Here is a 144,179-nt window from a genome sequence, read left to right as displayed (position 1 = left end):
CCCTGAGTCTGAGTCATTTCAATACTGCACTTTGGAACATACTGAAAACTTTCATTGTGTAAGGACAAGCAGCCACCAGCTTCATCTCAGTAAGTTGCACCTCAGGACTCTCTACTTGCTCTCTTTGTTCACTCACCTTGTGAATGATCACAGCACGTCTGCCTCGCCTTCCTGTTTTATATGCTGGCATGTCATTCAGGACTTACAGACTCATAGTACTTTTGTTCTGCCTTGCCTTTTAGTGGAAAGAAAAAGTCAGGCAGCTTGATATATTTATCAGCAGTGATCATTCAAGGGTTTGACATATTGCTAAATGTATGAGAATCAAAAGCAGATTGCAGAACACAGGTTACTGTGAACGGAGAGGCAGTTGATGGTCATCACCCACCTTGGCTTGTGATGTGATGGGAAGTGCATCATGATGATTGCATGATTAAGCCATAATTCACAAAGACAATTCAAGGTCTCAGAGACTGCAAATGGTCATGGAACAGATTTCCTCTATCTACAGTGTTGCCTTTCGTAGATGTTATATGGATGTGGGACAATGTTACAGTAATTCTACTGAATTTACAATTTCTTATGGTAGATGTGCCAGATGAGTTGCACAGTATTAATTCAAATAAAGTTCACTATGTCTAAGGTCCCCATAGAGGCATTCCATGGCCTTTCATGTTAGAGTCCTCCCTGCCCCACTGAATTGAGGAGTATGCTAACCTGTCATTTATGAGTGATGTGATTGCTGACTACTCACATTACTAAGGACTTGTTCTGTTTCTGAAACTCCCCGCACAGATTTATCAGAACCGTGACCAATTGATCCAGCTACAACAAAGGTTATCATTGCATTGTCCACTTCGCAACAAGGTAGCAGAGAAACTGAAGAGGAACAAATGTGCCAGCAAGCCCATGATCAGCAGTAACTTCCAGCAGCAGCTGAACAGCCTCCATATGAAATCCCCTCAGAATGTAGATAAGGGATAGGAGGCCCACCGGCTTTCGTCCTCAATGCCATTTCCTTGAAGTGAGCAGGGTACATTGCCACTCCACGCTGAAGATGTTCCGAGACACTGTCAGAACAATGCCAACTTCTGGAGCAGGACCTGCAACCATCCCAGGGGCCATCAAGGTGGCAGCTGTGCTATATTTTTTATGCAATTGGCTTCTTCCAATCCTCACCCCACAAATATATCAAGGCATTTACTTTTGAAAATTGTGCAAGATCACCCAGTTTCATTTTGTATCCCCATGATGAGGTCAGTGCTGCAAATTAGATAGCAGACGTTGCCAATATTGCTGGCTTCCCTCAGTGCAGGCACTATAAATTGTACATACATTGCATTGAGAGCACCATACCATTACGCGGTTTAATTCATCAAGTAGAAAGGGGTGCTATTCAGTGAAGGTGTAAGTCATCTGTAATCATCAGCACCACATTCTAGAAGCCTGTGCTATGTACCCCATAAACTGCCATGATGTCTATATTCTTGTTCCTGCTTAGTTTCAAAGAGGAGGTGCCTTACAAGGATGGTTGTAGGCAAGGGCTACCCTCCTCTATAACCATGGATGATGATGCTGTTACACAACCTCCTCTGTCCAAGCACACATACAAGGCAGACCATTCTTCCACCGGCACAGATGGTCGGCCTTCTGAAGGTGAAGTTCCAAAGCCTGGATTGGTATGGGAGAGGCGTTGCAGTACAATTCAGACAGAGTGTGCTGCACAATCATTGTGTGCAGTCCGCTGTGGCATTGGAGTGGACAAAAGGAGGTGTGATGGATGTGTTAGAGCCAGGAAAATAGCTGCTATTTCCTGAGGATGAAGATGAGGACATTAAGCAGGAGAAACAGCACCTTCACCAACATAAAGAGGTGCAGCATTGGTTGCAACAATCCAGACGGGACTTAATTGACACTTGGTTCCAATGGAATTGGGTGAAGTGATCATTCATTGGTTGTGAATTTGCTGTTGTTTAAACGTCAAGCAGTCACTGTTCATTCCAGAAACCAATGTAGCTTTGTTTGTTTGCCTAGTTTCTTCACTTCTGCTGTTATTCATTAAAAGTTAATGTTTTCTACTGTTCTAATGTGTGATTGTCCTACATTGAACAGTGACATGTCATGTTATGTTGGGGGTTAGCAGAAGTGTAGCCTTAAAGAGGTTTCTAACAAAGCATGGTGCTAAGGATGGGTGGCCTCTGTGGTTTAATTGTTGTAAATACAATTGCAATAGCAGTCAATCAGACGGTGATGATCTAAAATCGTAAATATATTTGCAAATGTGAGCTTAATTTGCAAAGCACTTTCACCCGTGCAACCCATGCAATCTCAGAAATCTTTTTTCCTTTGTTTCCCCCTCACTATGTGTATTGTGACTGGCTTTTTGTGACTGACAGTGTTTGACTTGGTATATAGTTGGGCTTTAAATAATACATCAGCAATGGTGAGTACTTCCACCATTAATGAGAGCAGGATAGTGAAAGAATGGAACCAAAAATACTTAATAAGGTGAGTGGCAGAGAATGTCATGAGATAACTTGCTCGAGCTCACAGAGGGAAACCATCCATGATGCTCCTTGAAATTGACACTTAGCTGATCTTTGGTAAAATTCTGCCTGGAGTCAATGTTTCCAATCAATGACCTTGCATTAAAACTGAAAAACTGAAAATTGCCATGATTTTCTGTTCTGTTTGTTTCAACAATTTCCATGCTCTTCTCTGTCATCTTTGAGTATCTTATTCTAAAAATGAGAGTAGAGGTAGCTTATAGTTGTATTTGTCCTGACATGGCAGAGATCTGTTTGTAAATTATGAATTAAAATATCAATCAGATATCGACTCCGAAAATTGGCTCTGCAGCTCAGCTGGAAGTTGAAGGCCTCCAAATGAGGCACAGCAGTGCTTCTGATGATGTGAGGTATACTTGTAGAGACATGATTTGTGCATGTTGGAAGCTTCCCATGTATCCAGATCATGATATCAAACTATTGTTCTGGTCAACTCGACAGACAAATTTTAAAATTGACTTGTATACCTTTATTACTCACCAAATAACATCAATTCGATTGCAAGAGGGATCTCCCTCAGGAGCAATTTAAAGAGACAACGAAACAACTTATCAGTAATGATTTGGAGGAGCCGGTGTTGGACTGAAGTGTACAAAGTTAAAAATCACACAACACCAGGCTGTAGTGCTTATTTGGAAACACTAGCTTTCGGAGTACCGCTCCTCCATTGGCTGATTTGTGAAATTTCCCAATGCTTCTTGAAAGTGACAAATGTTATCTGACAGAACAACCAATGCATTGAACATTTCAGGGTAGATTCTCCTTGGTGTTCTACTGTACGGTTCCTGAGCAGAGTCCTCATTATGTGCATTTTCTCTCTCTTTTCCTCCTAGGTATTATGTGGGTGAGTGGGTAACTGTTCAGAGAATTCTTTAAGCAAACATGTAGAAAGATTTCTCAACTTCTGGTTGAGAAATCTGGGATATGTTGGAAAGCAAGAGGTCATGAGCAGAGCCTCATCAACTTGCATTTCATGCCAGGTTTCAGGATGAAGATGATTCTGCAGTTGAAAAGTGTATTAAACAGAAATGTAGCTCCATAATTTTGCCATGTAGCTGCCACAGGCTCTGTTACAACTAGCCTCATGTTGCAGATGAGAGCCCCTGTAGGGTTTAGGTGATATAAATCCCTTTTGCCCATAAGGTTTGCACTTTTCCCAGAACTTATGGGCCATCATGCCCTGCAGGAGAGAGGGAAGAATGCCATTCATCATTTGCATTAAGTAAATACTGCAATTTAATTTAATTTGTTGTTCTTGGGGAAAGGACTGTGAGAGGGTCTGCTGCACTTTTGAAGACAAATTATTGGAACTCATTGTGAGTTGCGATTACATTATTACTTTTGCAAGTAGTGGTGGAGGTGAGATAAGACTGGGGGAGTGATTCCCAAGTGAGATTCAGCCAGCAATTGACTGCTGATTGGTTTATGCATGGTGACCATTTGTGAATGGCAGAGGTCATCAGCATGATAACAGCTCTCTGATTGGCTCCTGGGCAGGTAAACAAAAGTTTGTCTACAATAGAGGGTGAGAAGCCTCTAACTGCTAGACGAGCAGGCTCTGTGTCTCCATCTCTCTGCAGTAAAAGTACCTAAAGCCTGAAGAAAATAACACATCACCCTATTCCCTGGCCAACATCTCTGCCTCAGGCTTGCTGCAGTGCTCTGGTGCAGCTCAGCACAAGCTGGAAGAACAGCACCTCATTTTCCTCTTGGGAACTCTACAGCCTTCTAGGATCAATATTAAGTTCAACAATTTTAGGGCTTGAAGCACCTTTTCCCATGTCCTTACCCCAACCTTGATACACCAGGCCTTGTTATCACATGGTCTATTATTACACACTACCATTGTTAGCTACTAATTGTGCCCATTATTAGCTACTCATTCTCCTCGACTGATTGCTATCCACACCTCAGTCTGTCCAACTGTTCTTCTCACTCTTTGAGCTTATCTTCACCAATATTTGGGCTCTTCCACCCTCCCTCACCCTATCTTTTCCACAAAAACAACTCTTTCTGAGATACTATCAGTTTTGAGGAAGGGTCACTGGACTCAAAACGTTAACTCTGAATTCTGTCCACAGATGCTGCCAGATGTGCTGAGCTTTTCCAGTAATTTCACGCTTTTGTTCCTGAAGAAAGCTTGTTGGTTTTTCTCTCCCAGCAATTGTGGTAAGCTGGTGCTATGGATTGGTTCTATTGAATTGTTCTACCCAGTTTTTTTTCCCCTCCATCCATAAAACCATTTATTTTGATTTGTTTGCATTTGTGTATAGAGCTTAAAAGGGGGTTAGAATTTCAAGTAGAAGTTGCATTTTGGTAATTCTGAGTTTTGTTCATTTTGAACTTATTTAATTGTAAAAAAAATGTAGTTCAAGTTAAACATGGGAAGTGGTCAGTGTTTTCCATTAACCTGATTTCATCAAACAAATTAACTGGGGACTTTGTGTACTTTAATTAAATCATTAACTGCAGTGGTGACAGCAGGAGTAGTGGGGCTCAAGAATCAACATACTTTACTGATGGTTTATAACAATTACATCTTGATGATGCCCCTTCCACAACTGAATAGTTGGTGGCACATGGAAAAAGTAGGAGCTGTGTATAAGGCTGTCAATAATGGAATGGTTGTGGGTGAGAGATTCATCCAGCTGGATGTTAGGTCTGAGTTCTCAATGGTATTGACTGTTAATGGATGAGTGATGAGGGAGTCACATATTGAGAAATGTGGAATATGTTAGCTCAGTTGGTGGGAGAGGTCTTTCAATGATGCAGTCTCTGAATTTAATCGTGCATGTGAGTTCGTTGAATTTCTTGCAGTACTGTTTCATAGACTTAGACTTCAACAATTGACCTATCTGCTTATCCCCTCTGAGAGTCATCCTTGAAAGACTTCTGCATCCACACCCACTTATGGAATCACAGTTTCACTCCTCCGGTAATCCTCCATTACTGAAAGCATCAGTTCTGCATCAGCGAATTTGAGTTCTAAGTCATTGCCGGTGTTGTATTTGTCCGACCCAGACACGCGACCAAAGTCAGTATGGGCAGCCAGCAGCAGCTCTCTTCCTCTGAGTATAACTTCCTTTCTCATACAGATGAGATGTCCCAGTTCCACAGAAGGGAAGGAGAGAAAGGAGAAGAATGTTAGTCATTGGGGACTCAATAGTTAGAGGGTCAGATAGAAGGTTTGCTGGGAATGAATGAGGCTCACGGTCGGTGTGTTGCCTCCCAGGTGTCAGAGTCAGTGATGTCTTGGTTTATGCCTTTGCAGTCCTGAAGGGAGAGGGTGACCAGCCCCAAGTTGTGGTCCACGTAGGTACCAACAACATAGGTAGAAAGAGGCATAGGGATGTTAGGAGCATTTCAGGGAGCTAGGGTGGAAGCTGAGAGCTAAAACAAACTGAGTTGTTATCTCTGGATTGTTACCCATGCCATGTAATGGTGAGGCAAAGAGCAGGGAGAGATATCAGCTGAACACGTGGCTGCAAGGATGGAGCAGGAAGGAGAGTTTCAGGTACTTGGATAATTGAGGCTCATTCTGGGGAAGATAGGACCTCTACAAACAGGACGGTCTTCACTTGAACCAGAGAGGTACTAATATCCTGGATAGGAAATTTGCTGGTGCTATTTGGATGGGTTTAAACTAGCTCAGCAGGGAGATGGGAACCTGAGGTGTAGTTTCAATGCACAGGAGGATGAGAGTAGGAAGGGCATGGACAGGATTTCACGGTCACAGGAATGTGCTGGCAGACAGCAAGCTGGTTTGAAGTGTGTCTACTTCAATGCCAGAAGTATCTGAAATAAGGTAGGTGAGCTTGCAGCATGGAAAGGTACCTGGGACTTCGATGTTGTAGCCATTTTGGAGATATGGATAGAGCAGGGTCAGGAATGGATGTTGCAGGTTCCAGAGTTTAGATTTTTCATTAAGAACAGGCAAGGCAGTAAAAGAAGGGGAGATGTGGTCTTGTTAGTCAAGTATAGTATAACAGTAGCTGAAAGGACTTTTGATGAGGACTTGTCTATTGAGGTAGTTTGGGCTGAGAATAGAAACAGGAGAGGGCAGGTCATGTCTCACAAACCTCAGTAGGTTTTTTGAGAAGGTGACCAAGCATGTGAATGAGGGTAGGGCAGTTGACGTGGGACTTCAGTCTACATGGACTTCAGTAAAGCTTTTATTAAAGTTCCACATGGTAGGCTGTTGGAAAAAACGCAGAGGCATGGGATTGAGGGTGATTTAGCATTTTGGATTAGAAAATGGCTTTCTGTAAGAAGGCAGCGAGTAGTGGTTGATGGAAAATATTCAACATGGAGTCCGATTACTAGTGGTGTGCCACAAGGATCTGTTTTGGGACCACTGCTGTTTGTCATTTTTATAAATGACTTAAACACAGGCATAGATGGATGGATTTGTAAATTTGCAGATGACATTAAAGTCGATGGAGTAGTGGACATTGGGGAAGAATGTTGCAGGTTGCAGGGGGATTTGGATAAACTGCAAAATTGGGCTGAGAGGTGGCAAATGGAGTTCAATGCAGCTAAATGTGAAGTGATTCACAATTGGAAGGATACCGAGAAGTCACAATGCTGGGTCAATGGAAAGATTTGTGGAAGTGTGGATGTGTAGAGGGATCTTGGAATCCATGTATATAGATCTCTGAAAGTTGCCGCCGAGGTTGATTAGTGCTGCTCAGAAGTCTTTTTCTTAGGATGATGATGTCAACTTGTACGAGGGGGCATAACTACAAATTGAGGGATGATAGATTTAAGACAGATGTCAGAGGCAGGTTCTTTAATTAGAGAGTGGTTAGGGTGTGGAATGCCCTACCTGCCAATGTAATTAACTCAGTCACATGAGGGAGATTTAAACAATCCTTGGATAAGCACATGGATGATGATGGGATAGTGTAGGTGGATGAGCTTAGATTAGTTCACAGGTCGGCGCAACATCGAGGGCTGAAGGGCCTGTCCAGTGGTGTATTGCTCTATGTTCTATGTGTGCATACTGCTTGTCCTTGTTGAGCACTAAGCAGCTAGCAATAGGCATCTGCTCAGACCAACTCTCCAACAAGCTGGATACCTTAATGGCAATGGGTTTTTTTGATAGATCACAAATTTTAAATCCTGTAACCAAAAACTAGCCTTAATAAGTCTTTAGCTTATTAATTTTGATTTACACTTCATGTAAGGGGCTATCACTAAGTGAATATTGATACATAGTTAAAAAGAAGATTGACATTTACAAACAGCCCTGCTACATTTTTTGAGTTATAGTGAATAGCTCACTTGGAAAGATTAATATAAGCAGGCAATAGTTTATTGTGAATTAATAATTCCTGCTTTGTTTATATCTATTACACTTGAGGATACAAAGGTGTTGGTTCTGTGTGTACTTTGTGAAAATTAGGAACAAGTGTTTTTTGGGTCTATTTATGCAGTGTGTGATTTAGGCAATGTTTCATGTTGATAGGATGGATAGTTGTTGCATTACCATCTGTCTGGTTTGGGATACAGAAACAGCCAATCAGCCCATCTAATCCATGTCTGTATGTATGCTCCATTTGAACTTTCTCCTACATTTTCTCATCTAACTTCAATAAGTAAAGTTACCATAGCTCTACCGGACCATAGGGCTGCCCTCTCATTAGGGTGAGATGACTGGTGGGGGCTTAATCTGAGGGTCACCATGCCTCACCATGAAGGTGAGACCTTCATGTTAATCTCAGCTGGTATGGGAATCATATTTCATTCTTTCAAGGGACATAGCCTTCATTGGCTGGGCCAGCATTTATTACCCATTCCCTAGTTGATCTTGAGCTGCATTACTGAGCCATAGAGATCTACAACACAGAAAAATACCCTTCAGCTCATTGCATCCATGCCAGTCAAAAATGACCGACTAACCATTCCACTCCCATTTTCCAGCAGTTGTCCATAGTCTTGTATGCCTTGGCTTCACAAATGCGAACTTAAATACTTCTTAAAGGTTGTGCAGGTTTCACCTTCTACCATCTTTATAGACAATGAGTTCCAGATTCCCAGCACCCTCTGGGTGAAAAGGATTTGCCTCACATCCTCTCTAAACCTCCTGCTCTTAGCTCAATTTTATGTCCCCTTGCCACTTATCTCTCCGTCAAAGGAAATGTTTCTTCCTGTGCTATCTGTGCCCTTCATTCTTTTATACATCTCCAAAAAGTTCTCTCTCAATTTCCTTTGCTCTAAGGAAGACAACCACATTTTGGCCAATCTCCCTTTAAGTGAAATTGTCCAGCCAACATCCAGGTAAATCTGCTATGCACCCTCTCCAGTGCTAGCACATCCCTCTTATATGGCGGATTCTGGAGCTGCACACAATATTCTCACTGTGGCCGAATCAACATTTTATATAGTTCCAGCATAACCTCCCTGATTTTCAACTCTATGCCTTCACTAATAAAGGCAATATTCATTATGCCTTTTTAATTATTTTATCTACTTGACCCCTATCTTAAAGGACAGGTCCCTCAGATCCTTGGTTGTCTCAGGGTCCTACTGTTCACAGCATATTCCTTTGTTTTGTTTAAGCTGCCAAGTGCATCACCTCACATTTATCAGGATTGAATTCCATTTGCTAGTCTATATCCTTTTTGTATATATAAGGATATCACTCTCTTTACTTACTATCCATTAATTTGCGTATCCTCTGCAATCTCACTGATCAACTCTCCTACATTCATTGACATAACTAATTGACAGACATCAAAGGTCCCAACACTGACCCCTGTGGGACCCCACTGAATACAGAATTTCAGTTGGAAAACACCACTAAACCATTACCCTCTTCTTCCTACTACTCAGCCAGTTGTGGATCCAAATTGCCAAATTTCCTTGGATTCTATAGGCTCTTACCTTTGCTACCAGTCTCCCATATGGGAACTTATCAGAAACCTTGCTAAAGACCAACTAGACTACAAAAGCATTGCCCTCATCTACACATCTCGTCAAAAAAATTCAATCAAGTTAGTCAGATATGACCTTCACTTTCACAAAACCCTGCTGACTGTTCTTGATTATTTCTCTCATCTCCAAATGTCAATTAATCCTGTCCCTCAGAATTGCTTCCAATTGTTTCTGCACTACCAGGATTGGACTTATCGGTCTGTAGTTTCCTAGGTTATCACTTGCTCCCTTCTTTAATAATGGTACCACATTGGCTGTCCTCTAATCCTCTGGCACCTCTCCTTCTGTGGCCAGCAGGAATTGAACATTTTTGTAAGTGCATGTGCTATTTCCTCTTCTCTCACACTCAACTACCTCGGATACATTTCATCTGGCCCTGAAGTTTCTCGAACTGCTGCAGTCCATGTGCTGGAGGTAAATCTAAATCTGGACTGAAATCTACCATCATGACCATGACCAGTCTCCCCCATCTGCCTGTCTCGTTTCCCCTTAAAGGCACCTACAGAGTTTTCTTAACCACTGGCTATAATAGCTTCATTCTTAGCAGTCTTTGGGTATAGAAGTAATCTTGTGAATGATCTGTTGGGTTTTCTTTGGCGGTTATCTTAAAATGATTGTCTTTCGTTTAAGCTCTTCCCCAGAAGCTCTTCGCTCCATCATTTAAAGTCCTCTGATGGGTCATATCCCTTTGGCCTCAGACCCAGCCTATCAGTCCTTTCCTGATATCTTTGCCACTGAGTGAATTTTCGCCTCCGGTTATAGCCCACGCTTGTTTTGGTTCAAGTTTACCAGAGACCTAAAAGCGGATAAGTGTGAAGAAGCGACACTGAGCTCCGCCTTGTGTTGAAGGTGAGGAGAGAGCAGCTCCAGGGTGACACAGGGTAACATTGTTAATTCAGTCTGTGTCTTTGGCGATGGCAGGAGGAGTTTGTCAGTATTACACCCGCCCACTTTTCAATGGGAGGCGCCCTACTAGCGACTGCTGCGATTTGATTGGCAGGAAAAGGAGTTTGTTACTCAGTGATTGGCGGGGATTCCCGGCATGTGGGCAGACCCTATCAAAGCTCCAATTCATGGGGGGGAAAAAAAGCCCTAAAAGTTCTAGGGCAAAGTTTGACGGGTCGAGAGAGACGCAGGGACAGGGTAAAGGACAGGCTGCGAAAGAACTGCAGTTACTCTGGCACATTCCAACTCGATCCAGGAAAGTCAACAGCGAAACTTGTAGATCTCCAACAGGTCCCAGGAAAGAGGAGAAAGAGAACGCTGCAGCGTCTGCACCCGCCTCCGTGGCTGAACCTGACCCTCTGAAACTGAACAGAAGAAATCAACGTCTTGCACACGGGAGGGAGTTACACACCCGAAAGGCCCTTGAACAACCCTCGGAAAGAAGATCTTAAGAAATTGTCACTAGCACTGGACACCGGGGACTCGCAGAAAGTCAGAGCAGAATTATTGGTCGTTTTTTTTTCACACAGAAAGTTCTTGAAGACGTTAGGAAAATTCTCCTAGCTGGAACTGGACAGGTGTTTTCGAAGAGCACTCAAACTTCCAGAAGGTACCCAGGCTTGTCAGAGGCCCGACTCCAACCTGCTCCAGTGAGAGAGTCCGTCATTCAGCAACATCAAAACGTCCGCAGTTTAAACAGCACCGGGATGTTGAGGAATATCTGGAGAGCCCGGAAGCTGTTGCTGGTCATCTTGATCCCTCTTCTGTTATTACCCCTGCCTGTCCTCTACCCTGACAATGTAAGTGCTCTATTTCATTCAATGTTACCATCTAGTTTTGTTACAAATCCATCTGTTGCTCGGGTTTCAGGTTAATGCCTTTAACTGCAGGCATCATGAGCAACTTTGCATTGGTTAATCAAAACTCTTGAAAGGGGAGGGGTATTGCTTGTACAGTTTAAGCAATGAATGAGTTAAATTATGGGGTTACAGTTAATCTATTCATAACTTCAGATAGCATAGGACCAGTGATGCTCGGTAGTAGAGCCAGTTGTTCTTTCAGATCAATAGTTTGCGCAGATTCCGGAGTGAAAAACACTTGTCTTTCTAAAATATCTTTAACGTAGAAAGATGCATAGTGTGTCCCACAATGCATGAGGAGACCGCTCAATTAGAGGTCAAAGAGATGGGTTTTAAACATCACTTCTGTCTACAGAATGGTGATTTCATTTAAGGAAATGTAGTATAATCCTTTTCGTCCAAGTTGATTTTATTAATGTGAGTCCGGAGCTTTTCTTTTACAGTGGGTTATTAAATTTGAGGTATGACAATTGAATTCAAGTTTCTCCTCAATATTACACCTGCTTCCAATAACAGCTATCAAGTACTGAGATTGAGAGGCCCCAAGCTTTTATTACTCCTTAACGCAGGGTTCCTGGGATGAACTGAAGTATCCTGGTTAAGATGACAGGATGAAATAAAGAATTGACACTATTTAGTCCCTTAGAGATGTCCCACAGTGCTTCATACAAAATCAATTACCTTGAGATGCGACTGCAATGTGAACACCAATGACGTATCAGTTAAATCTAGTTCTGGTGGTGATCGGGAGCAGCATTTTCACCGATTTTCTTTAAAACGTACCTGAGGATTTATAACTCTCGGCCTAATCAGAAACAGACAGACAGACAAGGTCTCAGTTTAACCTTTCATCTGAAGGATGACACCTCTGACAATGTGTTGCAATGTAGGTGGCAGCCTGAACTTTGTGTCAGGCTTGTACCCTTCCCTGAATCATGGACACGAATGATATCACCTTTTAAAACTTGGACCATCGGAGTCTTTGTGCTCACAATTGTATCAACTAATCATTTAATTACATTCAACTATAGGAGAAGCCCGGATCATGGGAGTTTAATCGATCGTTGACTTTCATTTCCATTCCACAGCACGTTAAAAATATTCAGAATAAGGCTCTGTTATGCTTTTGAATAAAGTTGGGTTACTCTCATCTGTAAGCGTGATAATATCAGTAAGAAATTTGTCATTTAAAGGTTTCAAAACTGTATGCACCCTTTCAGAGAACTTCGGAAAACAAGTTCTTTGGGGCTTATGGTGCATAACATTTCGGTGAATCCTTGTTTTGCAGGATTCCTTAGAAATTAAACAATTATAAGAGGAATTACGGTGGACTTTGGTCTCAGGAAGATGCAAATCCACAGTCAGACGTACTTAAAAACGTGCTGATGGAGGAATTAATCACAAGGGCAGTGGGTATTTGATCTAATTACACAATCATGTCTCAGTGCACTTTACATACTGTCATCTATATCAGTTTTTCAGGATTACATTCAAAAACAAAGATAACAGGAGATAAGTTTCTACAACTCACACACTCCGTCTCGAATAAAGAAGTAAATAAGTAAACGGGATGAGGCAAAGAATTCGTATGCCGCCACAATTACTGCATCCAGCACATCCCATACCTACTGGCATTCTTATATTGCTCATGAATGAGGAGACAATATTGGCATCCAGTTAATGATTGTTGTCATTTTAGAAGTTGGGATGTGCGTACCATAAAAGTCTGTACTGCAGACACCTTCAGGATTTAGCAGACCAAACATTTTACATGTATTGCTGGAATAGGACTGTCCGTGAACACCACTCTTATTCAAAGGAATTTATTGCAATCTGATTACTATTTAGCGAAACCATGGGACAAATTAATGTTTGTTTCCACTGTTTTTTGTGTATTTGTATACTTAAGTAACAAGAAAACTACATTATGCATTTTGAAGTAAACTTCCACACACGATCTAAATACTTAATTTTAAATTTTCATGACTTCAGCTCCTCCCAAGTTTTGTAAGGCAAAGCGGAAATAGTTGGCTTTGAGATGGCCACTGGTGTTAGTGGTGCTGCATTTTCTGCTTGGGACCACGTGTTTGACATTTTTTGTTGTTTCTTGATCTACCTGACCGGGAATATGGTCAAATTGCAGTACTCTGATTTTACCACAATCCCTGATTTATTAGATCTAGCTGATGTCATTTTTTTACATAAACAGATACGTTACGTTAAATAAAATCAGAACATTAAAGTGAAGTAAAAAGTGTATGTTTTCAACGACGCACTTCTAACACACTCCTATCAATTAACTACAAATGTGACAATTAAATGGCATATTAAATATCGATCAGGTATCTGACTGTATGAAGCAACAGTCAGAATCTGTTTTGGAGGAATAAAAAAATACGTCACCTCTAGTGGGGTAAACAGTAAAAAGTAAAATTAAAGCAATAAAAAAATGTTTAACGTGGGGCAGGGCAGCGCAACTAAGCACAATGCGACTCCATGGTAAGTGGGGAGTGGTGGACACTGCACGCGATCTAGCTAAACCCATGTGCAGTAAGTGTCTTTGGTAGCACAAGCTTTAGCTCCAAGGTTTGAAGCTCCATTAGTGGCTGGAGATGTAAGACAGAGATCTACATGGATAGAATGTTCAGGAGGTGATCACACAACAAATTAGGGGCAAACAGGCAGATAGAGGGGGGATGGTTACCATGCAGTCCAAAGGGAAACATGCTTTAGTGCAGCCTTCTCCAGACATCTCACTCACTAACCAGTTTTCCATTCTAGATACTGATGAGAATGATTGATCCTTGAAGGATGCAGCAAGAACTAAGCCCATGGCATCACAGATGTTTGAACTTTTCAGGAGGAGAGAAAGAAGAGTGGAAGGGCAATACTGATAGGAATTCTTTAGTTATGGGAACAGACAAGGAACTCTGTGGCCACCTGCATGACTCCAGGATGGTTTGTTGCCTCTTTGATACATAGGTCATGAATGTTACAGAATAGTTGCATGTCATTCTTCTGGAGGAGGGGCAACAGCCAGAGTGTGTGGTTCACACTGGTACTGATGAAATATATGGGGAGGGGGATGCAATCCTGAGAATAGAATTTAGGAACCTATGTAGGAAATTAGCAAGCAGGACCTTAAAAGTCATAATCTCTACATTACTCCTAGTGCCACATATGATAAATGGGAAGATAAACCAGACACTTATGAGGCTGGAAAAGTGGTACAGGAGGGAGATTTTTAGATTCCTGGGAGACTGCGACTGGTTATGGGGGAGATTGCATCTGTACAAACTGAAAGGGTTGTACCTGACAGAGCTGGAACAGAATTCCTTGTAGTTTATTTTGTCCATGGTTTTTGGGAAGGATTTAAGCTGAATTAACAAGCATATAGGAAACTGAAGAAAATATTGAAAGTCATAACAAGGAGCACAAGGAGAGGCAGATAGCACTAGCATAGGCAATAGGAATTGGTGGAATTGGAGTAAGGAGAAGTCTAAATTAGACTTAAATTAGAGTTCACTACTGCATGTAGTGAATGCACAATGTAATATTAGTAGGATTAGTGAGTTACAGGAGCAGGTTGCCTTGTGGAAATAATGATCTAGGTCTTGGTGTGCAGGACACAGTATTAAAGTTTGTGTGTGAGAGCATTTTATCCAGTATGTAAAAAGCTCAACAACGAAAGGGATAGTTCTGGACCTAATATTTGGAAATGAGCCCATGCAGGTGGAAGATGTCTCAATATGGAAGCATTTTTCGAGATAGTGACCATAACTCAGTTGGATTTATGATATTTATGGAAAAGGCAAAGGATAATCTGGGAATAAAATTTATGAACTGGAGATGGCTAATTTCACTAAGATTGGGTGCAATTTGGCCCACGTGGATTGGGAGCAGCTGCTTCCTAAAAAGAAAAGTCTGCAGTGGGAGGCATTAAAGAAGGAAATAGTGAAAGTATATGGCAAACGTTACCGTAAAGAAAAAGAGTGGAACTAAGACCAGAGAACTATGGATGTTAAGTGATATAATAGGATTAAGACAAAAAGGAGCTTATGGCAAATACCAATGACTAAGTAAGGTAGTATCACGAGATGAGGTATAAGAATCTGATGAAGGAGTAGTGCTCCAAAAGGTAGTGCTTCCAAATAAACTTGTTGGACAATAACCTGGTGTTGTGTGATTTTTAACTTGGTGCACCCCAATCCAACACTGGCAGCTCCACATCAGGTAGAAGTGCAGGAGAGATTTGCCTCAAAATCAAGGTCAGGTGTGGAGCTATTTAAATCCGTCAATCCCATCATTTGAGGAAAGGGATATAGAGATATTTTTCATTTTGTCTGAAAATGAAGCCAAAAGATTGAAGTGGCCCATAGATAACTGGACACTGCTCATGCAGATCAGGCTGGCTGGCAAAGGTTAGGAAGTTTATGCCGTACTTTCTGAGGAGGCCACAGAATGAGGAATCCAGCCATGCACCCAGTCAAAAGCTGGCAGTCCACAGCTGCCCTGGGCAGTTCCTGTCAGTTGCATCCAACATATTGGACAAAGGGTAATTGGCATGCTGCTTTGCCATTGAGAGAAATGTACACGATCGGCAGTCTGACATTCCTCAAAAGTAAGTGGATTCCTGATGTTAAGAGCAAGAAGTCTCATCTCCACCTAAGTGTTGAGCAGTGAGATAAGATTCTCATCAGTGATCGGTGAAAGGCTTAGTTCCATGTATTAACATGATTCACATCTGTGTTATTTCATTATTTCACCTCATCGATACACAGTTTCCCATTCTCCCACTCTCCAGATAGAAATTAGGTGATGAAATTCCTGAGATGAAAGTTGAAGCAGTCATCTGGCTGTCAGCTCTCCATTTGCTCCTCTGATTCCTCATTGGTCACCACCATCTTAGGGCATACTCCATGGGCAGCTACTGTGTGTACCCCCTGTCCACCAGGACTTCCAGGTCCCCAGTGGCAAAGTGAGATGTCAATTTCCCTTTGTTCAAAATGGAATCTGTGAAATTACAGGGCGGAAATGGTGGCACATACACTGACTGAGTGGAAAATGACACTCAGCTTCTTCCTACATTGCATTCCTCAAGATGGCAGGGACTACTTTAACCCAGATGGCATCCTTGGAGCAGGCTGGCATGGTCTGGTGTCATGGCTTCCTCTACTAGTCCTGGGGAAGAGGAAGTCCTGTCTGTGTACTATCCTGGAGGAGCTCCAGGTTAGCGACGCAAAGCAGAGTGCTGATATCTCCCTGTCTGTCCTATTTCAGATTTTCCTTAAGCACATTAGAGCATTATTCATAATGATAGCATGTTTTTTTTAATAATAAGTATTTCTTTCCTCTTCCTTTTCTAGTTTCACAATGAAGAACAGATAAGTTTTCTACCTTTGCCATCAGGGGCTTAACTTACAGATGGATCCCAACATTGTTCACTCCTCTGCCAGTTTTCAATTCCAATCTAAAACAGAAGTTGCTGGAAAGGTCAGCAGGTCTAGCAGCATCTATTAAGAGAAATCAAAGTTTATGTCTTGGGTCCAGAGACTCTTCCTCAGATCTGATAGTAGTTAGGAAAATATTGGTTTATGTGCAGAAGATCAGATGAGGAGAGGGGGTAAGGAGTAAACAATATGTCGGGATAAAGTCAAAAGAGAGAGAAGAACAGTTGTACAGAAAAAGGACTGGATAATGATCTGGCTGGGAGGATGAATAGCTTTTAATGGACTCTGTTAGCAGCTAACAATGGGTACTGTGTAATGGCAGACGATGTGATACCAATGCCTGGTGTGTGTGGTAGGGCCTAGGACATGGGGCAGCTCAGACCCTAAAATTATTGAACTCAGTATTAAGTCTGGAAAGCCGTAGGGTCCCCAAGTGGAAAATGAGGTGTTATTCCACCAGCTTGTGCTGAGCTACACTGGAGCACTGCAGCAAGCCAGGGAACAGATAGGTGTGTGAAAGTGGCAGGGAACAGGAAACTCAGGATCTTCTTTGTGGGCAGATTGCAGATGTTCTGTGAAACGGTCACCCAGTCTGTGTTTTGTTTCCTCAATGTAGAGGAGACCACATTGTGAGCAGTGAATGCGGATTGTGTGAGGTGCAGGTAAAGTGCTGCTTCACCTGAAAGGTGTGTTTGGGTCCTTGGATACTGAGGAGGGAGGAGGTATATGGGTAGGTGTTACACCTTTGACAGTTGCAGGGGAAGATGCCGTGGGGCAGTGATGGGGGGGGGTGGGGGGATGGTGGTTGCAGTGGGGGATGTTGGGAGTGAGGGAAGAGTGGACCAGGGTGTCCCAGAGGGAACGATCCCTGCGGAAGGCGGAGAAGGGAGGGGAGGGGAATATGTGTCTGGCGGTGGCATCCCGTTGGAGGTGGCAGAAATGGTGGCTGATTATCTGCTGGATGTAGATGCTGGTGGCATGGTAGGTCAGGACAAAGGAAATGCTATTGCTGTTGTGGGAGGGAAGAGAAGTGGTGAGGCTGCAAGTGTGGGAGGTGAGTTAGACCTGGTTGAGGGCTCTGTTGACAACAGTGCTGGGGAATCCTTGGTTGACGAAGAAGGTGGACATTTTAGAGGCTCCCTTGTCAAAGTTGGCATCATCGGAAAATATGTGATGGAGATGGAGGAGCTGGAAAGGAATAGAGTCTTTACAAGATACAGGGTTTGAGGATGTATAGTCCAGGTAGCTATGGGAGTCTGAGTTTGTAGTGAATATTAGCGGCCAGACTATCCCCACAAATGGAAACAGATATGTCAAGGAAGGGAAGGTAGGAGCTAGAGATAGACCAGGTGAAAGTGAGGAAGGGGTGGAAAGTTGAAGTGAAATTGATGAACTTTTCCAATTCTGGATGAGAGAGGGAAGCAGCACCGATGACACCATCGATATGTTAGAGAAAGAGTTATGGGTGTGAGCCGGAATAGGACTGGAACTAGGAATATTCCACACACTCCACGAAGGGACAGGCATAACTGGGGCCCAGCTGAGTACCCATGGTCACCCCTTTGACCTGAAGGAAATGAGAGTAGTTAGATGAGAAGTTGTTGAAGGTGAGGACGAGCTCGGCCAAGTGGAGGAGGGTGCCAGTGGGCAGAGACGGTTCAGGTCTTTGCTCCAGGAAGAAGCGGAGAGCTCTGTCACCATCCTGGTGGGGGGTGGACATGTAAAGGGATTGCACGTCCATGGTGAAGAGGAGGGGGCTGGAGTCTGCAAACTGGAATTTCCGAAACTAGCATAAAATGTCAGAAGAGAAACTGAAAATGTGTTGCTGGAAAAGCGCAGCAGGTCAGGCAGCATCCAAGGAGCAGGAGACTCGACGTTTCGGGCATGAGCCCTTCTTCAGGAATGAGGAAAGTGTTTCCAGCAGGCTAAGGTAAAAGGTAGGGAGGAGGGACTTGGGGGAGGGGCATTGGAAATGCGATAGGTGGAAGGAGGTCAAGGTAAGGGTGATAGGCCGGAGTGGGGGTGGAGGCAGAGAGGTCAGGAAGAAGATTGCAGGTTAGGAAGGCGGTGCTGAGTTTGAGGGATTTTCTTGCGGTTGCAGGGGAAGGTGCCGGGAGTGGAGGTTGGGTTGGTGGGGGATGCGGACCTGACGAGGGAGTGGTCTTTTTGGAATGCTGATAGGGGAGGGGAGGGAAATATATCCCTGGTGGTGGGGTCTGTTTGGAGGTGGCGGAAATGACGACAGATGATACGATGTATATGGAGGTTGATGGGGTGGTAGGTGAGGACCAGTGGGGTTCTGTCCTGGTGGCAATTGGAGGGGCGGAGCTCAAGGGCGGAGGAGTGGGAAGTGGAGGAGATGTGGTGGAGGACATCGTCGATCACGTCTGGAGGGAAATTGCGGTCTTTGAAGAAGGAGGCCATTTGGGTTGTACGGTATTGGAACTGGTCCTCCTGGGAGCAGATGCGGCGGAGATAAAGGAATTGGGAATATGGGATGCCGTTTTTATAGGGGCAAGGTGGGAGGAGGTGTAGCCTAGGTAGCTGTGGGAGTCGGTCGGTTTATAGTAAACGTCCGTGTTGATTCGGTCGCCCGAGATAGAAATGGAGAGGTCTAGAAAGGGGAGGGAGGAGTCTGAGATGGTCCAGGTAAATTTGAGGTTGGGGTGGAAGGTGTTGGTAAAGTGGATGAACTGATCAACCTCCTCGTGGGAGCACGAGGCAATGCCGATACAGTCATCAATGTAGCAGAGGAAAAGGTGGGGGGTGGTGCCTGTGTAGCTGTGGAAGATGGACTGTTCCATATATCCCCAAGGGATCCTTCCATATTCACCAAAATTCACCTGCACCTCCACACACATCATATACTGCATCCGTTGCACCCGATGTGGCCTCCTCTATATTGGGGAGACAGGCCGCCTACTTGCGGAACATTTTAGAGAACACCTCTGGGACAGCTGGACCAACCAACCCAACCACCCCGTGGCTCAATACTTCAACTCCCCCTCCCACTCCACCAAGGACATGCAGGGCTCCTCCATCGCCAGACCATAGCAACACGACGGCTGGAGGAAGAGCACCTCATCTTCCGCCTAGGAACCCTCCAACCACAAGGGATGAATTCAGATTTCTCCAGTTTCCTCATTTCCCCTCCCCCCACCTTGTCTCAGTCTAATCCCTCGAACTCAGCACCGCCTTCTTAACCTGCAATCTTCTTCCTGACCTCTCCGCCCCCACCCCCACTCTGGCCTATCACCCTCACCTTGACCTCCTTCCATCTATCGCATTTCCAACACCCCTCACCCAAGTCCCTCCTCCCTACCTTTTATCTTAACCTGCTGGATGCACTTTCCTCATTCTTGAAGAAGGGCTCATGCCCGAAACGTCGAGTCTCCTGCTCCTTGGATGCTGCCTGACCTGCTGCGCTTTTCCAGCAACACATTTTCAGCTCTGATCTCCAGCATCTGCAGTCCTCACTTTCTCCTAAAATGTCAGAGGAATCAGGGATGTATATTGATGAGGGTACTGGACTGGGGAGAAAAGACTGAGTCAAGGTATGAAGATAGGTGTTCTGTGGGGCAGGGGCAGGCTGAAACAATGGGTCTGCCCGGGCAGTCCTGTTTGTGGATTTTTGGAAGGAGGTGGAAGTGAGTTGTGCGGAACTGGGGGTCTATCCGCTTGGAGGCAGTGGGGGGAGATCAGTAGGTGAGTGCAGTTGATACAATGGCCTGATGTGCCATGGTGGGGTCATGGTCCAGGGGAAGATGGGGGAAGTATCTGAGAGCTGGTGCTCAGTCTCAGCAATGCAGAGGCCAGTACACCACCCTTATCAGCAGCCTTAATAACAAAGTCAGGGTTGGATCGTAGCACATAGAGTGCTGTTAGTTCAGAGGGAGATGGGTTTGATTAGGTGAGGGGGGCAGAGAAATTTAGTTGACAATGTCACGTCAGCAGTTCTCAATGAACTGATCGAGTGCAGGTAAAAGGGGGAAGAGTCCAGGGGGATGGAGAATGTTGGAGTTGGGTAAAGGGGTCTGTAGGATGGGGAGAGGGGTTGCAAGGACCTTTCCCTCCAGGATACCCTGGTCCACTCTTCCTCCACTCCGAACACCAACCCCCACGGCACTTTCCCTACAACTGCTGAAGGTGTAACACCTGCCCATTTATCTCCTTCATCCTCAGTACCCAAGGGCCCAAACATATTTTCCAGGTGAAGCCACACTCTACCTGCACTTTACACAATCTAGTCAACTGCATTCGCTGCTCACAATGTGGTCTCCGCTAAGTTGGGGAAACAACCTGTAGACTGGGTGACCACTTCACAGAACATCTACGTTCTGCCGGCAAAGAGACCCTGAGTTTTCCGTATCCTGCCACTTTAACACACCACTCTGTTCCCTAGCCAGCATCTCTGTCTCAAGCTTGCTGCAGTGCTCCAGTGAGGATCAGCACAAGCTGGAAGAACAACATGCCATTTTCTGCTTGGGGACCCTACAACCTTTCAGACTCAATATCAAGTTCAATTTTAAGGCCCAAACTCCCCCCATGTTCCAGCCCCGACCACACACACCAGGCTTTGTTATCACATAGTCTGCCATTGCACACTGCCTATTGTTAAGCCACTAACAATCTCCATTAACAGCTGTTCATCCTCCTAACCGGATCATTATCTACTCCTTTGTCTGTCCAACTGTTCTTCTCTCTCATTGGGTTCTATCCCCATCTATCGTTTACTCTCTCCCCTCACCCTAACTTCTGCATGTAAACCAACATTTTCCTGGCGACCACTAGTTCTGAGGAAGGGTCACTGGACCTGAAACGTTGACTTTGATTTCTCTTCATAGATGCTGCTAGACCTGCTGAGCTTTTCCAGCAACTTCTGTTTTTGTTTCTGATTCACAGCATCCGCAGTTCTTTCAGTTTTTATTACAATTCAGATCTACTCCCTTACTTCCCAAATATGACTATCTGTAACCCAAACTGACTTTACCTACAATGTTTCTCCCTGCTTCTGGTTGCCTTTTTGCCATGGAGTGCACATACTAGCTGATTTAGCTTCCACAAGCCTTTACAGACGGAGGTCCACTGGAACACTTTTCAGCAGTTGACCGACTGGCTGCTCCTTTCTTAAAGGTCTATGCACTTCAGGTAATAACACACATTTTTGTAGAATATTTTCCATTAATTTCTCTTTAGATTCCTCCCACTGTTGATCTCTTCATGATGCCGGCAAATCCGCACCACCATTACCATATCAGACTAGGCATAGTTTCAGCTTAGCTCTTAGATTAGACCTTCCATATCAGTGCCGAATAATATCGGTGCAGGCCTTGTACCATTGGGAGATACCAAAGGTAGTCCATGAAATTCTGGACCTCCTCTGGATCTCAAAGAAACGCAAAAAAACTAATAGAGTTCACCCCACAATGCAAAGCAAATGCTGGTATCATGAGCAACAACTATTCCATATTCCGTTATGGTCTTCTGCACCTCACCTTCAACCAATGCTTGAGGCAGCTGAGACCTGTCATCCATAAGGAGACCTTCATCCAGCTCAATGTCCTCAGCCTCCTCTCCGCATGACTGCGCCCCATTGCCCTGGCTCCTCAGCATCTATTACGTCACCTTGTCTGCTCCCATTGTGCAAAGCACAATATGCCACTAATTTCTACATCATTTAAATGATAATGTTAGGTTTCCAAGTACAAATTGCAGGGTGCAGAATGACTTCATTTAACATTTGAGTCCTCAGCACATTCACTCTGTGTGCATTGCGTATGGACAAAGAAATTTTTGCAAGCTAATTCACACTGGGGCTTGCAAATACATGCTTTTTTTTCTGTCCCTTCAACATCCTATTGTCGTGCAGACATAGATGCTGTGCTTTTACCCATCAAACTGACCAGACACATTGTTTGATTCATTTCTCAGTTGCAATTTGCACCTAGAAAATGGCAAGTAATGGCAGGTAGTGTAACTCATGGTTAACTTAGTCAGCACTGGGCTCTGTCTGACCAACAGGTATCCCCTCAGATCTTCCATGGATCCTTTACTTCGCTATAACCTAACACTTTCACCATCCTCCCCTGCCAATTGGAGACACAGTAATTTCAATTTTGCCTTCAACTGCCTGCCTGCCTGTTGAACCTTGACATTATAGCTTCATGAATCTCATCCTCCTCTTCAATACTCCCCAGTGGAGACCATGATAATAGTCATTGCTAATAACCTCCGCTTCTGATGCGGATCCAAATGCCCTTCATATTCCTTGAATGTCTCCCTATCACTGTCTTACTCCTTGTCCCTGTCTCTACAAATATCTCTGCTTTCATCGCCCTCCCATCTCACCCCAAACTTGACGAATACAAACAAGGAACAGGAGTAGACCACTCCACAGACTCACAACACTCTGAGCGAGAGAATGTTTTCTCATCTCTGTCTTAAATGGGCAACCCCTTACTTTTAAACTATGATCCGTAGTTCGAGGTTTTCCAACAACAGGAAACATCCTTTTCTTATCCACCAGGTCAAGTGATCTCTGTGTTTCAATTAAGTTACCATTAACTCCAAAAGGTACAGACCCATCCTATCTGACATTTTCATCTGGCAATGCACTAACTCCAGGTATTAGTCTAGTACAGACAGTCCCCAGGTTGCAACTGGATTCTGTTTTGGAGTCCATTTGCAAATTAATTTGTCTGCAATTTGGAACACAATTCAGGACAATATAAAGGAGCCATTTGAGGGTACAGGAAATGTTCATATATCTGGACTTTAAAACTACACCCTGTATAAGATCATGTTCATAAGTATAAACATTCTTAAGTTGGATGTTATTAAATCAGCCCCCTCTCCCAGTAAGCCTTTTCTGAACTGCTTGCAATGCATTAACAACCTTTAATAAGTACACTACTGTACCCTGTACTCTAGATGCGATCTCTCCATGTCCATATATCTTCATGCATTACACACCTCTGGAGCAGATGGGATTGAACCTGTGCCTCCCAGTCTGGGGATGGGACAGTACTACTGCTCCACAAGAACCCCCTATACTGTACACTTTAGAATATTCCTCTAATATTTGCCACTCCATCTCTATTGACTATCCCTTAAGATCAATTGCCAGTTTACTTTCACTAACTCTGCTTTCAAGCCCTCATAATTGCCTTTGTTTAAGTTGAAAATAGTGATCTTGGACAAACACTTTTTTTTCCCTCTTAAATTGTATGTAAAATTCAATCATATTATGGTCTCTGCAAGCCAGGGGTGCTTTCACCATGACGTCAGCAATTGATTCTATCTTGTTGGTCAAAACCACATCTAGTATAGCATTTTCTCTGGTTGGTGTCATAACATGTTAGTCTAAGAAATTGTCTCAAAGGCATTCAATAAATTCATCATCTTGATTACTTTTACCCATCTAGACATAGGTCAAAATCCCTTTGATAATTGCTGTACCCTCTTGACAAGCTTCCATGTTTTCTTCCTTGATATACTTTCCTAGAATGTGGTTACTGTAAAAAGGCATGTATGCCATTCCCATACGTGCCTTTGTGCCTTATCATTCCTTATCGTTACCCAGACTACTTCTATATCCTGGTTTCCTAAATTTAGGTCAGCCCTTTCTACTTTGCTCATATCATCTTTAATTAACAGAGCTCCTCCTAAAACCATACCTAGCTTCCAGTCCTTCCTAAATGTCACATACCCTTCTCTTATGTACCCCTTTAGGCAATGATCAACCTGCTTTGCTAAAGGCCCCCACCCTTGAATGCTTCCTAATGGTTGATGGAGAGACCCCCTAGGATTGTGATGGCCCTACATCTCTAACTGCCAGTCTGATAGTATATAATTCGCATAACTGCTGCTGTTGGCCTGACAGGACTGATTGTTAATGGGGTACTTGGTGAGGTAGGAGGATATGAGTTTGAAGCTTTGTGTAATGGGAGGGTTGGAGTATGGGACTTGGGAGGAGAGGAGGGTTGGAGTGTGGGGCTTGGTGGGACAAGAGGGTTGGAGTATGGGGCTTGGTGGGACAGGAGGGTTTGCAGTATGGGGCTTGGTGGGACAGGAGGGTTGGAATATGGGGCTTGGTGGGACAGAAAGATTGGAGTGTGGGGCTTGGTGGGTCAGGAGGGTTGCAGTGTGGGGCTTGGTGGGTCAGGAGGGTTGCAGTGTGGGGCTTGGTGGGACAGGAGGGTTGGAGTATGGGGCGTGGGAGGAGAGGAGGGTTGGAGTATGGGGCTTGGTGGGGCAGGAGGGTTGGAGTGCGGGAGGTGGTGGGACAGGAGGGTTGGAGTGCGGGGCTTGGTGGGACAGGAAGGTTGGAGTGCGGGGCTTGTGGGAAAGGAAGGTTGGAGTGCGGGGCTTGGTGGGGCAGGAGGGTTGGAGTGCGGGGCTTGGTGGGACAGGAGGGTTGGAGTATGGGGCTTGGTGGGGCAGGAGGGTTGGAGTATGGGGCTTGGTGGGGCAGGAGGGTTGGAGTGCGGGACTTGGTGGGACAGGAGGGTTGGAGTGCGGGGCTTGGTGAGAGAGGAGGGTTGGAGTATGGGGATTGTTGGGACAGGAGGGTTGGAGTATGGGGCTTGGGAGAAGAGGAAGGTTGGAGTGTGGGGCTTGGTGGGACAGGAGGGTTGGAGTATGGGATTTGGGGGAACCGGAGGGTTGGAGTATGGGGCTTGGTGGGGCAGGAGGGTTGGAGTGTGGGGCGTGGTGGACAGGAGGGTTGGAGTGCGGGACTTGGTGGGACAGGAGGGTTGGAATGTGGGGCTTGGTGGGACAGGAGGGTTGGAATGTGGGGCTTGGTGGGACAGAAGGGTTGGAGTGCAGGGTTTGGTGGGACATGAGGGTTGGAGTGTGGGGCTTGGTGGGACAGGAGGGTTTGCAGTATGGGGCTTGGTGGGACAGGAGGGTTGGAATATGGGGCTTGGTGGGACAGAAAGATTGGAGTGTGGGGCTTGGTGGGTCAGGCGGGTTGCAGTGCGGGGCTTGTTGGGACAGGAGGGTTGGAGTATGGGGCTTGTTGGGACAGGAGGGTTGGAGTATGGGGCTGGGGGGAACCGGAGGGTTGGAGTGTGGGGCTTGGTGGGGCAGGAGGGTTGGAATGCGGGACTTGGTGGGACAGGAGGGTTGGAGTGCGGGGCTTGGTGAGAGAGAAGGGTTGGAGTATGGGGATTGTTGGGACAGGAGGGTTAGAGTATGGGGCTTGGGAGGAGAGGAAGGTTGGAGTGTGGGGCTTGGTGGGACAGGAGGGTTGGAGTGCGGGGCTTGGTGGGACAGGAGGGTTGGAGTGCGGGGCTTGGTGGGACAGGAGGGTTGGAGTGCGGGGCTTGGTGGGACAGGAGGGTTGGAATGTGGGGCTTGGTGGGACAGGAAGGTTGGAGTGCGGGGCTTGGTGGGAGGGGGGTTTGGAGTATGGGACTTGGGAGGACAGAAGGGTTAGAGTGTGGGGCTTGGTGGGACAGGAGGGTTAGACTATGGGGCTTGGGAGGAGAGGAGGGTTGGAGTATGCGACTTGGTAAGACAGCTGGAGTGCAATGTTTGATGGTAAAGTTTGAGTGTGGGACTTGTTGGGTGAACAGTAACCAGGAAACTCTGTAGTTTCTTTGTACAGATTCTCCACCTAGAAGCCAAAAGAATTGAACCAATCAGATTGCTAAACTTCTGGGAAAGGAAGAAGTGTAGATGTTGGAGATTAGAGTCAAGATTAGAGTGGTGGTGGAATCATGATGACGGGCTTTTGCCCTAAACATTGACTTTCCTGCTCTTCGGATGCTGCCTGACCTGCTGTGATTTTCCAGCACCATTGTAATCTTGACAAAATTCTGGGAAAGGCAAGCTTGAGAACAAGTCAGAGCCCAGCAGCAGATATTCCTGCAACTCTGGGTGTGGATTACCATGTGGGTTCAGTGCAGTTAGGAAGATGGCATGGAGAGATGTCAGAGTGGTGACCTTCTATGATGAGTTGGGAAAGGGTCAAATAAGAGGGTGGAAAAGATTGTCTCACCCAAAGAATAAGGAAGCAGGTTTAATTATCATGGCCCCCGAATAATGTTGGAAACACAATTATCTCTATCACATGGGTTTGTCTCCCTTTAGTTTCTGGATTTCCTGCTTCAGAGTTAAAATTGGAAAGGAGAAAAAATATCTAATAAGTGATCCAGTTCCTGGGAGCAGATGATTGTCTTCCTTCATCCCATTAAAACTGAAATGTGTGACTTTCATTTGCGATATTTTGCATTTTAAAATTCCACTTGACCTAACACTAACTGATTTGCATGTTAAAATGACACCCTCTGTTTCTCTCACTGCACCATTATCAGCTCACACTTTCAATCACATACCTACAGTGTCTTCAAAAATCTGAATATTCAAAGTTAATTCCAATAACAGTAAATATAATTAAACGACTTGCCACAGTAAATTAAAACACATAATCTGAAGAAAGAGGGCAAAAACAGTTGTCTCTTATTCAGTTATGACACCATAACTGAAGCTAATCTTGAAAATGGTGGAATGGATAACAAACACTGTCCTTTTTTAGCAATGTTCATATCCCATGAAAAAAAATATATAAAAAAGTCCTGGTGACATGTTAATATTCACAATGCAGGATAACTGAAGATGGAAGTCACAAGACTGTGAATCACCCATTGAATTGCTGGAAAATTATGTTTGTGTGAGTTGGGGATGAAAATATTACAAGTTTTCTAGATGAGAAGATTTTCTATGAAGATGTTTAGCTGAGGCCCCAGTCAGCCTCTCAGGTAGACTGAAACAAAATCCCAATTTAGTATTTGATCTTGAATAGGAGAACGTGAATTCTCCTTGGTGTCCAGGGCCAACATTAATCCCTTAAACAACAGCGGCAAAAAAGACAACTTGGTAATTTATCCTATTGCTGCCTGTGGATCTTATTTTGAGCAAATAGTATCTGCAGGCAGTTCAACACTGAGGGAATACTTTCTAGCTGAGCTCAGGTCCTTCTTTGGTGGCTGTCTAAAGATGAACACTTTCAGATAATAATCATCATCAGTGTAATGATTGATTATTTTATCTTTCTTGGATCAGGGTAACTGAGATCACTTACAGGGATTCCAACTGCTGCAATAGATGAGATGACAACATTGACCAGTAGCCAAGTCTGGGATATTCCTGAGCTGGATACTTCAGTGCTATATCATGTGGTCGAGATACCCATTTAGCCAGCACAGAATCCATGACCTCTTAATAAAAATTGTCAGAAATAACATTGAATAAAACGTAAATCAAGAATTGAAGCAGAAATCATTGACAGAAGTGTGGACAGCCCCATACACTTCAGATTTGTTAGTGCTATTCTAACTACATTTTGGTTGTTTGATATATCATACAAAAACACAAAGTTGTTTGTCATTGAGTATCCTCTATGAATTTAACAAGGCAAGGAGCTGTGACTTGCATTTGAGTAAACATAGTGTCCTAGAACAGACTTGTTTATATGTTTTGGTACTCAGAAAATACCATTCTTCTATCACTGGAAACAAGGTCAGAGAGTTCAAGTAAACTGATTTAACTTTTATCCCAGACTAAGAAAGCCACATTCCCCTCTTAAAGAACTATTCAAGGTGTCATATTTTCTTCAAGTATAACCAATCACGTAATATCATAAAAGGAAAGAACTGAAAATGGTGGAGAGAAAGGAGACAATTTGGTAGCATTCTGAGTAGGTGAAGTTCAACTTTGCAAAACAGTAGTTAGCAAGTTAATATTGCCCAGCTATTCTGTTGTTGTGTCTACAGATTTATGTTCTAACGTACCTGATTTTCTTATATTCAAGTCAAAGTAAGTTAACAATTTCATTGTATAAGGAAACATCTTGCTACTATTGACCATAATATCATTGAATTTGATATTCAATTCGAGATAGAGAGTCAAAAGCAAGATTTTAAATTTAATCAGCAAAACTTCAAAAGAATGGGAAACAAATCACCCAAAGTAAGTTGGGTGGAGCTGTTAATGCATAAACCTAGAGATGAAGAATGAGAAATATTGGAACATTTAGCGGCATGGTGGCTCAGTGGTTAGCACTGCTACCTCTCAGCGCTAGGGACCCGGGTTCGATTCCAGCCTTGGGGCAGTGTCTGTGTGGAGCTTGCACATTCTCCCCATATCTGTGTGTGTTTGCTCCGGTTTCCTCCCACCTTCCAAAGATCTGCAGATTAGATGAATTGGTCATGGTAAATTACCTGTAGAGTTAGGGGGAATGGGTTTGGTTGGGTTGCTCTTCGGAGGGTTGGTATGGACTAGTTGGGCTGAAGAGCCTATTTCCACACTGCAGGGAATCTTGATCTTGAATAGGAGAACATGAATTCTCCCTGGTGTCCAGGGCCACCATTAATCCCTTAAACAACAACGACAAAATGGACAATTTGGTAATTGTCTGTAGGGAATCTAGTCTAAATATTAAACCAATACTTCTGCCAAAGGAGCAAAGAACTACTTTTAGGTGAATTTCAATGTGGGGAAGTGAGAGATCATTCACTTTGTTCCAAGAAAAAATGAATTAATTAGAGTCATAGAGATGTACAGCATGGAAACAGACCCTTTGGTCCAACCTGTCCATGCTGACCAGATATCCCAACTCAATCTAGTCCCACCTCCCAGCACCTGGCCCATATCCCTCCAAACCCTTCCTATTCATATACCCATCCAAATGCCTCTTAAATGTTGCAATTGTACTAGCCTCCACCCCATCCTCTGGCAGCTCATTTCATATACATACCATCCTCTGCGTGAAAAAGTTGCCCCGTAGGTCTCTTTTATATCTTTTCGCTTTCACCCTAAACCTTTGCCCTCTAGTTCTGGACTCCCTGACCCCAGGGAAAAGACATTGTCTATTTACCCTATCCATGCCCCTCATAATTTTGTAAACCTCTATAAGGTCATCCCTCAGCCTCTGACACTCCAGGGAAAACAGCCCCAGCCTGTTCAGCCTCTCCCAATAGCTCAAATCCTCCAACCCTTACAACATCCTTGTAAATCTTTTCTGAACCCTTTTGAGTTTCACAACATCTTTCCAATAGGAAGGAGACCAGAATTGCACGATATATTGCAACAGTGGTCTAACCAATGTCCTGTACAGCTGCAATATGACCTCCCAACTCCTGTACTCAATACTCTGACCAATAGACTTCTTCACTATCCTATCTACCTGCGACTCCACTATGAACCTACACTCCAAGGTCTCTTTGTTCAGCAACTCTCCCTAGGACATTACCATTAAGTGTATAAGTCCTGCTAAGATTTGCTTTCCCAAAATGCAGCATCTCGCATTTATCTGAATAAAACTCCATCTGCCACTTCTCAGCCCATTGGCCCATTTGGTGCAGATCCTATTGAAATCTGAGGTTCGCTGTCCACTACACCTCCAATTTTGGTGTCATCTGCAAACTTACTAACTGTACCTCTTATGCTTGCATCCAAATCATTTATGTAAATGACAAAAAGTAGAGGATCCTTGTGGCACTTCACTGGTCACAGGCCTCCAGTCTGAAAAGCAACCCTCCACCACCAACCTCTGTCTTCTACCTTTGAGCCAGTTCTGTATCCAAATGGCTAGTTCTCCCTGTATTCCATGAGATCTAACCTTGCTAATCAGTCTCCCATGGGGAACCTGGTCGAACGCCTTGCTGAAATCCATACAGACAATAGACAATAGGTGCAGGATTAGGCCATTCTGCCCTTTGAGCCTGCACCACCATTCAATATGATCATGGCTGATCATCCTTAATCATTATCCTGTTCCTGCCTTATCTCCATAACCCTTGATTCCACTATCCTTGAGAGCTGTATCCAACTCTTTCTTAAATGAATCCAGAGACTGGGCTTCCACTGCCCTCTGAGGCAGAGCATTCCACACAGCTACCACTCTCTGGGTGAAGAAGTTTCTCCTCATCTCTGTCCTAAATGGTCTACCCGGTATTTTTAAGCTGTGTCCTTTCGTTCGGCACTCACCCATCAGCGGAAGCATGTTTCCTGCCTCCAGAGTGTCTAATCCATTAATAGTCTTAGATGTCTCAATCAGATCCCCTGTCAGTCTTCTAAACTCAAGGGTATACAAGCCCGCTCGCTCCAGTCTTTCAGCGTAAGGTAGTCCTGCCATTCCAGGAATTGACCTTGTGAACCTACGCTGCACTCCCTCAATAGCCAGAATGTCTTTCCTCAAATTTGGAGACCAGAACTGCACACAATACTCCAGGTGTGGTCTCACCAGGGCCCTGTACAGCTGCAGAAGAACCTCTTTGCTTCTATACTCAATCCCTCTTGTTATGAAGGCCAGCATGCTATTAGCCTTCTTCACTACCTGCTGTACCTGCATGCTTACCTTCATTGACTGGTGTACAAGAACACCCAGATCTCTCTGTACTGCCCCTTTACCTAAATTGATTCCATTTAGGTAGTAATCTGCCTTCCTGTTCTTGCCACCAAAGTGGATAACCATATATTTATCCACATTAAACTGCACCTGCCAAGCATCTGACCACTCATCTAACCCGTCCAGGTCACCCCGTAATCTCCTAACATCCTCCTCAAATTTCACCCTGCCACCCAGCTTAGTATCATCAGCAAATTTGCTAATGTTATTACTAATACCATCTTCTATATCATTAATATATATTGTAAAAAGCTGCGGTCCCAGCACTGATCCCTGTGGTACCCCACTGGTCACTGCCTGCCATTCTGAAATAGATCTGTTTATCACTACTTTTTGTTTCCTGTCAGCCAACCAACTTTCAATCCAAGTTAGTACTTTGCCCCCAATACCATGCGCCATAATTTTGCTCACTAACCTCCTATGTGGGACTTTATCAAAAGCTTTCTGGAAGTCCGGGTACACTACATCTACTGGATCTCCCTCGTTCATCTTCAGAGTTACATACTCAAAAAATTCCAGAAGATTAGTCAAGCATGATTTCCCCTTCATAACTCCATGCTGACTCTGACCTATCCTATTGCTACTATCCAGATGTGTCATAATTTCATCCTTTTATAATAGACTCCAGCATCTTTCCCACCACTGAGGTCAGACTAACTGGTCTATAATTTCCTGCTTTCTCTCTCCCATCTTTCTTAAAAGGTGGTACAACATTAGCCACCCTCCAATCCGCAGGAACTGATCCCGAATCTATAGAACATTGGAAAATAATTACCAACGCATCCACGATTTCTCGAGTCATCTCCTTCAGTACCCTGGGGTGTAGACCATCAGGCCCTGAGGACTTATCAACCTTCAGACCTAACAATCTCTCCAACACCAATTCCTGGCAAATATAAATTCCCTTAAGTCCAATCTTCTTTGTTACTTCTTCAAACAACTCAATCAAGTTTGCGAGACATAATTTCCCATGCACAAAGCCATGTTGACTATCCCGAATCAGTCCTTGCCTTTCCAATTACATGTACATCCTGTCCCTCAGGATTCCCTCCAACAACTTGCCCACCACTGAGGTCAGGCTCACCGGTCTATAGTTCCCTGGCTTGTCTTTACCTTCCTTCTTAAACAGTGGCACCACGTTTGCCAACCTCCAGTCTTCCGGCACCTCACCTGTGACTATTGATGATACAAATATCTCAGCAAGAGGCCCAGGAATCACTTCTCTAGCTTCCCACAGAATACTAGGGTACACCTGATCAGGTCCTGGGGATTTATCCACCTTTAACCATTTCAAGACATCCAGCACTTCCTCCACTGTAATCTGGACATTTTGCAAGTTGTCACCATCTATTTCCCTACAGTCTATATCTTCCATATCTTTTTCCACAGTAAATACTGATGCAAAATATTAATTTAGTATCTCCCCATTTTCTGTGGCTCCACACAAAGGCCGCCCTGCTGATCTTTGAGGGGCCCTAATCTCTCCCTTGATACCCTTTTGTCCTTAATATATTTGTAAAAACACTGTGGATTCTCCTTAATTCTATTTGCCAAAGCTATTTCATGTCCTCTTTTTGCCTTCCTGATTTCCCTCTTAAGTATACTCCTACTTCCTTTATACTCTTCTAAGGATTCACTTGATCTATCCTGTCTATACCTGACATATGCTTCCTTCTTTTTCTTAACCAAACTCTCTATTTCTTTAGTCATCCAGCATTCCCTATATCTACCAGCCTTCCCTTTCACTCTGACAGGAATATTCTTTCTCTGATTCTCGTTATCTCATTCCTGAAGGCTTCCCATTTTCCAGCCAACCCTTTGCCTGTGAACATTTGTACCCAATCAGCTTTCTAAAGTTTTTGCCTAATACCGTCAAAATTGGCCTTTCTCCAATTTAGAACTTCAACTTTTAGATCTGGTCTATCCTTTTCCATCACTATTTTAAAACGAATAGAATTATGGTTGCTAGCCCCAAAGTGTCTCCCACTGACACCTTAGTCACCTGTCCTGCCTTATTTCCCAAGAGAAGGTCAAGTTTTGCAACTTCTCTAGTAGGTACATCCACATACTGAATCAGAAAATTGTCTTGTACACACTAAACAAATTCCTCTCCATCTAAACCTTTAACACTATCGCAGTCCCAGTCTATGTTTGGAAAGTTAAAATCCCCGACCATAACTACCCTATTATTCTTACAGATAGCTGAGATCTCCTTACCCAAGTTTGTTTCTCAATTTCCCTCTGACTATTGGGGGGTCTATAATACAATCCCAATAAGATTATCATTCCTTTCTTATTTCTCAGTTCCACCCAAATAACTTCCCTGGATGTATTTCCGGGAATATCCTCCCTCAGCACAGCTGTAATGCTATTCCTTATCAAAAATGTCACACCACACCCACACCCCCTCTCCCCCTTCCCCTCTTTCTATCCTTCCTGTAGCATTTGTATCCTGGAACATTAAGCTGCCAGTCCTTCCCATCCCTGAGCCATGTTTCTGTAATTGCTATGATATCGCAGCCCCATATTCCTAACCATGCCCTGAGTTCATTTGCCTTCCCTGTTAGGCCCCTTGCATTGAAATAAATGCAGTTTAATTTATTAGTCCTACCTTGTCCCTGCCTGCCCTCACTGTTTGACTCACTTCTGTTCACAGCCGTACCAGTCTCAGATTGATCTCTTTCCCCACTATCTCCCTGGGTCCCACCATCGTCTCCCCCCCCCACCTTACTAGTTTAAGTCCTCCCAAGCAGTTTTAGCAAATTTCCCTGCCAGTATGTTAATCCCCTTCCAATTAGGTGCCATCCGTCCTTCTTGTACAGGTCACTTCTACCCCAAAAGAGATTCCAATGATCCAAAAATGTGATTCCTTCTCCATTACACCAGCTCCACAGCCATGCATCCATCTGCTCTATCCTCCTATTCCTGCCCTCACTAAATCATAGCACTAGGAGTAATTCAGATATGACTACCCTTGAAGACCTCCTTTTTAAATTTTTTCCTAACTCTCTGTAAACTCCCTTCAGAATTGTTTTTTTTAATGGTGAGGGTCTGGGAACTGTGGAGGATGAAAGATATTTAGGTGTCCAGATAAAAGAAAAATTAGTGTGCAGGAACAAATAGTAATTAAACAAGTTAAAGAGGTTATACCAATGATTTTGAATAAGTTGGAGTGGGAACAAAGTTATGTCTCAGTTGGGTAAAGTAATAGCCAGCACACATTTGGAGCACCATACCCAGTCTGAGGCACACACCTAATGAAGGACGTGTTGGCTTTAGAATGAACATTGCATACATTCAACTGAATGATATTGAGGTTTACAGGGTTAACTTATGAGGACAAGTTTTATGCATTTGTGAAATGGTCAAGTGAGTGAAGAAACATGAAGAGTGATCTAAATAAGATGCTTAAAATCACAAAATGATTTGGTTTTGATATGCTCTCAAACTATCTTCCTGTTGAGTTGAGCACTGTCTCTCCAACCAGCCATGTCATTTCATCAGCAACTTGAGCATTCTCGTGAACAGCTTTGTGACACATATGAGTCTGGTATGTCCAAGTCAGCCATTTGTTGGTCTGAAATCTCACCTTCTGTTTTCTGTTGAGAACTGGCTTTCCAAGAATTTGAATATTAGTTCTTCAGAATTAAATTTGTATTTCGGGGATCACACTGTTTTAACAGATTTACTAATATGTTCCAGAAGTTTATGCAGTAGATGCTAGGCGTGTAGTACAAATGCTGTGATGGGTTTGGTTTCCTGATCACATGGAGTAGTTAGTTTGGCTATAAATTTGATTGTTCAGATATAGGGAGGCACAGGCATATTGTTCATGTTCTGCACTAGAGACAAGATTAATGCAGTATCCAAGGGCCCAAACACACCTTCAAGGTGAAGCAGTGCTTTACCTGCATTTCACACAATCTAGTCTACTAGATTGAATCACCTGATGAAGGAGCAGTGCTCCGAAAGCTAGTGCTTCCAATCAAACCTGTTGGACTATAGCCTGGTATTGTATTTTTCACTTAGTCTACTGCATTTACTGCTCATAATGTGCTCTCTTCTACATTGGGGAAAGGAAGCATAGACTGCATGACTACTTCGCAGAACACTTATGTTCTGTCTGCAAAAAGGACCCTGAACTTCCAGTTGTCTGTCACTTCAACACACCACCCTATTCCCTGGCCAATATCTCTGTCTCAGCAGTGCTCCAGCAAAGCTCTGCACAAGCTGGAAGAACAGCACTCATTTTCCACTTGGGTACCCTGCAGCCCTCCAGACTTAACATTGAGTTCAGTAATTTTAGGGCCTGAGCTCCCCCATGTCCTAGGCCCTACTACACACACCAGGCCTGTCTAACTGCTCTTCTCTCTCTTTGGGCCCCCTCCTCATTTATCATTTACTCCTTACCCCCTCCCCTACCCTATTTTCTGCCCATAAATCAACATTTTCCTGACCACCCAGTGCTGAGGAAGGGTAATTTGACCTGAAACGTTTCTCTGTACAATGCTGCCAGACCTTCTGAGTTTTACCAGCAATTTCCATTTTTGAGATTAGACTGGATTCCTCACAGTATGGAAACAAGTCCTTTAGCCCTACAAGTCCACACTGACCCTCCGAAGAGTAGCCTACCCAGACCTGTTCCTCTACCCTGTATTTATCCCTGACGAATGCACCTAACTCTATAAGCAATTTACCATGGCCAATTCACCTAACCTGCACATCTTTGGACTGTGGGAAGAAACCGGAGCACCCGGAGAAAACCCACAAGGACACCGGGAGAATGTGCAAACTACATACAGACAGTCGCCCGAGGCTGGAATCGAATCTGGGTCCCTGGTGCTGTGAGGCAACAGTGCTTACCACTGAGCCACCATGTCACCCCTGTAAATCTTTCTGATTTACAGCACCTGCAGTTCTTTTGGTTTTTATTGACCCAGATTAATGCTCTGGGGGCATGGGTTCAACTTTTGTTATGTTCGCTAGTAGAATTTAAACTTGGATTAATAAACCTGGAACATGCAGCCAGTTTCAATAACAGTAATCATGAAGTTATCAATGATTGATGTAAAACCCATTTGAAAATCTGCCAATTTTACCTGGTCTGACCTATATGTGACTCCAAGCCAAAGCAATGTAATTTTAACTGCTATCTGAAATGGCGGAGAAAACCACCCAATTCAAGGGTGATGAAGCAGGGGCAGCCATTACTAATCTTGCCAGCATTGATCACAACTCAAGAAAGTTTAAAAAGTATACTATTTAAATGCTTTGAGCATAAGTTAGATTTTCTGGACACACGCTTTCCAGATATTTTTCTTTTACAGATTTTGATCTAGAGTCTGTTTTGATTTTGGAAAGCAAGTGTTGGCATATTTTTAATGGAAACCCCTTATGAGGAGAGATTGAGTAGGCTGGACTGAGGAGAAAGTGAGGTCTGCAGATGCTGGAGATCAGAGCTGAAAATGTGTTGCTGGAAAAGCGCAGCAGGTCAGGCAGCATTATGTTGCTGGAAAAGTGCAGCAGGTCAGGCAGCATGAAGAAGGGCTTATGCCCGAAACGTCGAATCTCCTGTTCCTAGGCTGGGCTGATACTAATTGAAATTTAGAAAAATGAGAGGTGACCTTATTGAAATATACAATTCTTACAGGAGTTGACAGAGCAGATGCAGAAAGGTTGTTTCTCCTTATGGGAGAGTCTAGGGACCAGAGGAAATAATATCAGTATAATGGCTCACACATATAAAAACCATAAGACCATAAGAAATAGGAGTGGAAGTAAGGCCATTCAGCCCATCGAGTCCACTCCACCACTCAATCATGGCTGATGGGCATTTCAACGCCACTTACCTGCACTCTCCTCCTATCCCTTAATTTCTTGCAAGATTAAGAATTAAGACAAAACTGAGTGAGGAAGAATTTCATTTCTCAGAGGGTGGTGAATCTGTGGAATTTTTTACAGAATAAGTTTTTGCAAGGCTGTGTTGTCAAGTACAGTCAAACTGAAGAGAGAAAGATTTTTAATCAATAAGAGAATCAAGGGTTACGGGAAAAGGCAGGAAGGTGGAGTTGAGGATTATCAGATCAGCCATGATTTCATTGAATGGTGGGGCAGAGCAGATTGGCTGAATTGCCTACTCCTGCTCCCAAGTCTTCAGGTAATTGTTCTGCTGTTTCTATTTATAGTTCCTCGAAAGCCATCACTTTTTTTTGTGGATTACTGTCTCCTTTGACTTTGCACCATGATCTGATTTGTCAATTAAGTTATCCCACCTTCCACCCTTATCACTGGCCCCTTCTCCTTCCCTTACCTTTTCTCTGCCCCTAAATTCTGACACAAAGACATTAAGTTGAAATGTTAACTCTTCCGCTCTCATTTCTGGCATCAGCAATATTTTGATTTAGGAGATAGTGAGGTCTCCAGATGCTGGAGATCAGAGTCGAGAGTGTGTTGCTGGAAAAGCACAGCAGGTCAGGCAGCGTCCGAGGAGCAGGAAAAATCAATATTTCGGGCTGGAGTCCTTCATCAAGAATATTTTGATTTAGTCTTCTGATTGCTGCGCAGGCACACTGTGTCTTGATGTAATATCTCATTTCTCAATGTATTACTCCTGTCAATGTGCCAGGAAATATAAAACTTTTTATCTAATGAGTACATTTTCTGTTTCTGTCTTTCAGCCAGAAGCTCAATGTGCCTATGTCCTGATAGTGACTGCAGTATATTGGGTCTCGGAGGCCGTCCCACTTGGTGCAGCAGCGATGGTACCTGCCTTTCTCTTCCCGTTGTTTGGAGTCTTAAAGGCCAGTGAAGTAAGAAAATAATCAATCTATTTATTATCCGATAGATGTGTGTGCTTTCTTCCATTTTTGCAATTAATGTAAATAAAAACGGCCATGTGCAGTAATGAACCTCCCATTGATTACCCCAAACTAACACGTTAATTACAAAAAAACTATTGTTAAAAAAAACATAATCACTACAGTTATCTTACTGGGCTAAGTGTGGAGACAGATGAGCTGTGATTTCATTGAATGGCAGTGCTGACATGATGGCCTTAATATTTTACTTCTGCTGCTACGTATTATGCTCTTTATATATATTCTCAGTGTCCATCACCATGGAAGCTCACTGCATTGTGAGATGATCAACTTACTAAGACTTGACCAACGAGCTTCTTGGTCTACTGCAGGTCTTGACAGTGAACCCCTCTTCGCCAGAAACTACTGACCAATCAGAGACCAGCAGCTTCTTGATTCTAAAGTGCAGTACTGGAGAACAAGTCTTCAGGGATCCAAACATTTTTTAAGAATCATGGTTTCTGTTAGCTTCTCATGGGAATGAGGGTCACAGGGATGAGAGGGAGGTGAGGAGACATCAGATACAAGGGCAGGGATTGTTTAAAAGCTCTGTTTTTCTTTATCCATGTCTTTGATTGCCCTCAGAATGGGTGAAATAGAGTTAGGAAACTTGCCTCTCTTCTTCCTGGTCAGAAAGGCAGGGAAACGAAGCTGGATTGAATTGAGGGTCTTAAGTGGCCACTTTGACTATAGAATCATAGAGTCATAGAGATGTACAGCATGGAAACAGACCCTTCGGTCCAACCCGTCCTGCTACTTAGTGCCTTTTTTACTGATGAGTCTGAAAAGTGTCCTAAGTGCCTTCCTGCCCAGCATTTAATTGGTGAGGTTGCCAGAAGACTATGAGCCAGGGCCAACGCACCCAATTATTTGCCTTGCCCGCCACTCCAACAGATGTTGCCCATAGTGCTAGCTGAGTGAAAGCAAAACTAATTTGGTGTTGTTCAGCTTCTCAATCAGTGATAGAGCTGTTCATACCAGGGTGAAGAAGAGAATCCATGTCAGTACAATACACTGAACGTAGTTACGTAGAACATAGAACATAGAAAAATACAGCGCAGTGCAGGCCCTTCGGCCCTCGATGTTACGCCGACCGAAGCCTACCTAACCTACACTAGCCCAATAACCTCCAGATGCTTATCCAATGCCCGCTTAAATAACCATAAAGAGGGAGAGTCCACCACTGCTACTGGCAGGGCATTCCATGAACTCACAGCTCACTGAGTAAAGAATCTACCCCTAACATCTGTCCTTTACCAACCTCCCCTTAATTTAAAGCTGTGTCCCCGAGTAACAGCTGATTCCATTAGCGGAAAAAGGTTCTCACTGTCAAACCTATCTAAACCCCTAATCATCTTGAACACCTCTATCAAATCTCCCCTAAACCTTCTTTTCTCCAATGAGAACAGCCCCAAGTGCCTCAGCCTTTCCTCATACGATCTTCCTACCATGCCAGGCAACATCCTGGTAAACCTCCTCTGCACCCATTCCAATGCCTCCACATCCTTCCTATAGTATGACGACCAAAACTGCACACAATACTCCAGATGAGGCTGCACCAGAGTCTTATACAACTGCAACATGACCTCAGGATTCCGGAACTCAATTCCTCTACCAATAAAGCCCAGTACGCCATATGCCTTCTTCACAGCACTATTTACCTGGGTGGCAACTTTCAGAAATCTGTGTACATGGACACCAAGATCCCTCTGCTCATCCACACTACCAAGTAGCCTACCATTAGCCCAGTAATCCATCTTCTTGTTACTCCTACCAAAGTGAATGACTTCACACTTAGCTACATTGAACTCCATTTGCCACCTTTCTGCCCAGCTCTGCAACTTATCTATATCCCGCTGTAACCTGCCACATCCTTCTTCGCTGTCCACAACTCCACCGACTTTCGTATCATCCGCAAACTTGCTCACCCAGCCTTCAAGCCCCTCCTCCAGGTCATTTATAAAAATGACAAACAGCAATGGTTCCAAAACAGATCCTTGTGGAACACCGCTAGTAACTGCACTCCAAGATGAACCTATACCATCAACTACTACCCTCTGTCTCCTTCCAGCCAGCCAATTCCTAATCCAAACCTCTAATGAACCCTCAATGCCATACCTCCGTAATTTTTGCAGTAGCCTACCATGGGGTACCTTATCGAACGCCTTGCTAAAATCCATATACACCACATCTACTGCTTTACCCTTGTCCACTTCCTTGGTCACTTTCTCAAAGAACTCGATAAGGTTTGTGAGGCACGACCTGCCCTTCACAAAACCATACTGACTATCCTTGATCACTTTATTCCTATCCAGATGTTCATAAATCCTATCCCTTACAATTCTCTCTAAGACTTTGCCCACAACAGAAGTGAGACTCACTGGCCTATAGTTACTCGGGCTATCCCTACTCCCCTTCTTGAACAAGGGGACCACATTCGCTATCCTCCAGTCTTCTGGCACTATTCCTGTAGATAATGACGACATAAAAATCAAGGCTCCGCTATCTCCTCCCTAGCTTCCCAGAGGATCCTAGGATAAATGCCATCAGGCCCAGGGGACTTATCTATTTTCATCCTTTCCAGTATTCCCCAGACCTCTTCCCTACATACCTCAAGGTCATCCATTCTAATGACTTGTGACTCAATATTCACATCAGCAACAGTGTCCTGTTCCTGAGTGAATACTGACGAAAAGTATTGACTTAGTGTCTCTCCAATCTCCCCCGCCTCCACGCACAACTTCCCACTACTATCCTTGACTGGACCGATACCTACCCTAGTCATCCTTTTATTCCTGACATACCTATAGAAAACCTTTGGGTTTTCCCTAATCCTACCAACTAAGGACTTTTCATGTCCCCTTCTCGCTGCTCTTAGCTCTCTCTTTAGATCCTTCCTGGCTACCTCATAACTCTCAATCGCCCCAACTGAACCTTCACGCCTCATCTTTACATAGGCCGCCCTCTTCCCTTTCACAAGGGATTCCAATTCCTTATTAAACCACGGCTCCCTCACAAGACCCTTTCCTCCCTGCCTGACTGGTACATACTTATCAAGGGCATCCAGTAGCTGCTCCTTGAACAAGCTCCACATATCATTTGTGTCCTTCCCTTGAAGCCTATTTTTCCAATCCACGCATCCGAAGTCATGCCTCACCGCATCATAATTTCCCTGCCCCCAGCTATAACTCCTGCCCTGCAGTGCACACTTATCCCTCTCCATCACTAGAGTAAAAGTCACTGAGTTGTGGTCACTGTCCCCGAAGTGCTCACCTACCTCCAATTCTAACACCTGGCCTGCTTCATTACCTAGAACCAAATCCAGTATAGCCTCAGCTCTTGTTGGCCTGTCTACATATTGTGTCAGGAAACCCTCCTGCACACATTGGACAAACACCGACCCATCTAATGAACTCGAGCTATAGCTTTCCCAGTCAATATCTGGGAAGTTAAAGTCCCCCATAACAACCACCCTACTACTTTCACTAGTTGTGACAGAAATAATGCTGGCTGAGGGTTAAATGAGTGAGCTTCACACAGAAATTTGTAAGGTAGCCTCTGCTCTTAGGAGACCTGACCAGTGAGAGAGTTAATGTCTTTTTTTAATTTGCCAGAATTCTCAACATTCAGAGAATGTGCCATTTGATTTGAAAGTAAAAAACAGAATTCATTCATTTAGAAGGGGTGGGACACATAAAGCAAGAAACAACAGGAACATCTGACTTAAGGAAAATGTTAGAGGCTAATATTAAATTTTATTAGCAGGAACCTCTAAAAAATCAGGGTCATCATGCAGAGGTTTTGTGAAAGCAAAATCGTTTTAACCAATTTACTACAATTCTTTGAACAAATAACATATGCTGTGGATAAATAGGAACATGGGATTCACTGTACTTAGATTTCCAGAAGGTTTCGTAATAAAGTACCATATCAAAGATTATTGCAGCAAGAAAAACATATGGTGTTTGGGGATAACATTTTGGTATGAATAGGAAAGTGGCTATCTAATATATAACAGTGAGTAGATGTAAATGGGTCTTTTCTGGTCAGCAAGATGTAACATGTGGTTTGCCACAGGGATCAATGTTGGAGCTTCAACTTATATAAATAACCTGAATGAATGGTTTGAAAATATGGTTGCTAAATTAGGTGATGAAACAAAATAAGTAAAACAGTAAGTTGTAAAAAGAGCAGAAGGAGACTGCAAATGTTATAGATATGTATTCGACATAGTTGCACAACAGACTTGTGAGAAAAATTATAATTTGTGGAATAAAAGGGACAGTGATAACATGGAAATAAAATTGGCTGAGTAATAGGAAACAGCGTAGCAAGTTAATGGATTTTTTTGGGCTGGAGGAAGGTTTATCATGGAATTTCCCAAGGGTCAGCATTGGAACCCTTGCTTTTCCTGATAAATATTAGTGGTTTGGATCTTAAGACCATAAGACCATAAGTCATAGGAGTGGAAGTAAGGCCATTTGGCCCATCCAGTCCACTCCGCCATTCAATCATGGCTGATGGGCATTTCAACTCCATTTACCCGCATTCTCCCCGTAGCCATTAATTCCTTGTGACATCAAGAACTTATCAATCTCTGCCTTGAAGACATTTAGCGTCCCGGCCTTCACTGCACTCCGCGGCAATGAATTCCACAGGCCCACCACTCACTGGCTGAAGAAATGTCTCCATATTTCTGTTCTGAATTTACCCCCTCTAATTCTAAGGCTGTGTCCATGGGTCCTAGTCTCCTCACCTAATGGAAACAATTTCCTAGCGTCCACTCTTTCCAAGCCATGTATTATCTTGTAAGTTTGTATTAGATCTCCCCTTAATCTTCTAAACTCCAATGAATACAATCCCAGGATCCTCAGCCGTTCCTCGTATGTTAGACCTACCATTCCAGGGATCATCCGTGTGAATCTCCGCTTGACACACTCCAGTGCCAGTATGTCCTTCCTGAGGTGTAGGGACCAAAACTGGACACAGTACTCCAAATGGGGCCTAACCAGAGCTTTATAAAGTCTCAGCAGCACAATGGTGCTTTTATATTCCAACCCTCTTGAGATAAATGACAACACTGCATTCGCTTTCTTAATCACGGACTCAACCTGCATATTTACTTCAGAGAATCCTCGACTAGCACTCCCAGATCCCTTTGTACTTTGGCTTTATGAATTTTCTCGCCGTTTAGAAAGTAGTCCATGCTTGTATTCTTTTTCCCAAAATGCAAGACCTCGCATTTGCTCACATTGAATTCCATCATTTCCTGGACCACTCTCCCAAACTGTCTAGATCCTTCTGCAGCCTCTCCACTTCCTCAGTACTACCTGCCTGTCCACCTTACTTCATATCATTGGCAAACTTCACTAGAATGCCCCCAGTCCCTTCATCCAGATCATTAATATATAACGTGAACAGCTGCGGCCCCAACACTGAACCCTTGTCACCGCTTGTCACCGCTTGTCACCGGCTGCCATTCCGAAAAAGAACCTTTTATCCCAACTCTCTGCCTTCTGTCAGACAGCCAATCCTCAATCTATCTCAGTAGCTCACCTTGAACACCATGGGCCCTCACCTTGCTCAGCAGCCTCCCCTGTGGCACCTTATCAAAGTCCTTTTGGAAGTCTAGATAGACCACATCCACTGGGTTTTCCTGGTCTAACCTACTTGTCACCTCTTCAAAGAATTCCAACAGGTTTGTCAGGCACGACCTCGCCTTACTAAATCCATGTTGACTTGTTCTAATCTGACTCTGCTCTTCCAAGAATTTAGAAACCTCATCCTTAACGATGGATTCTAGAATTTTACTAACAACCGAAGTTAGGCTAATTGGCCTATAATTTTCCATCTTTTGTCTTGATCCTTTCTTGAACAAGGGGGTTACAACAGCCATCTTCCAATCATCCGGGACTTTCCCTGACTCCAGTGACTTTTGAAAGATCTCAGCTATTTCCTCAGCCACCTTCCTCAGAACTCTAGGATGTATCCCATCAGGGCCAGGAGATTTATCAATTTTAAGACCTTTTAGCTTTTCTAGCGCTTTCTTCTTTGTAACGGCAACCATACTCAACTCAGCCCCCTGACTCCCTTTAATTGTTGGGATATTACTCATGTCTTCCACTGCAAAGACTGACGCAAAGTACTTGTTAAGTTCTCCTGCTATTTCCTTATCTCCCATCACTAGGCTTCCAGCATCAGTTTGAAGTGGCCCAATGTCTACTTTTGCCTGTCGTTTGTTTCTCATGTATTGAAAGAAACTTTTACTATCATTTCTATTATTACTGGCTAGCCTACCTTCATATTTGATCCTCTCCTTCCTTATTTCTCTCCTTGTTATCCTCTGTTTGTTTTTGTAGCCTTCCCAATCTTCTGTTTTCCCAGTGCTCTTGGCCACTTTATAGGATCTCTCTTTTTCTTTAATACATTTCCTGACTTCCTTTGTCAGCCATGGCTGTCTAATCCCTCCCTGGATAATCTTTCTTTTCTTGGGGATGAACCTCTGTACAGTGTCCTCAATTATACCCACAAACTCCTGCCATTTTTGCTCTACTGTCTTCCCCCCTAGCCTCTGTTTCCAGTCTATTTTCATCAGTTCCTCTCTCATGCCCTCATAATTACCTTTATTTAACTGTAACACCATTACATCCGATTTTGCCTTCTCTCTTTCAAACTGCAGACTGAACTTTACCATATTATGATCACAGCTTCCTAAGTGTTCCCTTACTTTAAGATCTTTTATAAAGTCTGGTTCATTACATAGCATTAGGTCCAGAATAGCTTGCTCCCTTGTGGGCTCCATGACAAGCTGTTCCAAAAAGCCATCCTGTAAGCATTCCATGAATTCCCTTTCTTTGGATCCACTGGCAACATTATTTACCCAGTCCACCTGCATATTGAAGTCTCCCATGATCACCGTGACCTTGCCTTTCTGACATGCCTTCTCTATTTCCCGGTACATGTTGCGCCCCTGGTCCTGACCACTGTTAGGAGGGCTGTACATAACTCCCATTATGGTTTTTTTGTTTTTGTGGTTCCTCAATTCCACCCACACAGACTCCACATCATCTGAAGCTTTGTTATTCAGTGCCATAGATTTAATTTTGTTCTTAACTAACAAGGCAACCCCATCCCCCTCTGCCCACCTCCATGTCTTTTCGATAAGTCGTAAATCCTTGGATGTTTAACTGCCAGTCCTGACCCCCCTGTAACCATGTCTCTGTGATGCCTACCACATCATAATCATTCACGATGATCTATGCCATTAGTTCATCTGCTTTATTACGAATTCTACGAGCATTCAGGTAAAGTACCTTAATGCTAACTTTCTTTTCATTAGAGATATTAGAAGTCATAAGATGTCCTAAGTTATCCTTCCTTGTTGCTGCATTCCCAGTCTGCCTCGAGTTTAAATCCGCCTCACATTTGCTATTCTGTTGCTTGTCTTTCCATTTAACTCCATACTCCCTGTCGCTTTCTCTTTCCCTTCCCCCCCCCCCCCCAACTCAGAAGTTTAAAGTCCTACTTACCACCCTATTTATCCTCTTCGCTAGAACATTGGTACCTGATCGGTTCAGGTGGAGACTGTTCCAACGGTACAGATCCCCCCGTTTCCAAAACTGATGCTAATGCCCTATGAAGTGGAATCCCCCTTTCCCACACCAATCCCTTAGCCAAGTGTTTACTTCTCTAATTTTCTTACCCCTCTGCGAATTGGCACGTGGCTCGGGCAGTAATCCGGAGATTATGACCCTTGAGGACCTGTACTTCAATTTCCTTCCTAGTGCTTGATAATCCCCAAACAGGTCCTCCACCCTAGCTTTGCCTATGTTGTTAGTCCCAACGTGGACCACAACAACTGGATCCTCCCCCTCCCGCTCCAATATCCTATCAAGCCAGTCAGAGATGTCCCGCACCATGGCACTGGGCAGGCAACATACCATGCGAGACTCCCGATCCGGCTTGCAAAGGATACTATCTGTCCCCATAATTATAGAATCCCCTATAACAACTGCTTGTCTTTTTGCTCCCCCCTCTTGAATGGCCTTCTGCACCAGGGAGAAGGCCATGGTCAGCTGGCTCATCCTGTCCAGAGCCCTTTTCCTCATCTGTACAGGGAGCAAGAATCTCATGCCTGTTGGACAAGGTCAAGGGCTGAGGTTCCTGCACTCCTGAACTCAGGTTCCTCCTACCTGCCTCACTTACAGTTACACTCTGATGTCCCTGATCACTAACTGAATGTGAATTACTCAATCTCCCAGATGTGACTACCTCCTGAAACAAAGCGTCCAGGTAACTCTCCCCCTCCTGGATGTGCCGCAGTGTTTGAAACTCAGATTCCAGATCATCAACTCTGATCCGGAGTTCTTCCAGCAACCAACACCTGCAGATGTGGTCATTGCCATTCACAATGGGATCAGCCAGCTCCCACATCATATAGCTACAGCACATCACCTGCCCAGCCATCTCTACTTAGTTAATTACTTTGTTACTTTGTACAGGTTTGAGTTAAAATACTTTCTGATACCTCTCTGCTATAGTCTTTTTCTAAAAAAGAATTAATAGATAAACAAAAAAAGTACATTTTTAACCAGTCACTGGTAAAGAAATAGAAAATCCTTACCTTAAAATACCAGAGTACTTAAAGGTGGTAAGAGGAGGATCTTGGTGTGCAGGAGACCATTTCGACATTGTTGGAAGATATGAAACATGGAAGCATTGTAAACTGTAAGAATGATAAGTTAGAGCATCAAAATGAGATAAGACCAGTTAATGAAGTGGGCAGATAGGTAGCAGTTGAGGTTCAATGCAGAAAAGAAGAGGTGATGCATTTTGATAGGAAGAATATGGACAGGCAATATCACATAAGGGGTACAACTCTAAAGGGGATTTAGGAATAGAGGGGTCTGGGATTATATTTACACAGCCCATTGAAGGCAGCAGGACAGGTGGAGACAGCAATAAATAAAGGATCCTAATTTTTATTAATAAGGTCATGGAGTACAAGAGCAAGGAGGTGATGCTGTACTTGTCTAAGATGCTAGTTAGACCTCAGCTGAACTACTGTGGTTTGGCACCAGATTACAGGGAAGGTGTGAATGCATTAGAGAGAGTACAGAGCAGATTTACAAGAATCGATCCAGGGATGAGAAACCACTTTAATAAGGATAGATTGGAGAGGTTAGAACTGTACTCCTTGGAGAGAAGAAGGCTGAAAAGAGCTGAGAGAAGTTTTTGAAAGTGTGAAATGGCTGGGTAGAGCAGATAGAGATAAGCTGAACTAAGAACAGAAGAACTAGGATCAGGAGTAGGTTAAATGGCCCATCAAGCATTCAGTAAGATTATGGCTGATCCTTTCATGGACTCAGCTCCACTTACCTGCCTGCTTACCATAACCATTATTTGGTTTAGTGTTCAAAAATCTATCTTTCTTTGCCTTAAAAATATTCAATGAGGTAGCCTCAACTGCTTCACTGGGCAGGGGATTCCATAGATTCACAACCATTTAGGAGCAGACGTTCCACCTAAACTCAGTCCTAAATCTGCTCCCCCTTATTTTGAGGCTATGCCTCTTCATTCTCACTTCACCGGCCAGTGGAAACGGTTCCCACTGGGAAGAGGATTAAGGGAACAGTTTTTAAATGATTTGTAAAAGAAGCAAATGCGAGGTGAGAAAACCCTCTTTCACACAGCAAGTGGTTTATGAATGGAATGCACTATCTGGACTCGTGGTAGTTGGTTCAATAGAGGCATTTAAATAGAAACAATCTACAAAGTATGGGGAAAAGGTAGGAGAAGGTTGCTAAGTCATGATACTCATTTGGGGAGCCAGTGTGAACATAATGGGCTGAATCAAATCTTTCCATGCCATTAAAAAATTGTGATTCAGTGAGATAGATTAACACAAATACAGGTCATTCTGCTATAAAGCGCATTTTGTTAATGTGAATTTGCTACAACACAATTGATGAATTGGGGACACTGTTTCTAAAACGTGAACTTTTCAAGCATGTAGTGATTATAGTGTGATTCCAGTCCCCTTAGTTTAAATGGAGCTGCTATTGTACAATTTTCTTATAACCCAAGATTGCATGAGAATGAAACTATTGCATTATAGCAAAACTGACTGTATCTGGAAAATGTGGCAAAATATGAAATTGTCCATTTTGGTAGAAAGAATTAAAAAAGTACATTCTCTATAAGCTTAGAGATTGCAGGGTTCTCATCCAGGCAACAGGAGAGTATTACACCACACTCCTGATTTGTGTCAAATAGATGATGACAAAGTTTGGGGATTCAAATGTGAGTCACAAACTACAGAATTCCCAATCTCTGACTAGTTCTTCTATCCACAGTATTTATACGGCTGGTTCAATTTAGTTTCTAGTCGATGGTAGCCACAGGATATTGATAGTTGGAAATTCAGCCATTGTAATGCAATTGAATGTCAAGGCATTTAAATTATAATTGCATACTGACTTTCATAAAAGCAGGCTCTTTTTCCTCTAGGTATTAGCACCACCTACTTCTACCTACAATTACTCTCTGCATCAGCTGTAGTGTTAGGTCATTTATTCCTGACTGTTCTGCAAGATTGTGAGAAAGTAGAGAGGCATAGTAATACATGAATGACATGAAATTCTTCTTTAGTTCACCTTTTGATGCTATTGAGCTGAGCTTGGGTTGTTAGTAATTATTGCCTCTCTGCCTTTGATCTCTGTGGAAATATTCTCAAAAGCGACCAGGAGGTATTGCCTAGGGATCTCTTGGTTTGTGACATTTTTCCCTTCCGCTATGTATGATTCGTTTCCTGTAAATGTAGCCCAAAAGACAATAATTTGATATCCTCAAGCAAATCAATAATGATATTCATGTCTGTGTGTCTTCCATGGAGGGTGTGAGAACAGAAAGAGGCATAATATATGAACCGTAAGTAAAAGAAAGTATCTGAAGAATATCATGTAAAAATAATAGAAAAGGAGCACTCAGAGACTGAGGGAGCTGATGCAAAGACCACCTGCAGCATAGTGGTTGTCCATGGGAACCATCCAAAACGTTATAAGGCTTTACAACTGCAAAGTTAATAGACATAGCATTTACATCATTTTGACAAAGTCTTCCATCTTGGTGCAACTAATGATTTCATTAAACAACTGTAGGAATGTGCACACTATTGTTGAATAGTGTTACTTGCAATGCATTGTAAGACACCTTTTGTGAAGCTCCTCTTAACACTAGTTGAACATTTGAAAATGTACCAGCAAATAAGTATCTGGAAGATCTGGAGAGTGATGTTGAAGAGTCAAAGATGGTGCATAGAACAACAGGATCTCCGTCCATTTCCTGCCACAAATAGTTATCTCTTTCAGTTTCTGCAGTTCTGTGTTTCTACATGAAAACGTATAAAAGTGTCATTTTATGGCTTCACATCCTGTAATAGATGAGCTCTCATGATACTTAAATGAGGCTGACACCAGAAACAGGCATTGTACTGAACACTAATTGATGGATTCTCATGCTAATTGATTTATTCCTCAACAGAGAATCCAGAAGAAAACTGAGACTTACTGTGCATCTGGCAATAACTTTCTCCATTGAGCATTGTATCTCTATCAGGAATTAATTACTAACTTCCCACCCTGAACTGATCAAACAGGCTCACTCAGCATTACTGTTTTTTACATGTCTTCATTAAAGTGGGTTTGCCTTCTGGCAGCTGCTAACCCAATTGCTGTTGAAAAGCATCTTCTTGAACCACTTCAGTTGATATGCAGAAGCTATTTACTGTTAGCTGGAGAGTTCCAGGATATTGAGCCAGAGATGAGGAAGGAACAGTGAAATTCTGCCAAATCTAGACTTGGAGGAAAATGTACAGGTGGTAGTATCCCATGCACCTGTTGTTTTTGTTCTTATAGCAGAAGCCGCAGGTTTGAATGATGTTGCATTGTGAATTTGGTGAGTTTCTGTAGTGCATCTTGTAGATGACGAGCAATGATCCATTGTGCTCTGATGGTAGAAGTGAGTGCTTCAAATGGTGAATGGGATACTGATCAAGCAGGTTGCTGTATTCTGGATCATGTCAAGCTTCCTGAATGTTGTTGGATCTGACTTATCAAGAGAAGTGGAGAGTATTTCATCATTCTCCTGTCATATGCCTTGCAGACGGTAGCAAGACTTTAGAAACGTGTAATGTGTGTATTTGTGTATTACAAGGACAAAGAAACAATAACTTCTTTGTTGTTAAGCAGCTTATGAATATAGACTGTTAGAATCTTGTAGCAATAATATGGTGAATTTTTTTTGAGTAGGAGTGACTTACAGACTGTGACATACTTCTGGTACCGTGTACAGAGACCAAAACTTGATTACTTGAGGTCCTTGCAATTCTCCTGTAACTTCCACCATAAATTCATACCAAATATCCTCCAAATACATGATCATTCAACAAGCTGTTTGCTGTGCATAATTTTCTGCTTCAATAAGGTATGCATTATGTTTTAAGTAACTTTTATTCAAATCTAATTAAAGTAAGCCTAATAATAAATGAGAATTAGGTTTTAATGCCAAACAGTTGGGTCAACTTTCCACTTTCAAATAGGAACATAAGATCCTAACTGATTTGGTTGTGGTTTGATCTCCACTTTCTGGTTTGCAATGTGATACTATGACCTGTTATGTGCCTGGTTCCAAGGTGCAAGAAATACATTAAAGATCAATTGTTGTTTACCCAATATCATTCTGATTTTATAGTTATGTTTAAATAACTTAGGGCTAAATCAATAGCGGCGGCACAGTGGCACAGTGGTTAGCACTGCTGCCTCACAGTGCCAGAGAGCCGGGTTCATTTCCCGACTCAGGCGACTGACTGTGTGGAGTTTGCACGTTCTCCCCGTGTCTGCGTGGGTTTCCTCCGGGTGCTCCAGTTTCCTCCCACAGTCCAAAGATGTGTGGGTCAGGTGAATTGGCCATGCTAAATTGCCCGTAGTGTTAGGTAAGTGGTAAATGTAGGGGTACGGGTGGGTTGCGCTTCGGCGGGTCGGTGTGGACTTGTTGGGCCGAAGGGCCTGTTTCCACACTGTAAGTAATCTAATCTAATCTAATAATTTGTTAATAAACAAAATCAATAAATTAAGATGTACACAATAATTTAAATACACTCTTTCCAAATCATAACATGGCTACTGAGCTATTTTTAAGCTTAAATCTATCAAACATATTTTTTTCAAAATACCTGGATATGTGATCAAAGGTTCTAATGTACATGGGCTACAGAATTAACAGTCTTTCATTATAAAATAGGAAAGAGTTGGAGAATGTAGTTATATTAATCTGCATTGTAAAATGGATTTGAGACAGGGCAGAATCTTATCAGGGTCTGAGTGATATGGGCTACATGACAGAGACGTCTACCTCATCTCATCGCAACATTGGGAACAACTTGCTCCATCTTTGTGCTTTTAGAGTCATAGAGTCATAAAGATGTACAGCATGGAAACAGACCCTTCGGTTCAACTTGTCCATGCTGAACAGATATCCCCACCCAATCTAGTCCCACCTACCAGCACCCGGCTCATATCCCTCCAAACCCTTCCTATTCATATACCCATCCAAATGCCTCTTAACTGTTGCAAGTGTACCAGCACCACCACTTCCTCTGGCAGCACATTCCATACATGTACCACCCTCTGTGTGAAAAAGATGCCCCATAGGTCCGTTTCAAATCTTTCCCCCTCACCCGAAACCTATGACATCTAGAACATAGAACATAGAACATAGAACAATACAGCACAGAACAGGCCCTTCGGCCCACGATGTTGTGCCGAACATCTATCCTAGATTAAGCACCCATCCATGTACCTATCCAATTGCCGCTTAAAGGTCGCCAATGATTCTGACTCTACCACTCCCACGGGCAGCGTATTCCATGCCCCCACCACTCTCTGGGTAAAGAACCCACCCCTGACATCTCCCCTATACCTTCCACCCTTCACCTTAAATTTATGTCCCCTTGTAACACTCTGTTGTACCCGGGGAAAAAGTTTCTGACTGTCTACTCTATTCCTCTGATCATCTTATAAACCTCTATCAAGTCACCCCTCATCCTTCGCCGTTCCAACGAGAAAAGGCCGAGAACCCTCAACCTATCCTCATACGACCTATTCTTCATTCCAGGCAACATCCTGGTAAATCTTCTCTGCACCCTCTCCAAAGCTTCCACATCTTTCCTAAAGTGAGGCGACCAGAACTGCACACAGTACTCCAAATGTGGCCTAACCAAAGTCCTGTACAGCTGCAACATCACTTCACGACTCTTGAATTCAATCCCTCTGCTGATGAACGCTAATACACCATAGGCCTTCTTACAAGCTCTATCCACCTGAGTGGCAACTTTCAAAGATCTATGTACATAGACCCCAAGATCCCTCTGTTCCTCCACCTTACTAAGAACCCTACCGTTAACCCTGTATTTCGCATTCTTATTTGTTCTTCCAAAATGGACAACCTCACACTTGGCAGGGTTGAACTCCATCTGCCACTCCTCAGCCCAGCTCTGCATCATATCTAAGTCCCTTTGCAGCCGACAACAGCCCTCCTCACTGTCCACAACTCCACCAATCTTCGTATCATCTGCAAATTTACTGACCCACCCTTTGACTCCCTCATCCAAGTCATTAATAAAAATTATAAACAGCAGAGGACCCAGAACTGATCCCTACGGAACTCCACTTGTAACTGGGCTCCAGGCTGAATATTTACCATCTACCACCACTCTCTGACTTCGACCGGTTAGCCAGTTTTCTATCCAATTGGCCAAATTTCCCTCTATCCCGTGCCTCCTGACTTTCCGCATAAGCCATCTAGTTCTGGACTCACCCACCCCAGGGAAAAGATTTTGTCTATTACCTTTTCCATGCCTCTCATGATTTTATCAACCTCTATAAAGTCACCCCCTCAGCCTCTGACATTCCAGGTAAAACAGCCCCAGCCTGCTCAGCCTCTCCCTATAGCTCAAATCCTCCAACCCTGGCAACATCCTTGTAAATCTTTTCTGAACCCTTTCAAGTTTCACAACATCTTTCCAATAGGAAGGAGACCAGAATTGCATGCAGTATTCCAACAGTGGCCTAACCAATGTCCTGTACAACCGCGACATGACCTCCCAACGCCTGTACTCAGTACCCTGACCAATAAAAGAAAGCATACCAAACACCTTCTTCACCATCCTATCTACCTGTGACTCCACTTTCAGGGAGTTATGAACCTGCACTTCAAGGTCTCTTTGTTCAGCAACACTCTCTAGGGCCTTACCATTAAGCGTGTAAATCCTGCTAAATTTGCTTTCCCAAAATGCAGCACCTTGCATTTATCTGAATTAAACTCCATCTGTCACTTCTCAGCCCATTGGCCGATCTGGTCAAGATCCTGTTGTAATCTGAGGTAACCTTCTTTGCTGTCCACTACACCTCCAACCTTGGTGTCATTTGCAAACTTACTAACTATACCTCTTATGCTCACATCCAAATCATTTATGTAAATGACCAAAAGTAGAGGACCCATCACCGATCCTTGTGGCACTCCACTGGTCACAGACCTCCAGTCTGAAAAACAACCCTTCTACCTTTGAGTCAGTTCTGTATCCAAATGGCTAGTTCTCCCTGTATCCCGTGAGATCTAACCTTGCTAACCAGTCTCCCATGGGGAGGCTTGTCGAACGCTTTACTGAAGTCCATATACATCACATCTACCACTCTGCCCTCTCAATGTACTTTGTTACTTCTTCAAATAACTCAATCAAATTCGTGAGACATGATTTCCCACACACAAAGCCATGTTGACTATCCCTAATCAATCCTTGCCTTTCCAAATACATGTACATCCTTTCCCTCTGGATTCCCTCCAACAACTTGCCCACCACCGATGTCAGGCTCATTGGTTTATAGTTCTCTGGCTTGTCCTTACCACCCTTCTTAAAGAGTGGCACCACATTAGCCAACCTTCAGTCTTTCGGCACCTCACCTGTGACTATTGATGACACAAATATCTCAGCAAGAGGCCCAGCAATCACTTCTCTAGCTTACCACAGAGTTCTAGGGTACACTTGGTCAGGTCCTGGGAATTTATTCACCTTTACGTGTTTCGAGACATCCAGCACTTCCTCCTCTGTAATATGGACATTTGCAAGGTGTCACCATCTATTTCCCTACATCTTCCATGTCCTTCTCCACAGTAAATACTGATGCAAAATGCTCGTTTAGTATCCCCCCTCATTTTCTGCAGCTCCACGTAAAGACCACCTTGCTGATCTTTGAGGGGCCCTATACTCTCCTTAATTACTCTTTTGTCCTTAATGTATTTGTAAAATCCCTTTGGATTCTCCTTTATTCTATTTGCTAAAGCTATCTCATGTTCTCTTTTTGTCCTCCTGATTTCCCCCTTAAATATAATCCTACTGCCTTTATATTATTCTAAGGATTCACTCGATCTATCCTGTCTATACCTTATATATGCTTCCTTCTTTTTCTTAACCAAACCCTCAAATTCTTTAGTCATCCAGCATTCCCTAAACCTACCAGCCTTCCCTTCATCCTAACAGGGATATACTTTCTCTGATTCTCGTTATCTCATTCCTGAAGGCTTCCCATTTTTTAGCCGTCCCTTTACCTGCGAACATCTGCCCCCATATCTTTTCAGCTTTTGAAAGATCTTGCCTAATACTGTCAAAATTGGCCTTTCTCCAATGTACAACTTCGGCGTTTGGATCTGGTCTATCCTTTTCCATCACTATTTTAAATCTAATGGAATTACAGTCGCTGGCCCCAAAGTGCTCCCCCAATGACACATCAGACACCTGCCCTGCCTTATTTCCCAAGAGTAGGTCAAATTTTGCACCTTCTCTAGTAGGTACATCCACATACTGAATCAGAAAATTTTCTTGTACATGCTTAACAAATTCCTCTCCATCTAAACCCTTAAACACTATGGCAGTCCCAGTCTATGTTTGGAAAATTAAAATTTCCTACCATAACCACCCTATTATTCTTACAGGCAGTTGAGATCTCCTTACAAGTTTGTTTCTCAATTTCCCTCAGACTATTAGGGGGTCTATATTACAATCCCAATCAGGTGATCATGCTTTTCTTATTTCTCAGTTCCACCCAAATAACTTCCCCAGATGTATTTCCAGGAATATCCTCGATCAGCCCAGTTGTAATGCTATCCCTTATCAAAAACGCCACTCCTTCACAAGTGGTAAGGTGAGACTTTTGGAAAGTAACAGTAAATTGCCATTTAAGGGTGATTATTGCTTGTCAACTGGCACAACTTGCCTCATTAGTATCCATCTTTCTATCATATCAACCTCACTAAGCAAGTTCAATATTAGAAAAGTTTGACCTGGAAACCAGAGTATGTACCTGGTGAGTGCACCTTGCCATTGCTCCAAACAATATCCATGTTGCATACAATCAAACAGCAGCTCACAGTACAACCAACAAGCACCAATGCATGTACCCCTTCTCTATGGGCATTGACATCTAACATTTGTTAACTCTTCATGATCATCCTGACACTTCCCCAATAAATTGGCAATGCATCCTGGAAGCACAGACTTGCACTAAGGGTTCAATAACATTGAAAGGTAGTGGCAGGGATACTTTAAGCACAATAACTTAACCCAGCTCAAAATTGGAACCAGGCTGCAGGTCAGGAGTCAGCATTTATTCACTTAGCACCTACCTCAATACTCACTGCATCCATGCCTTTGCCTGTTAGCACAGTAACACAACCAGGCAGCTTGCCTTGCTGGCCAACAGTACCCAGCCAAGGGACCACATCTTGAAACAGATTGCATGTGCAATAAGGAAGTAGCCACGTCCCAAGGTTTATGGAACTAACCCTCACAGATTTCCATGGAGAGACTCTTCAGTGAGGGGTGTCAGCAAGGGCTACTTCTGGCCAGGCGTTCTCTCAGGGTGACTTCAGTCAGGAAGCCCATACTTCTGCAATACAGGACCTGTGAGATGGCCTGTGCAGTGATTCCATAGTGGCCAATCCAGTAGATACGGCTACCACGGTTAGGAAATGTACAGCTAACAGTCAGGGCTGTGGGCACTTCTTGTCCAGTGCTGTCCAGTTGGCCTACTCAAGGGGATGGTCACTAGTTAACCCATTGGGTCCATCCACAAAAATCGAAAAGGTGGAGGGGTGGCGTGGGGTTGGGAACGTTGATTTAATGTTGTTTTGAAGTAGACTTGATTAGTTAGTTCTTGGAATTAAGGGATGTTGCTTTGGGAGCGGGTGGATCACAATTATAAAGGGGAAACAGTGTCTACAAGGGACATATGGAAACATTTGGCTAGGAAGGGGGTCATGTGGGAGAGGGGTTGTCATCCATTGTCCATTGTGGAGTTTATGTGATGCGTATCAGGAGGGGAATGTGGTGTTCAGAGGCTCACTGAGACACTGAGGCTGGAAGCCATTCGCCAAAGAGCACTCACTGTGCTGGGAATTGAAAATGTGCAGTGGGGAAATGGTTGTAAGCACACTTGGACTGGGCAGGATAAGTGACTTGACTTGTGGAATGCCTACAGTGCAGGAAGAGGCCACTTGGCCAATTGAGTCTGCACTGACCATCTGTAAAGCATCCCATCCAGACCCAGTTCCCTACCCTACCCCTGTATCCCTGCATGTACCATGTGTAATCCACCTAACCTGTACATTCCTGGACACTAAGGGACAATTTTTAAGCATGGTCAGACTGTGAGAGGAAGTTGCAGCATCCAACGGAAGCCCATACAGACACATGGAGAATGTGCAAACTCCACATAGACATAGACAGTCCCCCTAGGCTGGAATTGAACCAAAGTTCCTAGCACTGTGAGGCAGCAGTGCCAACTGCTGAGCCACTGTGCCACCCTCCTGCACCAAGCAATGACAGGTCTTTTGAAGGTAAAGAACATTCTACATAGACCCACATGCTACACATGACACAGATGTGCCGACTTCCTATTCATAAAGAACTCCCCCCACCCTTGTACATGTGTTGCACATCTGTGCCACAGACATTGCTGGACATCTCATTAACAACTAGACTTTTGGGCAAAGAATGCAAAAAAAAAGGGAATTTGCATGTGGAGGACCAAAAGTGTCAGCTTGACCCGATGACCTGTACACACATTGTTTGTCTTACCTCCACCCTATATAAAGAGACTAGCAGCCAGCTATATGGTTAAAGGACATACAGTTATATATAAATTCATAAACTTTGACACGTCATTGTCACCCGTGCCACTGAATTGCCCTCAGTAAATTTTCTTTTACCTTTCCCTCCAACTAGTTTAACCGCTGGTCTCAGTTTTGGGGTGGAGGAAACCTGCTCAGCAAATCAGCCTTTAGTCTTGGAGGTTTGGTTGGGTGGCCTGTCATGCATTTCTGTCTGGACGGCTATATCAAGTGTCTTCTTTCCAGGATATCTGATGAGGGGCTTATGCCCGCAACATCGATTCTCCTGCTCCTTGGATGCTGCCTGACCTGCTGTGCTTTTCCAACTCCACACTCTTGACTCTTCCTTCCAGACACAAATTTTATTTTGCTCAACATGAACTTCCAAGGGTTGGTGGATTGGTGGAACTGGAGTGCCCAGCCACCACCAGCATGGGCTGGCTGAAGACTTCTATGAGGCCTGTGTATGGTTCCACCTCCAGGACCACGCTCACTACCTGTAAGGAAGGAGCACCTGGCGTGTACATCCTGTCCCTCTGGCATATGCCTTTCGGCCTTGAGGGCTGGGCTGATGGAGCGTAGTTGTGTGTGTGCCTCCCCAACAGACCTTGAAGATGCTGGGCCCGCCTCTCCATGGCAGTCCATGGAGGCAGATAGATAGTCATGTGATTCACAGCACTGCTGCAGCTTTTGGGCATCAAGGGCCATTGCATTCCACATTCCTGTCTTCTGCTGCTGATGGGAACGTGTGGATGAACTTCCGGACTGCCAACACAAGCATATTTTCTCCTACTCAGAGCAGAGCAGGAGGCTGGTCTCTGGCAGGCCTCTGTGTGCCAATGGCCTATAGAGTATTTCTTCCTTGGCCATGGTGGAGCTAACCCAGTAAATTGATCACCAGCTCCCACACTCTTGAAATCTGACTTAGCCTCCAAGGTTTCGGTTGTGGGATGTGGAGAGAATGCTACAGGTGACAGCTTTGCTGATGCTTTTACTGAGACCTCCACATTCTCATCCTCAGAGATCAAGGAGGCGACTTTGGTTTTTTTCACTGCGGAAGTGGTAGATCTGCTGCCTGTAGCTGCAAAACACAAGCGAGAGGGAATTGTGGCCAATGATTAGAAGTGTTGTAAAATGAAGGAGACTGACAGCAGGTCACTGTGTGGGTTGCAGTGAAATGAAGAACGGTACTCACTAGGTTGATGGGACATAAATGTTTTGGCATCATCGCAGGAGCAGTCCCAACTTTTTCCTGCAAGTTGCAGGATTCTCTCCACCTCCAGGAGGAACCAATAAAGAGGTGCACAGCCCCTACCCATCTGCTCTGTTATAAGAGAAATGAGGAATTGAGAGAGATGCAAAGTGGGTTGCACAACTTTTATTGCTGGTGAGAGGGTGTAAAAGTATTGAGGTTTTATGAGGGAGTGAGTAGGCTGTGCCTGAAAGCATTGCAGAGTTAGTGATTTGGGAGGTTGTGGGAGTGTGAGAATGACCAAGGGCAGAGATTGCAGGTAATGGTGAGAATGGCAGAGCATGAGCCTTAGTGGAGATAGGGTGCAGTGCCAAAAATGGAGTGGATTGGGTAGGCAGATTGACCATGCTAAATTGTCCATTGTGTTCAGGATGACAGTGGGTGTGAGGCGCAGTGGTGGTGTGGGGTGTCTGGGTAGGATGCTCTTTGGAAGATCAGTGTGGACTTGATGGGCTGAATAGCCTGCTTTCACACTGTAGAGATTCTATGAAGTGAGTGTGAGACAGACAGATGAGTATGGCACTTACTCTGGCACAGTGGTAAAGGTATTTGATCTTTCTTCAATATTGCTGGCTGTTTCTCTGTACTCTGGAGATTAAAGGTAGTGAGTATGGACCAGGCTGGCAGGGTCTGGAGGCACAGTATCGTTGCTGGTTCTCCAAAAGAGGACTCCTCACCTTTGCAGCTTCCTTTTGACCAAGACCTCCATGTACCTGACGAAGAATCACTGTAACATCTTGTCCTTCCTCTGATTTGTTCAGATTTTGCCCTTGACCGAGTAGGGCAGCTTCACAATGCCAGTCTTCATCCAGGTGCACCATGGCCTTTTATAATGAAGCGTCTTTTGACAGATATCCACTGTTCTGGAAATGGCAGTCAGGTGGAGCTGGAATCAAACATCAAAAAACCATAGGGGTGATGTAGATAGATAAAGTGGTGGGTCTGGTAAGATACATTGATAAATATTGCTCAACATTGGAGCAAACAAACTTGAAATGTTACCCACATAGACTGCAAAAGTAATTTTTCAAATCAATGCCTCAGGAAAACAAGATGTAAATATATATTTCTTCAATTTAATAAGAGTCATCAATCAAACATTTACACACAGAACCCAAAAGGGGCGTACACTTAAACTGAATGGCTTAACCAATTTTTCACAGGTTCCAACCTAGTTTGCAGCTTTTGCTGATAGAGTGCCGATAAACACTGTTTGCCCCAAATTATAGTTTCCAGACCCAGTCTAACTCCAAAACAATAGTTATCTCCTGATGCCAGTCTTTAGGTGTTCATAGTTCGGGAAATATGATCTTGCATAATATTTATCAGAAGAGTTGAAGCAGCTTAAAGGGCCATTCTGCGCCAATGCAATCTTATGACAATGCCACAGCCCTTCTTTAAGGCTTGTCCTTCCTGATCGATGTTCTATAGCTACAAAGGTGAAAAAGATGTTTTTATTAAGGTCTTCCATCTCACTGAGGAGTTTTCAACGAAAATACACCCAACAACCTGCTGAAAAGTTTGCTTGCAAGAGCTAAACAATCCAAAACATTCTAAACAAACAAAAACAATTCAACCCATCTTGCAAGGTGAACAGACTCTTTAACAAAATGTTTTGTTGAAATCCATCTAGAAATAAAAGAATAACAAACAAGGGTAAAAACATTACAGTGCCCACTCCAGTCGTGGAGATAATGAAGGCGTTACCAGAACAAGCAAACTAAGAACAGTGATTCAGATTTTCCAAGAATGTATTCAGGGAAAATGTCAGCCACCTATTTAGCTTCTCTTACGTTGTGTCAAAGTGCTTAGATTGCTTCTCATTGGTAGCTAGAAATTAGTGTTGTGCCCGTCGGGACAGTACTCACACATAGTCTTACATGCACAGTATTACAATCCCTGTAGGAACTGATAATATTAATGAAAAAAACCATCGCCAGTTAATAGCTGATACAATATCACAACAATATTTTGTGATTTAAGACTTTTGCTGTAACATTAATCTAAATGCAATATTGACGAAACACCTTACTTTTGTCGGCACCTTATACTTCAAACAATAGAATAGAATTTTCCTTTTTCTATTTTTAGCACAACTGAGAAAACACACTTCACGCCAATACTTTTCTCTGTCCACTAAGTAGAAAATTTTTTAACCAAAATTAGTCCAAAATGCTTATTGTCATATCATGAAGTCATATAGCACAGAGTGGTCTTCATCCCTATGCTGATCTATCTGCACTTTCTAGCACTTAGTCCATAGCCTTGAACATTGTGACATTTCAAGTACTCATCAAGGTACCTTTTAAAAGTTGTGAGGTTTCCTGTATCTATGGCCCTCCAGTTTGTGTATTCCAACTTCCCACCACCCTATCAGTGAAAATGGTTTTCCTCAAATCCCCTTTAAACCTCCTATGATTCAACTTGAAATTATGTTCCCTTATTATTGGCCCTTCATCTAGGGGGAGCAATTGCTTCCTATTCGACTCTGTCCATACCTCTTGTAATGTTATACATCTCAATCAGGTCACCCCTTAGTCTTCTCTGTTCTAAAGAATATACCCCAAGCCCCTACTGAGATGGATTGAGGATTGGCTGTCTGACAGAAGGCAGAGAGTTGGGATAAAAGGTTCTTTTTCGGAATGGCAGCTGGTGACAAGCGGTGTCCCGCAGGGTTCAGTGTTGGGGCCACAGTTGTTCACATTATATATTAATGATCTGGATGAAGGGACTGGGGGCATTCTAGCGAAGTTTGCCGATGATATGAAGTTAGGTGGACAGGCAGGTAGTACTGAGGAAGTGGGGAGGCTGCAGAAGGATCTAGACAGTTTGGGAGAGTGTTCCAGGAAATGGCTGATGGAATTCAATGTGAGCAAATGCGAGGTCTTGCACTTTGGCAAAAAGAATAAAAGCATAGACTACTTTCTAAACAGCGAGAAAATTCGTAAAGCCAAAGTACAAAGGGATCTGGGAGTGCTAGTTGAGGATTCTCTAAAGGTAAACATGCAGGTTGAGTCCACGATTAAGAAAGCAAATGCAACGTTGTCACTTATCTCAAGAGGGTTGGAATATAAAAGCACCGTTGTGCTACTGAGACTTTATAAAGCTCTGGTTAGGCCCCATTTGGAGTACTGTGTCCAGTTTTGGTCCCCACACCTCAGGAAGGACATACTGGCACTGGAGCGTGTCCAGCAGAGATTCACACGGATGATCCCTGGAATGGTTGGTCTAACATACGAGGAACGGCTGAGGATCCTGGGATTGTATTTATTGGAGTTTAGAAGATTAAGGGGAGACTTAATAGAAACTTACAAGATAATACATGACTTGGAAAGAGTGGATGCTAGGAAACTTTTTCCGTTAGGTGAGAAGACTAGGACCCGTGGACACAGCCTTAGAATTAGAGGGGGTAAATTCAGAACAGAAATGCGGAGACATTTCTTCAGCCAGTGAGTGGTGGGCCTGTGGAATTCATTGTCGCAGAGTGCAGTGGAGGCCGGGACGCTAAATGTCTTCAAGGCAGAGATTGATAGATTCTTGATGTCTCAAGGAATTAAGGGCTATGGGGAGAATGTGGGTAAGTGGAGTTGAAATGCCCATCAACCATGATTGATTGGCGGAGTGGACTCAATGGGCCGAATGGCCTTACTTCCACTCCTATATCTTATGGCCTTGGGCTCTTTTCAAATCAAAATTGTTCAAACCCAGGCGATACCACGATGAATCTCTTCGGCACCACTTCTAGTGGAATCACGTCCTTCCTATAGTGTGGTGACCAGAATTGCACACTACTCCAGTTGTGGCCTAATCAATGTGTTTTAAAGTTCCAACATAATCTCTCTGCCACAACTAATCAGGCAAGTGTCCTGTATGCATTCTTAAGCAAACTATTAATCTGATTTGCTGCCTTGGGATCTTTGGACAAGCATCTCAACTTAGGGCATGTTCCTCTATATTGCCATGTTCCTCTCAAGTTCCTAGTTAACCGCCAGTCATTGAGTACTCGCTTACCTTGTTATTTCTTCTAAAGTGCATCATTGCACACTTTTTAGGGTTAAATTTCATCTGCCACTGATCAACTCATCTGACCAACCCATCTAAACCTTACTGTAACCTAAGACTGCATTCTGCACTATTAACCATTTGGCCAATCTTCATGTCATCTGCAACCTAACTTATCATACCTCGCATATTCTAATCAATTGCTTTATACACACATATTATATGTAATAAGGGTCCCAGCACTGTACCTCGTGGTACGTCATTAGATATCAATCTCCATTCATACATCTAATCTCCATTCATACATACATACTAAATCAACTATGGATCCATCTTGCCAAGTTAGCCTGGATCCCACATGCTTTTACCTTTTTTTTACCAAAGTCCCTACTTTGTCAAAGACTTTACTGAAATCCATAGAAACTACATCAACTGCGCTACCCTTATCCATACATGTGATCAACTCTTTGAAAAGTTAATCAAATTTGTTAGACGAATTGATTCTTGGCACCTAAGGATTTAATTCCAAGTTTCTCATTTCCTAACCTGGCTAAAACTAGGCAAATCTGCTAAGATTGTTTAAACACTTGACAAGTTTGATCTTTCCCATCCAATCCTGAGTACCCATCCACATTCTTTAATGGTGAATCACAGGGGCTTGGTCCATCTATTCCAGACTGCGGTAAAACTAGCTTGATTGTAATAATCAGCAATATCTAAACCTGATATCACACTGGCTTCCTTCATATCCTTCCCTTCTCAATGTCCATCAACAATGTTAAAGTAAATGCTGATTTATTCATCTTTAAAACCCAATTCTAATTTATTTTGGAGCTAACTAGACAGGTTGATGCAAAATTTTTTTGTACCCAATATTTTGAGCACTCTCCTGGGACTTTGGAAACGTATGGTTTATTCACTGTTAGCACTTAACTATTGCTTTATTGCAAAGTGTTAACACATCGCACCTACTCCTCACTAAAGTTATCAGGGTTGTCTTTAATCACCAACAATCAAACTTGCATCAGGCAGACTTGAGAACAGGTTATGTGACATTCTTCATTTTTCCTTATAGATGCAGCCCCAAAACATAGCAATCTTATAAACCTCAAATTGTAACATCTTACATCAAATTTAATTGTTGGCATATACTCCTGTCATGACCATCATTTGACTAATCCTCACTTTCTCTGATCATTGAGGAGAGCTGCAAATACTTGCGCCCGACTGTATTTCACAATATGAGGAAAATAAAATCTTTAAGAGGAAGATACATTTTAGCAGAATGTGTAAATGTTTAATCTCATTAATTTAAACTCCTGCCTTCAATTAATGTTAATTGATGTTGGACACCATGTGTAATGAAGAAGCAATAATTTGGAAAGTGGGTCATAAGTCATATGTCAACTAGTTTATTTGACTTTACACGTTTTGTACCAATGTTTATTGCCTGCAACTCAAGGAAGAAAATATGAAGCTCAGCTTTTTTTAAATATCCTGACTCAGTCACTTTCAAACTGCCTTCCTAAGTTTCCCGATTGATGCCTGAGCTCCTGAAGGCGTCATATGCCTGGCACTGTCTACATTGTGAAGTAGAGGCTAGTCTACATTATAATTTACAGTAGCATTCTTGGAAATGCTATTTAAAGGAGAGTGTCAATGTTTTATGCATAATCCCATAATCCCTTGTTCTCTCATGTACCTTTAGTTATGAAGACTAATCTCATACAGAAAAAAAATCAGTCCTAGCAAACTGTAGTTTAACTTCTCTCTTTACAGTTTTCTCCTGTGATGTGATTACAGACATTTTCTAATTAACCTGTTCTGAAATGTTACTACACATCTCTGCAGACAGTGAGACTTGAACATGGGACTCTTGGGTCAGATGCATGGATACTACATTTATACCATAACAGGAGAATTATGATGTGATTATATGGTTTCCACAGTCTCCTGATGTTTCACCCCAGTAGCTATTCTTCAAGTTCAACCTAGACAGTGAGCCTAGATGGGCTATTTGTAATGAGGACATTATCATTAAACTTTATCATTGACACCAATGAAAGTGGGCTTTAGTGGCATAATTGCTGGATAATAGGGGGTCAGTTAACTCGGCTGGCTGGATAACTGGTTTGTAATGCAAAATGACACCAGCAGGGCAGGTACACTTGCTGTGCCAGCTAAGGTCACCACAAAGCTCCCACCTTCTCAATGTCTCTCCTCAGCTGTTGCACGGTGGCCCTCAGGCTAAGGTTTCATTCTGGAAATGAGCATTAAAATGATTTACTATTTTAATGCGCTATTGCTCTATAAGGGAAGTCGCATGGGGTCCAGGGTGGACTAGTTAGATGGATAGAGACCTGGCTGGGCAGCAAGAGACAGAGAGTAGTAGTGGAAGGGAGTTTCTCAAAATGGAGAACAACAACCAGTGGTGTTCCACAGGGATCCATGCTGGGACCACTGGTGTTTGTGATATATATAAATAATCTGGAGGAAGGGATAGCTGGTTTGATTAGCAAGTTTGCAGGTGACACTACAATTGGTGGATTAGCAGATAGTGAAGGGGACTGTCAGAGAATGCAACAGAATATAGATAGATTGGAGAGTTAGGCAGAGAAATGGCAGATGGAGTTCAATCTGGGCAAATGTGAGATGATGCATTTTGGAAGATCCAATTCAAGAGCAAACTATACAGTGAATGGGAAAGTTCTGGGGAAAATTGATGTACATGGGGGTGTGGGCGTTCAGGTCCATTGTTCCCTAAAGGTGGCAACACAGGTCGATAGAGTGGTCAAGAAGGTATACGGCATGCTTTCCTTCATCAGATAGCGTACTGAATACAAGAGTTGACTGATCATTTTACAGTTGAAAAGGACTTTGGTTTCGCCACATTTGGAATACTGCGTACAGTTCTGGTTGCCACATTACCAAAAGGATGTGAATGCTTTGGAGAGGATGCAGAGGAGATTCACCAGGATGTTGCCTGGTATGTAGGGTGCTAGCTATGAAGAGAGGTTGAGTAGATAAGGATTATTTTCATTAGAACGATGGAGGTTGAGGGGGGACCCTGACTGGGGTCTACAAAATTACAAGAGATATAGACAGGGTGAATAGCCAGAAGCTTTTTCTCAGAGCGAAGGACTCAATTACTCAGAATCATGAGTTCAAGGTGAGAGGGGAAAAGTTTAAGGGAGATGTATGTGGAAAGTGGTGGGTATCTGGAATGGGTTGCCAGTGGAGGTGGTAGAGGCAGGCACAACAGCGTAATTTAAGATGTATCAGGACAAATACATGAATGGACAAGGATCAGAGGGATACAGATCCTGGGAAAATAGATGACAGGTTTAGATAGAGGATCTGGATCAGCACAAACTTGGAGGGCCAAAGGGCCTGTTTTTGTCAGTAATTTTCATTGTTCTTTGTTCTTTGTTCTTTGCTGTTGTTTTTAAGTTGATCAAAGGATGTCAGCATCACTGGCAAGGCCAGTACTTATTGTGCAAACCTAATAAGCAGATAGATTGCTTTTGAGAGATTGAAAATAAATCACTATTCTTCAACATGCACAGCAGTTAGCACTGCTGCCTCACAGTGCCAGGGACCTGGTTCAATTCCACTCTCAGCCAACTGTCTTTGTGGAGTTTGCACATTCTGTCTGTGTGGGTTTGCTGCAGTTTCCTCCCATATTGCAGACTAGGTGTGTTAGCTGTGGGAAGTGCAGGATGATAGAATAGTGGGGCGGGTCTGGGTGGAATATTCTTTAGAGGGATGGTGTGGACCCAAAGGGCTGAATGGCCTGCTTCCACACTGTCAGGATTCTAAGAACATCTGCAGTTTGATTACTGGAAGCAGTCCTGCAGTGCAGTTAGTTCGAGGCTGCCAGAATTGTAATTTTGTGACGATGAAGGCATAGTGATCTATTTCAAATTCAAGATGGTACATGAGGTTCTAGGTGCTGGTATTGCCACTCAGTGATTTCCCTTATTCTGCTAAGCAGTAGAGATTACCATATTAGTGTCTTTAATCATGGTAGATTCATCAAGTTAGATCTGAATCTTTTACTGTTAACTATTCACCCTTTCTTTCTTTGGAATAATTCTTCTGAGTCACTGTATGCACTCAGCTCTACCCATTATCTTCTATTCTTCCTAATGAATCTCAGTTCTGACCACCTAAGTTTGATTTTAATTAAGAGCTAGTTTGCTAATCCACAGTGTTACAGAGGCATGTGGTATGTTTGAAAGGCTATAATTGCCTTGGCACAGTCTGCGTATTAACCTACTGTAATATTGTTCATTTATCAATAGACAATGGATTTGTCTTATTGGTATGTTAAATGGACTTCTTTACCACAAATCAACTGCCTTATAGAGGAGCAGTCTCCCATCTTCATTACAGTGGCTGACGTGCTCAATCATTCAGGATGAAGCAAGCAGCAATCTGCCGCCAGACTGTACACGGTTCTCTATGATGTCAAGGCCTTGGAATGGGCACCTGGCCAACTTCCTGGTGGTGAAGCAGCAGCTGAGACTTACTTACAGAAGCAGCATTTAAAACATGTGTTACTGGCAAGCTCTTTGTTCTCTGTGATCAGGAAACTTGGCAAGCATATTTGAAAGCAGAATCAGCAAAACAAAATCATAGCATCTGGGAAAACATTGGCCTTAAAGGCACCCTCCAAAACACTCTGAAAGAAGCAAACTTTGCTTTCAAGGCTAACACTGCTCTGCAATACTGAGAAAGTGCTAAAACATCAAAAGGCCACCTTTCAGATAGAAGGTGAAAAACAAAGATGCTTCTATTCCATCAGATATATATGAGGTCTTATGTCTTTATAGTGGAAAAGAATAGTGCTATTATTATCAAATGGCTTTTTTTTGCGGGATCTTGATCAGTTCAATTCCAGAATATGTTCTGTTCATTCTTGCATGATAGGTAGGTATTTGATTTGAGATCTGTTGATTTTGATTCTGATCCTGATCCCAGTTCTGATCTTGACCATGCATGTCATCAATATGTTCTTCTTTGGGTCAGTCCCATCAATCATTGGTGTCCAATGAGATAAGGTCATTGGAGTTCCTCTGTAATTCTGCCACAGCTGTAGGGACAAAATATAATCATTGTTGGTCCACTGTCTCTTGAAGTATTCATGTTAAAATTCCTTATCTATTCCTATTGCCCTTATCCCCAGTGTGGTGGCTGTGATGCATCCAAGAAGGCAGCCTTACTCTGAGTAAGCCAGCTTCTTTTTTATAAAGATTCTTATTGTTATATGTACTCAGCTGTGGAGTGTGCGAGAAAAAGTTGAATCTTCAGATTTATATCCATCAGTAAGTCCAATGATGATAAGCCACAGTGGATGACTTGGCTTAGTGTTTTATTATGCCTGTATGAAAGTCACTAATTTTCTCCAAAAGGGATTTAATCATCTGTACCCCACATTCAGCTAGCACCTACAACTCTGTGTCCTGGCAGGCTTTTACACATTCAAATCAAAAGCTGGATCAGGACATTTGTTGACATCAGTATGTATTGGACACTTTTTGGAAAGTATCCTCCTGATGTGAGTTCCAGCATTGACCTTGTGTCTTCTTCAGAAACTGCAATCAATCCCAGTTGCCATTTGAGGCAACAAAAAATTGCCAACTTGTTTACCATGCCCAGAAGTCTTTGCAGTTCATTAATAGCCTTTAATTTCTGAGTTTACCATTATTCTAAGCTTACCATGAACAAGTCTCAAGAAATGAATAGATTAGGAAAATTCACACTAGTTGAAGAAAAGCTCTTCGGCCTGTGGGTATTTTAAAACTAAATGGTTCCTCTGCGGCCATTTCTCTTTATATTGAAATGACATCTATGTGACGCATGCCACCTTCTAAACCTTGTAAAATATTCAAAATAATCTATTGAAAAATCTTGGAGGCAGTGTTAATCTCTAATACCTATTTGTTGAAGCTTCACAAATGGATTGAGAAACTTAGTAGGTAGTCTTGATTGCTCATCTATGGGCACCTACCAAAGCCTAATTTGCATCAAGTTAGTGAAAACTCTATTTTTAGTCAATTTGGCTTAATTCTTGTCCACTGGAGACATAGAGTGGGTTACCCTTGCAACTATCAGCTACTGAGGTGAACGCATATCATGATGGACCCATTAAGTTGGGGTTAAGTAAGTAAGTAAGCCCAAGCAGCATTTAGCTGGTATTATCACCAGAGAAATTATGCCCATTTTTGTCATTTCCTCAGGTTATTTCTCAACTTGATTCATTGCGGGATGCAAAATCTCTTCAAAGTCAAGTCTTCTTTGGACTGCAAATCTGACAAAGACTCATCAGTAATTCCAATAATAATTTTATCTTTTATGAATTCAGATTTCAGAGCTTCATAGTAACAGTTTCCTACTAATCCATTTATGAAATTATCAATAGATCCCCTGAATGTTGAACTTTTTTCTTAAATGTTGCTATTTCAACAATGTTCTAAAATTAAAGTAATTGTCAAAGTAATGCCAAACTTCATCAAACGTATCTATGCCTTCTTTGGTGTTTTAGTGGTTTACAATTGCAAGTCCTATTGAACACAATTGCATTCAGTAATGTTCAAATAGTTCAGCTTGTGATTTAGCATTTAAACTTAAAGCAGCACTGCATTTTCTCTGATATGAAAATCTTGCAGCTAGCATTATTTATACTGCCAAGACTTTCTAATGTAATTATTCATGCTTCTTACTTTACAGCTTTTAAGTTTTTCAGTGCCTCAGTGCTACTGTAAATCTCACTCCCTTGAAGACTTTTGCTTCTGCAAGTATTTTTAACTTCCTTGTCTCAAAGCTTTTATACTACGCAACATTACAATGCTATATTCTTTCTTTTCTTAAAACCTTTTACTTCTTTTAAATATCAGAAACTCAGCTTCTTTTCAGGAGAATAGCAGCATCAGTTTTTTTTAGGTCTCACACTGGACTTCTGAAAAAGGTTTTCTTAGACTGGAAGAGAATGAGCTTGTAGATTTTCTCTCTCACTCTCTCAGCAGACTGCATCTCAAGTAAACTTCAAAATCTAAAATAAAACTGTAAACCCAGCCATATGATTTCCACTAAACAAGCTGAGACAATTAACTTAAGCCATGTGACTTCCAACAACTGTCTTAAAAAATGTCCCAATGTCATTTTAATTGCTCCCTATAAAATCAGTCCAGGTTCTCCTCAACTGATGAGTGCTACATTCCAATGGGCCTTCCCTAGAGAGCTAAAGCAAGACTCCTGCTGAATCTACAATGGACATGGCTAGTGTTCAATACGATAAATAAAATAACTTTTGGTTCAGTTCTTTGTTATACCTGCGATGACCTCTGAGGTCGCACAGCTATTATACTTAAAGATACACGATGTAGAGGTGCTGATGTTGGACTGGGGTGAACAAAGTTAAAAATCACACGACACTAGGTTATAGTCCATCAGGTTTATTTGGAAGTACCAGCTTTCAGAGCGCTGCTCCTTCATGAGGTAATTAGTTACCTCATGAAGGAGCAGTACTCTGAAAGCTACTACTTTCAAATAAACCCTTCAGGAAAGTATCTCAGCAGAGGAGCTAGATCATGCAAAGGTCACATCATTTGAACGTAACTTGAGCTTGTTAAAGCCAGCCTACAAATCTTAAAAGGGAGGTGCATCCTATCTGAAGCAGATGATAAAAGCTAGTTCATGTAGAGTTTCCAAGTAGAAAGCAGAATGGAAATGATAAAGCAGATCAAAGATTCTGTCCAAATTCTCCAATGTCGCAGTGGTGGTCCCTTTCCATCTATACAAGACATTATAAAGGCAATGGCAGTATTATGGACAATGCCAGCAGACTATAGGAAGCCAGTTTACTATTCTTTAACACAAATTGAAACATAAGTATAAGACAATGCATCATGATTGAATTTATAACAAAAACAGTGGCGTAAGCGAGGTTCTGGAGGATTGCTGAAATTATCAGTACAGTATTTATTAAGTTCAAGAAAGGAGTGGAGAAAATAATGATTAAAAAAAGCAGGAAATTATAATAACAATTATGCATGAGTCAGCCCATTATCTTATTTTGTCTGTAATCCATGTAATACATTTATGTCTTGATGTAATTTGATGCTTTTCAGGTTACACTGTTGGAACATGGCAACATGTTTTCAATATGTAACTTTACATTCGCTCTAAAGTTTTCTTCGTAACCCAGGATCTTTTAACAGGAGAAATTAAGAATGAATATTCTAAAAGATGGAGCTGAATTCCCTCCTTCTGCACCATAAATTTTCAAACTTTTTTCTCTGTTTAATCTTTCAATCTCGTGTTAAGATTTTTTTCTCACCATTACATTCATTGAAGATAACATTACAAAAGAGGTTATAAGTCTTACAATGTAAATTTCATTCTCACAAAATAAATAGGAATGGGATTTATGCAGGGTGGGCCTGATAGATAGGGACTGTCTCTATAAGAGGAGGATTGGTGTGAAGGGTGAGTTTGCTACTCAGGGTACAGGCATCTGTGAAAGAAATTTGTTGATACATGAGAATATTAGCAATGGAAATAGACCATTCAGTCCCTAGATAAAATCATGGCAGATCTGATTATTGTCTCAACTCCATTTCCCTGACTACCTCCAAAATCCTTTGACTCCTTTGTTGCCGAGGATCTATCAACCTCTGCTTTAAAAATAGTCAATGACACTGCCTCTACCACACTTTGGGGAAGACAGTTCCACAGATTCGTGAACCTCCGACAGAAAACAACTCTCCTCATCTCTACCCTAAATGGGATACTCCTTAAACTGTGTCTGCTAGTTCTTACCACGTCATCAGGGAAAACATCCTTTCAGCATCTACCCTGTCAAATCCTCTCAGGATCTTATATGTTTCGATAAAATTGCCTCTCAAACTTTCAGGATGCAGACTCCAACTCTCAAACCTTTTCTCACCAGGTAACTCCCTCATCATAGGAATCAGTCAAATGAGATTTCTATGAACTTTTTCCAATATAATTAGCTTTATTAAGTAAGACCAAAACTGCTGCCTCACAGCGCCTGAAGACCCGGGTTCAATTCCCGACTCAGGCGACTGACTGTGTGGAGTTTGCACGTTCTCCCCGTGTCTGCGTGGGTTTCCTCCGGGTGCTCCGGTTTCCTCCCACAGTCCAAAGATGTGCGGGTCAGGTGAATTGGCCATGCTAAATTGCCCATAGTGTTAGGTAAGGGGTAATGTAGGGGTATAGGTGGGTTTCGCTTCGGCGGGTCGGTGTGGACTTGTTGGGCCGAAGGGCCTGTTTCCACACTGTAAGTCTAATCTAAGTCTAATCTAATCTATACATGTCATTCTAGATAGATCCCATCAGTGCCATGTACAAGTGAAGCAAAAAATCCCTAATTTTACATTCCATTTCTATTGGAAGAATAGACAATATTCCATTTGCTTTCCTAATAACTTGCTGTACATGTATACCAACATACCAGGACATTCTGATTCTTCTGAACCTCAGAGTCCTGCCACTTCTCTCCTTTGAAATAATATGCTGCTTTTCTATTAATCCTGCCATAGTGGACAACTGCACATTTTCCCACATTATAATTCACCTGCCAAACTGTTTCCCACTGATTTAACTTGTCAGCTTTCCACTGCAGACCTCTTACATCCTCTACACAACTTATTCTCCTGCCTATCTTTATGCCGTCAGCAAATCTGATAATCATACATTCAGTCTCTTCATATAAGTAGCTGTTATATACCATATGTATCCGAGGCCCCAGCAGTGACGCCTGTGTCACGTCACTTGGTACATCTTGCCAATCCAGAAATACCCTATGCTTTGCTTCCTGGAAGCTAACCATTCCACAATCTAACATGCTACCCTGACCCATGAGCTCTTATTTTGTGTCATAATCTTTGATGTGATGGCATGCCAAATGACTTCTTAAAATCAAAATGTATCACATCCCAAACTTTTCTCAAATAACTCTCCAATAAATTAATTAATCAAGATTTCCCTTTAATAAAGCTATGTTAATTGTGCTTGATTGCACTGAAATTTTCTAAGTTCCTTGCTATAACCTCCTGAATCTAGAGATACCTCTATCAAGACATGCTGACTCTGTCCGCCCAGAATAGGAAGAATCTTTTGAGAAATTATACAAAAGGTATGGATTGCTTTACCTACATATCCTGCTGTTGAACATCTTTAAAAGGGAAGCTGTGATTTTCCATTACTGAAGTGCTATAGTAGAAGTGCTACTTTGGGAGCAGACAAGGAATCCTGCCAGCCCCATATACTTACAGTGGCTATCAGCTTTCTCTGCGCACTTGGAAACTGACACTTGAACTTATTGCTCTACCAGCAGGAAGAGAAGACTTTTCACAATTCTGTTCAATAAATATTTTAGGGTTTCAACAAAGTGTAAGGGCAATAAAAGATACAATTATGAATTTATGAACATGAGTGAACAAATGTATAAATGATCAAATTTTTCTGTTTGTATGCATTTATTCCAAGAATGACATATGCATGTGAACTAGTTGGAGATCTAGGTGTCAGATAATCTGAATGGTAAGTTTTTAGACCTCATGGCAGAGTGCTGCCAGGACCCACCAATCTGGCTGCAATGTTGTGATTGGTGCAAAGGGAACATGTGTCAGTGCTCATCTCACAAACAGCTGCCCAAAGCAGACTTTATGGAATTTAGAGGGGACTTTTCATCTACTCAGGATTCAGCTCAAAACGTCACCCTCTATAGGATGTCAGTGGTATTTGTGAACAGGGCAAGACACACTGAGCCATAGAGTCATAGAGATGTACAGCATGGAAACAGACTCTTTGGTCCAACTCATCCATGCCAACCAGATATCTTAAATTAATCTAGTCCCATTTGCTAGCATTTGGCCCATATCTCTCTAAATCTTTCCTATTCATATACCCATCAAGATACCTTTTAAATGTTGTCATTGTACCAGCCTCCACGTTCTCTGGCAGTTCTTCCACCCTCTGTGTGAAAAAGTTGCTCCTTAGGTCCCTTTTAAAGCTTTTCCCTCTAACCTTAAACCCATGCCCTCTAGTCTTGGACCTGTCTATCCTGGGGAAAAGACCTTGTCAATTTACTCTATCCATGCCCCTCAGGATTTTATAAGCCTTTATAATGACACACTTCAGCCTCCAATGCTCCAGGGAAATCAGCCTCAGCCTATTCAGCCTCCCCCTATAGCTCAAACCCTCCAACCCTGGCAATACACTTGTAAATCTTTTCTGAACCCTTTCAAACTTCACAATATCCTTCCTAAAACAGGGAGACCAGAATTGAATGCAGTATTCCAAAGCTAGCCTAACCAATGCCTATACAGCGGCAACATGACTTCCCAACTCCTAAATTCAATGCTCTGACCAATAAAGACAAGCATACCAAATGCCTTCTTCACTACCCTTTCTACCTGTGACTCCACTTTCAAAGAACTATGAACATACACTGCAATGTACCTTTGTTTGGCAACACTCCCCAGGATTTTACCATTAAGTGTATAAGTCCTACCCTGCCAAAATGTAGCATATCATATTTATCCAGATTAAACTCCATCTGCTACTCCTTGAACAATTGGCCCATCTGATCAAGGTCTCATTGTACTCTGAGGTAACCTTCTTCGCTGTCCACTGCATCACTAATTTTAATATCATATGCAAACTTACTAACTATACCTACAATATTCCCATCCAAATCATTTGCATAATTGACAAAAATCACCAATCCTTGAGGCACACCCCTTGAGGCCTCTAGTCCAAAAAGCAACCCCTCCACCACCATGCTCTGTCTCCTCCATTCAAGCCAATTTTGTATCCAAATGGCTAGCTGTCCCTGTATTCCATGTGATCTAACCATGTTAACCAGTCTACAATGCGGAACCTTGTCAACCACATTCCTGAAGTCCATATAGACAATGTCCACCACTCTGCCTTCATCAATCCTCTTTGCCACTTCTTGAAAAAACTCAGTCAAGTTAGTGAGATGCAATTTCCCCCACATAAAGTCATGTTGACTATCCCTAATTAGTCCTTGCTTTTCCAAATGTAGGTAAAAACTGTCCGTCAAAATCCCCGCCAACAAATTGCCCACACTGATGCCCAGCACACCAGTCTGTAGCTCCCTGGCTTTTTCTTACCACCTTTCTTAAATAATAGCACTATATTATCCCACCTGACACCTCACCTGTGGCTATCGATGATACAAATATCTCAGCAAGGGGCCCAGCAATCACTTTTCTAGCTTCCCACAAAGTCATAGAGTACACCTGATCTGGTCCTGAGGATTTATCCACCTTTATGCATTTTAAGACATCCAGTAACTCCTGCTCTGTAATATGGACACTTTTTAACATATTGCTAATTATGTCCCCAAGTTATCTGGCGTCCATGGCCTTCTCCACAGTAAACACTGATGCAAAATACCTATTTAGTATCTCACCCATCTCCTGCCATTCCACTCATAGGTGGCCTTGCTGATCTTTAAGGGGCTCTATTCTCTCCCTAGTTACTCTTTTGTCCAATCAGATTGCAGAACCTTCATTGAGCCAGATAGTTAAAATAAGGAATATGAAGCAGTGGCAATAAATTAGATTTAAATCATTCACAGAAAGTCAGAAAGTGAACAGAAATTGAAAATATGTATTGAATTAACAAGAGATTTGTGAAAATGTAAAAATATTAAATTATCTTTTCATTAAAAATCTTCCACACAGGAGCAATTATCAAATAACAAGCCATTAAATTATCATCTGCTCTCAAATTAATTTACTCCAGTCCTAACTTTAATTAGTACCTTTCATGTTGAACTAGTGGAACACCATCTTCATAAAATTTCAGTTATTTCTATGCTAAATCACTCAATGAGGAATGGAAAGAGGCTTAGTATTGTTGGTGACAACATCCAGATTTTGATATTTAACTGTGCATATGTGAGTGGATGCTGAACATTTCTGTTTGATTTACCCCATTTTACTAGTGTGTGCTGTTAACTTCATCATTGTCTGATAAAACCATAGAATGGTTTTAACCTTCTCAAGACCAATTCACTATGGGAAACCCTTACATTCCTCAATCTTGCCTGAATATTTTAACATGTAGTTATTAAAATTAAAACTTCTTGGAATGTACTTCTGGTTATTTCACCTTTTCTCCCATTCTAACTTATCCTGCTATAAGGCACGTTGTTCTTTACTTCAGTTCCACACAGCAAATAGGTACTCACAAGCCAAAGAATTCCAAGTGGATAACTAACTGAAGCAAAGTTCCTAGAACTGTGTCTGTCTGCACACAGTGATTATCAGTGGCTCCCACGTGACTGGACTGAGTCTGATGAGTCCCCACCAGCTTCTGACATGGCCAATTGTTTGAATGAACTTGTAGTATTGGTGAACCGTGCATCAAGATGTATCACACCTCACCAGATGTATCACCATGGCAAGCAGCCTATCTGTGTGTCTGAGCTAAAGAGCACCTCAAAACAGCAGTAGTGATAACCTTTGGTCTGGCTGAAGTTAACAGGCATGGCATGACAAAGTAAGGCAATGCAAAGAATGGATTCTGCAAGTTTGCAAGTAGGTGCTGAATGAGTGATTTCCAAGAGAGCAAGCGAGTAGCCTGAGATGCAACCTGGTCCAATCCTTGAACTGGCTTCTGTACTTGTTGTAAAGCTCTTTGCTGCAACCTTTCAGTTCTAATTGCCAGAGTGACTTGCAATACAAGCCTGTGCTTCCTAAGTGGCCTACAAATGTATTAGAGAGTAGCCATAATTGGCTCATGCCAGATGCCAATTCCTACCAATGAGGGATGCAGCTGGCTTATTTCTGTGGATCATGTCCCAAACTGCACTTTGGCCGTATCCAACCCCTTACATGGAAACTGTCGAAAGCACACAGAAAGCTGAATTCACCAGGTACCTGCTCTGGCTTCTATGTAGAGTTTATTTGAAATCTCTCTTGTTTGGTAAGATAGAAAGCTAAATATCAATAAAGTGAGTTGGGCCGTCAATACAAAGTGTTTAACAATCAACATTCTCCCTTAACTGGTAACTCAGCGCTGCCTAGTGAGAAACTCCCTAAGCTGCTCTAGAAAGGTGAAAAGATAAAGCAAGACACTCCCAGAATCAGGATACATTTCACTTGATTCTGCCACACGACTTGTCATAGATCATATCGTTCAGACCACTATAAAATTCTGACCATTTTTCTAAGTCTGGATGGTTTGTGGCTTGGAGAGAAACATAAAGGTGGTTGTGTCCCTTTGCACCTGCTACCTTTGGTCTTCTAGATGTTACAGTTCACAGGTTTGGAAAAGTTTATAAATAAATACTTGTTGTTTGCTGCAATGGATCTTGAAGATGATACAAACTGCTGTCATGGTAAGGAGATAATGGAGAGAGTGGATGTGGATGTGGCTGTGGTGCCAGTCAAGCAAGGTGCTTTGGTCTGAATTGTGTCAAACTTCTTGAATGTTCTTGAAATGCAATCATCCAAGCAAGTGGGGTATATTCCATCCAACAAATGACTTACATTGTAGATGGTGGGACTGACTTTGGGGAGTCTGGAGATGAATTACTCACTGCAAGATTTTTAGCTTCTAACCTGCTGTTGTGGCCACTTCATTTACATGATTAGTCCAGTTCAGTTTCTTGTCAATCATGTCACCCAGGATATTGATGGTGGAGGGTTCAGTGATGGTAATTGAAAATGGTCTTAGTATTTTTGTGGCATGTGTGCTAGTTGCCAATTTGACAATCTGTCAGAGATTGTTTTGAGGTGGTTAGCAGGCTTGATAAGAAGAATCAATTAATGTAGTGTATTGGATTTTTAAAAAATTGGCCTCTCAAGATCTTATAATACAAAACTAGAATTGATGAGATTGTGTGTAATATGTTAACATGGATTGAGGATTAAGTCTGACTAGTGGAATACTGAATGCAAGAGTAAGCTTGATGCAATGTATCCTCTACATCTGCTTTTCAGGGATGTCAATGGAGCAGAAGGTTTAAGCTGCAGGAAATTGTAATGAAGAAGACTTCTAGGTTTGTCCAACTATAGGTTATGATAGAAATCAGAGTAGGAATCAATAGGTCATTTACAAGTGGGCAGTCTGTAACTTCTTAGGTACTGGAAAAATCAAATTTGGGTTTCAGCTAATTTCAGTCAGTGCCAGTGGCTTTCGTGAGGCAATTGACTGTAATGTATCATTGGTTGCTAAAGATACAAAGTTTGATAGGAAATTGAGTTGAGGAGAACACAAAAAGGTGCCAAGAAAAGACTTATATGGGTTAAATAAGGGGCAAGAATGGATTATGATACACAGAAATGTAAAGCGATCAACTTTGATACGCAAAATAGAAATACAACATACTTTTCAAATGCAGAGAGGCTGGTATTTAGAAAGACCTCACTGTTCATATATACAAATTACAAAGTTAACATGAAAGCATGGCAAGCAAGTAGGGAAGCAATGGTGTTGCTGACTAGAGCAGCATTTCTGCAAATCCCAAATAGATCTTGATAAAGTGGACAGGTAGATAGAATATTTAAGAAAGCATATGGGCCATTGGCCTTTATTAGATGAGGCATGCAGTTTAAGAGCAGTGCATTATGCTGAGGTGTATAAAATATTGGTTGGGCCACAGCTAGATTATTGTATGCAATTCCAGAATCCATTTAATTGGAGGGAATAATTAAACTGGATAAGGTGCAGAGGAGATTGACCAGGATGTTGCCTAGGCTGAAGAGTTTTAGCTATGACAAGATATTAGATACACTGGGGTTGAGGGGAGACATGATTAGGATGTATAAAACGTATGAGAGACAATAATAGGAGAAACAGGGAGGAGCTTTTCTCCTTGGTGAATGGATCAATGAGTGGGGGCATTGTTTTAAGGCAAGGAGCAGGTGGTTTAGAGGGCATGTTAGGAAACAATTCACTCAGAGGGTACTGGGAAACTGGAACTCGCTACCTGTACGAGTTGTAGAAACAGAAATCCTCATTACATTTAAGATGTACTCAGATGTACACTCGTGATTCCAAGACATACAATGCTATGGGCCAAGTGCTGGAAAATGGGATTAGAATAATTATGTCTTAACTATGACCAGCACAGACCCTATTGATTAGCCTTTTCCTGTGCCATAGACCTCTATCACTATGAATCTATGCAAAAGGTTTATATGCTGATATGGCAGAGTCAGTATGTACGAAAGCTAAGGAACATTACTGTTTATTATGAGGAAAATTGAATAGAAAAGTAGGGAGTAAAATAAAATAAAGTATTGTGAATGTTAGAAATCTGAACCAAAAACAGGAAGAGAAACTCAGCAGGTGTGGCAACATCTATGGAGTTAATGTTTCAAGTCTCATCATCATTCTAAGGAACAGTTCTGAAGAAAAGTGATCGAACTCTTAACATTAACAAAAGTAGGGAGTTTGTATTTCATTTATACAAACACTGGTGAGACAACATTTAAGCATTTTGTTCAGTATTGATAATTCCTTACTTAAGAAAGAATGGAAATGTGCTGCAAGTGATTCAGGGATGGTTTACGAGACTAATATCTCAAATGGATGGGTTATCTTATGGGGAAAGGTTAGAAAGGCTAGGGATCTATTTGTTGTAATCTAGAAGAGTAAGAGGTGGCATAGATGAAACCTACAATCCTGAGGAGATTTGACAGGGTAGATATTGAAAGGATATTTCTCCTTGTGGTAGAATCTAGAAGTCTGTGGTCACATTAAAATGTAAAGGGCCAGTCATTTCAGACACAGCTGAGCAGAATTTTATTTTCTCTTAAAGCCTCAAGTATTTTGTAGTCTGTCCTTAAAGGTAGTGGAAGAAGAATTGTATGATATTTTAAAGATTCTTGGTAAACAAAATGGTGAAGGACTATTAGGGGAGGCTGGAATGTGGAGTTGAGATTACGGTCAGATAGCCGCGACATTATTATTAAAAACCATGTCTGCTGACAGTCAGGAGTACGTGCAGTAGCAGCAAAATACATCTAAAAATCAAAATGAAGAGAAATAAAACTTAGTAAATGCCTAACAATGAAAAAATCTTAATGAGAAAGCATAAATGTGAAGAAAAATAATGTCAAGGAAAGTAAAAGTCTTTTATTTTTAAAAATCAACTTTAGATTAAGCACACGCAGTCTGAAAAAAATTGGAGGTGAGCATGCACAGTCAAAATATGTTATTGGATTGTTGGTGTCAGTTAACAGTGCAGTTATTAATGTTATTAATGGATAACCACTGAAAGCACTACTGAAAAGGGCGGAAAAGGGCACTTATATCACAGAGACCCATAAGTAGAATATGGTGCTTCTCATTTCCAACCCAGTAATCAGTGGGTGCCTTCAACCATGCCCCTTCCTCACTGCATTTTGAAGAGAGAATGAAAAAAGAGAAACAAGAATTAGAGTAAACCATGCATCCTTGAGAACCTGCTATGCCACTCAATATAGCAATAACTGATCTTCTATCTCAATGCCATTTTCCCATTTTCTCTCCATACCTCTTGATGCCTCCAAAATATAGAAGTTTTATGAATCTCTTCCTTGAATATACTCAGTACCCAGGCTGCACAGCCTTCTGTAGTAGTAAATACTTCAGGTTGACCACCCCATATGTGAAGAAATATTTCCTCATGTAGTGTGTCCATCCCTGTTAGAATTGTATATGCTTCTATTAGGTTCCCTTTCATTTTTCTAAGCTTGAGTGAACACAGGCCCAGTTGAATAAATTTCTTTGCATGCAATAGTCCTGCCATCCCTGGATTAGGCTAGTGAACCTTTGCTGCACTCTATCTAGGAGACCAAAACTGAACACATAGCCCAAGTGCAGTCTCACCAAGTTCCAATATACCTTCTTCAAGGCACCTCTACTTCTGAACTCAAATTTTCTTGCAATGACAGTTAATGTACATTCACCTTCCTAATTGTTTGCTACACTTACCTGTTTACTTTCATTGACTGATGTACAAGGACATTCAAATCTCTTTGTACATCCACACTTCCCAATGTATCAGCATTTTAAAAATTCTATGTCTTTCTGTTTTTCACACCTCATTATATCATTCCTGCCATGTGTTTACCCACACATTTAACTTACCTAGTTCATCCTGAAATCTCCTTGCACCCTTCTGACAACTCACAATCCCACTCATTTCAGTGCGAACAGCAAACTTGGGACTATTGCATTTGGATCTCTCAAGTCATTGATATGTACAGTATGAATAGTTGTGGCCCAAGCACTGATTCCTGTGGTACATTACTAGTCAATTCCTGCCTCCTGGTAAGAGACTCATTTATTCCAACTTGCTGTTTCTGGTCAGTCAACCAATTCTCAATCTATGCCCCTCGATTAACCCCTGTCTGGTATGATTTAATATTGCCCATTAACCTTTTCTCTGGGATCTTATCAAAAGCATCCTTGAAACCCACATACACTACCGCTACTGGTTCTCTCTTATCCATTCTCTATTTACATCCACAAAGCATTCCTGAAAATTAGTTAAGCATGATTCCTCTTTCATAAACCTATGTAAAAGGGAATGGGAAAATATGATGAAAAATAGGGGTACAATAGTGGCCAAGGAAAACACTGTATCTCCCATTTAGGTTGTTTCTTTGGATGGAAAACCTTCCGTTCCTTGTTTGAGATTATCCATGGCAGTTTGTCTGAAGGTCAATTGGCAGATATGCCAACTCTTTTGCAACACACGGAAATTGCAGCATGTCACTTAAAATGTTACTTTTTAAATAAAAAAACTCAATTGTATGCAAAACCCCTCAAGTGATATAAGTCAATTTGTAACTTCATTTCTGTGATCAATGCGTCAGAGACAAGGCTAAAGTTCCCTCTTTAAAGTCACATCACTTGTCATCAAGGTAGTGGATTATTCATTATCACATGTCTACTCAGCATTTAACATGTGCATTGAACTGGGACCAAAATGCAGAGTGCATTCTTCGCAGCTTCTGCCTCTGGGGTGGGGGAGTGGGGTTTCAGCTTGGAGAGTGGTTGATAAATCTAATTATCTGTGAAGTGATCATTGAGAGTGAGGCTCTTTAGCCATTCTTCTATCCTGTGTGTACTTTCACCATTTTTTCTATTAAGCTAACATTTGAGCACTGTGAAGTAAACAGGGAAGAGTTTAAACTAGATTTAAGCTATTAACATTTTAGTAGGGGCGGCAAGGTGACTCAGTGATTACCACTGTTGCTTCACAGCACCAGGGAGCTAGGTTTGATTCCACCCACTGTCTGTGTAGAGTTTGCACATTCTCCCTAAATCTGCGTGGGTTTCCTCTGGGTGCTCCAGTTTCCTCCCATTTACAAGAATGTGCAAGTTAGGTGGTTTGGCTATGCTAAATTGCAAAAGTGCGCAGGCTAGGCGGAGTAGCCATGGGAAATGTTTGATTACAGGGATAGAGTGGGATGCTCTTCATAGGGTCAGTGCACACTTGATGGACTAAATGGCCTGCTTCCACACTGTAGGGATTCCGTTATTTTCACAGGAAGCTTAGGAACATGTAAAATGCCTTCATTACCAATTAGAGGAAAATATCAGTACCTTCCTCTCTTATAGAATCCAATGCCCTATTATGACAGTCAAACTGGAAAGACTTTGTGCCCATATCTCCTTCACAATTCAGAATGGTTAATGGCTGGAAAAATGCACCAGAAGTTAAAGGCATCAGACTAAAATAACTTGCGCCTTCAATGTCATTTACATATTTCCAGAGAGTTGCCAATACAAACCAGGCAACGAGAAGTTGTTTCCTAATTTGAAGGAAACCAATTTGGGCAATCCATCCTTGACTAACCTTTAGGAGTAAAGAATAACAAGAGGGACTCTAGTACAGGCAATGTCCTGTAGTTTTGTTGAGGAGCCAGGAGATGTACTTTTGCTCCCACAGGCTTAACAGAAGAAAATACTTGCTTTTTTTGGGTGGCACCTTTAGCAGTCTGGAATGTGTTGCCAGCAGAGCTGGTAGAGGCAGGCACGGTAGATTTATTTAAGATGCATCTGGACATATGCATGAGTAGGTGGGGGGCAGAGGGATACAGATGTTTAGGAATTGGGCGACAGGTTTAGACAGTAGATTTGGATCAGCTCAGGCTTAGAGGGCCGAAGGGTGTCTTCCTGTGCTGTAAGTTTTCTTTGTTCTTTGTTCAGTCCCTTTAAGTGTTGGGTACCCATACCTTTAACAGTGCTGTAAGAAGACCTGTCTCATATGCATATGTTTTTTGGAAATTCTGATCATGAGTATACCTTAAATGCTCATGTTTGCTGCAATAGGTTAAGGAAATTTGACCATAAGTTATTTAAACCAGTTTTTATGGACTGCTTGAACCTCCTCAGTCTTGACACCGATTTGCCCTCTACCAAATATTGAATTATGAGAAAGTTCAGTGCGCAAGAATTTCTTGAATTTATGCCTGTTTTGAAAGAGACGTAAATTGAAGTCTCTAATTTTATGTGCGACATGGTGGCTCAGTGGTTAGCATTGCTGCCTCACAACACCAGGGACTCAGGTTCAACCCCAGCCTCGGGCAACTGTCTGTGTGGAGTTTGCACATTCTCCCCGAGTCTGCGTGGGTTTCCTCTGGGTGCTCTGGTTTCCTTCCACAATCCAAAAGGTGTACAGGTTAGGTGAATTATGGGAAAATTTCATAGCCACACCATCTCTCCGCCTGTTCTACAGCCTTTGTGATGGCAGAACTTATGCTCAGTTAGTTTGTTCTTCCATACCTGAACGGAATGGTATGGATTATGGAAGCTTGGCTTTATTGCCAGTATCTGATGTGTTACTTCATTATTTCCCTATAAATTGAGACCCTCAATCTGACTGTATCTGATATTCATCATCTTGGTGTTAGCTTTTCAGTCAGGACTTTTGCCACAATCGAAGTGGAACAGTCCCATGTTTGGAATGTATCCACCCATCAATTGTGGTTCATAATCACAAGACAATGGGTTTCCCTTCTGTTATTGGGTAGATAACCCATAATGTCTATCCATACATTTGTTCTTTTGTCTAGGTTGGTTCGCTAATTTGACTTTAATAGCCTTTTCCACATTATACTTTTCACAGATCTAGCACCTCTTATAATATTTTACTGCTTCTCTGACCAAACCAGACTTTAAGTTAATTTCTGACAGGTACGTAACCTGTTCATTTTAATTTCTCCCATTCAAGTTATCACAGTTGGGTAAGTTTTAAATTGGCCTTGTGTTTCACAATGTGATTTGGCAGCCTGTCACAGTATGATTTGAGTTTGTCTTTTGGAACATATGTTAATGTTAGCGACTATGAGAGTACGAGTTAAGCGGTTCATAAGTGTCTGTAAAACCATTTATTTCTGTTGTTGACTGAATGGGCTGCAATGGATGCAGCTTTTCCATCTCCTTTTTCTTTTGTTTTGCTTTTTTCCGTTTTTCTTTGTGTCTTCTCTCTTACCTTTTCACTTTAGTTGAAGCAGCATCAACAGCAGCAGCAATGAGATCAGGCCCAGTGTGGAATGGCAGATGAAGACGGGCCTGGGGACTGGTGAGGCTGAGTAAATGTCAAAGGAGGAGGATTCTGGCAACAGCGCCAGGATGAGGCAGATGCAGCTCCACTACGTCCCCAGCCCAAGGTCTTCCAGCGAGCGATGAGCAGGTCCCAGGTTTAATCCCCCAGTCCCAGACTCTCAGGCTGAGCCAAGGCTCCAGGTCTGCAGATAGGCCCAGGCACCTGACGACAGCGAGTCTGGTCCTAGCGCAGGAGCATGCAGCACCGGTGGCAGCTGCATCAGTGAGGTTGGCCCAGCATGGACTCATAGAGCGGTATTGGTGGCTGCAATTTGGCATTAGAGAGTGGCAACTGTTTATTTCAGTGGCATTGGCGAAGTGTGTTTGCAGCAGTGTTGTCAGTTTAGCAGTAAGGACTTGAGGCATGGGCGTAGAGGAGCCTGAATCCATTTCTATGGCTGAGTTAGAAGCTGGAGCTGTCCAAACACCACCTAACTTTATTGAGATTATAACATAAGATGAACTTTATTGTTTTATTCTTCTGGCTGTATATTCTGTGTTTTGGTTTAGAGAGAGCAAAGAAAATTTACAGCCCAGGAACAGGCCCTTTGGCCCTCCAAGCCTGAGCCGAGAGTGGCAACACAAAACCACACTTTTCACTGTATTTATAATAAATGCACGGGACAATAAATAAATAAAATAAATAAATAAAATAAAATCATGACAGAGGATTAGCCATATCCCATTACTACTGTTATCTCAGCTCTGTTGATGAAGTTAATTAGATTGTACGATCAATGCTGTTATTTCAATGTATTGCAATCAGAGTTTGCTGTGCAGAGACTGTCACTATGGTTAATTTCTTTGTGCAGATCTACCAGCATGATACACAGCACCATGCAAACCGTTCCGGTTCTGCTGTGTGTTGTGTTGGATTATGAGAACTCTTTCAGCAGATAGACCCATGTAGGTGACACCATCTTTCAGTTCCAGCACTGATACTTGCTGTGCTTTGTGTAGGTTGCATCGGAGTACTTCAAGGACACTACCTTACTGCTGATTGGTGTCATCTGCCTGGCTGCTTCCATTGAGAAGTGGAATTTGCACAAGAGGATTGCCCTTCGTATGGTGATGTTGGCAGGTGCTAAACCGGGAATGTGAGTATTACTTCAGGCTTCGGGTGTATTCTTAAGAAGGAATAGACCCAAGAATGTAAAAACAGGACTACAGTGAAAAATCTAGCTTCTATCAGAGCTTTACCTTCAAGGTTCGATGAAGGATGGAGTAACCAAATTAGTTGTACCTAAGAAATGTATTAAAAAATATGGACGGAACTCAAGTATGCCTATGACTTATTTACATAATTTTACCAACAGATTTTTAAATGGGGTTTGGCACTCTTCTCAATGATGTTATTTAATAGGCGTTCTGATGATGAACTTACACATTAGTTTATTGTCGTCAATTTTCTGCAAGATAGCAAAATCTCCCCATATAGAATATCAACATCATGGATTGCTAAAGGCTGTATTTTATGCAATATCCACATAAGGAATGTTGAACCATGCTTTTCTGTAATAGAAGCTGCTTGTCTTGTTTTCTTGTTTATTTTGCTTTGCCACCAATCAGTTCGAAGGATACTTTTCTCGATACATCTACTACAGTAATCCAGTGGGATGTCATTTGAGAATTCACATTTATTTCTGTTTATGTGCAGGAAAGTAGGCAAAAGCAACAGAGACTAATTCAAAATGCACTCCAGACAGACTGGGTTTATTGGTACTGCCCTCGCACTATCACTCACAGGCAGAGACCCATCTATTTGGATTGATCAGAACAGGTTTGCCTGGAGAGTCCTCATTATCTCCTCATGCAGAACACTTCACTTGCACTGCATCAGCCATCAAACGGAGGGTCAAGCATTCTACCATTCTTCTCCTTAGCCACAATAACTATTTCCTGCTTTCTCATTTATTGTGCTCGACACAGTGTTTTGCCAATTATTTTTGCAATTCAAACATCTTTTGAAAAGCAGGAAGTGTGCATATTAGAAGTAATATATTGCTTTGTAAAGACAGTCAGCTTTTCTGGACTGCTTCCGTTCTGTTCCACATTCTTCCTTTGGCAAATTCTCAATGCCAGACCTAATATAAGCCAAATTAAATGAAGGTGTGGCCAGCCAAATGATGGTGCTACATTATGGCTAACAAACGATCGGAAGATCGATTGGAAAGAAAATCTCCAAGGCTGATTTTCTCTTCAAGTGCAGACAATGGAAGAGCTTGGTTTAGTAGGAAACTGGAAGATTTCTGACTCTTACAATGTTTGAGAATCTTTGCTATAATTATCTAGCTGATTCCAGTCCAGAAGTCAAACCCCCTTCACTGTCAATCAACCTTAATTGTTACTAAGTTTTACCTGAAGAAGTGTGTTCGTCAAGCTTCTGCATGTAAACCATTTTTGTCCTGCAATTATATCAGGTGCAACAAGAGATTGAAGAACAGGGGTTGGGATGCAGGAGCTGTGATGTAGGAGTTGGCAGGCTGTGTTTTGGATTGGGGAGTTCAGCAGTTGCAATGAGGGTCGAGGGGAGAGGAATTCACACAGCCGGAAGAGAAGTAGCACTCGGACAGGATTACAAACCTCCACTTCTAATTCTCCAATTTTATGGTCTCTGAAAGCAACCTCTCACTGGTGTCACCAAGTGTGGCATTATACCACCAGCTGGCAAACTTATCACCAAATACTGCCGACTGGCAGCTACGTAAATAAAAAGAAAGACAGAAAATGCTGGAAATACTCAGAAGGTCAGGAAGCGTTGGTGGAGAGAGAAACAGATGTCAGTGATCATTGGTCAGAATTAAAACATTGACTGGTATTTGCAGTAGTAATTATACCAAAACATTTGCCCTGTTCTTCTCTGCTACTGAACGAAGTTTAGTTAAAAGTGTTAAATGTGGAAATATAGAAGTTACAGTCTGTGATTCTAAACTTCACCATAGGGTGTGCTGAGATAGATCCCACAGGCTGCATGGAATAGAAATTATGAGATATAAAAATGTCCTCTTTTTCACTACTTGTCTCACAGTAAAAGTCCTAGAAAAGTTACACCTTGTTAAGTGAGATGTGACTGGGTTTCTTGTACTGAAATTTATAAGTACTGCTGAAAACTTCATTTGGTTTAAGAAAACTCATTATATTTGTGGAACGTTAAATTCTCTATTTTAATCACAAAATATTTACATTCTTAAAACATTTTAGAAGGTATTTTAAGATTGTGATATTCCACCTTAATTCAATGTACACTCAAAATAATTTATTTCACTCTCTATAAAGTTTAAATTAAAATGGAAGGATAATCAGTATGTTTTACCTTCTGGTTTGCTGTCTTTGAGAATACATCAATATGATTACCCTGCTTGCTGACATCACTGTGGCTAGATACTTGAAAATCTCCTTGACTTGCTGTTGGTCTCAAACTAATGGAGCGTAGGTTCATAGTACCTTAAAAGTGGAGTCTCAAATAGATAGGATAGTGAAGAAGGCAGTTAGTATCCTTTCCTTTATTGGTCAGAGCATTGAGTATAGACATTGGGAGGTCATGTTGCGGCTGTATAGGACATTGGTTAGGCTGCTATTGGTATATTGTGCGCAATTCTGGTCTCCCTCCTATTGGAAGGATGTTGTGAAACTTGAAAGGGTTCAGAAAATATTTACAAGGATGTTGCCAGGGTTGGAGGGCTTGAGCTATAGGGAGAGGTTGAATACTGGGCTGTTTTCCTGTGAGTGTCGGAGGCTGAGGGGTAACCTTACAGAGCTTTATAAAATCATGAGGGGCTTGGATAGGATAAATAGACATGGTCTTTTCCCATGTGATGAGGAAGTCCAGACTAGAGGGTGTAGGTTTAGGGCAAGAGGGGAAAGATATAAGTGGGACCTAAAAGGCAGCTTTTTTCATGCAGAGGGTGGTGCATGTATGGAATGAGCTGCCAGAGGAAGTGCTGGAGGCTGGTACAATTTCAACATTTAAAAGGCACCTGAATGGGTACATGAATAAGGAGGGATTAGAGGGATATGGAACAAATGCTGGCAAATGGGACTAGATTGGGTTGGGATATCTGGTTGGCATGGACGAGTTGGACTGAAGGGTCTGTTTCTGTGCTGTACATCTCTATGACTCTGTGACTCTAATGCTGAGAAAAGGGGGAATCTGCATCAAAGATGTGGCTGGATGAACGAGTGAATGCTATCACTTTGCTGCTGACTGGAAAATCAGAACTATTAAGTCTGTTTGATTCTCCAGAGAAAATTCATGATCTGTGGAGTATTTCCAATGCTTTCTGATAATTTGGCCATTTGTTAATCACTTGAATTGACAACAACATGAAATATACCATTGATTGAATATTCATGATTATCATCAATAGTTCTTTAGCAACAATTATCTTGTGATATATTTTCTTGATTGTGCTTTATTGATCTCATTTACTACCAATCCCCATTAGCCCATAATTTATAGGGCATTGAACAGCATCCAACATTAGTTAGACTTGCCTATAGCTGTTTAATCTTGACAATATTTTGCATGGACGATGCTGCAAGTGTGAGCTGGGAAGGTAAAATTAGCAAAGGGGACATTAGTACACAGAACAACCAGCTGGGTATATCCTTCAGTAAACAGAGTGAAGATTGTGAAATTAAGGACTGAGAGGATATTCAAAGTCGAGTGGGTGCATGTTAAATCAAGTACAGAATAAAAAGAAAGAAAAATTTGATTACGGAAGGAAAGAAGATATAGCATTGAAAAACAAACAAGGTTTCTAATTTTACGTTTTTAAAATGTTCAATGATAATCAAAGGCTGAGGAAATCAAACTTCATACTTCTAAAAGTTGTATTTTGGTGCCAAAGAGGTTTCATTGGCAGTAGTTAATAATTAACATTTTATTAGAAGAATCTCTGACAGCTAGTCCAAGTAATTAAACATGTGCAGACATTAAATGGCTCCAAGTTGGGCTACTTGCATCATTTCAGTCCAGCTCTAACTTCCTGCAGTGACTTTAGTTTACATTAAAATGGAAATAGAGCAACTTCACACTGCTCAGTGCATTTTAATGATGAACCTCATGGCAAGATGCCCTTTTTGAGAAACTAACATTGAACCAGTACATCTTCAACAGCATCGTCTCAATTTCCTTGTTTAAACCCATGCCTGCTCTCACTTGACATTGCACTAACATCTGCACTTGCATCTGCACAAAACTATTATTGAGCATCATTCACTTTACCATTATTTTGACAGAATTTTTTTGACAATTGTGACATACTTTCAAAGTATGCGAAGACCTCCAGTGGCAATGAGAGGTACTGCAGCTACATAAAATCCCAAGTCAATGAAAATTTGCAGCTTGATCCAGAGGACAAAAGGAATGAGAAAAGATCAGGAACATAGACTGGGGAATAGGTCAGAGATTGAGAATTGCATACATGTCAGTAATATAATTAGATCTATGCAAAAATGATGTAACTGATAAACATAACTGTCATCAGGAAGAGACAAAGACATCAGGCCACAACGAGTATGTGAAAAGAGAGATTTTAGACGTTACACTAGACAGCAGTATTTGTTAACTTAAAATGTGCAGACATGTATAAACAATGAGTGGAAAGCCTTACTTAGATACAAGGGACAAACAGCCCCAGGGAAAGTGTATGTGCAGACATGTACAGCTCATGATGCAGACCTGGTATACTCCATAATACAAACCATACTCTAGACTAGTATCTCAACAGGCAGAAAGCAGTATTGGCTTCAAATGTAATGTAGATTCATTTAAGGAAAGAAATCTCCAAATCAAGGTATGAAATTAAAATAGAGTCCAAGGCACACAACTAGAAAAGGAAGACTCCAAAATCAAGATACGACTTCAGAAGACTTCAAGCAAAAAGTTGGAAAAAGAGAATTTCCAAGGATGTTGTCAGGGTTGGAGGATTTGAGCTATAGGGAGAGGCTGAACAGGCTGGGGCTGTTTTCCCTGGAGTATCAGAGGCTGAGGGGTGACCAAATAGAGGTTTATAAAATCATGAGGGGCATGGATAGGATAAATAGTCAAAGTCTTTTCCCCAGGGGTGGGAGAATCAGAACTAGAGGGCATAGGTTTAGGGTGAAAGGGGAAAGATAAAAATAGACCTAAGAGGCAACTTTTTCACTCAGAGTGTAAGGAATGAGTTGCCAGAGGATGTGGTGGAGGCTGGGAAAATTGCAACATTTGAAAGGCATCTGGATGGGTATGTGAATAGGAAGGGTTTGGAGGAATATGTGCCGGGTGCTAGCAGGTGGGATTAGATTAGATTGGGATATCTGGTTGGCATGGACGAGTTGGACCGAAGGGTCTGTTTCTGTGCTGTACATCTCTATGACTCTAAGATTCTAAATACAGAGCAATAGAGTAGGAAGACTGAATGGTGGAAGAAAGAATATTGACAACTTCAAAGCTTAGAGTAAAAAATGAGGTCTGCAGATGCTGGAGATCACAGCTGCAAATGTGTTGCTGGTCAAAGCACAGCAGGCCAGGCAGCATCTCAGGAATAGAGAATTCGACGTTTCGAGCATAAGCCCTTCATCAGATGAAGGGCTTATGCTCGAAACGTCGAATTCTCTATTCCTGAGATGCTGCCTGGCCTGCTGTGCTTTGACCAGCAACACATTTGCAACTTCAAAGCTTAGCCATGAACTAGCAATATTTTAGAGAATAAAAATACAGGAAAAGAATTTTCTGACAGTGAGAAAAGAAAACCGAAAACAGAAAGAGAGAGAGGGACAGAGAGGGGGAACAGAGGGAGAGAGGGGGAACAGAGAGAGAGAGAGAGAAAGAGAGAGAGAGAGAGAGAGGGGGCTAGAGAGGGGGAACAGAGAGAGAGAGAGAGAGAGGGCTAGAGAGGGGGAACAGAGAGAGAGAGAGAGGGGGACAGAGAGGAGGAACAGAGAGAGAGAGGGGGACAGAGAGGAGGAACAGAGAGAGAGAGAGAGAGGGGGACAGAGAGGAGGAACAGAGAGAGAGAGAGAGAGAGGGGGACAGAGAGGAGGAACAGAGAGAGAGAGAGAGAGGGGGACAGAGAGGAGGAACAGAGAGAGAGAGAGAGAGAGAGAGAGACAGAGAGGGGGAACAGAGAGAGAGAGAGAGACAGAGAGGGGGAACAGAGAGAGAAAGAGAGAGAGAGGGACAGAGAGGGGGAACAGAGAGAGAGAGAGAGAGAGAGAGGGCGAGAGAGGGGGAACAGAGGGGGAGAGAGGGACAGAGAGGGGGAACAGAGAGAGAGAGAGAGGGGGGACACAGAGAGGAGGAACAGAGAGAGAGAGAGAGGGACAGAGAGGGGGAACAGAGAGAGAGAGAGAGAGAGAAAGAGAGGGACAGAGAGGGAGAACAGAGAGAGAGAGGGACGGAGAGGTGGAATAGAGAGAGAGGGACAGAGAGGGGAAAACAGAGATGGCGACAGAGGGGGAAAGCAGAGAGAGAGGGAGAACAGAGAGGGGGAACAGAGAGAGGGATAGAGAGGGGAAAACAGAGAGAGAAAGGAACAGAGAGGGGGGGAACAGAGGGAGAGAGAGTGGGACAGAGAGGGGAAAACAGAGAGAGAGGGACAGAGAAGTGGAACAGAGAGAGAGAGAGAGGGACAGAGAGGGGAGAACAGAGAGAGAGAGAGGGACAGAGAGGGGAAAACAGAGAGGGGGGACAGAGAGGGGGAACAGAGAGAGAGATGGACAGAGAGGGGAAAACAGAGAGAGAGAGACAGGGAGGGGGAACAGAGAGAGAGAGAGAGGACGGACAGAGGGGGGAACAGAGAGGGGGAAACATAGTGAGAGAAAGGGGGAAACAGAGAGAGGGGGAACAGTGAGAGAGAGGACAGAGAGAAGGACAGAGAGGGGGAAACAGAGTGAGAGAGACGGGGGAAAACAGAGAGAGAAAGGAACAAAGAGGGTGGGGGAGCAGGGGGAGAGAGAGAGTGGGACAGAGAGGGAGAAAACAGAGAGGGGGAACAGAGACAGAGAGGGGGAAACAGACACAGAGAGGGGGAGACAGAGAGGGACAGAGAGGGGGAGACAGAGGGGAAAACAGACAGAGAGGGACAGACAGGGGAAAACAGAGAGAGAGAGACAAAGAGAGAGAGAGGGACAGAGAGGGGGATAATAGAGGGGGGGACAGAGAGAGGGAAACAGAGAGAAAGAGAGACAGAGAAGGGGAAAACAGAGAGAGAGAGGGACAGAGAGGGGGAAAACAGAGAGAGGGTCAGATTTATTGTCCTACACAGTGCACAGCAGAGAGAGGGAGGCTGAGAGAGAAACACACAGAAAGAGAGAGAGAGGAAGAGACAGAGAGCGCGGGGAGGGGGAGCAAATAGACACACACACACACACACACACAAGGAAAAGCAGACAGAGAGGTAAAAGCAGTGAACATAGTGGGAGAGGGTAGAATGCAGACAGTGAGAGAGGGAAAAGTGGGGAGGGAACAGAGAAGGGAGGGAAAAGCTGAGAGAGAGAGAGAAGGGGACAAACATAGGGAGAGGGAGTGTAGAGATAGAGAGAGAAAGGGAGAGAGGGGTAGCAGACAAAGGGGGAGGGGGCAAATTAAAGAGAGAGAGAAAGAGAGAGGGGGATCACAAAGAGAGACAGGAAAGCAGAGATAGGGAGATGGGAAAGCAGAGAGAGGGGGTGAAGGCAGAAAGAGAGGGAAAGCAGAGAGAGAGATACATGGACGGGAAAATGGAGAGGAGGAATTGAGAGAGATAGAGGGAAAGTAGAGATAGGGAAGGGAAAGCAGACAGAGGGACAGAGAAAGAGAGGGGAAAGTTGAGATAGGAAAGCAGAGAGAGAGAAAGAGGGCAAAACAGAGAGAGCGAGAAAAGTAGAGAGAGGAGCAAATGCATGTAGAGAGAGGAGGGAAATCAGGGGAGAGAGAGAGAGGGTCAAGTAGTGAGTGAGAGAAAGAGAGACAGACAGTAGAAGGAAGTGGGGACAAGTCAGCGAAGGAGTTGGGAAAGCAGAGAGAGAGAGAGAGGGAGGACAGCAGAGAAGGAGGGAAAAAAGTAGAGAGACAGAGAGGGGAAAGCCCAGAGAGAGAGAGAAAAGCAGAGCGAGATAGAGAGGGCAGACGGTGTGAGAGAGAGAGAGGAAAACAGAGAGAGAGATAGAGAGGGGAAAACAGGAAGATAGAGAGTGGAAAGCAGAGAAACAGAGAGAGAGAGACAGACAGTGAAAAGAGAGAGAGATAGAGAAGGAAAAGCAGACAGAGAGCACGAAAACAGAGAGAGAAATAGAAAGGGAAAAGCAGGAAGATAGAGAGGGCAAGGCAGAGAGAAAAGAGGGGAAAGCAGAGGGAGATAGAGAGGGAAAGCAGAGAGAGAGATAGAAAGGGGAAAGCAGATAGAGAGGGGAAAGCAGAGAGAGATAGACAGGGAAAAGCAGAGAAACAGAGAGAGAGAGAGGCAGACAGTGAAAAGAGAGAGAGATAGAGAGGGAAAAGCAGACAGAGAGAGCAGAAAACAGAGAGAAATAGAAAGGGGAAAGTAGGAAGATAGAGAGGGCAAGGCAGAGAGCAATAGAGAGGGGAAAACAGGGAGAGAAAGAGAAATGGCGAGGCAAAATCAGAGAAAGAGAGAGAGAGGGGGGAAAGCAGAGAGAGAGAGGGGGGAAAGCAGAGAGAGAGCGAGGGGGAAAGCAGGAAGAGATAGAGAGGGGAAAGCAGAGAGAGAGATAGAGAGGGGAAAACAGGGAGAGATAGAGAGGGGAAAGCAGAGAGAGAGAGAGATGGAGAGGCGAAAGCAGAGAGAGAGAGAGAGATAGAGAGGGGAAAGCAGAGAGAGAGGAGGGAAAGCAGAGAGAGAGGAGGGAAAGCAGAGAGATAGAGAGGGGAAAGCAAAGAGAGAGAGAGAGGGGGGGAAGCAGGAAGAGATAGAGAAGGGAAAGCAGGGAGAGAGAGAGGGGAAAGCAGGGAGAGAGAGAGAGGGGAAAGCAGGGAGAGAGATAGAGAGGGGAAAGCAGGGAGAGATAGAGAGGGGAAAGCAGGGAGAGATAGAGAGGGGAAAAACAGGGAGAGATAGAGAGGGGAAAGCAGAGAGAGAGAGGGGGGAAAGCAGAGAGAGAGAGAGGGGAAAGCAGAGAGAGAGAGGGAAAAGCAGGGAGAGAGAGGGGAAAGCTGGGAGAGAAAGAGAGAGATAGAGAGGGGATAGCAGAGAGAGAGAGATAGAGAGGGGAAAGCAGGGAGAGGGAGAGAGGGGGGGAAAGCAGGGAGAGAGATAGAGAGGGAGAGATAGAGAGGGGAAAGCAGAGGGAGAGATAGAGAGGGGAAAGCAGGGAGAGAGATAGAGAGGGGAAAGCAGGGAGAGAGATAGAGAGGAGAATGCAGTGAGAAAGATAGAGAGGAGAAAGCAGAGAGAGAGATAGAGAGGAGAAAGCAGAGAGAGAGGAGAAAGCAGAGAGAGAGATAGAGAGGGGAAAGCAGGGAGAGACAGAGAGGAGAAAGCAGAGAGAGATAGCGAGGGGATAGTAGAGAGAGATATAGTGAGGGAATAGCAGAGAGAGAGATAGAGAGGGGAAAAAAAAGAGAAAACCGAAGTATTCACCCAGCTGAGTGAGATCAAATAGTTCATAGGGATAGCAGTTCCAGTACAGACCTGCAATGACCTCAATTATTGGGTAATGTGGAAGGTTCATCATGAAGCCAATGTGGGAGCTCAGGAAGCGGCTTTAGCATTATAAAACAGTTTCCAACTCACATGTGAAGGAGTAATGTCATCTAGCTAGCATCTTTATATGCTATCAGGCTAATAGCTGGTCAGACAAGCCAGTGCAATCTTTTGCGTCCCCCCAAAAAATTTATCGATAGGCTGAGCAACGTTTAATTTGTGATCCTGACATGTGAGAAAATCAGTAGAAGCCTTTTTAATTAATTCATATTATCAAGCAGAATATTGCTGACAGGTATCTTGGAAGGATAGATTAATTGTGAAGAATAAGATGTTGTTAGACTTTGTTTAATACTAGAACAGATGATCTAATTCACTGCACAGGCAAAAAAAAAATTCATGGCTCAAAAGTGCATCAATACTGCAAAGAAACATCAGAGACTTTTCCAACATGGTCCGAATGGTGCAGTAATTCCCCTAAAAGCTTGTCAAATGCCAAAAAAAAAGTGGGTGTCAGTGTCAACAGCCATATTAGGTTTTGCAAGACGTGGATCCAAACATAATCACAAGTGCACTGAATGTCCATTAGGGAAACTGAGTGCTGAACTGTGACTAGCTGGGAGCTTAAAGAAATATAGTAAATTAACAACACCCTCATGCCTCTAAAACAACGAAATGGTTCTGCAAAAGGAAAATGTCAAAAGATATTGAAATCACGCAACCAGATGTAAGTTCAAGAAGAAAAACATACAAATATAAGGTGAAGACAACATTCATAGATGAGGTTAAAGAGAGTCAAAACCAATTCTGACTACCAACTTGATGGTGCAATGGTTTGAAGCAGAATTTAAATTTGACACAGGAATAGCTGTTCCATAGTAGCAGAGAGCCTGCCTTGTTTGAAATCTCTGACAGCCAGACCAGCAAATGTAAAACTCCAAAGTCCAGGAGGCACAGATCTTCAGATGTGTGGGCAAAACACCACAAAACCTATCCATTGAGGGCAAAATGTCACTGAAGTACTGAAGGATTGGATACCTAATTGTTAAGCAGAATTGTGAGTTGGTCACTGAAGGAGACTGCTGCAAATGTGTTGCTGGTCAAAGCACAGCAGGTTAGGCAGCATCTCAGGAATAGAGAATTCGACGTTTCGAGCACAAGCCCTTCATCAGGAAGGAGACTGAATATAATACTTCACAATGAAGACAGCAGAGAATTTTGTCAGTAATTTCCAAAGACGTTTAGGCAAGTTGAAGTAGTAGCATATATTACTCTGTAAGAATGATACTAAACCCATCTGGTTGTATACACCCTTTGATGAGAAAAGTTCTTTGATGAGAAAAGTTAAATTTCAGTTAAACAGCATGATTGAAAACAAGGTTACATTGCTAGTAACAGAACCAACACAACTGCGCTCAGGCCTAGTAACTGCTCACAATGCTCAAAATAGCAAACTTAGATTGTATGTGGATCTCACTCAGTTAAACAAAGGAGTTCAAAGAGAAATCCATCTGACTCCATCTGTTGACAATAATTTGGCAAAATTGCCAACAAGAAGTTTTTCAAAGTATTGGATGCTAACAGTGGATTCTGACAGATACTCTTAGACCATGAGTCAAAATTAATAAGTGCACTTATTACACTGTCAGGCAGGATTGCTTCAATTGTCGAACATGTGGGATCTTTGCTGCACCAAACATCTTCTCAACAGCTTTATTTAGAATCCTGGAAGGGAAACATTTTCCATACGGATGATATCATAACGCATGCTAAAATGCAGAAGGAACATGACCAGCAGATCAGGGATGTACTAAAGACATTACAGATTATAGGCCTTACACTAGGTTAGAAAGTGCAATTCTTTCTAAAAATAATAACATTTCTAGATGACAGAATCTAAGAGCAAGGCTTTATGGAGAGGAGGCGCTGACCGAGTGGTATTACCACTGGATTGTTAATCCAGAGACCCAAGTAATGTTCCTGGGGTCCAGGTTCAAATCCCAACATGGCAGATGGTGGAATTAAACGTCTAAAGATGACCATGAATCTGTTGTTGATTCCTTGGAAAAACCCAACTGGTTTACTAATGTCCTTTATGGAGGGAAGTTGCCATCCTTACCTAGTCTGCCTTACATGTGACTCCAGTGGTGCAGCAATGTCATTGACTCTTAAATGCCCTTTGGCCAATTAGGGATGGGCAAGCAGGAGGCTGGGAGAATACAGCAAGCCAGGCAGTATCAGGAGGTGGAGAAGTTGATATTTTGGGTGTAATCCTTCTTCAAGACCTAAAGAAGGGTGTCAAACAAAATGTTGATGACTTCATCTCCTGATGCTGCCTGGCTTGCTGTGTTCTTCCAGCCTCCTGCTTGCCTATCTTGGATTCCAGTGTCTGCAATTTTCTTTGTCTCTCCTTAGGGATGAGTAACAATGCCCTCATCCTGTGAATGAATAAATAAAAAATGGTGGATCCAAGGAAGATAAGAGCTATTATCAGTGATTTACCAGCACGAAAGTGCATGAATGATTTATTGCATTTTTTAGAATTGGAAGTTTATCCCCAACATAGCAAGTCTTACACAACCTGTAAGAAAACTTTTGAAGAAAGGCCAGCAATGCTATTGTTATCAGGAACAGAATGCAAGTTTTGAAAACACTGAAGAGTAATTACTTTCTGTTGAAGCTCTAATACATTATATGGCTGCATTATTCCACAAGACTTGAAACAGTCCTTAATCAGGTGCAGACTGACAAAACAAATGTAAAGTGCTTTGATGGAGACTGAACAAAGGTATGTAACCATAGAGAAGGGAGTCTTAGCAGCTACATGAGGATGTGAAAGATTTGCAAACTACTTCACAAAACTGAAATTTCATGGAACATAAGCCTTTGGTAATATTACTGGGATTCAAACAAATCTCAGAGGTCGCTGATTGTAAATAAAAGCTTAGCCTTTTGCTGATGAGATGTGAGTATGCCATATTCCAAAGTCTATCTTCCAGACAAGGTACAGGTAATAATTGATACACTCAGGGATGGCTCTAGAATTTTGAACAATGTACAGGATTACATGTTGTCATGCCATACGCAACCAAAACCCACAGAGTCAATAATTTCATCAAGATTTCTGGAAAGACCACAAGAAAGGTTAGCAATGGAATATCTGATTTTAAGAGAAAGCACTTTTAGTCCTAATCAACTGTTATTCAAGACTGATTGAAGTAACAAGACTTCATTTACCACAGCACCCCACTGATTGGATCAGTAAAAAAGCATTTTGTGATATGCAGTTTTCCTGGAGAGTTCCCTGTACAATGGACCTCAATTCAGAGCACGGATTTCGGAAAGTTCAGTTTTGAGGCAGGCATTACTTATGTGACAGGTTATTTACTCTCCCCTTAATTAAACTGAGAGGCAGAGGGTCTGGTCAAGACCACGAGGTCACTAAAGCATACAAATGCAGACTCTGAATTGGCTTAATCAGTTACAAAGCAACACCATTGAATAATGGATTTTTCTGATAGAACCGTTAAGAGGAAGGAGGTTAAAATGAATAGGCCTGTTTTAGAATACAGGCCAAACATAGTCTCTCAAGACCATGATAAAGTCAAACATGAAGAGAAATGGTACAGCAAAAAGCAACAGGAATGGGACAACTCGTGACATGGAGCAAAATCTGTCAACCTTAAAGCTAGAGCAGAAGGTCTTAATTGGGGATAGGAAATCAGAAGCCATAGTCAGAAAAACAGATTAACCAAAACGTATATTGTCAGAATTCCTGAAAGGATATTTAAGAGGACCAGGAAAGTTTTTATCATAGTTGAGCTGAGAGGTAAGAACAAACATGATCATCATTGAATGTAGGCAGCCATCCCTGTACTACATCCAATGTGCATGGTGTCACACCACCATTTCAGACATGGTACAGCACCATCACTAAAATGTTGAACTGAAATAATTCAGATTAGAGTATCCTTTGGGATCCAGACTTTGAGGTGTTGTGACTTGGGAGGTTGGGATTTGTAGTTGATGATAATAGTGAAGATGGTAATACTGATGATGCCAATGATAATGTACTGCGTAAGCAAGTAAAAATAAATGACTGGACTAAGGTCGACCAAGTAGATAGAAATTCAGGGTGGGAGTAGGATGTGGGGGTTTGCAGTATAATAGGAGAAAGTGAGGACTGCAGATGCTGGAGATCAGCGCTGAAAAATGTGTTGCTGGAAAAGCGCAGCAGGTCAGGCAGCATCCAAGGAGCAGGAGAATCGATGTTTTGGGCATAAGCCCTTCTTCAGGATTCCTTGATTCTCCTGCTCCTTGGATGCTGCCTGACCTGCTGTGCGTTTGCAGTATAATGACAGTCATGTAAATCATGAAGATGGAACTGGTGACAGAGCTCTGATACAATAAGAGAGAAGATAGCAGACTATAATAAGCATGTGGAGAGAGAGAGTTCTCAGACATTATACTAGTGAGCTGTGTTTGATTACCTGCAACATACAGATGTAAAGAAAGGAATGTTACAGTACATCTGGAGTGGGAAAGCCTTACTTAGAGATGGAATCAAACCGTCTCAGGGACAGGGTGTAGGTATCCATAACCTCTCAATATATAATTCACTGCTTCAGTTCAAGGCAAAGCAATATTGACATAGAGACAGGACAAAATCAAAACCACTGATACATCAATGTTTAATTATAAGTCTGATGACTTGAAAATACAGAGTTAGAATGAAAATATACGTCCAAAAAACATGCTTATGCATTATAAGCCTTTCAAAATGTCTAAGGGAAAAGTTAATCATTCCTGGAATTATTTAATTACACAGGGAGCTAAGTACTCCTTTGAAATTTGAAACAGCATGGCTCCTCGTCTGTTAGCTCTCTCCTGGATCAAAGTGGCGTAATTGTGACATTTCTGAATTCCTGGTTTCTGTCAAGGCTGGTTTATAAGATCTGTCCACCTCAAGCATACTAATGACTGTGTTCTTCCAATCTGGGACAGAGTTCTAATCCCTCCAAGCTGACTAAGTGTGATCTCCTTAATCATAAGTCCACAATAGGTGTGGCGCCATTAGTCTATTGGCTACTGTGACTTAATGCTTGGATGCCAGTCTGAGGCAGTTTGTTAAAAAACAATTCCTTTAGCAAAGTCATAACATCAACTTTAAATCACTAGTTTCTTTCCCCTCTTATTTGGTGAGTTCTATGTTTACTTATAAGGTATTTACTTCCTCTGTTATTCACAGGTTGGTGCTTGGTTTCATGTGCTGTACTGTGTTCTTGTCCATGTGGCTCAGTAACACCTCTACCACTGCTATGGTGATGCCAATTGCAGAAGCTGTGCTGCAGCAGCTCATCAATACCAGCCTGGAATCTGATGCGGAATTAACTGTAATCACGGACACTGACAGCATAGAAGATGCCTACACTAGTTCTGGCTCCCATAAATATGGTGTGTATTAATTATCTACTACGAGCTTTGTTGATCAAAACTCACATTGATAACATATGTTCAATGAATGTTCTGTCCCCCAACCAAATCCTGTTTCCTTCTATCTTTTCTCCTTATTTTTTGGTGGACAGCATTAAATTATTTACATGGTACATAATCATTGGAAACACACAAATACTTTAACCATCTAGCAGGCTGCCCTAGTTACAAGCTAATTGTTACTATTAATGGGGCCATAACTATCACATTGAGGTCAATTTGGGCAAGTTAAGTTCAACCCCATTTTCCCCCTTCCTTTCTTGAGAGCATTTGGGATAGAGCTGAAAGAGAACTTCCCGTGCAATCATTCTTCATAGATCATTGATCATTGATCATGTCGTTGAGTATCTCCGAGTTTTTTGACTTTGGCCGAATCAAGATAACATCTATCAACTTAGATGTTTGTTACCAGGGGTGAGTGGATTGTGATCAGAAGGGGATACATCGGCTGACTTGCTTCCTTTCCTTTCAGGTGCGTTGATGTAATTGGCAGCAGCTCAGCTGTAATCTCAGATTATATAAATATGGATCAGGAATCAAACTTGATCTGTTTCCATGTCCTCTTATGCACAGTACCTTTAACTCAAAGCTGTTGAATCATTTTTGTCAAAGAAAATTGCTTTTATTTTCTGGCATTCCTCTTTTTTGTTTCATTTTAAAAATATTATCCCCGACACTACCGCCTAACTGCGGTAGTGCTTATTTGTTTTCCCCAGCACCCATGTTGTTTGTGTGCAGGTGAGAAAATTGCTTTATTATGTGAATGTTTCATCAACTGTCTCTTATTGCTTCCAGAAGACGAGAATGAGAAAAAGCAGCTGGAACTAATCTATCTTAAAGAAAAGTAAGTTTCGTTATTTGCATGAATTCCAAAAAATGTAGAACAGACTCCAGGAATGGGGCTAAAGACGTGAGCTGGCTTGGAACAGCTTCCCTTGATCTTTTCCATTTATTTATTCAATTTATTTGATTATTAATTTAAATTAAGTTATTAAAGATCAATAATTGGCAGTACTGATGCAGTCATTTTTGGAGAAAATAAAATTAATTCTAGAATCTGTGAGTATTCAATATAAATCCAATAATAAGTGGTGCTGCTCACTTCCCAGTATAAAATAACAGGTTAACTCTTGAGGATGTTTCTGAAGACAGAAGCAACAACATAGACTTGGTTTGTAGATAGAATGTACATAGTATAATGTCAATAAGGAATTGCTTTGAAAAGTCCTCAGACGAGCCACCTCTGTAAGACATCTCAACAGTAAACCAGTGATAAATCTTATCACAAAGGAACAGTCTTCTGAGTAGTACTCTTTATTTGCATTCTCATTTAGATCCTCCCCAAAGAAAAAGATTCTCCAAAAGAAAAAGAATCACACTTTTGTCAATAATTGAAAACCTTCAGGTGTCTTCACGATAGCAGGTGTCACTGGCCATTTAGCAAAGACACACTAGAGTTTATGCATTTTGGAAAAACACACTGGTGTAACTGGAATTATAAGTGATATTCCTGAGATGGAAATGGTGAGAGGGATAAATTTTGGTTTGGTGTCATAGGGATATACAGCACGGAAATAGACCCATTGGTCTAACTTGTCCATGCCAACCAGATATCCTAAATAAATCTTGTCCCATTTGCCAGTGTTTGGCCCATATACCCCTGAACCCTTGCTATTCATATACCATCCAGATGCCTTTTAAATGTTGTAACTGTACCATGCTCCACCATTTCATTTGGTGGATCTCAGGGTCAACATTTTCATATGGAGGGTGGTTGTGGAAGAAAATTTGACAAAATTGCGCACACACAATTGTGTCAGGGAATAAGATCTTGTCAAATTTTCTTCCATAATCAACCTCCGCATGAAAAAGTTGCCCCTTAGATCACTTTAAATCTTTCCCCTCTCAACTTAAACCTATGCCCTCTAGTTCTGGACTCCCCCACCTCAGGGAAAAGACCTTGTTTATTTATCCTATCATGATTTTATAAACCTCTATAAGGTCACCCCTCAGCCTCTGACGCTCCAGGGAATACAGCCTCAGTCTATTCAGCCTCTCCCTATAATTTAAACCCTCCAACCTTTGCAACATCCTTGTAAATCTTTTCTGAACCCTTTCAAGTTTTACAATATCCTTCCTACAGCAGGGACACCAGAATTGCATGCAGCATTCCAATAGTGGCCTAACCAATGTCCTGTACAGCTGCAACATGACCTCCCAACTCCAAACTCAATGCACTGACCAATAAAGGAAAACACACCAAATGCCTACTTCACTATCCTATCTACCCAAGACTCCATTTTCAAGGAACTATGAACCTGTACTGCAAGTTCCCGGGACTTTACCTTTAAGTGTAAAAGTCCTGCCCTGATTTGCCTTTCCAAAATGCAGTACCTCACATTTATCTAAATTAAACTCCATCTGCCATTCCTCGGTCCATTGACCCATCTGATCAAGATCTTGATCTACTCTGAGGTAACCTTCTTTGCTGTCCACTAAACCTCCAATTTTCGTGTCATCTGCAAACTTACTAACAATACCTCCTAATTTCATATCCAAATCATTTATATAAATGACAAAAAGCAGGAGACCCAGTACTGATCCTTATGGCACACCAGTGTTCACAGGCCTCCAGAGCAACCCTCCACCGCCACACTCTGTCTTCTACCTTTGAGCCAATTTTGTATCCAAATGGGAATATAGAGATAAAATGGAGTATATAAGGATGAGGAATGATATAATAGAACACAGGCACATACATGGGCTATACCAAATGTACATGTAAGAAATAAACATATTATATGGAATATGCTTTTCTTTCTTAGAATTGCTTCATTGGCTAATACTCAGTGCAGAGTACCCTTGTTCCATTACCTTTTGACTGAATACAATCCCCACTGATGTGACTAAGGAATTTAGGTATTTTGAAAGTGTCATTTGTTTGAAGCATATGCAGTGAGTTTGCTATGTAAACTGGTGACAGATACCATTGGTGTGACATTGATGTAGCATGGTATCATACAGCAAGATGTCCTTGCTTCATCACCGTGACAGCATGACAGCTGCCTAACCTTATGTCTGTACTGAAGGGCAAGGCAAGACAGAAGGAATTTGAGTTTCTAAGTTCTGAATGAGATAGCAAAGCATGAAAAGACAACCAATGGCAAGGCAGTGGATATCCAAGTGGCCGTAAAACAAGGGAGCATCAAGAGTGCAAGTAACAACCCGTGAGATATGCTCTGGTCCAATCTGTGACTTCGATGTCTTTTACTGCACACAAAGTAGCCTGCCAGCAGGATTACAATGAAAGGTACTGATGCAATCCAAAGTTTAGTATCGAAGTAGAGAGCTGTGTTCTATGTGAGCCAGAGTTATGTCGGGGAGATGTGGTGAGGCTAGTGCATGTCCGATGCCAACCTTCACAGATGTGGGGAGTGTTGGGAGCTGTGATAGTGTGATGCAAGCATAATTTGAGCTGTTGGAGACCGCTGCTTATTCTGGCGGCCTAGAGGAGCAATTGGTAATTTGGAGCTACCAGTGACCCATTCTGACTTTCATGTCAGGAATTGTCTTTGACATGTGGGAGAACAGGAAACTGCATATAAATGAGGTGCGATGCAGATACTTGCATATAGAACTATCTAAAATGCTTATAATCAATACATTTTGCATATGATGTACAATCATGTAGACAAACAATTTTACAAGGCTTCCTAAATAGAAAATGCCATGAGCCAGCTCATAGTCGCTTTTTTTTGAGGGAAGTAAAGAAATGCATGCCGGTGGCGAAGAAGTATATTGGACTTCATAGCAACAGGATTCAAGTACAGGAGCAGAGCTGTCTTTCTGAAGTTGTACAGGGCCTTGGTGAGACAAAACCTAGAATATTGTGTGCAGTTTTGATCTCCTTATCTGAGGAAGGATGTTTTGGCTATGGAGGGAGTCCAAAACCAAGGGATGTAGTCTAAGAATGTGGGAAAGGCTATTTAGGACTGAAATGAGGGGAAATTTTAACCCCTAAAGTGTGGTGAGCCTGTGGAATTCTCTGCCACTGAAAGTGATTAATGCCAAAATATTGAATGTTTTTAATAAGGTGTTAAAAATAGTTCCTAGGTCTGAAGAGAGCAGAGGGTATGGGGGAAAAGCAGGAAAGGGTACTGAGTTGAATGATCAGCCATGATCCTATTGAATAGTGGAGCAGCCTCAAAAGGGCTGAATGGCATAACCCTTCTTCTATTTTCTATGTTTCCAAATGTTAGGAGACTGGGAAGAATTACTGTTGTTCTTGGAATAATGTTATGTAATCTTTCACATCCATTGTGAATGTGTAGATGGAATATTAATTTAACATTTCATTGAGAAGAAATTCTCCAGCAGAACAACACTTGAATGTAATAATTGATTGTGCGTTCAAATCCTGGAGAGGGTCTGGAACCTTCAGCAGACTGATTCCAAAGACAGGGTATATCTGAATGAGAATGGCTCTTGAAAAGATATGTAATGAAGCTCAAATTTCCCAACAGGTGTAGATAGATTCTTGCTGTTACACAGGTAGATATAAATAATAATATGATTACCGTGGTGATCCTTTCTATGTGTGTGCACATTACATTCAAGCAAATCTACACTTTATATTTCTTAGGATTCAATTGTTTAATGAGAGAGAGCGAGCCCTCAACTGGAGTTATACCACACTCATTGTCAATATGGCACTGTTTCCTAGAGTATGTTATCACATATTAGATATTATTGGTAAGAAGAAAGGGTGTTTACAATCTCTAAACAATGGACAATGGTGCAATTAACTAATATATCCATATCTCAAATATCAGCATTGATGAAATGGGATAAATATTTAAAGACCTATTCTCTAATTGAGAATGTTGCACTGAACAGTCATCAGATATTTACTTGGTTTTACACCTGTAAAAATGAATATATGGATGTTAATCTTGACTCAGTGGTAGAACTTGCACTTCTTAGTCAGCATGACATAGATACAAGCCCTACTTATGTAGGTACAAGCCTACTCTAAAGTTGAGACTCCAGAACAAGTTATAGGGAATGCTGTACTGTAATATTTTTCAGGCCATATCTTTAATTGAGATCACATGTCTTGGGTGAAGATAGAAGTTACAAAGGCACTACTTGAAGATAAGCAGTTAAGTTCTCCCAGTGCCCAAGACAATAATTATCTCTCAACCAGTATCTTAAAGCAAATTGTATGATCATTTAGTTTAGTTATTTGTGATTGACCTCACTGAAAAATTTATATTGTAAAGGCTGAGAATGCTGTCTGTCACAACTATTCTTGAGCAAACATAAGACATTTTTGTTTTAGAAACCAGGATACTGGTTGCATTGAATGGAATCAAAGAAAATAGATTAGTATTTGATAATAGAGACAATTTGAATCTTCATTCCAGTCAATCTCCCAACAACTTGGTCAACCAGAAAGTAGGAATGTGGTTTGGGATCACAGATAATGAATTGGCATTGTGAATGGTGATCAATTCGAGCTTTTTATACAGTTTTGAAATGTCTCCCTGCTGCAAATGTGATGTCAGCCTTGGTGCAGGCTTACTAAAGTCATCTTAGAACACTATGCTCACACAGCATTCAAATGAACCTGGTATAAATCTTGAAGTTGCAGTGTTTGAGGATTTTTTTGGAATGCTGAAAAGGAGGAAAGCATTCATTCAGTTTAAATCCTTTCATTAAATCTGCAAATGCTAATCTCATGAATTGTGAAACTTAGTTGAACTCACCACCAAATCCCAAATTATTCTGGGGCATTCATATCTACGCAGACATGGAACAAAGATCATAGTTCAGTCTTGGTACCAAAATACTGTTTACCTTGACTAGTATTAGTTTGAAATGAAGATCTGAAAGCAAGAGATGTAGGGTTGACACAGTCACAAGAAATATGATTCACATCAGCATCCCTCAGCTGGGAGTTGAATCGTGTCTACATGTCCTCCTCCTGTTCATACATTCATGTTATCCTTGAAATTAATATGTATCAGCTCTGTGTGCTACACACCCTGTCCAATCTAAACAAGTGCCCTCGGCATATATTCTGTCTGGCTAATCCAATTTTCTCAAGCAAATCAGTTCTGAAACAGGCAAAGTAATTTCTTCTGTTCAGTCATGCTCAGTTGGAAAATGTGCAATGTCTTGGAAGAATTATTGACTAAATCACCTGTAACTCAAAGTAATTCTTTATTTGTAGTTATGATCAGCAATATAGAGCTGAATGAAATCTCCAATGTCTCATTCATCAGAAGTTATGTATCATGATTAGATGTTCTTTTGAGCTGGATATTGAGTGTCCTTCAGACCACATGAATCTGAAGAAAACAGAAATGCTTTGCTGGAATTACTTAAGCTTTATTTTAATTTCCTAGTGCAGCAAAGAAGAACCAACTTGACCAGAAAATGCTGACTGAACCACAGGGGCAGGTTTGTAACATTATCAAACTTATAGCATTATCACTGATCTTGTTTGGTTGCTGACTGGATTTTGTTTCTTCCTGTTTTATGGCCCTGCTGTTTTTTGCAAAAGTCTGATAATGATGTTTTATGGCTGCTTCATTACATGTGATAGTGGAACTGGATTAGCAGATAATTACCATTGTGTGTTCCCAGTGCTATGGCTCCCGTTTAAACATTTATGTGGCCAGCAGGGGCTTGACATTTTGTACCTTGTCCTATTTTAAAGGGTAATGCGAATCAAATATATGGCAACTGCATAGTTATACACACACATGAAATCTTGTTAAAGGTTTTCTTATATAAACTGTCATGATCTGAACTGATATTGCTACCAGGAGACAGTAAGGTCTGCAGATGCTGGAGATCAGAGTTGAAAGTGTGTTGCTGGAAAAGCACAGCAAGTCAGGCAGCGTCCAAGGAGCAGGAAAATTGATGTTTAGGGCTGGACCCCTTCATCAGGAATCAGGAGCCCTTCATCGCCATTCCTGATGAAGGACTCCAGCCTGAAATGTCGATTTTCCTGCTCCTCGGTTGCTGCCTGACCTGATGTTGCTACTCTCTCTCATTCCTGATGAAGGGCTTATGCTCGAAACGTCGAATTCCCTATTCCTGAGATGCTGCCTAACCTGCTGTGCTTTAACCAGCAACACATTTTCAGCTGATGTTGCTACCAGACAAGTCAGATCAACCTGGCATGATAGATCATATTTTGATTTATTTTGGTTTTAATGAAGTGACCTATCACCGAAACATAGTTAAAAACCACACAATACCAGGCTATCTTCCAACAGACTTATTTTGAAGTATCAGTAGCTACCTAATCAAGGAGTAATGCTCTGAAACCTTGTACTTCCAAATAAACCAGATGTACTATAACCTGGTGTTGTGTAATTTTTAATTTTGTCCGCTCCACTCCAATACCAGCACTTCCACATCATGGCTACCACTTAAACGTAAGTATCCAATGCTGCAAGTTTTGCTTTGACAATAAAACAGAAGTTTATTAACAAAAGAAAGTAAGATAAAATAGAATATACTAAATCAGCAACTTATAATGCAAATTTAAAGACTTTTGAACACATTGTAAATATATGATCCTGTTAAAACCAAACACTCCTTCATAAACTAAAAACAAACAAAGTAGTTTTTGTGTAGTCCCCAAAACACACCCCTAATAGAGTATCACTGTACAATACTCACACCACAGTCTCCATATCAAAGACCCCAATAGATTTAAGTCTTTTCAAATTCATGTTTTAAAAATGCCCCTAAGTGGTTTACAAAATTTGTAAAGCCAGGCCTTAAAAACGATATTAAAATAAATCACCATAGTTTTATAAGTATTTACAAGTTTATTGGCTTCAGACATTCACAGGTTACTAACTCAAAACCAGAAATCCAACCTAAATAATATAAAACATGTGCATATACATCTACAGTTTCCGTCACAAAACTCTTCTATGCAACAAATATAATTCATATATCAAGAATTTTCACCACCTTATTCCCATGAGAGAAATCACATTAATTTATTAATGTATCCATGCATTATTTTTGAACTGTAACCCTTAGCTAAGCAGCTGCCCAAAATTGGCCTGATCCACTCTAAATATGCAAGTCAGGTTCTGATGATATCGCTGGAGCCCAAACACCTCTTGTAGCTTGAGACTTGGTCAAAAGAGGAGTAGTGCCTTTCCTATTGGCCAAGCCTGTCGGCTCCTTCAGACAGGACATGAAAGCACTGAAAACTCCTATGGTGTGATATATGTGGACTAACAGAAAACCTCCATGGAAGTTCTTTCTCAAAGACTGTTATCGAGAAAAGAATGACTTGTGTTTTATAAAGTGCTTTTTATGACTACCATATGTCTTAAAGCATTTCACTTTTTCAAGTGTTGTCACTGTTACAATGTGGAAAATGTATCTAATAGGCTTGCGTATGTTCCCACAAGGAGATGGTGACACAGTCATTTTGTTCCTGGACTAGGAATTCATAGATTAAAACAGTGGAGTCAAGGTTCAAATCCCACCATTAGCGAATTATGAGATTTAATTTTGATTAATAAATCTGGATTTCAAAGTTAGTTTCAGTATTGATGCCATGAAACTTACTGTCAATTGTTGTAAAAACCCATCTAGTTCACTAACATCCTCCAGTGAAAATTATCAGTATTCCTTCACTGGTCCTGTTTACGTTTGATTCCAGACTCTCAGCAATAGGGTTAATATTTAGCTGCCCTCTGAAATGTCTCAGGAAGCCGCTCAGTTAAAGGAGAACTCAAGATGCTCAACAAATTAGATTAGATTCCCTACAGTGTGGAAACAGGCCCTTCGGCCCAACAAGTCCACATTGACCCTCCGAATAGCAACCCACCCAGACCCATTTTCCTCTGACTAATGCACCTAACACTATGAGCAATTTAGCATGACCAATTCACCTGACCTGCACATCTTTGGACTGTGGGAGGAAACCGGAGCAGCCGGAGGAAGCCCACGCAGACACGGGGAGAATGTGCAAACTCCACACAGGCAGTTGCCCAAGGCTGGAATCAAAACTGGAACCCTGGTGCTGTGAGGCAGCAGTGCTAACCACTGAGCCACTGTACTGCGAAATGCAACAGTTCTCCCCAGCGGGGAATTGAACCCTGGTCTCCCGCGTGACAGGCAGGGATACTAACCACTATATTACCGAGGAACTCAATAATGTCCCACAAAATAATAAAAAAGAAACACTGTAGTAATGATTAGGTAATAACAAACATAAGGTAGCGATCATACTAGGTGAAACATAGTGATGTGCAAGAAATTGTCGGAGACTGAGGAAACATCGCAACTAGTTACAGGAGTGGTAATGAACTAGGGAGATGTGAAAATGAAAATGGCCCTTACTCACATTGAAGTTTGATATGTATGGTCAGATTTGCAGACAATGCTAAACTAGATGGAGAGGCATTGAATATGATGAAGCAGCTCAGGAACTATGTGACTGCAAATAGTATTACCATATATTATACATTGGGAGATAAATATGTGAAACGTATTCAGTCAATCCTATGGAATTGGCTAAAAGAAGTTCAATTTAATGAGCATGTTGAACACTTTGCCTGACTCTGCAGAGCAGTAAATAAAGCAAACAGAATTCTGGGCCATTTTAATTGATAAGGAGGGGGGGGCGCGGTGCAGGTTTCAGTTTTTGGCGCAGGCGTAGGTATTAAGTCCCCCAAAATACCACTGTTTGAGAAAGCCAATGTCATCCTGCTCACTTCTGATTTAAGTGAGCCGTATGGAAAAATGTGAGAAATCCTGGTGGTGATGTCAGGTTTCTAATTTAGATGTTAACAACCAATGATGCCAATTTTAAACCAGCATCCTGACTTTAATAGCTGGTGACCATGTGCCCAAGCTTGATGAATCTTGGCAGTGTCAGTGAACATAAGGAAGACTCATTGTTCTAAAGTATTGACAAGCTGGAAAGATATTAAGGGTTGTGTATGATCTGGTAACAGGATGGGGATTTGTGACAACTCTGGCTGTTCAAATAAGGAATTGCGGATGTTCTTAAGGAGACAGGAATGAGTGGAACTATATGGTGTGTCAAGCTGGGCAGAACTGGGCAACAAAACATTGATGAAGTCAGAGTTTGTGGATTAACACAGGCAATATGCCATCTTGCCTCCTCCTCTGAAAATCTGGATCCTTTAGAGGCCCTGTCTGTATGTTAGAGGAATTGCACTCCTGATTACTTCCTGAACCACTTCCATCCTAACCTGTTCACATTGAAAGGCTGGTCCCTCCTGTCAAAGGAAAATAAGTCTTCATTGTGCATCCTCACCCCCTATAGCAGGGCTCCAGGGAAGAGGCAGAAAACTAGTGGGCAGCCTCGCCAGGTTGCATTTCCATTCTGAAGTCTCTGGAACCGTGCAGAATGTAACCAAACTGACCCCCATCCTGGACCTTTTAAATAGAAATCAACTATTGACATTGCCATGACATGATGGGGTCATGTGCAGGTCATCAAAATCTGCACCATGATTGCTTCAGAAACATGGAAATAGGATGTTAAAGCCGTTTCAGAGTTAAAGAGCCACAGCAAAGCTCATTCAGTATTAAATTCAGCCCGATCTGCTGTAAATTACTCTACGAGTGGGCCTGTAAGGTAAAAGTTCAGGTCAATATGCTGAGCTCATCATTTTGTAACTGCCTATTGTGGTTAACCCACACCTTCAATAGTCAGAAAGGAAAACGTCTTCAATCTTGGACATGGCGCAGAGAAGGGTCACAGGCTGGTTCTTAGCATCAGCGGATTGGTTGTCAGAAGAAGCTAAAAGTGGAGCTTTGAACCTTCTATACATAACATTTCTTGCTTTTGGAATTGGTGAAAACAGACACAAATAAACAAGCCAGAAAGCAATTGATTTTTTTTTAATCAGCTGTTTGTATGACCTAGTGACCCCATCAACCATATAATCTTAGGACTCCCAATTATTCAGACTTCAATAGATCCAAAAGGTCGAGGCCTTAGAATGATACAATATTTGCTCAACATTTGCCCCTAACAACTGATAATGTTTATGGAGTAAACATTCACTGAAAAGCTGTGATCCAACTGAACCTGTGAAGAAGGACATGGAAGAAGGGAAGCTTGTCAGCTGCAGATTTAAAATTGCTGAGTGAATAAGACTGAAATTGGTCAATCCTGTACCTGATTTAGCTCACTACAGTATATATTTTTATGATAGGACATAAGATTAAAGGATCATAACTCCACAACAAGTCTATGCAGTTAGAAGACACAGCAATAGAATGAGAAACTGGTTTCATGTGGAATAGAGAGAGTTTTAAAAGCAGGAACTGATATGCACACATTGTGATACAGTTTCCATATGTGGTAGCCATAATCTAATAGTTTTATTGCCATACTTTGTTTTAACGGTGGCTCAGAATGTGTCATTTTGTAGCTTTAAGTCTAATTGAAAGATTGGGATATGTTTTTAAATGGACAGTGCTACTGGCCAAAGCTTTATTGCTGCTAGTGAAACTGCAAGGTTGGACATGCAGTCATAGTGTCTCATATGTCACTACTTATCACCACAGACTTTGCAAAAGCAACATGTGGGAGAACATTGTGACTGGGCAGAGGTGGGCACTGCAGATACTGGAGATTAGAGTCAAGATTAGAGTGGTGCTGGAAAAGTACAGCAGGTCAGGCAGCATTCTAGGAGCAGGAAAATCAACATTTCGGGCAAAAGCCCTTCATCAACATTGTGACTGTTCACTCTGGAAAACTGCATCCATATACAAATTGAGGCAACCAATCCATTCCTGCTCACTACTCCTTAAAAGGTGTAAGCCTCAAGGTTGTGCTGAAAATGTCACAATTACAATTTATATCTCCGCTAAATCTTGTATCGTTTACACTGCAAGACCAACGGTGGGGGGCAGAGGGGTGCAAACGAAACAACAAATGGACAGAAAGGGGATCAGAGAATAGAATGGTAAGGAAGAGCAGGAAGGTGAGAAGAGGGAGGAAGAGGTGTGATGGCACGAGGAGTCAGGAACAGGGTAGTAATGGGAACGGAAAACAAGGTGGTGAACCTGGCAGAAGAGACACAGCAACAGCAAATGTATGTCTCCCAGTCCCAGTACAATGAGGGTGCAGAGTGATGATGTCAGTTGCAGCGACTTCCTGATCCAGTGCATTGGCACAAGGCACAGTGTTCTGAATGTATTCTGCAGGGAAACAGTGTGGAAAATATGCCAGTTTACACTTTTTTTTGCCACGTCAGGATTTCTGCTAGTAATGGTAAATTGAGAAGGAAATGATGCATATGCTTAAATGTCACAGTAAAACAGGATTTACTCAGTTTTAGAAAGCAGCCATGTGTGAAGAAAATGCACTTAGTTCACAGTATCAGCTGATCAAGGTTAAAGTGCATTTTAAAGGAATCATTGTCATCAGAATAGGTTTGCTTGAGTTTTATCTCTAGTTAACAATTTTGTTTAAAAGGTGCTGACTCAAGACTTAATCTTTTGAGGAAATGGACCGGGATTAACAATGCAACTAATCAGAATTCCTGTCTCACTAAGTTTCAGTTAGTGAATAAGGACTGGAGGAAAATTCAGCCTTGAGTTTTATCTGGTTTTTTTTGGACCATGGAAATTTTGTCAGCAAATTTAATCTTACCTCACCACAACGTTTGTGTTTATTCAAACATATACTTCAAAAATGGTGACTAAGAAGATTATTTCTCAATGCCCTGGAATACTGTGACAACTGTAGCCTTCCATTACCCATCTGACATTAACTAGCTCAGCTGCAAGCAGGAGTGAACTGGAAGCTTTTCTGATCTGTTTGAATCGTGCTGTTCCTACTGGACCAATGGCAATCACTTTATCACACAAATGTGTTGATTATAACCAATACGTTGAGTGGAACAGTTCTCTTGCTTTTCATTCCCTTGCTTCATGGAACAGGTCTGCTAGTGTGAGACTAAATGCACAGTCCTCTGTAGTACTACCACAAATCTAAAACTGGTCTCAGCTAATTTAGCAGTCACAATATTATGATTGACCAACTGTGCTTCGTAAAGAAGGAGAATATTATCCAGGCTTCCCAGTACCACCACGTAGTACTGTCTAATGACCTCCAGTGAAATACTCTATAAGGAGAAAGTGCTAGCAAGTGTAAGTAGAGCAGTTTGCAGGCATATATAGATAATGGTTACCTGGACAATGTGCTGTAGACTCCCAGCATTTTAGGACTTAATACGTTAGAGTTAACAGCATTTTTAAGAGATAAAGGAGAAAATTGGGGAAGAATATATTAAAATGATCACCTGCCTTACGGTGAATTTCTACTATTGACTCTGGCAGATACCCCAAAGCAGATTAGCCAACCTAACCTTTCAGTCTAAGTACAGAAGCTGGATGGGCCAGTTGTATCAAACAGAGGGAAGGGACATTATTAAATTTTGTTTGACTAATTGTGCTTAAGTAATTGGTTTGGTTGGTGATTACTAAATTGTGGTGGGCATGATATTCATGTGAGTAATTGGCTAGTTTAAAGTTTCCTGGATATTTTTATGTTGTTGTTCCTCAATTTTCTACAGAACCAGATTAATCCCATTAAGGAATACAGCAGTAAATACAAAACCAAGCATGACCACATGATCTGCAAGTGTCTGTCACTGAGCATCACTTACGCTGCCACAATTGGAGGCCTCATGACGATCACTGGAACGTCAACCAATCTCATCTTTGCTGAACAATTCAACAAGTAAGATAATCTTTTCTTATACTGCAGATCTGCTTCTTAACCTGTCAGTTTGGTACAAGAATAAGCTCTTCCTCCAGGGTAAATTATAAGATTGCTATTTGCCTTAAGGTGCAAAGAACAATGAAGATATCAGCTATCAATTATATAAGTTATAAATACAGGATGAAGTTGTAATACATGTTTCATTTGGGCAAATTACATTTCTGTAATTAATGAAATTTTCAAGATAATAAATAAAAGGCTGTGCAGACTCAAAAAACTGAATAGTCTATTCCTCTTCCTAATTTATACATTTGTATATTCATGGGCCAACAAAATGTTCCAAGAAAATTGCTCCCTGTACTGAAAGAGTCAAATGCTAACAGCTTAAGGATAAACATTAGGAGGCTAGGAATAAGAGGGAAAGTCAGGTGGAATAATTTGATTGCTATAAGTGCACTCAGTGCCATGTTTTTGAGATTGGTGGTGAGGTTAGTGCTGACTTGTCTGTTTGTCGTCATTTAGTTCCAGCCTTTTACTCCTACCTGATATCTGCTTGGTTTTATTTAACAGTCGCTACCCAGAATCACGATCTATCAACTTTGGAACATGGTTCGTATTTAGTTTTCCTATTGCCATCATCATGTTGGTGCTCACATGGATCTGGATGCATTGGCTTTTCCTGGGATGCAAGTAAGTAAAGAAGCTGAAAAATCAAAACAATGGCCTCTTGCATTAGCACTAGGTAACTCTTCATGTTAGAGTTGATTTCCTGAGCTCTTAAGCAAGCCCAGTTCCTCACCATTACTTCAAGAAGTTCACCGATGTTCGATTAAGGAAGGATGTGAAAATTGTATCCTCTCCACACAGAGAGAAGAGCTATCTAGTTGTCGAGACTTTTATGTTTCCACTGGTATAGGAGCAATTGGTGGAACACAAATAGCATTCAAAACACCCCTGTTCCTAATCCATGCAAGTTTCTGAATTTGAAAGGCTGACAATGCAATGCCACTCATCCTACCATGAATTTCAATGTCGTATAACCAAGGAGGTGCATTAATACTTCCATCATGCAATAACTGATAATTCAATGACTCTGAAACAACTACTTTGATAATTGATGGGTGGGTCATTCCCCTGCAGTCTTAACAAATGACCACAGGATGGGTCAATGGTTTCTGCAAGAAGTGTGATGCAGCAGATGATAAGGGGGGCTTCTCAAGTTTCACTCTATGTATCCAGATAAATCTGATAACTGAAAATGTCAACCAAAACCCTCCAGTCAATGCTGCCATTCTTCTGACCCTTTGCATGAATATTCCTCCAACATCAGGAATACTAAGTCTATTAATATTCGAGTTTTTACATGGCATTGCAATTGCAGAATAGCATTCATGTTTGTGGACAGTCTTCACATTCCATCACTAACCTGTCAACGTAAGTCAGAATTCAACCCAAATGCATAAATTTATGATTTTCATCAGAAACACATATCAAAATTTGTGACAGTGTGAGATATTTTTCCCTGAGTTGGGAAGAGCTCAGCCCTGGAAGGATATATTTTAAAAGTCCTCTCTTCCACTGAGGTTCCTTGCATGCTTGGGGCATACATTGAAAATCTTTGTGTGCACAGCCATTTTTCCATCATGACCGAAAATGGTGGGTAGAATGAGGCCAATTTATTGATTTGAACTCCAACTGGGTTAATCTGTACAAATGCAAACTCAAAAAGCTACTTGACACTGCAGAATCAAACATGTTTCAGCTGGACGGGGACCAATATCCTGGTGGTCACATTTACCAGTGTTACAAGGGAGCGTTTAAACTAGATTGGCAATGGAATAGGATCCTCAACAGTAGGGAGGCAAGTGTGAAGCTGGAAGGAGATGCACTGATCAGAAATAGCAAGTTGACAAGACAGGTCAGGCTGGAATATGACAGGGAGTTAGGAATGCCTCTTGGATTAAATTGCAGAAATTTCAATGCAAGAGGGCTGAGAGGAAAAGCCGATCAACTCAGGGCATGGATAGATTAAGAGGAGTATCATAGCAGTGGTCAAAGATGAAATAACTGAGGTGTCATCCTGTGAGGCTTTGTGGGTGGAGCAAAGAAATAAGAAGGAGATTGTGACATTATTGGGGTTATATTAAAGGCCCCCACATAGTCAATGGAAATTAGAGGAACAAACATGCAGGGAGACTGGAGGGACTTGCAGGAGCAATAGGGTTGTCATAATAAGGGATTTGAATTTTTTGGGACTGCCATAGTATTAAGGGCTTAGATGGGGTGGAATTTGTTAAGTGCCTTCAGGAAAGTTTCCTCAAGCAGTATATGGAGGGTCCTACTCAGGAAGGATCAAAATCCAACCTACTCTTGGGAAATAGGGCAGGACAGGTTACGGAGGTGACAGTGCGAGAGAACTTTGGAACCAATGATCATAGTTCTATTAATTTTTAAATAGTTATGGAGAGAGATAAAACTGGTCCACAGGTTCAAGTTCTAAACTGGGACAAGGTGAATTTTTATGGAATTAGACAGGAGCTTGCAAGGATTGATTGGATTAGTTTGTTTGCAGGCAAAGGGACCTCCGGCAAATGGGAGGCCTTTAAAAGTGAGAAAGCTGCAGTTCGAGGTCTACATGTTTGTGTGCGGGTGAAGGGCAAGGTTGGCAGGAGTAGGGAACTGTGGATGATAGGCGATATTGAGGCTTTAACCAGAAAAAAGGAAGTGTGGTTCAGGTACAGGCAGCTAGGATCAAGGGAATCCCTGGAGCTATATAAGGGATATTGGAGTTTCCTGAAGAAGGAAATCAGGAGGTTAAAAAGGGGGCACAAGACAGCCTTGGCTGAGAAGAATAGGGTGAATCCAAAGAGATTCTTTAAGTATATTAAAGGAAAAAGAATAACCAGAGAGAGAATAGGACTTCTCAAAGACCAAAGTGGACATGTATGTGTGGAGTTGCAGCAGAATGAGTATTTCTCCTCTGTGCTTACCATGGAGAAAGACATGAAGACCTGCGAACTTAGGGAAGTTAGTGGTCGTAGCTTGGATCAGTCCATCTCATAGTTGAGGAAGTGTTAGACATATTAGAATGTATGAAGATGGATAAATCTCCTGGTCCCGACCAGATATATCCAAGAACATTGCAAGAGGCTAGTAAAGAAATTACAGGGGTCCTGGCTAATATACTTGCATCATCGTTAGACACAAGTGAGGTCCTGGAAGATGGAGGTTAGCAAATGTTCAAGAAGGGCTGCAAAGAAAAGGCTGGGAACTATAGACCAGAAAGCCTAACATCTGTGGTGGATACGTTACTTAAGAAGATTCTGAGGGATAAGATGTACATGTATTTGGAAAGACAGGGTTTGTTTAGAAGCAGTCAACATGGCTTTGTGTAGGGGAAATCATGCCTTACAAATTTGGTCGAGTTCCTTGATGGAGTAACCAGGAAGGTTGATGAGGCAGGGCAGTAGACGTAGTCTCTGTGGATTTCAGTAAGGCCTTTTATAAGATTCCACATGGTAGGCTGCTCTGGAGGATTAGATTGCATGGCATCCATGGAGAGCTGGCAAATTGGATACACTATTCATGGTAGGAAGCAGAGGGTAATAGTTGAAGGATGCTTTTTGCACAGGAGGCCTGTGACTAGTGGAGTGCCTTGGGGATCTGTGCAGTGCCCATTGTGGTTCGTTTATCTATATCAATGATTTGGATGAGAACGTACAAGACATGATTAGTAAGTTTGAAGACGACACTAAAAAAGGCAGTATCGTGGAGAGTGAGGAAGGCTATTACAAATTGCAGGAGGACTTTGGTCAGCTGGGGAAGTGAGCTGAGAAATAGGAAATGGAGCTTCATATAGATAAGTATGAAGTCTTTCATTTTGGAAAGCAAATCAAGGTAGGTGTTTCATGGTGAATGGTATGGCCTTAAAAAGTGTAATGGAACAGAAGGATCTTGGAGTTCAGGTGCATGGTTCTCTGAAAGTGGGGTCACAGGTAGACACGGCAGAGAAGAAGGCTTTTGGCACACTGACCTTCATCAGTCAGAACATTGAGTATAGAAGTTGAGAAGTTATGTTGCAGTTGTACAGAGTGTTAGTGAGGCTGCACTTGGAGTATTGTGTTCAGTTTTGGTCATCCTTGCTATAAAAATGATGCTATTAAACTGGAAGGAGTACAGACAAAATTTATGAGGATCTTGCCAGGACTCAAGAGACTAAGTTATAGGGAAAGGTTGGACAAGTTAGAATGTTTTTCTTTAGAGTGTAGGAGAGTGAGGTGAGATCTTAACAGATCATGAGAAGTATGAATGCACTCAGTCTTTTTCCCAGTGTTGGGGAATCGAGGACTAGAGGGCATCAGTTTAAAGTAAGAGGGAAAAGAATAACGTGAATCTGAGGGGCAACATTGTTTACACAGAGGGTGGTATGCATTTGGAATGATCTGCTAGTGGAAGTGTTTAAGGTGGGTATATTAACAACATTTTAAAAATATTTGGATAAATACATGGATAGAAAAGGTTTTGAAGGATTTGGGCCAAGAGCAGGGAAGTGCCATTAGCATGGATGAACATTTTGCTCATCATTGACAAGCTGGGGCTGAAGGTCCAGTCTCTGTGCTGTGCTTTCTATGAACTTATTTATACCGAAGACAGGTGAGGCAGTGTCACAAAAATAACACAACTACTATAAAACAACCTCTTATCTACAATTGACAGACAAAGAGAAGATATATTTTATTTCAGAATCAAGGTCATAGTGTGAGAGAGTCATCGTTAAATGAAGTTCAGCAAAATTAGTATTTGTTATCCAGCTAGCCATCTTATGATACAGTGTGGATTACAGGTATATTAGGTATAATAGGTTTACTATTTAATTTTCCTATTATGCCATATCAATGAGGAAGGTTGCCCATTGCCATCATATATCAATCATAAGAATGTTTGTCAATTTTTTTCTGCCAACTGAAAAACAACCAATATCTTTGGATCGGTATCTCTTCTTGAGAAGATTCCCCATTGTGAATACTTACTTGGAAGACTTTGGCTACAGAATGCAATCCCAGGAGATAATTTTCACTCTATTCAAATGGCTACATTTTAAAATTACTCAAGGCCTCAATACAAATTCTCACTAGTGAATAACTCAGTTTTGATGTAATGTTATCTCTCCAATAAGCTTCCTTATTCTACACAACAAGACTACATAAAGTGCACAACACCAGGCTATTGTCCGACAGGTTTAATTGGAAGCACTCGCTTTCAGAGCGCTGCTCCTTCATCAGGTGGTTGAAGGAGCAGTGCTCCGAAAGTTAGTGATTCCAAACAAACCTGTTGGATTATAACCTGGTGTTGTGTGATTTTTATCTTTGTACACCCAGTGCAACACTGGCATCTCCAAATCATGACTACACAAATTGGGAATGGAAATCAACCAGTCAAAACAAAAGGGTTGAATACATAATTTTATTACATTGCTTGTATAATTTTTCATTACAGTTTTAAGGAAACGTGTTCTCTTAGTAAGAAGAGGAAGACAAAACGTGAGGAAATGTCTGAAAGGAGAATTCAGGAAGAGTATGAAAAATTAGGGCCATTCAGGTATACAATGCTATTTATTTCTCACTGTTAGGAAAGATAGAGATTATTTCAAAAACAAATTTCAGACGATTTAATTAAATATAACTCTCTTTTTACTTTTATAATATCTCAGCTATCCAGAAATGGTGACTGGAATTTTTTTTGTGCTGATGACATTGTTATGGTTTACCCGGGAGCCAGGATTTGTCCCTGGATGGACATCACTCTTTGAAAGGTAAATCTAAAATTCTATAATGCCCAGTAACCCTGCTATCCGTGAGCTTCACTTCATTATACTCACATTGACCCACTTCCTAATCCCATTGGCACACTGACCGACCTTCCAATCCCAGCGGCACACTCACTCACCTCCCAATCCCACCGGGACACTGACCCACCTCCCAATCTCATTGGAACACGGACCCACCTCCCAATCCCACTGGGACACTGACTCACCTCCCAATCTCATTGGAAAACTGACCCATCTCCCAATCCCACGGGGACACTGACCCATCTCCCAATCTCATTGGAACACAGACCCACCTCCCAATCCCATCGGGACACTGACTCACCTCCCAATCTCATTGGAACACGGACCCACCTCCCAATCCCACTGCGACACTGATCCACTTCCCAATTCCACCAGGACACTGATCCACTCCCAATCCCATTGGGACACTGACTCACCTCCCAATCCCATCAGGATACTTACCCACCTTCCATTCCCACTGGCACACTGACCTACCTCCCATTCTCACTGGCATACTGATCCACCTTCCAATCCCACGAGAACACTGCTCATCTCCCAATCCCATCAGGACACTGCCCATCTCACAATCCCACAGGGAGACGGCCCCACCTCCCCATCCCATCAGGACACTGACCCACCTTCCATTCCCACTGACACACTGATCCACCTTCCAATCCCACCTTGACACTGCTCACCTCCCAATCCCACTGGACCCTGACCCACCTCCCAATCTCTTGGAAAACTGATCCACCTCCCAATCCACCAGGACACTGGCCTACCTCCCAATCCCACTAGGACACTGACCCACCTCCCAATCTCATTGGAAAACTGATCCACCAGGATACTGACCTACCTTCCAATCCCACTGGGATACTGACTCACCTCCCAATTCCACTGGGACTCTGATCCATCTCCCAATCCCACCGATCCACCTCCCAATTCCACCGGGACTCTGACCCACCTCCCAATCCCATTGGGACACTGATCTACCTCCCAATCCCACTGCATATGGACCCACCTCCCAATCCCACTGGGACACTGATCTACCTACCAATTCCATCACATATGGACCCAACTCCCAATCCTACTGGCATACTGACCCACCTCCCAATTCCACTAGGACACTAACCCACCTCCCAATCTCATTGGAACACTAATTCAGTGGAAGTGGCTGAAGAGCTTCAGGGCAGAGGAGATGACCTGGAGAGTGTAATGAGAGAGGGACTCACTGAGATCCTTGTAGAGGGAAGAGGAGAGCTTCTTCAAGGTAGGCATCCTTGCAAGAGGATTTACAGTAGGTTAAGATCAACTAGGAGAAAGTGAGGACTGCAGATGCTGGAGTATCAGAGTTGAAAAGTGTGGTGCTGGAAAAACAATAATTCAATGCTCAATCTCATTGGGATACTGAACCACCACCCAATCTCACTGGAACACTAATCCACTTCCTAATCCTAATGTAACACTGATCCACCTCCCAATAGCACTGGACTACTTGCCCACTTTCCAATCCCACTTCCCAATCCTACTGGAATACTAATCTACTTCCCAATCCCTCTAGAACAGTGATCCATCAATTTTGTGAAAGTTATTTGAGAATGAAATGAACAAAGTAGATTAAGGGGAACTGATAGATGTAGTGCATTTGCATTTCCAAAAGAAAGTTAGTTAAAAACTATATTCAAGTTTCCATACAATTAAGAGCGTGTGGTGTTAATGGTTAAATGGTTGCACAGAGAATGACATGGCTCACTGGAAATAGAGAATCAAGATCAGTGGAGTACTTTCAGTTTGGCAAACTATTACAAATAAAATGCCCTAGGCATCAGTGCTAGTGCCTCAACTGTTTACAATTTATGGCTTTGATGGTGGGACCGATTATATTTCAACCAAATATGCTAACAGCACATGGATAGGTAAGGTAAGTGTTTTGTGAACAGGATACAAAAAGTCTGCAAAAGGATATAAATAGAATAAATGAATGGGTCAAAGAAATGGCAGATGGAGTATAAGGTTGGAAATGTGAGATTGAAATCATGACAGGAAGAATAGAAAATCTCAATTCTGGCCTGAATTTGCCATTGATGAGACAATTGTTATTCCAGGGGAGACGCAAGTTATTTATGAAAACCATGAGGAATCCCCATTGTAACAGATTCTGAAGGAACTGCCTGGAAATTGAAGATTCCACTGGTCAATTTTGCTTTGTCTGAAACCTTGTAAATGTTGCTATTTGGAGGGCTCCAGATAAGCTAAGTAAAATAGCCATTCAGGAAAAGTTAGATTATTAAATCCATAGTCTAACTCCTGAAACACTAAAAACAGACCCTGTATTTACCTTATACCCAACAATATCTCCCTCAGATAACATACAGCTACCCCGTGCATCCTCCTCCCTGCCATCACCCCCCTCCCCCAACACCACCACCACACATCATCCTGGGACCCAACCCACCTCTTCCATTCCCTGCCTCCAGACATGATCTTAACCCCCTTCTTTCTCCCTGCCCACTAACCCCTTCATCCGTATCTGATGCACCTTCATCATCCCACCTGGTTGGACCCATCTGAGTTAGATTTCAAATTCCACTAGAATTCAACAAGCCCCCCCCCTTACCACCAGAATGGAATCAAACATCCTACAACTCCACTCACTATGTTTGGACCTGACCTGACCCCCGTGACTATACACAGCTCATATATTCAAGTCTGTGTTAGACAGATCTACAAGGGAGGCAATCGTTATAGGGACAGGCAGGAAAGTGGAAATATGGCCTCAGTGAGATTGGCTGTGATCTTATTCAAGGGCAGAACGGATATAGGGGAGCTGAATGTCCTATTGCTGCTCCTACTTCTAATATTCTTACATTATCCCAATCCTATTTCAATCTGGTCTGCCAACCAATCCAATTCTTCTCCAACTTTCATGTGTTTAAACTTAAGTCAGTTAAGGTTGAATAAATTATTTAATTTTAATTGGTTATGAGAAAGCCATCCTTTAGACTGACCATGATTTACATGAAATCTGTGAAATGGTCTTGACTAGGTGCTCCCTAATAATTTATTCATTTCTGCAACTTTCAGAAAAGGCTACAGGACAGATGCCACTGTTTCCATCTTCCTGGGGTTTCTTCTCTTCTTGATTCCAGCTAAGAAACCATCTTTCCCCTGTTATGGCAAAATGAATGAAGGTGAGTTCTGATGGGCTGAGCTACTGGCTTCTTTTCAGTCCAAACAGATTTTTCTCTCCTTCTTGGTCTAAGAGGTCCATCATTAATACAATTGTCTGTATCTTTGTTAAGATCAGATAACTCAGCACAGATTGAAGATCAAAGTAAGGCTCTTTTGATCCTCAAGTGTTGTATGTTATCATTGAGCCATTATGCACCTTAAGTCCAATTCTTGAATCTGTTTCTCTGATAATTAGGTGAAGGAAGTTGGCATTTGGCATAAAAGAGAACTAAGGGGCAACCTTTTCACACAGAAGGTTGTACGTGAATGGAATGAGCTGCCAGAGGAAGTGGTGGAGGCTGGTACAATTACAACATTTAAAAGGCAACTGGATGGGTGTATGAATAGGAAGTGGTTGGACGGTTATGGGACGGGTGCTGGCAGGTGGGACTAGATTGGGTTTAGATATCTGGTCTGCATGGATGAGTTGGACCGAAGGGTCTGTTTCTGTGCTGTTCATCTCTATGACTCTGTTACTCTATTTGCTATTATCGATAATAGGAAGAGCAACGTCACGCAAAAACCTCTTACCATTTTCTAGCTTCTCCTTCCATTTAAGATTAAAAGGTTGACATTGCAGCAAGGCAGCCAATATTCTCACTAGTCGATGTGTTCAGAGGTTGAAGAATGTAATCAGTCATGAACTTGAGAGGATGATACTTTTCAGCAGTTGAGAGCAGTGATACTAGAAGACAGTGATATTACTCAGGGAGTGGGCATATCATCAAATTAAATATTGTTGTTGTTGGGCTATTTTTGTCTAGAGGAAACCTTATATGCAGCAGCCACTTAAATCTGGGAATGTGAGCTCTGAGTTGTTAACTGCTTTACCGAAAGGAGTGATAATATATCCTGTAGAAATGAATAAATCCCTCGATAACATATCTGTTCAAACATTGAGCAGAGTTTTATTGCAAATCAGCGGGTGATTCAGTCATCTCTGTTCATTTCCCACTGTCTTTCTATGATTTATGTGCACAATAGCATAGTTATAATTGTACAAAACTGACGAATGATTTTTTAAACATCAGATGAACGAGTAAACAGAAGATGTGGGTGTGTTCAATGTTAGTCAATGTCAGAATTAGATATCCAAATCCTTTTAAAGCTGAAACAGAGAGACACTTTAAAGATATTTTAAATCTGTTATATAGAAATGTATTGACACACTTCTGGAGTAGGTGCAACTTGAATCATATCACCTGGTCCTGAGACTGGGACAACCATCATTGTGCCACAGGAACCCAACATTGAGGAAGTCAGCTCCAGAGTTGATTGAAGACAGAGGGTTCCTCATTGCCTTATTATTTGTGGTGTTATGGTAGGAGGAATCAGTGGTAATGCCCCAGCCTCTGAGCCAAGAGGCACAGGTGCAAGACCCAGCTGCTCCAGAAGTGTATAATAACATCTCTGAACGAATTGACTAGGATATACAAAGAGATTGTAGGGGATCATGGGATATGATGGAAAATCGGTATTGTCCCCGTGGAACTTTTATGGCACATGGGTAGTGTCCCTCCCTTAGGGCCAAGGTTCAAGTCCAGAAATGTGTTGTATTATCTCTGAATAGAATAATTAGAAATATCCAACAAGGTGAGTTCTTCCTGGGTTCCAGAAATGTCCAACTACCTCACAGAAATGCTCTCTATATCCTTCTGCATGGCACAGGGGTGTTTCCTGTATGGGCTGTTGCTTTTTCTCCTTTATCCCCTCACCCAGACATAACTTGGCTTTTTATTTTATCGCTGGGCATCCTCAGTGGAGTGGACTGGCCTGGGCCAGAGCATGCTATATACATCAGTCCCATGTAATCCCAGATTGCTGTGGTTCATGGAATCCCAGCCCACCTGTTTATTTTGTGATGCTGCAGACCATGTGTATGTTGGTTGTGGGTGATTGCACTCTGTTTAGTTCTTTAAAAAGCTTTCTGTTGCTCTTTGGTTTACATCAGCCCCATATTCCAGATCATCTTCAACATTCTTGATGCTTTAAGAGGGAGAGGTGGACACCGCGGTGCTTGAAGAGCACTATTTCCCCCTCTAACTCCATTTTAATTTAGTTGGCCGCACGGTGGCATAGTGGTCAGCACTGCTGCCTCACAGCGCTAGAGACCCGGGTTCAATTCCCGCCTCAGGCGACTGACTGTGTAGAGTTTGCACATTCTCCCCGTGTCTGCGTGGGTTTCCTCCGGGTGCTCAGGTTTCCTCCCACTGTCCAAAAATGTGCAGGTTAGGTGAATTGGCCATGCTAGGTTGCCTGTAGTGTTAGGTGTAGGGGAATGGGTCTGGGTGGGTTGTGCTTCGGCACGTTGGTGTGGACTTGTTGGGCTGAAGGGCCTGTTTCCACACTGGAAGTAATCTAATCCCCTCCTCCTCTCCCTCTCCTCCTCAATCCTTGTTATTGTACAGTGTCCCTGGTGAGGAGAACTTGATATTTGTTGTTTTAATTTATAAGTGAATTGGCAATGGTACCAAAACTGTCTAGAGCTGTGTAATAATATTTCTCAATAGAAAAAAAATGAAATGAATTCTACTACAGATGATTTGATGATGCTTTTAAAAAAGGAGATAGTTTCTACACTGCCCCAGTGGGTAATACTTGTTAATTATTACAGTTTATTTGTTTTAATTAAGTAATTTGGCAGAAAAAAATAATTTGGGAAGAAAAGATGAGTTCTTAATTTAATTAGGGATACAGATGATTTGGTGGTTGTTTAATTTTTAAAAAGATGAGTTCTTCCTGACTGCCATTGGTGAGCACTGCTTGTTAATCATTACTTGTTTAGTGGCTTTTTTAGATGATTTGATTATGGATTTTTTCAGAAAAAAAGGCTGCGTTGAAGAGGGATGGGGGAGAGTTGGAGTTGGTATGATGTCAATGAGTCTAGTGTGAGTGATTTGGGGCCTGACCTGCAGCAGTTTGACACTGATTTTTCTGCCATACATTTCCAGGATACTGTAAAGGTTTGTATTGTCTGAAGTGGTTGATTCTAACTCAAAGTCTTTTGTGAAGGGTCCTGACAACCACAAATTATCCATCAGAAGTTCAAAACACCTCAGCAGTTTCCATTTCGGCCAGTGCATCTGAAGATTGGGGTTTCAGCGCTCATCAGCATTTGCAACCACCTTCAGCTGGAATGACAATTGGGAGATTTTCACCTTAGCTCCATCATTTTGTTTTGATGCAGATGAGGAAAGTGCGAAAGACACAAAGAATTTGAATGTCTCAAAGGACCCCAACCCACTGGCACCACTGATAAATTGGAAAGACTTTCAAAAGCACATGCCATGGGAGATTGTCATCCTCGTGGGAGGGGGCTATGCCTTGGCAGCAGGCTGCAAGGTAAAGTTGGTCATGATTGGGTTCAGAATATTCATGTGTTGCACATGTTATTAACTTTAACATTTTATTTATGGATAGGTACGATTTCTCGGAAGATCTGGACTCCTTAACAATCACTTGATTACGGTAGTTACTTCACATCAAGTGATATAATGGCTGTTTCAGCCACTTTACATTAATGAAATTTTAAAAAAAGACTAACAAGCAACCCTATTAGAAAAGATTGGATTTTTCTTACCCTGAAGGAAAAGAAAATGGGCTTGTCTCTTGATAGCACACTCTACTGGCTGAAGCTAGGGATTTAGAGAAATGATCTGAAGAAGGCTTAAACTCTGTTAGATTTGTCATTTCAACTACAGAAGGATGTGTGGAGGAAATTAGTTTTCAGACCAGAATCCTCTCCCTGTAAAAACTACAAGGAACTGTATTACACAGATCTTCCTCTGGTGTTTGTTATTAAGTATTGTTGTCTCTTGAACAAAGGAATTTTAAATACAATGTGCTGTTTCCCACATTTTAATTTTCCAATCAACCTGTTTTACATGTTCCCACATCCCTGGAGCAGGTAAAACTTAAATCTGAGCATCTTGGCTCAAAAGCAGAGATACTACCACAAGTGCCCCGTGCACACATTTTATTGAATTTGTCTTTTTCTCTCTCCAGGTGTCTGGCCTATCTAATTGGATTGGACGTCAGATGGAACCAATGAGTAACCTCCCTGCATGGGCTGTTACATTAATTGCTTGCCTTTTGGTGTCAGTTGTCACTGAATTTGCAAGTAATCCAGCTACCATCACAGTTTTCCTACCAATTCTTTCCACGTTGGTAAGGAACTTGCTTTCCTGTAGTGATAGAAACAGGGGCCATAGGTTTCTGTAGTTACATTTTGTTCTGGACATAAAGACTGGAGGAGTGGTGCTGGAAGAGCACAGCAGTTCAGGCAGCATCCAATGAGCAGCGAAATTGACGTTTTGGGCAAAAGCCCTTCATCGGGAATAAAGGCAGTGAGCTGGAAGCATGGAGAGATAAGCTAGAGGAGGGTGGGGTGGGGAGAGAGTAGCATAGAGTCACAACATGGTTGAAGAGCTTCAGGGCAGAGGAAATGACCTGAGAGTTGCAGTGGGAGAGGGACTCTCTGAGATTCTTGTAGAGGGAGAGGAAAACTTCTTCAAGGCAGGCATCCTTGCAAGAAGATTCGCAGTAGGGTTAAAATCAACTAGGTAAAAACAATGACTGCAGATGCTGGAAACCAGATTCTGGATTAGTGGTGTTGCAGTCATTGTTTTTACCTATAAAGACTGGAGGAGGTCATTGGCGCTTTGAACCTGTGCTGCTATTCCATTGGATTATGGCTCATTTACATTCACTTTGCTTTTAGTAAGTCTAGAGGGAGCAATTTAGTTGTGCCCCTGGAGGAATACAGGAAGTGCAGGAGGAAACTTAAACAATTAGAAGAGCAAAAAGGGAGCAGGAAAAAGGACTTGCCAACAGAATTAGGAAAAATCCTAAGATGCTTTATAAATACATTAAAGGGGAGAGGTTAACCAGGGAAAGAGTAGGGCTCATTAGGGTCCAACAAAGCAACCTGTGTGTGAAACTGCAAGACATTGGAAGGATATTAATGAATGCTTCTTTTAGGTCTTCACTCTGGAAAAGGAGAATGTAGGTACAGGATCTAAAGAAAGGGGCTGTGAGGAGCTTACACTGTTTGACATAAATGGGGAGTTATTGGAGGCTCTGTTGGGCTTAAACTCCCCGGTCCAGATGAATTGCCTCCAAGATTGCTGTAATGGAGGCTCTATTGGGATGAAAAACAGATAAATCCCATAGCCCAGATTAGTTGCATCCCAGACTGTTATGGGAGGTGAGGCAGGAAATTGCAAGGGCTCTAACACAAATTGTTAATTCCTCTCTGGCTACGGAGAGGCAGTGCCACAGGGCTTTGTAGAAGGGTGGTAGTGATGAACCTGAAAACTACAGATCAGTAATAGGGAAACTACTGGAGAAAATTCTGAAGGAGCAAATTAATACCCACTTGGAAAGGCATGGGTTAATTAGGGTTGGTCAACATGTCTTCCTCAGCGGGAGATCATGCCTAACAAATTTGTTGGAAGTTTTTGAAAGTGTAATCAAGTATGTGAATGAAAGAGATTCAGCTGATGTAGCTTATATGGATTTTTTACAAAACGTTTGATAAGGTTCCACAAGGAGACTAGTTGAGAAGGTTAAAGAACATGACTTGAGGGAAATTTGGTGAGATAGATCAGAAACTGGCTTAGTAATAGGACACAAAGGGTAGTGGCAGAAGGCTATTTGAATGAATGGAGGCCGGTGTCCAACAATGTACCAAAATGATCTACACTGGGACCCTTATTGTTTGTTATATGCATAAATGATAGAGCTGAAAATGTGGGAGGATGTTAAGCAAATTTGCAGATGACACCAAGAGTTGTTAATAACAAAGGAGATATTTGTAGGTTACAGGAAGATATAGATGAGTTAGTCAGATGGGCAGACCAGTGGCAGATGGTATTTAACCTTGATAACATTGAGGTGATGCACTTTGGAAGAAGAAGCAAGATGAAGGGGTATTTAATAAATGGCAGAACACTGGATATCTTAGAAGAACAGAAGAATCTTGGGATAGTTATTCACAGATACCGAAGTTGGCAGAATATGTAGATAGGACAGTTAAGAAGGCACATGGGAGTCTTGCTTTCTTGGTAGCAAGTATGAGAGCAAAGAGGTAATGTTGGAGTTGTACAGAGTGTTGGTCAGGCACTAACTAGAGTACACTGTGCAATTCTGGTCACCTTACTACAGGAGGGATGCGGGGGTGGAAGAGAAATAGGCACAGGCATAATTGAGCTGTATAAGATTGGGGTATAGACAGAGTGAATAGAGAACAGCTTGTCGCCTTGGTTGAGGGGCATAGTTTTAGGGTAACAGGCTGGAGATTCAGAGGGGATTTGGGAAAAAAACATTTTCACTCAGAAGATGGTGGGAATCTGGAGTGCATTGCTTGGGAAGGTAGTGGAAACCAGAAACCTTACAACCTTTAAAAAGTATTTGGGTGAGCACTTCAAATATCCCAACATTCAAGGATATGGGACAAGTACAGGAAAATGCGATTAGTGCACTTTTCGTGGTAATTATTTTGGTGCAGACTTGACAGGCCGAAGGGTCTTTTCTGCACTATATGCATCTATGAATCTACTTGATTCTGTAATTCATGTTATAAAATGATTTCAGTTTTGATTTTTTTATAATTCACAAAAGCTCCAAGAGGAGAGAGTTCCAAAGTTCCATGATGCTTTGTATTGAAAAGTCCTTGAATGGAATATGACAAGCAAGGAAGTAAACTAGTCAATGCCTGTATTAGCCCTTTAAATCTGAAAATGTAGATCCCTGAAATCTGATTTAGAAATTCAACCATATTCCTCTCACCTCAATTCAAGTGCAAAAAATGCCACAATTCAACAGCGATTACCACCGAACATTCAGTCTAATTGTGTGAGACCATGAGACTGTTATGGATAATGAAGGCTGAATGGGGAACCTTTCAAATTTAGAGTTCATGTGTACTGGAGGAAGATTTTCCCTGCATCAAGTTACAATGAAATCATAAATCAGTTTGTTTCAAAGCATATTTTCTTTTTCAGTCCAGCAAGTGCATGGAAACCTTTTGTCTTAATCGCAATTGTAGAAATTTCATTCGGCACCCAGCCTCTACTGCATCTGTTCTAAAAATGCCTGAATCAATAGTATCATGGGAGATGTACCTTGTATTTAAATTAATTTGTGCCATGCCTGTTAACACCTGAGTGGTGAAAAATGTGCAAATGATCGTATTCTCAAACAGTGATGTCTCTTAAAAAATTAACAAACTTAAAAAATAATTGTGATTAATTTACATGGTTATCTAAACACCTACATGGACTATTTAAAATATCTGCCCCAGCACTTTTCTCATGCTTTTGTTGCTCTTTCCTCACCCCTTCATGATTGCAGAAATCCTGACAGTGAATTTCTCTGATTCCATGAGAAATTTCCTGGTTTTTCCCTTCTGGATGTAATTCCCATAGGGCCAACAATTGCATGTTAATGGTTAATTGGGAGAGTTACATTGTGATAAGCTCATAACAGTCTCTCTAAGGTATTTTTTCAATGTCCATACCCCTTGTGAAGTGTGCATTATTCTACACATGAACAGGAACTCACTGCTCAGGATACATTACATGATGGTTAATACTTTCTCCGTTTTTCTTGTAGTCTGAAACTCTGCAGATTAATCCCTTGTACACATTGATACCAGCCACTATGTGTGTGTCCTTTGCTGTGATGCTGCCTGTTGGTAATCCACCAAATGCCATTGTCTTCAGCTATGGTCACTGCCAGATTCAGGATATGGTAAGGAACGTTGAGGGCTACGTTTGACATGAGAGTAATCGATCTGCCCATGTTGATTGGGATTATGCCATTTGTTGAGGCTGGTTTTATTCAGTAATTTCAGCTTCCAGTCAGTGCTGGTCATGCTGTTGATTGACTAGACACATTCACAGATGGCTAATATTATGACTAGCTCCACTTAAAGCTATTCTTCACTGCATAAATCTAGCCTCGACTCCTGAAGAGGAAATGCTTTGTGCTTATAGTAAGCCTGGAAATCATGCAGCAAGTGACTGAGCTGTGAACCATTAAAGAATGACACAACATCAGAGAGAATGGGTATCAAAAGTTACAGGTAATGTACTGGATGTCCTGATGGGAGAGATGAAAAGGAGAAGATATATCACGTGTCTGTGAGGGGCTGGAAGTGGTTATCAGTCAGTCACTGTAGTGAATAGCAGCAATCAAACACCGACTATCTTAATGTAATTCTGCAACATGGTCAGTGAACTTATGGAAGTGGTCAAGGTCAGTGAATGCATGTTCAAATGCTGTAGCATTTGAATCACACCGCAAAAATCAATGGGTTTTTCATACTTCTACCACTCAACCATCAATTGTTTCCATCAATTAAGACTCCTATCTGACATTCATGTACTTCATCTCACGCTCACATTTCAATATTGCTGCACATGTCAAATCCATTTCCTTCAGTTTTCACACAGTATCCGCAATTGAGCATGAACTCAGCAATATGTCTTATGCTTGAAGTACAAACTGGAGTAGAATGGGATAGGTAGACAACACCTGTTCAGCAGCAGAGATGTCCAACTACCTCTCCTATTCATGGAAAGACTGTATCTGCTGATTTTGGGTTGCCATTCCTCAGGCCAGTGTCAGTTGTAGGGTAGAAACCATCAAAGATGACAATATCGTTAAATCTAATCCTACTTCTCTTAACTAATTCCCCGCAACCCACATTCTCTTCTGACCTTATGTCATCATGTATCTCTTCCTGTCAAGTGGGAAGAAGTTCATATAGGGACGATGGCCCTAACTCTGACTTAAGACATAAAAGAACATGCTTTCATTGCTAGGCAGGCCCATAGCAACCTGGGCCATTTCTTGTTTGCGAATGATTTCTGCCCAATCTTGGTTGAAGTCCCACCTTCAAGAGCTACCTGTTAATTAAATGACCTGCCGTTATCTAGTCTCAGCAGCAAGGCAGCATTCCAGCAATAGTACTGAAGACCGGTACTCCAGCACTTGCCACCCCTCTAGCAAAGATGTTCCAGAACAGTCACAACACTGGCATCTACCTAGCAATGTGGTAAATTGCCCAAGTATATTCTTCTGACAAAAAGCAGGACAAACCTGACCTGGTCAAGTACTGACCCATCAGGCTATTCTCAATCATCAGTAAAGGATGGAAAACAGTACTTTCCTAACAATAACATGTTCAATGATGCTCAGTTTGAGTTCTGCCAGGGCCACTCAGCTCCCAACTTCACTAAAACATTGATTCAAGCCTAGACAAAGTAACTGAATTCCAGAGGTGAAGTGAGAGTGACATCAAGGCCACATTTGGCTGAGTAATGCATGAATGAGCCCTAGCAAAACTGGAATCAATGAGTATCAGGGGAAATGTCTCTGTTTATTGGTGTCATACTTGGCACAAAGGAAGATGGTTGTGGTTGCTGGAGGTTAGTCATCTTAGCTCCAGGACATTTCTGCAGGAGTTCCTCAGGGTAGTGCCAGAGGCCAAATCACCTTCAGCTGCTTCATCAATGACCTTCCCTCCTTCACTAAGTCAGCAGTGGGGATGTTTGCCAATGATTGGTGCTGAATTTTCTGCATTTGCAACTCCTCAGAGACTGAAGCAGTCCATGTTCAAATGAAACAAGATCTGGACATTATCAGGCTTAGACTGACAAGTGGCAAATAACATTCGTGCCACACAAATGCCAGGGAATAAAAGACAATCTAACCACTACACCTTGACATTCAAAGGTTTTAACATCACTAAATCCCCCACTATCAACATCCTGGGGTTTACATTGACTGGAAGCTCATCTGGGCTTGCCACATAAACACAATGGCTACAAGACCAGATTAGAGGCTAGGAATACTAATGGGAGTAACTCACCTCCTGACTCCCCGAAGTTTGTCCACCATCTACAAGGCACAAGTCAGGAGTGTGATGAAATCCTCCCCACTGGTCTGGATGGGTGCAGCTCTAACAACACTCAAGAAGCTTAACACCATCCAAGACAAAGCAGCTCACTTGATTGGTACTACATCCACAAGCATCCACACCTTCCACCCTCGATGCTTAGTAGCCGCAATGTGTTCTAGCTACAAAATGCACTACAAAAATTCACCAAAGATCCTTGGACAGCACCTTACAAACCCACAACCACTTCCATCCAGAAGGACAAGTGCAGCAGATACATAGGAACGCCATCAGCTTTAGGTTGCCCTCCAAGCCTTACCATCCTGACTTAGAAATATATCACTGTTCCTTCTCTTTCATTATATCAAAATTCCTGGAATTCCCTCCTTATGGGCATTGTGGGTCAACCTACACCATGCGGACTGCAGCGGTTGACAACACAGCTCACCACCACCTTGTCAGGGGCAACTAGGGATGGATGATAAATACTGGCCAACCAGTGATGCCCACATCCCATAAGTGAATAAATAATTAAAAAGTTACACATACTCGGACCAATAGTCACTGCTGCTGCTGAAAGTATCTCCCAATGAAGGGGAGTCATAGAGTAGAACACAGAGGCCACAAGGCCAAGACTAGCAGGCTCCAGCATTTTGAGACAGTGGAGGGAATGGGGGAACATCTTGAGGGTCTCCTTGAGCAAAGAGTGTCTGAACAAGTTGCCACATTGGCCTCAGCAACTGGTAGTGCTTTGGCAGTGAAAGGTGGACTTTAATTGGTCATCAGTTGGCCATTTAAGAGCCATAATTGGGCAAATGGGGCTCGTGACATCTCCCATGCTGCAGGTAAAATGCCATCATCAATAGGTGGGTGATGTTTACAGCACTACTACAAAGGTGTCTGATTTAATGTATCCCTGCCTGTTAGTCTGATCCTGGGCTGGATTAGGGAGAGCAGAGTATATGGGGTAAAGTGGGAGTGGGGAATAGAGTTGTAAAACTCCATCCCATGCATTCAGACCTCTACCCTTTCCTTTTAGGTGCCAAAGAAATACTACCTAGCCAGACAATGGAGGAAAACCAAGAAAGAAGTGATGAGAAATTTGCAATTCACATTTGCAATTCACAATTTCACACATACAACAATCAGTTTAGAAACTGATATTGTGCACGGTTGTCAGAATAGCATAGAGATAGTGAGACATTGACATAAATAGGTTGCAGTCAGGTCAGTGGACTAAGAGTAGCACAGCTTCAAGTATAACGGGGCGGGGGGGGGTCACTGCAAGTTCTGCTGAGGAGAACTTGGGTGAGAATTATAATGTAGCTGTGTACAGTAGAATACTGAAGGGTATTTGCATCAAAATGCTTGGTGCACTGTGAGACTTTCCAGAGAACTAGCAGTCAGTGTGCCAAACTGCATGGAGGACCCTTGGCACCAAGGTTTTGAGCAGAACTTGGAGCATCTTCTTGCCAGGGTACAAGTGACAGCCAGGTCTGGTTGCATTATTTAAAGGCTCAACCATTACACAGCTTCAGAGAGCCAAAGTTGCAGTTGCACAAGCAGCAAGATATTCCTGCCGAATAATTCCTGCTGATTCTCCTACAAGAGCACCTGCAATCTCATCCATTGATAGTCAGCAGTCTTCCATAAATAATACTGCAGCCATTGGGAAAGCTCTGTTTAGGACAGACACCAAGGGAATGTACATGATTATTAATTTTTTTTATATGCTATAAGGCATGTTTTGATTTATAAACTTGGTGTGTTTGTTTTATGGCTGCAGCTTTGATATTTGCACTGTGATCAGGTAAGCACTGTAATGTTTGGCAGCAGCTATGATTTTTTGCATCAACAGAGAGATGGTAAGGTGTTGGATTGTTAATGAATGGGTGCTTATGGAATGTGTCCTGAGATGTTGCTGCCTGCTGTACAACATGGAAGTCCATTGGAGCAAGCAGAAATCATTCTGACTTCATTCTGAGAAATGTTGATGTTTAGTTTATTCACAGCAGGTGGTATGATCGGATGCTAAAACTCACCACTGCCCAGTGACAATGTCAACTCAACATCTGGAACTTGATTAAAAAAAATCAACAAAATGAGCCTCATATTGATGAAGACCTCACTGGCTTCTTGTGCAGAATTCTCAGCACAGCTCCCATTGAATTATTCTGTCTAAATCCTTCATAATTTTATGCACCTCCACCAAATTCTCTCAGGCTTCTTGACTTCAAAGGCAACAATCCAGCTTTTCTATAGTCACTTATCCCTGGAGCGTTTTTCAGTAAATCTCTTCAGAATGCTCTATAAAGCCTTCACATCCCCTGGTGCCCAGAATAGTCACAGTGGGGGTTAATTGTTTTATAATCGTTCAGCAAAACCTTTTTTCTTTTGTCCATTCTGCCTCTATTTATAAAGACCATAAAAAGCTCAGGTCTCAGTATGAAACACTGTATAATTTCAACTTTATCAGACAATTCCACAGAACCTGATTGATCATATTAAAGAACTAGCTCTGCTTTATTGAGTATGATCCAACATCAGAATGATTTTCTCTGGGGCTACTTTTGATTTGTGAGGGCTATAATTTGGTTTTCATGGAACATGGCCAACAACAATTTCTGTCACTCCATCATTGCAACCACTTACCTTTAGTTGGTTCTCTCCCACATTTGCTGCTGATAACATTCATTAATGAATTCTCTCTATCTATCTCTCCCTCACATGTGCAGGGTGACCTTGCTCAGATTAGATGATATTGAGAGATGGATGACCATACCTGAGCTGGGGCCCTCCTGATGGCAAGCGCACCAATGAATTCCACTATCTTTGTGCCCCTCTCCTGGCCCTCCTCTTTCTACCTACTTGTTTCTGATTATTGAGATAAATCTCTCTCATTGAGTCAGCAACCGCCCTTAAGCCACAGCAAATAACGAATTGGATGGTATGAATATTTTCAGCTGTAACTTGGAAGGTCTCAAACATATATAAAAAAAGGTCTTGAAAATAGTATAGTCATTTCGCTCCTCCAAGGAGTGGTTGTGGATACAGTATGCAGGACATCCTTTCTAAAGTGCAGACATTTCAGATGTTGTTTTTCACTGGGAGAATTGATCCTGAATAATCTGGGTTGGTATGGTCTTCTATTGAGAGCTCTTTGTGACTCCAACTTTACTCTCTCTTTGTGTGAACCCTCTTCATAAAGGGTTTCCACTGTACTCCTACAATGGAGTATACATAACAATAAAAGGATATTCTATTCTATATTCTATTCTATTCTCCAACTCATATTGAAGGAATGCCTTCTAATGCATCTAGATCTGAGCAACTGGTTGTGCGCAAGTCACTCAAAAAAAACTTTCAGCATAAGCCACACCATTCCCTATGTGCCTATATAAATTGAAACAACTATATAGAACACACAAAACAGCCAGAAGAAATCACTAGCAATTAATCTGTAAGGGGTTGGTGATCTCATTTAGTTTACATTAGGGAGGGATCCTTGCTACATTTGAACAGGTGTCAAGTTGTGTAACATTAGGAAAAAATATTTACTGGAGTATTAGGCTTTAAAACAATATGAACTTAGTGTTGCATACCATCACCAATGGTGAACCAAATCACTCAAATATTGTCTATGTATAACATAAAGTCCACAAAGAGCACTCATAGCACTCACAGAAACTATCCCAACTTATTAACCATACTCCACAGAAAAGCACCAGGATGACTGTGAAAGGAGAAAATCATAATTTTATTTCTTTATTTAAATGAACTGCCATAAATTAATACAATAATGCAATTACATTTGGTTTTTTTTCATTTTAGAGGAGTCAAGAGAAGTTCTACAATTATGTTGAAGTCATTTTCAGATATTAAAGAACGCATTCCAACTTAACCACATCCCATTGTTCTATACACAGTGATCTGGACTTGCACATTCATGACTGATCAAAAATTACTTTCTGGTTATTGAATATATGCACGCAAGTTTCCCCGCCCTCTGTGCATATCACTGACACATGGTACTCACTCATGCTCCCAACACTACCATGATTAGCACAGTTGTGGATTTCTAAACAACGTTGAGTTTGATTGTGATTTTTCATCTTTGCGGGCACATCCACCTGTACCAACAGTGAAGAGACTACTTGTAGGCTCTAGTCTCATTTAAATTTGCCAGTTGTGTTGAGCTTGGTATTTAAGTGGCCTCAACAATCTGTTGGTTGTCCAGGATAGAGACAGAGATCTCAGTTAGACCCTTGATATGGATGGCAAGGAGATGTCCAGGAGATGTACCGTCATGTCAGACTATTCAGCAATATTTTCATGGCTCAAGAAAAATCAATCCTTGTTCTGGCTCCACAAAAAACATGTTTTGTAAAATAGATTTCCGGGTCATTTCTTGATCAGAAGATGGTGGAGCCAGACCAGACCCACATGCAGTATTTCAACAAATTCTTTTTATTGCATGTCAATGCTGTGAATGGTGTCAGAATGGTGTTTGCTGTGCATGGTTTGTCAGAGTGGGTGTTTATCACATGTAGCCATGTGGCTTGGAGGAACAGATCCTGCGTGCCTATAGGATTTCAATTGGGATCTGAACTACATGATTCAGGCCCTTCGCATGATCTGAAGGCCTAAACTCTGTGCACGGACCACTCAAAACATCCTTGCAAAATGGGATTGTCCAAAATATTATTGTGAATGGAATGATAAGTCAACAACCTCACTGAGACCCTTACCTCATAGAATGCCAATTTCCCAAGCACAGTTGAGCCCTTTTTTTTCACAGAACACAATTATATGTTAAAGTCTAAGAGTATCTTGCTAAGGGGTCTTGTCATGCAGTGGTAATGTCCATACCTCTGAGATAGGAAGCCCATGTTCAAGTCTCTCCTGCTCCAGAGGGTGTGTAATAGCAGGACAGGTTAATTAGAAAATATATTGAAGAATATCCTGCTGATTCCATTTTTGATTTTAGGGCACAATGGTAATGTTCCTTCCTCTGGGCCAGAAGGTCTAATCAATTCAAATCCCAGATGTTGCTCACCTGTATCATAGCATGCCCAAATAGTTTGTATTAAAAAAAAGCTGTGGCATGCAGTTACCTCCCAGCAAATGAAAATGGAGGTTGGAGATCCGAAATAAAATCAACGTGTTCGCAATACTCAGTAGGCCTGATACCATCTGTGAAGAGAGAACCAAAGTAATGTTTGAGCCCAATATGACTTCTTCAAAAGACTGTATTCCAAAGAAGAGTCATATCAGATTTGAAATATTAGCTCTGCTTTTCACTCCACAAACATTATCAGACCTGCTTAATCTCTCAGCATTTTCTGTTTTTATTACCTTCCAGAATAACTGTTTCTTTTTATTGTTCATTCACGGGATGTGAGTGTCACTGGAAGGAGAACACTTGTTGCACAGTCTTAATTGCTGTTGAGCTGTCATCTTGAACTACTTTAGGCCACCCGATGGACACAATGCTGTTAGGGAGTGATTTAGATCCAGACCATAACAATGCGTGACAATGACTTCGAGGGGAACTTGTGCAGTTGGTAGTGATCTCTTTCTTGGCTACCCTTATTTTTTCTAGATATTTTAAACACAGGTTCTGGAGGTGCTAGTGAAGAAATCAAGTAATATTAATTTGCCTTATTGTTTGCCTCTGCCGTAAGTGGTTTGGTAGGATTGGAAAAGGAATGGCAATCTATTCAAGGTTCCTTCATAAAATTGTATTTATCAAGTTATGTGCCACTTGTATGAAGTATGCTAGCAATTTCTCTACATGATACCCTGACATACAAAGAGCGAGTTTTGTAAACTGTCTCTCCAATCGGGGATGTTGCTTGCTGGGAGCAGTTTTAAGAGTGTGTTGTTGCAACTTTTTCTCCTTACGCACAATGTTTGAAACACATCTTCCTCACTAGGAGGACAGAATTAGTTCTCAGATATCTTTCAAGATTGTACTGCATCTCAAATCCTACTTCTGTATTTTCAGGTGAAAGCTGGATTCGGAGTGAATGTGATTGGGGTGGTTGCCGTGATGCTGGCTATCACCACCTGGGGATTTCCTTTATTCCAACTTGAACACTTCCCTGACTGGGTTTCTACTAGCAACATAACGAGAGGCCTTTAATCAGGAATCACAGAACAAGAGACACAAGGAGTCTGCACAAAAGATGGAATCAAGCCTGAAAATCACTTGATCAATGATGACCTATTTCAGCAGGGATAAGAATCATTACTCAGATTGCACACTGCATTAAGGAGTGCGAATATAGTTTGCACAAACCCCTCCAACTCCTCTCATTTGGCAGCTTCAAACTTGGGAGCATTTGATAAATCCTTTTGAGGACTGTTGCAGCTTTTCTTTTTCACCTTTGGAAAAGTTTCTGGGGCATGGAATTTCAAAGTTTTTACAAATTATGTTTTCTATCTCTAATTCTTTCAAAGGTGGTGACCCATGGCAAAATTCAGTTCCATAGGTTTTGGATCCTCCCTTAAGTGACTATTAGTCACAGATGGCCCAAAACAAGGGAGTTTGACTGTAAGAGACATCATGACCAAGTGTGATCATGCTGCCTTCTCACTCAGCATTCTTTCCAAAAGGGATCATGTATTAACAATCAAGAGCAGAAAACCCTGGACAATGTTTTCCTTTCTAATCTTAGGGTACAGAGACTGATTGCAACATTTCCCCATCTGCTCTCTACATAGGCTGGGGTTTGTATATGAAACATTCCTGGTCAGTCTGATCCCTAGTATCACAGCTTAATGCTCCTTTCAAAGTATTATACTTTAATCAAGGAGCTGAAGGCTATGCAATGGATTAAACTATTAATTTAATATAGTCTAAGAACAGTAACTTCCATGGGAACAGATTCCTTGCGTGATGTATAACTATGTGTATGACAGTTCAACATACACATATGAAACATTCCACTGCTGACCCAGGAATGTTTAACAGTGACCCTGGATGTATAGTTCAGAAACATCTCTCATAGTGCTACAACAGATGGTTTCATCACACATCTGGACTCTGGTTTAACACTGAGTTCAGATATCTCTTTTATTAAAAAGGAAGTACTGTAAATGTCTCATTGTATGAATACTGCCCTTGGGATAAATTCAACTGGGGATAGCTGTCTCTGAAAATCCTTCAGGATGCAAATAATGCTATGCCATAGCAGGTTCTCTATCTGCTGGAGAGTCAAGTTACGGTGCTTTTTTTTAAAAAAAATGTTTTTAACACAGTCTTAAGAGAAAACAAATAAACAAATAGAACAAGATGCAATTGACATTGCATTGATTTAGTCATTATATGAGTTACGTCATCCTGCCTTGCCTTCTCTGTTTAGGATGCCCTGCAATGAGAATGTAAAGATTTGAACTATTGAGCTCAAGTTGATAGGTTGGTTGTGACATAGGCTACTTGCCTTTATACACTGAAGATCACCTCTCTTTAATGGCGGAGGCGAGTCTCAGCCTGTTCCCTACTGGATGTAGTTCAGAGCGCAAAAACTGCCAGTGCTTTTACAAAAAGATTAATTTAACATTGAGGGATAAAGTAAAAATTGGAAAATGGGTAATTTGTCTGATGGAAATGCATTTGAGGGCACATTATGAGGGCAAATCTGAGGATATAATACTCTACAGATAACTTGGCAAAATTTAACCTAGGGTTGCTGTTTGCAGACACCAAATGGGAAGGCTAAATTAGGAAATTGTTCCATTGTCCATGTGTACTGATACCCGTCACTCCAAGCACAAATGTATATCAATTTAATACCTATCAAAAGTACATGCAAAATATGAGAGTTTCAGGACAAGTTACAACATGAACATCATAATAGCAGAGAAGTGATCATAAATCTTATTGCTAAGACACAGTCAGAAAACAAGAAACAACTTCTCTCCACAGTCTCTCAATGATCAACTCACTATTGTTGAATGGTGGAAAGTTGAGGAGGGAATGTTGCCTCCAAAAAGATTTAATATACATTAAAAACACCTAACACTTAATATCACACTATGAAACAGTAATAATCATCTGTAACTTCATAGAGAGGCAATATCTTTGTGTCACAAAACGTTTGTGCCAATGAGAGTATCTCGATGACAAATACAGCTGTAACTCAGCACTAAAAAGGCATGAGTACATCTTTCTTGAATTTGATGTCCTATTATACATACTGCACTTCACTTTATAAAAGCAAAATTCCTGTGATTAAACCTCATCTGTGGAGATGCCATGTCAGTGACTGACAATAGATAAATATTGCATTTCTGCTTTTATCATATACTTTAGCTTATCAGTTTATCATTCTTAGAAACATTGGAGCACTGGTAAGCCATTCAGCCCATTAAGCCTGCTCCACAATTCAGCACGCTCATGGTCCCACATTTTCCCCATATTGCTTAACATCATTGTTATTTAGAAATCTGTCAATCTCCACTTTAAACATACTCAATAAGTGAGTTTCCACAGATCCAAAGATTCACAACTCCCTGGACAAAATAACTTCTCATCGTTTTGGTCCTAAGTGGCTTGCCCTTATTTTAAAATTGTACTTCCTGATTTTAAACTGTTCAACTAGGTGTAACATCTTATCTACATCTATACTGTTTATCCATTTAAGTATTTTTGAAGTTTCAATGACAGTACCTCTCATTCTTGAAAACTCTGAAGAATACAGACACAGTTTCCTCAGTCTCTCTTCATAGGACAGTCATATCATCTCAGGGACAAGTCTGGTGAACCTTTATTGCACTGTCTCCATGGCAATTTTATCCTTTTTAAGGTAAGGGAATCTAAAATGCATATACATCACCAGATGCATTCTAATCAAGGTTCTTTACATATTAGCAAATACTTCACTACTCCCGTACGCAAATTTTCTTGCAATAAAGGCTAACATACCATTAGCCTTTCTAATTGATTGCTACATCTGAATATTAGCCTTCAATGACTTATTGACGAGGACACCCAAGTCCCTTGCACATATACATTTTTTAATCTCTTACTATTTAAGAAATACTCTGCTCATCTGTTCCTCCTACCAAAGTGGGTCATCTCATATTTTTCACGATTATATTCCAGTTGCCATGCTTTTGCCATACTTACTATATCTTTCCAAATCCTCTTGAAGCCATTTGGCATCTCCTTCACACCATACCTTCACATCGAGCTTTGTTACTGAGAATGGGAATATTACATTTTGTCCCCAAATCCAAATCCATGATATATATTGTAAACAGCTGTGGCCTAAGTGCTGATCCTTGCAGTATCCCCCTACTCAAAAACTGCTAATCTGACAATGATATTTTTAGTTCAACCTTCTGTTTTCTGCCCATTAGCTAATCTTTAAACTATGTCAGAACATTGTCTGCCATCCAATGAGCTTTAATTTTGTTATCAAGCATCTTGTGGGGGATTGGATCAAAATCCTTCCGAAAATCCAAATATACTATGTCCACTGACTCATCTTTCTCAATTCTGTTTGTAACATCCTCAAGATAAGGTTTGGACAAACATAATTTCCTATTCACATATCCATTCTGATTATGGCAATCAGATAGTTATAATACAAAAGTCAATTTATCACATCCTGAATCATAAATTCTAGCATTTCACCTACTTTGAATGTGAAGCTATTTTCTCATTCCTTCAGTTTGTGAATACTGAAATAACATTTGCCACCCACCAATCTGCAGGAAGTATTTCAGCATAAGTCGAACTTTGGAAGGTGAATATCAATGATTCTACTGTGTCCATAGCTGCCTCTTTCAACACAGATGTAAAATATCATGTCCCAAGGAGATATCAACCTTTAGTCCTAATAATGTCTCCAACACAGTCTTCTTTCTATTTAATTTCTTTCAACTCCTCATTTTTCCTGTATCTTGGATCTCAAATTCTAGAAGATTTCTTGTATTTTCCTCAATTAGTTCAGAGATAAACAATAATAATATTTAGCTTCTGAGTCATTTGTTTATTCCCATTTTATAATTTCTCCTGATTCTGCCCGTAATAGATCCACATTTATCTCAGCCACTTTCCTCTTTACATAACTCAACATGCTGCTCTAGAAAACCATTCCCAGCACACTCGAGGAACTCATCTTCTGCAAGACATTAGTGGTCATTAGGTCCACCCAGTCTATATATAGATTGAAGTCACCCATAATTACTACACTATGCTCCTGACTTTTACTGTGCCCCGATGTTGCTGCTGTTGTTTTGTAGCCTATGCACAATTATCAATGTTAGCTACTATTTTTATTTCAGCTCTAACTAAACAGATTCTACACATAGTTCTACAAATCTGAGATCCTGAGATCCTCCCTTACTAATGTATGCATCCAATCCCTTACTGTCAATGAAAATCCACCTTCTTTTCTTTTTTTGCCTGTCTTTCCTAAATGTTGAATATCTTGAATATTCAGCATCTATGAAGCCAGAAAACAGAGTTAATGTTTTGAGGAGGCCCAGTTCTATAGAAGGGTCACTGAACTTGAAATGTTAGTTTGGTTTCTCTCCACAGATGCTTCTAGTCCTACTGAGTTCCTCCAGCAATTTCTATTTCTCTTTCAGATTTCCAGCATATGCAGTTTTTTCTCTTACTCCGTTCCCAGATTTTTTCACACTGCAGCCATGTTTTTGTAATCACGTGTTACATAATTATATCATATCCATTTACTGCTATTCATGGCTTTAAGTCATCTATCTATCCTCTAGTGAATGCAGAGTGCATATATGTAGAATTCTTTTACTTTTCTGAAGATATATTCTAACTTATATCTAATCTGATGTTCTAATTTTAGCTGCTGCCTGCCCTCGTTTGGCTTACCTTCTAAGTTTCACTTGTCACTTTTCTACTTCCTATTACCAGCTTTAGCTCCTGTTTGAGCTACCCCTCAGGTTCCCAAAAACCTGAACGTCATTTTAAATCTCTTCAACAGCACTAGCAAATTTCCCTGCAAGGATATCGGTCCCAGTGCAGCTAAGGTGTAACCCATCCATCTTGTAAAGGATCCTCCAGGATGAGTTCCAATGCCTCAGAAATCGGATGCCCTCAGTTCTACTCCAATTCTAGAACCACTTATTCAATCAATCAATCTTCATATTATTTCACCAATGCGTCACACTGAGATTACTACTCTTGAGGTTCTACCTTTTAATTTTTTTCTTAATTACATAAATTCTCCTTCAGGACCTCA

General features: G+C 41.8%; 1 protein-coding gene across 1 annotated transcript; it reads left to right on the top strand.

Annotated features, from left to right (window-relative positions):
• Positions 1–31,046: 31,046 nt before the first annotated feature.
• On the top strand, positions 31,047–139,096 carry slc13a4 (solute carrier family 13 member 4; the record flags this gene model as incomplete). Its single annotated transcript, XM_060840070.1, has 15 exons — positions 31,047–31,077; positions 37,856–37,983; positions 85,079–85,215; positions 99,992–100,197; positions 101,032–101,080; positions 106,647–106,701; positions 113,844–114,010; positions 114,563–114,682; positions 119,489–119,590; positions 119,703–119,804; positions 122,901–123,007; positions 126,235–126,389; positions 127,053–127,214; positions 130,662–130,799; positions 138,959–139,096. Coding segments are annotated over 15 exons (1,797 nt in total), but the record flags the coding sequence as incomplete, so codon positions are not given.
• Between the last annotated feature and the right edge of the window lie 5,083 nt (positions 139,097–144,179).

This window comes from Hemiscyllium ocellatum, chromosome 19, assembly GCF_020745735.1.
Source record: "Hemiscyllium ocellatum isolate sHemOce1 chromosome 19, sHemOce1.pat.X.cur, whole genome shotgun sequence".
NCBI classification, from domain to species: domain Eukaryota; kingdom Metazoa; phylum Chordata; class Chondrichthyes; order Orectolobiformes; family Hemiscylliidae; genus Hemiscyllium; species Hemiscyllium ocellatum.
The sequence above is the reverse complement of the archived record's forward strand: the minus strand, read 5'-3'. Positions and strand labels throughout refer to the sequence as shown.